The sequence below is a fragment of the Melozone crissalis genome, unplaced genomic scaffold (genome assembly GCF_028551555.1).
Source record: "Melozone crissalis strain CALT ecotype California unplaced genomic scaffold, PUWL_Pcris_2 ptg000042l_1, whole genome shotgun sequence".
NCBI classification, from domain to species: domain Eukaryota; kingdom Metazoa; phylum Chordata; class Aves; order Passeriformes; family Passerellidae; genus Melozone; species Melozone crissalis.
In genome coordinates this window covers 55,271,069-55,405,821 of record NW_026535820.1, presented here as the reverse complement: position 1 = coordinate 55,405,821, position 134,753 = coordinate 55,271,069, and the positions used below count along the sequence as shown (strand labels likewise).

The following is a 134,753-nucleotide window of genomic DNA, read 5'->3' as shown; positions in this document are numbered from 1 at the left end:
ACTACATGCTAGCAAAGAACCCAAAGAGGTGGATGTGTTCTCCTTGATGTGGTAGGGGTAGGAGAATAAAGGTGAGGAGAAGGTGTGTAGCACTGGGAGAGGCACCCATTAAATGTGGAAAAAGTGAAAGCTTACTGACCTGCCCCCCTGATTTTGCAGATCACAGTTGATTGCCAGAAGAAGTATGTTTCTGACAGTGAGGCAAAAGTCTGCTGCTTCCTTTCTTAACTGACCTACACACAGGCACACAAATCTCTACTTTCAAAGTGAGGGTGTGGTTCCTGCTTCCAGGCCAAGCCATGGAGCTGCGACGTTATTGCAGACACGTTTCTGGGAAGGAAGTGGACCTGCCCTCACACAATGCACTCGATGTGAAGCAGGTTTCACTAACAGTAAGCAGTCATGCTGAGAGCATAGGCAGCCATAAAGAATCCACATTGCTCCTCTTGAAATCCATGGAAAGGTGGGTGGTGGTTTGGGGAAGGTGGGATTTGGGGTTTGTTTTGAGGAGTGGGTACGTATCATTAAAGTATCAATGCAGTGCTAAAATTAAAGCTGTTCGCTTGATGGAGTGAGAGATTGGTACTGGAAACTGGGGAAAAGCTGTAGTGGAAATGTCAGGGTGAGTGGCACAGAAAAGCAGAAGGACTGTGGGAAGCAGCTAAGCTCTACTTTTATCTGTTTATTGTTTCTCTTCAGTGAGGAGGATCCTGCTGGATGATTTACCAGGTGGTATTTGTCTAGCACACCCCTCCACTACCCATAACCCTCTTTTGCTCAAGGTCTGCTACGTGTCCTACAATCACAACTCCAAAGAATCAGCAGTTTTCTAAATCATGATGTTATTTCTCAAAATTGTGCTGCATGAGATGTTTCTAGTAGGCTGCCAGGAGCAGAAATTACATGTACAGACGCAGACTCACACAATCCCAAGCTGAATAGACAATGGTACAAGAGTCTGGGAAAATTCTTGCCTTGGCACATGACTAGGGAATACTTAACACGGTTGTGTTTCATGACTGTGCATCAGTGTGAAGGGCTTGAGTGTTGACTGAAGTCTGCTTTTGAAAGTGTCTGTTAAGGCATGATGGACTTACATAAAATAAACTAGTAACAAGAAGTATCTTCCTTTTTCCTCTTGACCAGAAGGTCACATAGCTTCCTGGAAGCTACACCTGTAGCAAAAATTCTAATACAAAGTTTAAAATCCTACATTTTTATGAAAAATTGAAGTTTGCAGCTTCAGAGCTACTAACTGCAGGCCCTGTGAGTGTGATCATCTTTCTACCAGATTCTAGTAAAACTTTTTCCTCAACAGTGTATGTGGGCATAAAACCAAGTGTAAAATATTCTGTTTGACGGGGAAAAAAACCCCACCCAGAAGTAAGAATCTTCTATGGGTGGGTTTGCTTCCCATAGTGGTTACAGAAGCAGCAGTAGGACCAGGTGAAGTGATTTTTCTAATGAGAATCAGGTGAAAGTGATTTTTCTAATTGTTGCATGAGCACCTTGGGCTCCTTTGTGGAGAAGGAGCTGCAGAAGTGCTGGTGGGTGCCCAGTGATTGCCTCAGTGAGGCCATTCTGGAAGGCGAGCTGAGAAAAAGGATTTCAGCTCGTGGTCGTTTCAGAATGTGAGTATTAAGGTTAATTTTTCTTTTTAATTTTTTTTTTGCGGATGTCTAGGGAAATCTCAGCAGATTGGTCAGTGGTTACCTTCACCTCCTGTGTACACAGGCCATAGACTGCAAGCATTTCTCAAAGCTCAGTGTTGTGGTGGCTGTGCTGCATCCTACAGCCTGTAGTGGTCTGCTGATGATGGCTTCAAATGGCTTTTCCCTAGGGAAGGGATTAAAATACTGTCTGTGAATCCTGTAACTTGAACTGCTGGGTTGGTTTCTAGCTTTCTCCTGTTTTCTTTAAACAGATATAAAGTAAAATTGAGAAACCTCGTGCTGTTAATAGGCACTGCAGTTGGTCTAATCTGAAGCTCTGTGAGGTGATACTGTGCTAACCACATCCATGCTTCCTAGCAAGGTCCAATGTTGCACTCATCTCTAAGGAGAGAGGCTTTCCTATGCTTGCGGGATTTTGTAGTTGCAGAGAAGAAAAACTGGGGTGGAATTTATTCCTGGTTTACCTCAAAAAAAAAAAAAAAAAAAAAAAAGGCACAAGGCAATATTTTCCTGGGATGAGGTACAACAGCCTTCCCTTTACCATCCATATGCACTACTGTGTCTCTCCAGGAGACTCCCAAGCATGGAGGAGACCCTTGCTGAGAAGAGGAACATGAAGGCATTGCTCACATGTTGGGGACCCCCTTGAAGATCTGAGACCCAGCCTGGTGGGCGGTGGTTCAAGGAGGAATTGGGCAGGGCACGGGAGGTGGAAATAAAAGCTTTTGCCTGAGAATGAAAGATGGCTGCTGGTGATGTTCTTGCCCTTTGTGCCTGCCTGTAAGCAAGGACGGGAAAATGCAAAATGTTCCTGAGAGCTGCAAAAGTAATGGGGAGCAGCTGTGCACCAGCTGCTTCTGAGATCAAAGGCAACTAAGCGCTTACTAAAAAATTTTGCCTCAGGGGAGTGCTTTATCTTGCATGGGGAAGGAGAGCCAAATATCTGAATGCAGAGACAAGCCTGAGGCAAGCTGGTTGTGTGAGAAGTAGAGGTTTTGTTGTCCTGGAATGCGGACAGACAGCGATAAGCCGCTCCTTGAGAGCTAGGGAATTGCTCTGCTTTAACCTCAGCCTCTCTAGTGAGCTGTGCAGTCCTGCCTCTCTGCTGGTGGATGGGGAGGGAATTTTGTTGAAAGGTTACTGGGGGGTAGCAGAACCCTCTGGAAAAGGGCCACAAAGGCCACGTGCTTTTCCAGGCACCCTATCTTTGACTGTTTATGGGTGTTCATAAGTTGGTTGGTGTAGAACAAATAGAGGACAAATTTTCATGTTGACAGAGGAAGATGAAAGCTGAGGTAGCTGGCTAACATGTGTTGCACAGAATCACTCTAAATAGAACATATCTGCCTTTTTGATTTGCAAATGCTGCCTGAATCAGAAACCTATCTGGACAAATAAAAGCATGTATGTATCCCATAAAGGTGTGCATCCCTTTCAGAAGAGTGGGAGACTAATGATGGTGATTGTACCAGGACTGATGGTTGTGTGAGAAAAGGAATGAGGGGACTCTGAGGAAAGTTAGAGATAAGAATGTGAAAGAGAAATTTCTTTCTCAGATTGTGGAGATGCAGGGGGAAAACAGGGAGACTTGGCACAGGCAGAGTTTAGGAAATGCAGGAGAGACAAGAACCTGTGCTAGTTTAAGGCAGCTTGAAAGGGAGGTGACAGAGCTTAATGAAAGAGGAACATCAGCTCTCTTCTGGTTGCATCATGCTCTCATTTGCTGGGAAGTATCCATTTTGGAGAGGCTAGTCAATATGTAAAGTTGGATGACTGGAAAAAAAGCCAAGTTCATATCTCATGAGCCTGGGGTTTGAATAGCAATTGTGGGAGCAAGGGTTTCACAAAGATGGACCAGAATGTTCTTGTTGGAAGCAATTTGTGTGCTTTTATTATTCCTTGCTACAGGCTGCCTCTCTTTGGTTTTTAGAGAAGTTATAGAAATACCAAAAATTTACAACTGTCTTGAGATAGATCAGATTCTGTTGATGTTGCTGTTAATTGCAATTAGCAGCTCAGCTGCTCACCCAAAGCTGCAGAGCCACGGTGGAGCTTTGCTCATACAGGGAGCGTCCCTGCTACAGCTACTACGAAAAGAAAAGGTAAGGCAGACAAAAGATTTAAAGGAAAAGGAGAACTTAGAGGGGTGTTTCTCTTCCCCTCTCATGGGAAGCGAATAGCAAACCAGTGGCTGATCTGGGATTAGAATGAAAGCTTTTTGTAGCTAGTCCAGTACTCTAGCTGCTAGGTTATAGTTCCTTTGATGCTGTTAATTGAAGATTAATGCATGCAATTGACTCTGTCTTAATGTGGCAGCTATGCTGGAACATGCTTGAACTGATTCTCTTTATAATTTTTATTAGCAGAGTGGAGCTTAAAGACCAAAACTGGAGACTAATTGACTTAGTGGGCTATTAAATAACCACCACCTTCTGAATAGTAACAAGAACTTCAGAAATATCTACTATAAACTAAGGCAACTTCTTATAAAGCAGTGGCCTCTGTTTCACCCTTGGAAGTAGCTTCCAGCACTACTGAACAGAACTTATTTTAATGCAGCTGTATACAGAAGCAAAAAGGGGGAGCTAAAGTGACTTTGAGCAGTTTTCAGCTTTCCAGAAAGCCAAGAGCAGGGAGCCTTGGCTAAAGCAAGTTTCTTTTAGCTGGTATTTATTTAGCTCTAATTCAAGTATTAGAATATGGATGTGTTTGACTTGGGTAGTTGAAGAATATCCTAAGCACGGGAATAGGCTCTTCTGCACCCTCCCCACCCCACTGTAAAATATAGATAAATATTGTTATTAATATTATTGCTGTTAATGCCTGGGGGAGATGTCCAGGTTCTATAGATACTGACAGCCTTTCTTCATCATCTTCCAGTAGGGGTACAGAGAATGCAAAGGGGCTAAGTTTTATTGTGTGATACAGTTGAATAACAGCACATTTATTGATTTATCATGCAGACAAGTATTTCTAATTTTGTCACTGTTGAAGTTTTTAGCCCTATTCAGTGCTGCCAGAAGGAGTATGCATTTGTAAAAGGCTTTGTCTTAAGACTCTACAGGAGCTAGTGCTATTACATAGCAGTTTTCACAAGTTTTTGTAGTTTGTCATGGTATAAAATCCTTAATGATCTGGGCACTAATCTGTCATTTGAACAATGCTGACTCCTATTTATGAAGAGAGTTTTCTTCTTTGTTATTGATGGGAATGAAGAATTTAAATGGTCAGCTTTTGCAGAGCAGATACAAAACCCAGCAGTGGTACATTGGTCTTTATGCCTGTTTTTTGGTCAGGTGCTAAATCCATCTTTAGCTCTCCTGGTGTCAGAACAAGGTGTTGCAGCCCCATAAAATGATTTAAATATGCTCACGTATTTTTGAGCTTTGTGATCATCGGGTACAATTTGCTTTCCTATAATTGATCTAAATGCTATATCATGTACTTGTGACTGACCTGGCAGGAAGGTGGTGGTGTGTTCCTGGTGTCACTGGCTGATGTCTGTGCTGCTGCTCAGGATGGCATGACTTGCATCTCTCGTATTAAATACTTCAGAGTCACAGTGTGACACTCATGGAACCTCTGTGCCTGCACTGATCTTAAAGGTCAGCAGGAATAGCTGGCATTTAGCAATTTAGTGTATGGGTTTGCAAGCTCCATGAATTCAGTGTTTAAAATTATATAAGCACCTTCAGATTATATCTGTAAAAAGCAGCAGTCCCTACAGAGTTTTGAAAACTTTGAAAAAGCAGACCATTGTGGTGTTTATTTGTGACAATTAAATTCCCAAGGCACTGGCAGCCTACCCGGCCCCACGAAGTGCATTTCCTTTTCTTCTCAGAGCAGAGGTGCAGAAAAGTGGGTGTGCTGAGTAGTGAGCCACCTACACTGGCTGGGGGACCGTGTGAGGGATTACAGTGCTCTTTGGGCTTCTACTGCAGCCTGCACTGGTGGAAGTGGAAATTTGGTAGAGGAGTTTTGGTTGGGTTTTTAGGGTTTTTTTTGGGGGAGGTGGTACAGTTCATGAGGACAGACAGTTTGAGATAGAATGTGAAGGGTGCCTGGTGTGCAGTGATAGAGACCTCCAGGTTTTTCTTGTAGCCCTGGTAACAAATTGCTGGCTGACCTTCTACAAATAGCTCAGCAGTTCTGAGCTGCTCTGGCACTTTCCCATTCAATGCAACAGCCTCAGAGATGCTCCTTGCTTTGCAAAGCACTCTGAGAGAGCCATAGGTTACCATTTAGCGTTCACTGAATTTACCTCAGAACCTGCAATTGGTGCTTGGCACATCCATTTTCCTCTGAAGACTGCTAATCAGAGCTGGGGTGGTTCTGGCCAGGGCTTCAGGGCAAAATAAGTCCTGTCTTTCCTCTACCTGCCTGGAGGGTGATGTAAGTGAAGGAAGTGGGATGGGGTTCGCTGTGCTTAAGGCAAGTCTGGAATGTGCTGGAAAAACATGGCCCCATTTAGTCAGCAGCATTGCAGAGAACAGAGGGATGAAGGGTAGCTAAGGGTAACATGGAGCATTTGGGATATTTATAAAAATGTGAAATGGCTTTACTTGTTAAAAGAATGGTTGAGCATCATTAAAGGCATCAAAAGCAAAGTGGGAACACTCTTTGTGAATCAGGAGGAAGAGCAGTCCTTAGCAGTTGCTAATCTATTTATGTTCCAGTCATGCTCAGAGTGTGGCTTTGAGGTCTGCAGCTCTTGTAATTGCCTGGAATATGTCACTCTGCAGCAAGATTCATTGTTCTGCTCTCCCTGAGAGGAAGGCTGGGATTTTTAGCCGTAGGACTTTGCTTTCAGTCAAGCAGGGAGACATTCCCGTGCATTGTTTTGCTGAAACACTATTAATTATGGTTCCCATTATAAGCATGTCAGTTCCATGTGACCTAGGCAAAAATTTGATGCATTTGGTGGGAAGCAGCCAAACCTTTATTTTGGGGATTATACATGAGGTTTAGGAGCCAGGTTTTGATCCCTGTTGATAGAAGTCCCTTAAACTTTGCAGAATCAGTAGGATGCTTTTTTGGTTCCCTGATTTCTCAAAGGGCCAGAGACTTTATTTTTACTTTCCTTTTTCTCTGCTTCTTGCTGCCAGGCTTTCTTTGCTATTCCCCAAGCAATGATCAAAACATTTAGACATTAAGCTTCTCATTAAATTAGAGTGAAATCAGAGCTCTGTGCCTGGCAACAAAGATTTAGAGGGGCAAGATTCAGCAGGGATTGAACACGTTTTTGGGAAGCGATATAAGATGTGGCTTCAAAAGGGCTTCCAGCCCAACCTCACCCCTGTTACTTTGCATGGGAACCTCTCTCCTCTCTGCCTTCCCTTGAAGAGAAGTGAGTGCTTTTTTAAATAATGAAGAATTCCTTTAGTTTTCTTTCAAGTCCCCAAGGTATTGTTGGCCGTGGGAATCTCTCGTATAGCTCCTGTGGAAGTGGGAGCTTGGAGCGTAGCCACGACACCTCCATGTAAGACAGCACACGAGCTCAAGGCAAAGCTCTTCACTGCTGTTGGCAGACCAGGTGGGAAAGCCAATGTTTTATTCTACAGATTTGGTTTTTTTGGTGAATGATAAGCTATGCTGACTTTTCCTCTCTGGGGGCTCAGAGTGGAGTTGCTGCTCAGTTTCAACTAAATTAGAGATTTTTCTAGATGCAGATGCTCTTCCCTCTGCTTCTTCTCTAATGCATGGCTAGATGAAATGGATTATATGCTGAAGGACCTCTTGAGTGGTGAGCTGTGAAGAAAATCATTAGCATGACTGTCAGAAGGTAGGCTTGTCCCATGCAGGGCTGCTTTGGTGCTTCATAATCTGGAGCAGTTCTTTCTTGTCTTACTCCAGAGTATGCACTGCTGAGTTGGCTCAGGAAGTTCAAGTCCTCCTGGATTCACTGACATCTGTTTGTCAAAGTTGAAAACTGCTGTGGTTACACATGATGGATTCTTGGCTGAAGCTTTTTCAATAACACAGAAATGGCTTAATGAACCAGACTTTGTCCAAAATGTCCCTGTAACTTGTGAGGACATGGTAAAAGCACTGTGGGTTTTTAAGGTGTGCAGCTCATACAGCTACTACTCTAAAAGGGTTGTGGTTGGCCTCCTTTTTACCTCCAAATTCAATTTCAGCAAAAAAACCCTAAAAGGATAAAGATGAAAATGGATTTAGAAATTGGTCTTGGACATGGACTAAATATGAAAAATTTTGCCTTGAATCTTTTTGATAACAGTCTAGAAAGATATACAGTATTTTCCAGACAAAAGATGAGGTTCTGATATGTTTCTCTCCAAATAATCTGAGAGTCTCGGGGTCACAAGAGAACAGAATGCTTAGATAGTTGATTGCAGTGTACATAAAGAACTCTCAGGTTCTTCCACAGTGTCCTGGATTTGGTAAGAACCTGGCCTTTTTTCTTCCTAATGAACAAATAGGTTACAATGCCAAACACCTCTGAGCATGTTGAGTTTATTCCATTTACAATCAAATGAGATGAGATACTGATACTGCTCTGTCCTAAGAGAAAAATCTACAAATACAAGAATCTGTGCAAAAGAAATCAAGAAGCTGATCAGTCTTGTGCAAACTCTTTTGGTTTCTTGACCTTGTACAACTATGGCAAGTAAAAAAGCCTCTTGATAATTGCTCATGAAAGGCATATAAATGCTTTTGTTGCAAGCATGCAGGCTTACAAATAAGTACTGCTGTGGGTGGCATCATCTGGTGACAGTGGGCCCTAGAGCTGAGTCCTCTCATCAGCTCTGAGTTCTTCTTGATGTGGTAGGGGTAGTTGAGTTGGGACATATTTTTCTGAAATCAGTTTTGTCAAAGAATCCTATTTCCATTCAGAAGTAGAAATAAGCAGCAGCTTCTTGTGGACTTCAGTTTCTCTTGGCTTCACTCATCTTCAGTTTGCCTTTTTTTTTTTGGTCAATGTTTTTTGACCTCCACAGATTTTCCCCTGTGTCTGTAATTTGAAATGACTACAGTTGGTTTTACTGCAGAGGGTATAAACTTTATTCCTGCTGTCTAAACCCTTCCTACATGAGCTTTCTGGATGTTCTCACTGAGGGATTCACTATGGGCAGTAGCACATTAAGAGTGAAATGGTGCAACTCCTGAGCACTTTGCCCAATTTCTAATCAGTTCTCATGCTGAACATGAAACACCATAGCCTGCTAGCAGCACCATGTCAAGTGCAGTACAATTGTGTAAAAACAGATAATCTTTGCCTTCTGGTACTTCCTTTAAAAAAAGTCACGGAGAAGACGAGCAAAGCTGCACAAAACATTTTGCTGTTGCTACAAAAGGGAGGCTGCAGAAGAGGGAAGTGCACTGCAGAATGTTTCACCCAGTCCAATGTTTTTAAACTTGATTTGCCTTCTTAAAGAAGGATCAGAAATTTCCTTGCCTCGTGGTGCTGCAGTTGGATATAGTGCTGCTGTTGAGCTGTGTCCCTGTAGCTGCTCCGAGGGTGTTGCTGCCAGCAGGATAATGCCCTCTCTACCAGCTACTGGGGAATTGCCCAGGGGATCCATCACTGCTGCTTTTCCTTCTCTTTCCATGGCATCTGCCTTGGTGATGGAAAAGTTTAGTAGTACATGGGAAAATCCTGAAACAGGCTGTCAGGAGCAGTAACAGTGTGAGACAGTGAAAACCAGTTTTGAGATACTGTCAAGAGCCTGGGGACGTTTTCTGGGAAAGGAATTGAAGCTGACCCAAGCGAAGTCTGGACTATTAAGTTAATTATCCTGTCATGAGGTTTTTGAAAGCAAAGATGGAGCTCTATTAGCATGTTGGCTTAATGGCAAGTGAGAGCTGGCTGGAGCCTGTTCATCTGAATGTATTTTTGGGATGAATTAGAGTCTAAAAGCCTGTGGGTTTTGCTGAAAAATGGCATTTTGAAAGAAACAAGTTGGCTGCTAGGATTCAGAATCACAACAGAGCCAAAATAAGCTTCATATTTCTTAACCTCCATGTCACTGTGAGATCCAGATTATCCCAGGTGATATGCAAATGCACAGGGATGGAGAACTGTGAGCTGCCAGGTTTTCATGGGAAGGGGGCAAAGGAAAATAAACCACAGTTGTCCATTATGTAAATGTATGGCAGGTATGAAAAAGACTGAGCCATTCAAACCAGATAATGTTTGTGAGGAAAGGCAATAAGAATAGGAAAAAGGGATAGGGATATGAGTTAACTGAAAACTCAGACTGTGACTTCAGCATTTGGCACAAGTCAGCAGAATAAATAAAGCACAGAGATGTTGGGGGGCAGGGAAAGAGACGTGTCCAGAGCAGCATAAACAGCGAGTCCTGAGCCAGGGTACTGTGCATTGTGCTAGCAGGCATCAAGTTGGGCTTGTGGGAAAGCTGGATAACAGCAAAACAGACTGAAGCAGTTGAATACAAGCAACCAAAAGATTCTGCTCCAGTCATTTTTGTACTCTGGTAGGAATCGGATGCAGCTCCAGGGGATTTCAAGAATGAATACTGACATAATGCTACGAGAGAAATATGCTTTCTCTTTGTTAGAAAAGCTGCAGATTAGATGAAATTGTGATTTATGTCATTCTGAGCATGTAGGGAGCTGGCATCAAAGGTTGAGAAACCAGTGTATTACAAAGGCTCAAGGAAAAAGGAACTGGATCCTGAGGGACTGCTTATGCTCTCCTGATACAAAATAATCATTAGGAAAGATAAACTTATTAAAATTAGGTAGTAAATGTAATTTTGGGCAGATTGTAGCCAGCAGTGCTCAAGGCCTGTGTGAGCCCTTCATGTCAGTGTGAATGGGCAATTAAGAGCCTAAATGTCTCTGTTTCTCTAATGTTGTACAGCAGCAGCTGCAGGTAGCTCAAACCAAAAAAGTGCAAAGCTTCCATGTTCCTTTTCCAGATACTGCTGGCCTCTTCAGCTGGGAAAGGTTTTACCTATCCTTGTCAAAAGCTGCTGAATGTTGGTGAAGTTCTGCTTCAGGGGTGGTTGAACAAAGGCAAGGCAGCAGAGGGGGTTAAACATAGGGGCAGATTCTGTACAGATCCAAAAGATGAGGGAGAATACAGTGCTCAGCCTTACAGGGCCTCTTCTTTCATGTGGCTCCTGCCTCTTCCCTCAGGAAACCTGAGGGACACCATTCCTTATAATCTTCATTTTGTATGATTCAATCGGACGATGTATAGTTCCTGCTAGAGTAAGAAAACTACTTCATGGATTAACTCTTTCTAACCAGGAAAACCCCATGCAGATGAAATAACAGTCCAAAATCATTTCACTGTTCTACTTTCTGTTTAAAAAAGAAATTAAGCTTTTTGTTTACCACAGAGGACATCAAGGAGGATGCCTGATATCCACCTCTAGAGAGCCTGGAATTCCTTGTGAAAGTTTCCCTGTCTTATATAATCTTGCACCAAGAACCTTTAAAGTAAAGCTCTGAAGCTGTGCCAGGATGCCTTGGTCTGCAGTTTTGTGAACATTCCTTACTTTCACAAGTGTTGAATTCAGAAGTTGTACTGCTACAATGGCACATCTTCGTGACAAGGGGATGAAACTGAGTTTGAAGCTGTCATGATGCAAAGGCAACTGGGTGACTTGTTAGTGAAACCTTTAAAAAAAAGAACATTAGAGACAAAAATGTAGCTGAAGTTCTTATGATGGGCAAAACCCTGTAAATTTATTGGGTAAGTTATCCATGCAGGATATATATTTGACTACTGAATATTATGCATTGGGTGTGTGTAGTTGGCTTATTATGTATCATATTTTAAATAAGGGATTTAAAAAATTTAAGCAAGATTTATTTCCAGTTTGTTTTTACTGACAGTTTTATGTATAACTCTTATGCTTACTGTCAGAAATATAAAGCTTCATGACAGTTTTAAAGCCTAGGTTCATTAATTTGCTCAAATAGAAAAAAGCAGATATGAGGAGCTACAGAGGATTCTCTCAAAATCTATAACTGAGATTTTTGAGAAGTTGGAGGTCATTTTGCTTTGCTGCAGGGCTGTGTAAATGGTTATATGCTTGTCAGTTAAACTGGTTTGGGGTTTTTTACTCATTCTGGGCACCCAGCCAGCCTAACTTACAAAACTGCAATTATCATGATTGTTAGGAACAGTTCCACTTCTTCCCTTGGGTTTATTTGCCTTGCTTCTTTTCTTCTTTGAGGAAGTCTTAAGTTTTCCTGTCAGTTTTGAGGAGACCCTGATTTTCCCCTTAGGGGTTCCCACAAAGACACAGAGTTGCAGAGGCCCTCCAGCTCCCTGATAAATGTAATCCTATCAGAGGCAGCCCCAAGCCAGAGTGTCACTGCACAGGATCAAATCCCCCACCTACAAAGCCAGGTCTTGCTCCTGGGAAGTCCACAGCGCTCTGGGTTTTTAAATTTTATCTAAATTTCTAAATATATTTTGAATTTGAAGGCTGAGAGGCTTTGGCATTTGCACCATTCCTCATTTACAGCTGCCCTGTTTCTGTGGCAGGTGGTGAGTGAGCCCTTCCAAGGTATTTTGATGCCTTTCCACAGAACATGAATCAAAGAGTAAACACCAATTGATTAGTACACCAATTTGACCAGGCCTTGCTTAAGTTGCCATAAATTTGAGCTCTGGTCCAATTTCTGAGTTCTTCCATTGAGTCTAAGGGAATTCCGATTAAACAGGGGTGAAATGGATCCCGAGGTGTAGCTAGTGATGAGCAGAAAGGTTCTTGCCCTGTTCTGTCAGCTGGCAGCAGGTGTTGGGCACCAGCGGCCTCTGGGCTGCAAGAGCCGCGCTCTGAGGGCGCCTGGGTTACTGCACTCCTGCCTCTGGCCCCACACTCTCCAGAAGGAATGAGCCACTTCTGCCTGGCTCCGGGATGGCTCCTTTCCACCTCTAGGGGGTAGGTGTGGGTGGCTTTGGTCATCAGGGAGGGCACCCTGAAGGGGCAGCTTGGCGCTGCTGCTGTGAGCCGGGATCGCGCTGTGAGGGGCCGATAGCGCCTTGGCCTGGGGGGGCAGTGGGGAAGTCTGGAGCCTGAGCAGCGCTACCGCTGCTCTTTGGCCATCAGGGATTGCAGGGGCCGGGCACGGCCCCTCTGCAGCGCCTCAGGCAGAGCCCCTGCTGTGCCCGATAGGAACAGCGATGGAGGAGCTCCTTAATCCCGGCCGTGCCTCTTTCCCGCGGTGCCCGTGGGTCTGGGAGGGATGCTCGGATTCTCCTTCCTCCTCCTCCCGTGGTTTCAGTTTGAGGCGGGGGTGCGGAGGGAGAGTCCAGCGCTTATCTCAGCCGTGCCCTGCCCGGCCGGGCTCTGTGCTCAGCGATAATAATAATAGTAATAATAATAATAATAATAATCCTCAGCACAGGGCTGTCCTCAGCACCCCTGGCTGCGGGTGCTGCAGCGCTGTTCGGGTTACAGCTGCTCTCCTAGGTCAGGATGAGCTCACAGGAGCTCTAGGAAAGCCCGAGATGGGCAAATAATGATGCTGTGTCAGGTTCTTGTGTAGGGCTGGCCAGGTACTGTCAGGGAACCAGGGAACTTCCTGCGTTCAAAGCCTCTTCCTGGGATACAAGACTGTGCTGAGGATTTCTGAAGTCTCATTTATTTTCAGCCAACCAACCCCTGCAGTCAGGAACTTCTGGGCAATTTTTATATGACTAATTTAATTATTTTATATACATTAGCACTACAGACTGCTGTATTGCTTAGAATCATAGAGCACCCTGAGTTAGAAGGATCACAAGTCCAACTCCTGGCCCTGTGCAGGACACTCCAAGAGTCACACCATGTGCCTGAGAGCATTGTCCAAACGCTTCTTGTACTCTGTCAGGCTTGGTGCTGTGACCACTGCCCTGGGGAGCTGTTCCAGTGCCCAAACACCCTCTGGGGAAAGAACCTTTTTCTAATATCCAACCTAAACCTCCCCTGACACAACTTCAGGCCATTCCCTCATGCCAGCTCAGTGGCAAAACTGTGATTTTAATGCCTGTGTGCCCAGAACTGTCTAGAAGGAGAGGTGCCACATCTCTTGCTCAGTGACTTTCATTCCCAAAGCATTAATTTACCATGTGAGCATTGGGTGGAAGCATCCTGCTGTTAGGAAGTGCAGTGAGGAGCTGAATGGCATTTTAAAAGTAGGCTAGCCACAGATTTCCAGAAATGCCTCACTTATTTTTGGGTTTTGAGGTACCTCATTAGTATAATTCTTGCACACCTACTGCTTTTTCTTTTCCTCACTGAAAGCTGTTTTCAACCAATTATGTTTAAAATGTTTAATAGCCATGAAAAATCTGTTTGCTGATCTAATCTTGCTAAAACTGTAACAGAATGTAAAAGAATTGAATGAATGTGAAAAGTAGATTCACCTTCAGATGAAAGTGACCATGGGGGTATCCATTGTAGGGGAACCTGAACTGCAGACCTTGGGGCTGTATTTTTTTCAGGTATTAAATGCAGTAGCCCATCTTCCTGTGCCAGGACCTTCCAGAATGATCAGAGATCTGAATTACTTTTAAGAGTTTATTCTGAGAGAGAGTTGTGAGAGATTTCCAAATTTCCTGATTTACATCATTAGGACTACAATTTGCAAAGACCTTTTGAAGGTATTGGAACCAATTCTCCTGCCCACAGACTAATATCAATTACTTCAGATGTTTATGATTCTAGGGCAAGCTAAAGCCATTCTTACAAGCTGAAACAAGTTATCCAAAATGTCAAAAAGAAATACGGAATTGTTGCCCCCGGTTCCTCCACCACAATGGCTGGTGTGTATAATTTTTCTTCAAGAAAATTGATGTCAAGACCTGAACTTTTTCTTTCTCTTCCCCTGGATGCGTGGACTTGTTTCATCTCCATCCAGAATGCAATTTTCTGCCAACAAGCAATTCCTTCAGAAACATTAACAAACAAAAGTGTGACTTCAATTATTCTTAGCTATGGCACAATACTGTCTTCAGAAATCCTTCTGTGGCTGTTACAGCCCAGCTCTTGAGATAACAGTTAAAATTGCAGAGCCTTATTTTGACATGATTAGCCCTGAGAAGCCCACAAAAATCCAAGCAGAAAAACATCTAGTGGCCACAGTGGCTTCCCTTTGTTTTCTTATTTTGATCCCCTTGGTACAAGGAAGGGGTCACTCAGTTAAAGAACTCCCAGATTTTCACAGCTTCAATTTTGTTAACTGTTATTAAGCATCCAAAATAATGCTTCCAGCATGTTCATTCTGGGTTTATCAAGTTTCCAGCTTAAATCCCCACCCATCTTTCTGAACATAAGGGCAGAAGAGGTGGGTGGGTGTATGTGTACAGTGGCTAGAAGCAAAGAAATATGGGGCCATTACAGTTTTTGACATTTGAACATGGAAAGAAAATTATATCATTTTGTCATTTTTACTTCACATAGTGCAAGCATGATATTTTTAGAAGTGTTTGTTTTGGTTATTCCTGCCATAGCAGGTGTTTTCAGGTTTGTTTTGGTTTTTTTAGTAATATTGTTTGGTTAAAGATCTCAGCCCACCTTGGCAAGCTCAGTGAATTCCAAGAACCTGGTATTTGTCAGGAGCAGCATCTTATGTCACAAAAGTTGCTGCTGTCAGCAGCCAGTTTACTCAGCATGTGACTTTGGGGGTGGCCTCAGTGAGTGCCTTTTCCTACTGAAACAAATAATACAGTTTTGTCTGGCAGTCAGAATGTTTTGCTGGAGATGGTTATGAGTCTTGGAAAGCACCATCTTGGAACTACTGGTTTATTAATGTGGTGGTGTTCACAGGGGTCCCAGGACGAGGGAAGAGATGAGAATCTTGACTCCATGTTTCAGAAGGCTGATTTATTATTTTATGATATATATTATTTTAAAAGAAAATTATATACTAAAACTATACTAAAAGAATAGAAGAAAGGATTTCATCAGAAGGCTAGCAAGGAAAGAAATAGAATGGAATGATAATAAAATCTTGTGACTGACCAGAGAGTCTGAGACAGGTGGGCTGTGATTGGCCATTAATTAAAAACAACCACAGGAGACCAATCAAAGATGCCCCTGTTGCATTCCACAGCAGCAGATAATTATTGTTTACATTTCATTTCTGAGGCCTCTCAGCTTCTCAGGAGAAAAGATCCTAGCAAAAGCATTTTTCATAAAACATGTCCGTGACATATTAGACCATTATGAGTTGACTTCTCACCCTGCAGAGTTGCACAGTTGCTGCTCTATAGTGAGTGTTTAGTTAGTTGTACCCAGACCACGTGGAACAGAGGAGTTACAGTGGCTCTAAAAGCTCTCACTACCCACTCCTGGGGTAGGCCACGTGGTTCTGCTTCAGCATGACTGCCATGGCTGGGTTTACCCTCATTGATTGAGGCAGAATTTGGAACAAAATGTAAAATTTCAAGGAGTTGCTGAGGCCAAAGCAATGTTTCCAGTGTAAGGCATGGATTTGTTTTGGTTAAGTATTGAAATCCTGTTTATCCTAGAGGAAATAAAATTCTTTTTCTTTGCATTAATAACTTTTCTTTATGTTTTTTTCAAAGCAGGGTAAAGATGGCTCCTGTTCCCTGCTGTTCAGAGGGAGCCTCCTGTGCTTCAGCATGTGTCCACTGCTCCAGTGCTGGCACTGCGCACCACTGGGAAGAGCCTGGCTCCATCCTCCTCGCACTGTCTGTGCCTTCCCTTCTGTATTGTCCTTCCAGGAGACATCAGAGTGGTTGAAGTCCCCTATGAAGACCAGGGCCCGAGACTCAAAATCTGAGTTTAGACACAGGTACTGATAATGTCCAGACTGTGTGGAACAGGTATATGTCCACCTCACGTTCTTGTCAACTGTAGCTCTTCTAGAACTGAGCGCAGTAAGAATGAGGACTTCAGGGAGAACAGCTGCCACTCCTCTGCTTCTTTCTGTAGCTCCTTTTATGTCCTACACAGTTTTTTTGGTGATTTCTAATTCTACTTATTTGTTGTATTTTTCCCTGTACAGGAAGGATGAGGAGGACCAGAGTTTTATCACCATCTTCTCATTTTGCATCACACTTCAGCATCTTTGCCCATCAAACCGCTTTTCATCCTGTGAGTACCTCAAGCGATAATTATATTTAGGGTTTGTTTGTTAGGAAGCTTGGTGCATGACTTCAGTCATATCCCCCCTGAGCAAGGAAAGAAAATGCAGAGGGCTGTGAGTGAAGTATTTTCTAGAAAAATCTGAGGGGCAGTACAAGGCAGGACCATGACGCACCATACAGATGCTCTCCTTCCAGATACTTCTTTCCTTGGAAAGGCAAACCCACCAGTGTCCCATCTCCAGTAGACCTGAGCTCCATGACTGAGGGTTGCCAACTCCAGCTCTGTTGGAAGCTCTGTAACAGCCTGTGTTGAGAGCTAGTGGCAGTTCCTTAGGATGGAAAATCATGTGGCAAGCTGTGAGTGAGTTGAGGCATTTCCTCCCTCCTACTCTCCTCATACTCTCCAAACACACTTGTCTTATCCCAGATCAATGTGAAAGTGCCTGAACTTCCAGCAACAAACCCAGGTAGAGCATTGGCTTCATTTATTGAAGTAAGTTTTACCTGTCCATTTGGCAGAAATGTTTTGTTTGCTGCCTCATTCCCTAACTGGTTGAAGTCCTGTTTTATCCACTGTTTGGGTAAAGTTAAGCAATTTATAGCTCAGTATTATGTGTTTTTTTCTATTCTTTCCAAGAATCCCTGACTTTAGGAAATGAATCCCACCTAAATAGGTAATTTAATTCACCTGAACATTTTTCCATAATAATAATGGTGCAGCTTCTAAATTAAAGGAAAGTGTCTCTTAGCAATGTTGTCAATCTAGTAGAGGACTTGCTCAGAGGAACTGTTTCAAATCCCTGATTTGTGAACACAGAAAAAATCTACAGGCAGGTTTAGATCTGTAGATTACCCCAAAATATTGTAGGCTAGCTTACAAGGTTAAGACCTTGCTCTGATTTTTGCTCCAAGTTATGCATTAGCAGAAGGTGGGATTAAGTGCACACACGTGGCTTTCAAACAGCTCCAAGTACCTTCAGCCCATGGGTCTCTGCTACTATTTAGTCATCTGGAGAAAAGTTCTCTTATTTACTTCCAAAACTAAATTTGAATGTGATTTCAAATTTAGTTTTGGAAGTAAAGTTTCAATTTCCATGGGTAAAGGGGCTGGTGCAGTCCAGTGGCCAATGCTCATCAGTTTGCTGTTTTGGGTAGTGCCTGGGCTGTTGCCTATTTCAGAAAGAGAACTCAAATTCATGGAAGGGACTCCCACACTGCATTATCAAGGCTCCTGTGCTACTTTTAAATTTCAGCACCAACACAGCCAGTTGCCTCACAGATTGTCTCGATGTTCCAAAACTAATTAAGCAAATTGTGTAGTAGTGATTACAATGGATAGTCTTGACAGGAGATGCAGGGGTCAAAAATAAGCAAGGCTATAAAACTAGCTGAATTTTATATTCCAATACCATTATTCCTAATTCTGCTAGCCCTCGACTAGACACTGGCACCCAAACAGGAGATTTGCCTTCAAGCCTAAAGGAGGAAAACCAGATTTATTTTTTTTCTGTTAAAAAAAAAAAAATCTCCTATGGAAGTTCTCTTGGCAGTCACTTAGAAAGACACTGCTTCTAAGTTCTTGCATTACACATGGGTTTAGAAATTTGTGCTGCTCCAAAATCCTCCAAATTCACACTAGAATTAACACAGAAGACCCATTTTGAAGTACTTCTGGGAAGCTGTGACCCCAAATCTGGAGCTTTACAAGAAATGCTGGCTGCAGAGTTTATATGTCTGGGAGAACATCTGTGACTACGGTTGGATTCAGTCATCAAAGCCTAAATCTGACGCTTCAGGTTAGGAGCTCTGTGCAGTACTGCTAATTTATGCAAAACAGTACAAGCATCAGCAATGAGTCAGGCTCAACAAAGACCTGTCTCTTCTGTGAAGAAAAGCCTTGAAAACACTCTTTAAAAAAAGTCTTAAGTCAGTTTCTATGATCTCTTAGGTTTTCTTGCTTGTTATTAGAGGTCTATAATGTTCCTGTTGTTGTTCTATTATGGCTTTGCAGAGACTGAACTGGACTTGACTTGATGACACACATCAACAGATACTCACTGACCCATGCTGAAAAGAATGGGACAGTGTTTTCCTGAAGAAACACTATTCCTCTAGTCCAGTGTATGGACAAAAGGTGTGTACTATTTATGCATGAGAACATGATTTGTTAATAGTGTCAAGTTAGTTACTGACAGTGCAAAGGAAGTGACCTGAATGACTTTTTCCAGTACTCAGGAATTTAAAACAGTCAATAAATTATTCCCATTTTATCATGCAAACTGTAGGCAGCACAACAGCCTGACTGACAGCAACACAAAAAAATGAATTAAGCAGAATTATTTTTTCAGGTGAACTGCCTGTACCTTCAACTGATTTAATTCTAAATGTCTTCACTGTAACAGTTCTTTCGGGTTTAAGGAAAGCACAAAGAATCCCCCCCAGCTACTACATATATATATATGAACACCATGGCCTTAGAGATGCTAGAAAAGCAATCTTTATACAAATTGAACTCTAAAAGGTTTGACATGACAGAACTCATAGGTAAAGGTATCTTTTATTCTTCTTTTCACTAAAATCAAATTCAACCAAGGAATTCTAACTTAAACCCCACTATTGTAAGGAAAACAGTCTTTTTTAAGAGATTGCAAAAAAGCATTTACTGAACATTAGTTTGAACTCTAACAAAATAATTAAAAGCAGAATGACTCCCTATGTCTTCTTTCCCCATCTACCTCCTGTTAGAGAAAACTTACATAAAATTTACATCAATAAATTAATATTCAAGTTTTAATTTGAAGGAAATTAGGAGTTTTTAAACAAAATAAAACAAATATTAAAGCCTCTAAGTTACAAGATTTATTTCAGCAACTTCAAAACTAGAATGGAAGTGTCTTTGAAAAAGACAACGCTGTGAGAGAACCACATTTAAAATGTGTTAAGAAATATTAGTTTTATTTAACCAGTTTTCACAGCTGAATATTTATTCTATAAAAACTTTACAGATTGTACAGTTTATATATAGTTCAAACTACTAGAACAAAGAAGTAGGTCCCACAGATGCAAAAATACTGTACCAATTCAAGGTAAAGGCAGATTTACACACTGTACAGCTCTCCACTGGGAAGGGGAGGTGGGTCAGTTCCAAGTAAAAAGTTCAAAACTGTACAAAAATAAGGTTTGATTTCATTTTCATTCTTCATAATACATTCAATAAGATTGCAAGCACAGATACCCAAGTAATAATAGGTATCTGCAGTCAGGAATCAATAACCACTCCTGAAAGGAATGCAAAATAGGTCTATTTACACAGGGCACTCTTTTACACCATACTGCATATAGTGTATATTTCAAATAATAAAAAAGCATAGACAAAGAACATTAAACATCTAATATAAGGTAGTTTTTTTTTTAAGAGGTTTTTTTTTTTTACTTAATAGTGTGCCAAAAGAATTTTAACTTATTAAATAATATATTCTAAGTGAACCTAAAATTTATGAACATAAAATGCATTTTTGGTGTAATACATCAATTAAACCAGCAAATAGGAAAAAAGAACCAAAAAAAAACCCCAAACTGTATATAAAGTAGTATTTTCACCCAGCAACAGGAGCACTTATGTAGTTATTAAAAAAACCAAAATAAACAAATAAAAACCCCCAAACAAACAACAACCCAAAGAGGCTTTTTAAAAACCCACTAAAACTAACTTATAACTTAGGATATTCATACATAAGATATTCAGTGATTCACTAATACTGCAAAACAAGCTTTTTTGTGTTGGTTTTGTTTTTTTTTTTTTTTTTGTTTTTGTTTTCCTTCCTTCCCCCTTCCATTTCCCTCTGGCTCTCCCTCATTCCCTTCCCTAAGGGACAGTGGTTTCTTCATGCTGTCTGGGTAAGAATCAGACATACTCCTGCCCCTTCCTCCCACCCCTCCATACCTCCCCCCCAAAAAATAACAGAGTGTTTCCTTAGCATTAATCCTGAGCACACTCTCTTTTTGGGGATATGTGTGATTTAAGCATAATAGGGTTTATTTACCCTAAAGTTTCAGAATGTTCCATTACTTGAGGTATTTCAACCTTCTTCTGAGACAATACCTTCTCTCTAAGCTGACTCATTGGGCAGAGAAAGCAAGGGCTGGCTAATACCCGTTTCAATTCTGTATTCTCATGAAAAAGAAAAGCATTACTCCAGACTTCCCTGCCACACAGAAAATAATGCAACACCAGTCACTTTTTAATTAATTCTCTATTTGATACAGTACTAGCCAAAGATAACAAAAACTAGAGCTTTTAAAGAGATGTTTGGTAGTGCACTCTATCATTTTTAACCTAGTGTGTGTGTGTCTACATACACACTCTCACACATATTACATTTATATCTATATATATATATATATATATATATATATATAAAAGACATTTATAGACATATGCACACACATACACTTGTGTGTGTATACATCTGCATGTAACAATCAGGGAGAAAGGAGTTTTGTTCAAATTTAAGAGATACAGTACTTTTAAACCCCTTGACAATAAAAGGGGAGGGGGGTGTGTGTCCACTCCTGTTCCCAAGCTGAGCAAGGGGTTAGTTTATATAAGGGTTTTTTAAATGGGCTTATTTTGCTTGCCCTGATGTCCAAGAAATACAATTCCAGTGTCATGGGCATCTCATCAGAATTCATCAATTCTGTTCTGCAGGTATTTTAACATTGAGTCCATCCCTTGTGCTGAGCCCCAGATTTTCTTCAAAACTTCACACTCCTTTTCATTTGCTTGTTCCAAGTCCACTTTCATGATGTTCCGTACTAAAGCTTTGGATTCTTCAAGTACCTGGGCCAAAATTAAAAAAGGGGGAGTTGGGTTAATATTGCCTGAGAACTGATCGCCCAGGTGCTTCTATGGCCATGTAACAGGTTTATATAGACAAATGCTGGAGCTGATTATCAACTGAAGCTTATCAATTCATTACTATGAGTGTAAGAAATGTTTCTCATACTCATCTGCCTTGTGCCATCCCACAAAATTTCCTTTGCCTTATACCAGCACAATTTAAAAGTGCACAGAAGTATGAAAATAATGAAAATCATAAAGTAAGTATGAAAATATATCTATATATATATGGTTTTGTAACTATAGGAAAGTGCAAGGCCACAGTAGTGAAGGCTAATCATAACACTTTTATCCCAAACTGCTCTAATAAGTGGCCAGATCTTGAGCACTTAAAATACACTGAAAAAAAAATCGCTTGTTTTTTTCTGTTTAGAAAATGAATAATTTGCTTTTAAAATCCAAAATTTCTAGTGCATAGAACAGTTAATTTGTACTGCATCTTTCCTTGTAAGAAAGGTAAAATTACCACTATTTGATGCCATCTTGTGCAACTGACAGTAGCACACACAACCACTACGTGTTACTCATAAAACAAAGTCCAGCACAACCTCAAAGACTGTATTTATTTCCTTGGTAACTTAAATTAGAACTCAACCTCACTCAAGATTTGTGTGTTTCTGTGCAGATTTTAGGGCAACTGTTTGTACTGCTGATTAGACTAAATTGGACTTCAGCAACTCTGTTAATACCAAATTACATTATAAAAATACAATGCTGGTTTAGTTGGCGTTCCTTATCAAATGCCACAGTACGCTATAGTTAAGAAGAATCAGATAGAAACTTTAAAAAGAATCCTAAAAAAACCCAAACCAAACAGATACATAAAAATCTGTCAAAAAACACTGCTGTATTATAATGCCGTCCTCATTTCATGAAAAGACTCCTTGTTTTTTTTCCCCAGGACAAGAAGAAGCAGTCCAGTACTACTTAGATTAATTCTTATTAATCTAATCATAAAAATACAAGAAGATAAAGGAAACTTACAACTGAATTACATGTGACAAGTTCTTTAATTCGAACCATTACTTCCTGTGTGAATGTTCCTGGCCAGAACACTTGGGAGACGAGTCCTTTGGCACAAGCTTCCTGCGCCGTCAGCTTCCTTCCACTGAACAACATTTCATTGGCCTGAAGGGATAAAAAGTTACTTCTGGTATGAAATGTAATGAGACAAAACTCATCAAAGGAAAAATGTTCAAAACAAATAAGAAAAATGCCTGCACTGTTTGAAATAGTTTTATTATAGCTCTTCCAAGTTTTAATTAAAAAAAGAAAAATACTGGCCTACAGCTGGCTGGTCCGTGTTGTTGACCAGTACTAGGTCAGTAGTTATTGAAATGTGGATGTCTATGATTAATGGTTAAATGTGAAAATGTCTTCTGTCATTTCCTGGCTGTGAATGTTTGTTAGCTCTGGCTTTCTTACAGTATTGCTGACTTGGTTATCTGTGTATGTGGGAATAGGTTATAATGCCTGGCCAATCTGTAAAGCAGCAATGAATACATCAGCTTGCCCTTTATAATGATGTATTCCAATTTCTGACCAAATTCATAGAAAATAAACATTCACATTTTCTTCAAAAGTCCAATACTGAAATGATAAATTCTTTAAGTATCTGATATAGCAGTCTTATTAAAAACCCTCAATATTTAAAAGATCTTGCACATGGTTCAAGGTACAGAATTGAGTACCACCTTCTATGCAACAAGATGCTCTCTCTAGTTCTGTACATGTTTTTGATTTGTAATTATCATGCACTTTACTATTTACCAATTTCCCCATTAAAGTTTTGTCCTGCAGCCACTTTAATTCTAGCTTTAGTGAAGCCTTTTATACAGTTTGCAGTGACATTTACATGGAAACAGGCAGTGGAAATTAAAAAAATCAGAGCAGTAATCAGACTCAAAAAAAATATTAGCGCTATAGTTTCATAACGACTTATTTCCACTGAAAAATATGACAAAGCCATTACTGGATTCTTGAAATATAGGAAATAAGGCTGTTCTAAAACACAAACCTGACAGGTGTAACACTTCTGAGGAAAAAATACTGAGGTTTTTAACATTTTCCAATAGTGGAACATCTGGTAATTATTTCAGCAACTTTCAGTTAAGGATCTCAAATAATTAATTATTAACTTCATAAACAATTATTTATTTGCTGTGCTACCATGTTCCTGGTATTGCATTTTACACATGAAGCAATGTGGAGATTCTGCAGTCTCTTGTTTGTTCCTTTGTAATGAAATATGAAGTCTGGGCTCTACTGGTAGTTTGCTTCCTGACTGCCAGTCCATTTCGAATGCAAGAAAAAAACCCAGCCAGCTTCCTAGTGTATTTTACTTTGATTTTACCATCAGCACATCTCTCAGAGTTACTATGGATAACTGTGATTCACATATATTAGTTGACAAAAACCCAGATCTCTTGCACTGTGATTGAGTTCTATACCCTATAGTTCTACCTTCTGTGAACACAGTATCAACTATACAAGGTTCATTAACCATTCCCTCTCATTTTTCAGAATGTATGTGAATAATAATAACCTGAAATACTAGATAAGAATCAGAGATGTACACATGGGCTGTCTAAAAAAGGAATCCTTTTTCCTACACAGTTGGGGAAAAATTAGTCTTCCAAAATAATTTAAAACCACTTCACATTTCTATGAAAGATCAAAATGTGACGTCAATCTAACTAATAGTTATGACAGGCAAGCATTTAAGCCAGGTGGTCAGGGCTACATATTCTTCATATGTATCTTTGCAAGGATAAAAACCAATGCTAGAAAACCTTTTTTCCCCCCTAGAACTTAGTTGCAACTGCTGAGTTCTCCTGAACATGAAACACCCTAAGTGAGAATGGTGCAGTTATCTTATTTCTGCCAGCTGTAACACAGTATTAGCATAAAATCCCACAAGAAATGAGCATTCCCATTGATGTTCTCACTTGACAGGCTTTGAGGGGAAATCTCTTGCTCTGGCATCTTCACTTTTGATCTATACACAATATCTGCTGGAGACCAACTGCTAAACAAGCTTTAATCATAATCATGCCTTGTACCTGCTGTAAAAATTAACTCACTTGGTGGTGACTTTCCAAGAAATATACTACAGCCATAGAAATGAGTGTGACAAAAATATTTCACTAAGAATCTCATTAGCAACCTTCACTTTCTACTCTGAGTAGAAAATGTCTCCTTCCACAGAGGAACTTCACTTGGACCTCTGGACTCTTCCAGTGAGGACTCTGAGGCTCACCAGGGCTCTTTGGTGCAAGGCCACAGGCACCAGGGCCATGGAGCAGCTCAGCTCTCCTGCACCATGATCAGGAGGCAGCTGGCCTCTGACCACCCCAGACCCTGGCTGTGACAGGGACTCCAGGCACTGTGGAACTGTGCTTCCCTCCTGACTGACAGAAAAGCTAAGACATCCTGCCAGGCATGCTGGGGCCTGGCAGGGAGACCCAGTGTGTGATGTGTGATCACACAGCTCCTGGGCTTCACATCTAGGACCTGACAACCAGAGCAAGAGCTCCATGGCAGATTCATAATAACATCTCCCCATACAGACATCACCTCAATGTCTTACAGATTACTTTCAAAACTCAAAAGCCAAGTTTAGGGACACTTCTAAAATTCTTGGTAATTCCAAGGTATTCCAGGTATCAGTTTTGAAGCCTAAAGTTTGGGCTTCAAATTTCTTGGAATAAACCCATGCTTGAAAATGGGGGAAAAAGAAATCTCCCTCCATGACAGACCTGCTCACCCACAGAAGGTGACTGACTCCACATGGAAGATATTTCCAGGAATCTTGCAATGGAACATTTTTACATAGCTGCAGCTAACAACACTGCATTTTAAGCTAGGGTGGCGCTACTCCTGATGAATTGATATATTTGTAGAAAATATTATGATGCATTCAGAGGCCTTAATTTTTTGCTTTGTATATTTTTCCCCCTGAATGTTTTGCATTTCACTCATAACATCTTCTTGCTGACTTCTCTTTCTCTCTCTTTTACAGACAAAAACATACTTCTGTATCTACTATACATATCTTCAAAAATATATCTTCTGTATCTATATCAAAGTCTTCAGTATGGATTCTGAACATATTTCATGAAATATACTGAGTAAAGTTCAGCTTTGTCCCATAGAGACACTACTTTGCTGCAGTGTCAAGGACAGTGTAAAATCAGTGGATTTTTTTCCCTTTTTGCACTGATCACTTTGGAATTCTTACCACTGGAAGCCTTCAACTAAAATCTTTATATTAAGAATGAGAGCATTCACAAACACACATGAAAGAGTGCACTAGGGAAGAGCTTGTGTTTTTTGTACAACTTCTAAAGAAATGAAAAGTAACAACCACAAGTCTTTAAAGGACGAGGATGTATGGAATGGATGGATGAATGGATGGATGGCCAAATAAAAAGGGAAAGGAACAATCAGTAATTTGAAACATGCTAAGATATTAAAGATACTCTTATAACTGTTAATCTATTTCAGTTACCTTTTCTGTTCTCTTCTAATAACTAAATCCAAATATGACACAATTAGCTATTAGATCTTTTAGAACTGCTGTTTCAATATATATTTTTTAAATCAATAAATACCTACAGGGGAAAAAAATCAATAAATACCTACAGGGGAAAAAATGGCTTTTATAACAAACAGTGATTTTGGAAAACAGGTGTAGCCACAAGCACTTGTTTCATAGTGTCCAAACTGGAATAGGACATAGGTCTGAGTTTTCAAAGAACACAGCATGAAAGAACACTAAGCAACATGAAAATAACACAGGTTGGAGATTCTTAAATAACTTTTTGTTAGGGGTGCATGGAAACTGAAATAGTTATTTTGCATAGTGGCATAAGACCGCTCCTGGCTGGTGTGACAGTGCCTTGCTGTGCAGTGACACCGAGTGCCACATTGGTGCTGTGCTGAGTGCAAGGCACCTGTGGCTGGTCCCCACGAGGCAGCAGCAGGGGAGGTGTGTCTGGGGACACAGGACATGACCCTTCTGACACCATCAGGGTCAAAGGTGGGATTAAATCCCGTGCCTGCTTTCTGTTCTGTGCATGCAGGTGAAGACTAAGTTGTAAGAGCATGGAGCAGAAAAGCTATAAAGGGTGGCTTCTCATGAAAGATTTTCATGAGAGAAAGAAAATAATTAAGAAAAAGACAACACAGGAAGGCAAAAAGTCTTGAAATCACACTGGATAAATTATCCCAACTGAACTGTGAAGCTGTCAGCCCCTACCCTGCAAGCTACTTACAGAAGCCAGGCCCATAATCCGAGGGAATGTAAGGGATGAACATCCATCTGGACTTTGTCCAAAAGTAGTGTATGGTGTCTGAAACCAGGCCTTCTCGTTGGCCCAGACCACGTCACACAGAGGCAATATAGATGCTCCAAGTCCAATGGCTGGGCCATTTACTGCTACAATGATAGGCTTCTTAAACTGAATAAAAGTATTCACAAAATTCCTGAAGAGAAACAGAAACATACACTACATATATTGAGAGTGTAAAATGTAACAGCCCTTGAAAACTGCATAATAATTCATCTTCCCAGTAACATCACTTTCAAACCCAACCTGATAACCTTCCACAATGAGGTGGTTATTTGGTGGATGAGGGGAGAGAGGTGGATGTTGTCCACACAGAGCTCAGAGAGGATTTCAGCACTGTCTCACATAAGAGTTTCAGAGTCGTGCTGTCGATGTATGAGCTGGATGAGCAGACAGTGAGGTGGACTGGAAAATGTGGGAATGGCTGGCCCAGAGGGTGGTGACTCATGGCACAGGCCAGTGATTCAAGTGTTGCACCCCATGGGGTCAGTGATGGGTCCAGCTCTGTTCAACAGCTTTGCTGATGATTTGGTTGATGGGGAAGAGCTTATCCTGAGTCAGTTTGCTCAGGATACAAAACCAGGCTGATACACCAGAGGATTGTGCTGCCATCCAGAGGGACCTCGACTGGAGAAATGAGCTGACAGGAAAGTCCTAAAGCTCAACAAGGGAAGTGCAAAGCATTATGCCCAGGGAGGAACAACCCCAGGATCAATGTATGCTGGAAGACAAGCTGGAAAGCAGCTTGGCAGAAACTGAGCTAGGTTTCCCAGTTGATACTAAACTGAACTTGAGCCAGCAGTGTGCCAGTGCTATCCTGCACTGCTTTAGGAGGAATGTTGTCTGGAGTGTGCAGGAGTTGATCCTGTCCCCCTGCTCAGCCCCAGTGTCATTATGGACTTCTCAGTGAAAGGGAGACTCCAGATGGCCTAGCAAAGGAGCATCAAGGTGACCCAGGGACTCAAGTGAGCTGGGCATGCTCCGGCTGGAGAAGGGAAGGCTCAGGGGATGTCACCAAAGTGTAAAAGTACCTGAAAGGGGATGCAAAGAGGATAGAGCCAGGCTCTTTTCAGTGGTGCCCATTGAGGCAGTGGGCACAAACTGAAACACGGGAGGTTCCCTCTGAACAGCAGGAAACACTTTCTTACTGTGAGGGTGACCAAATAGGCAGCCAACAAGGTCGTGGACTCACAATCTTGGGAGATTTAAAAAACCTCAGGAAATGGTGCTGGCCAACCTGCTCTAGGTGACCTTGCTTGAGCAGGTTGAACAAGATGACCTGCAAATATCCCTTCCCTTCCAACCTCAACCATTTTCTAGTTCTGTAAAAGCCTACCATTGCTCCCAGCCCAACCCATCACAGTAGTTGGGCAGGTGCAGATTTAACACCCCTCTACAAGCATCAGCTGATACATCAACACTTTTGTACATCCATGTGTACCACAGCTCCCAGATAAGGCTGCAGCCTTTCCACACCTCTGGGTGCCACAGCTGCGGCACAGCCCTGCTCAGTCCTCGCTGCATTTACGTGTGGCATCAGCACAAGGTATTTACCTGTGTTTTTTAAGTGACAGTAATAAGGTACAAATGAAGATGGCCAAAGCATTATTGGTCTTCCTTGAGGAGCTCTTAACAAATAAATCTGCTTTTTAAAACTATGAACATTAATAGTAGGGATCTATTATCCCATATCACACATCTGTAAATGTCCCCATCTCCCTTCTTTTGGTCAGTAATAATGCTCTGGGTACTACACTATTAGGTGGCATATCCATATTCTCATCCTCATTGACAACAAAAAATAACAATTCATTCCAGTACCCACGAAATACGGATGCTTCTCTGTTCTCAAACAGTAATGCCTCCAAAAGCTTCTTTAGAAAAAACAGTCATGTGTGTATGAATACATACACAGGTAATTTTAAAGTTTGCTCCCTATCTGATACGAGTTTTTGTATTTCTGCATAACAGAACAATTTTACTATATCGCATTCAACACTAAAGGTTATCATACTCCCACTTAACTCATTCTAGTGAATTGAAATAGTTAAATGCAAAAAACCCAAATCTAAACCTGGAACCATCTCATGCATCATACAAACATCCCATCCAGACACTTAAGATAATTTTAATCATGTCTGAATATCCCAGAGAGGATCATTTCTAGAATATACATGAAAAATGCCTTATTTGAAAGGCAGAGTACGTGTTCCTAAGTCTTTTAAGTCACCTTTGCCCATTTTATTAACAATGAACATTAGGTGACAAAACAGGTTTCTGGAAGGGCCCAAATTAAAATAGTGATAGAACCTCAGTGCTAAGACTTTCTGGCCATATCTGAAGTCACTGCATAAGCAATTTTTACATGAAATGACTGAAAAATTTCCTTTGATAAAAATAACTATAATCATCCTTATGAACCAACTGTGCCTCCAATGAAACAGGTTTTACATGGCCATGGCCTTTTTTTAGAAACATGACCATTGATAACAAGAACAGAAGAAGGGCTCTGAAAGAATATAGGTACTCTGAAAGAATGCAAAAGATCGGGATCTCAAAACCAATGCTCAAATGTACTTGTTTGTATTACTAAATGTGTCTCCAAGATCCATACTTTTTTCCGTATATTTTCTTCTACTTGGTCATAGTTCAGATCAATTTGTTTAAATGTTAGGTTTGGTACCTGGCATTGGGATGATAATCACAAGTATTAATCTACTCCTCTAAAATATCCATCATTCCACTTCTCTGAATGTACTATATCAATTTACTCATTCAATACATGTCTTGAATTTTGGTGTATTAAATTTGTTTTCTGGAAACCCTAAGGCTATTGAAGTAATTTAATATTGGTTTTAACTGGAGGAGTATTGCAATACTCCCAGTTTACACAGTCAAAATTGAAAATTAAAAATGCATGAAATGACAACCCAAATAGAAAAGGACAAAAAGCATAAAGGAGTGCTGCACACTATAATGTAACTGGTGAATGTCTGAGATATTTTTGAATAAGAGGCTTCTGAAATAAAGATAGAACAAACCAGGCCATATGATGAACAATACCCATCAGATAACTGAAGACAGCCATACATACCTAATAGCTTCTGCCATCTTAGTGCTTTCCTTTTTTCTATCATCCGTTAAACGTCGTATAAAATAAATAAAATCAAGACCACAGCAGAAAATGCTACCAACTGCACTGAACAGCACAAGTTTACTGTCATCTGCAGCTGCTGTGTTCAGTGCACTTTGGACTTCCTTCATTACCTGGAAAATAAAAATTTCATAAGAATCATTTTAATCCATCATTACAAAGTAGCATGTTGTTCTCTTCCCTTCCACCCCCTATGAGACCCTTCAACATCTTTAATTTTTCCTTAGGATCCACTCAACCATCTTATTAGAAAAGTTAACTTCCTTCATTATCCAAAAAAAGGAAGTTAATGTATCAGAAGCTTTGCATTTCAAAAATGTAATTAGACAAAGATAATTAAATCATTAAGGAAAGATCTATTAGGTGTGATCTGTAACTAAAGCACTCATTCAGCATTTCTGTAATTTGGACAGCAGATGGCATATGCAACCAGTGCAGAAAAAAAAAGAACCTTAATGGAGGCTAAAGGTTTTTTCAAGTTGCACTTTGTAAATCACTGTACATCTTATAAAAGACAGTACACATCAACATGGTCAGGTAACAGAATTTTTAAATGCAAGTGAGTTACACATAGAGTCAAGTGTGCATATAACACCTTGCAAGTAGGAACCTGTATCGTGTTCTGCGTACATTTGTGCCTGAATAACAAGCAGAAAAAAGGCAAGGACTTCAAATTCCCTTCCCCTCCCCTCCCCTCCCAAAATCAGAATTGTTCTGACCTCTGGATTTAATGAATTATTTTCAGACGATTTTGTTGATAGCAAAATGTGTGTGAATCCATCTTGTTTCCTGACAACAATGTCTCTGTACCGGTACGCGCTCTCCGTTTGCCTCACGCTGAAACGCAGCCTTTTATCAAAGGGCTGATCTCTCCTGTCATCAATAAACCTTCGCTTGCTGGCTGTCACAGATGTCTGGATGTTGGTTGTACCATTGGCTGCTAATGCTTCCATAAAGGTGGGTGTACCTGGAAAGAGTTTAAACAAGTACAATTACATTTGAGTAGCTCACCCATCTCAAAATCCCTGTTAGCATGAAAACATGCCACTCATATTAAAACCACACAGTAAATATGAAATTCTGTCTCCTGGAAGTTATTGAAAGAGACACTGTGAACAGAGCAAAATTGAAATGACAAAGGGATTCAAGAAATTAATTTTACAATTTTGAGAATATACAATTAGAATAAGTCAAACAGACCAATTTTCATACACTTATTTTTAGAAGGGGAGAAATGTGTATTTAACCTAATACCAAGGCACTTCAGTAGGTTAATGGTCTGCTTTCTCCCTTTCCAACATTTTAAAGTCATTTAACAGCATCAACATTGCTAAGAGAAAGCAAAAGCCTTTGTTTCAATCAGAAGTTATTATAAAGAAAAAGGCACTTAGAATAAACTAAAGAATTTGATTGACAAGATCATAAAAAGCATAACAGTTTTACAAGAAAAATGGAAATTAAGAAATGCAGACTATACTTTGAGAGGAGTACAAGACCCATGAAGTGATGGATAGTTTAATGGATTCACAGACAATGAGATCTTTCTCATGTTAAACATTTTTTGCTACTGGAATTGGCAAATAGAGAATTAAGTTTTGCTGGTCTTGTTCCCAATCCCTTACACAGAAGGAGTTTGAAGGCATGCAAGTAAACAGGCCATTCCTCATGTCACAGAAGGGACAGGCTTTTCTGCAGTGCCCATTAGAAACATAATATCAAATAATTACCATTCATTAGAGAAAATAAGAGAACATACTGGATCTATAATGCCTGTGTATGTTTAGGTCTCCATGCAAAATCTCCCCCAAATTTGTCATACTAAAGTAATGGAGTGTGCATAGGAGAGGGGGGGGATTAAAAATATTGGGAAAATGTGTTAGACTCCAAGACAGTAAAGTTTTGAAAGACTTGTCCTGGGAATTGAGCTCTGGGACTAAATTCTGGAAAGCCACTGCCCTAATCTCACTAACAGGTACTTCAGAACATCATATATGCATATGATGTCTTAGGAAGTAGAGTTAAACCATGTATAAGTAAATTATTAATTAAATGTTATTGTAATTTGTCATCTTTCTGAATAAGTTATATTTTTAAATTATTTCAAATTTTAACTACAACATATTTCAAACACTTGTGCATCCAATGAAGACATTAAAGAGGCTCACTCGAGTAACTGGAATGTTCAATATCTTGATATTTCAACTGTATTAAAGTGCTGCTTACCTTGACTCATATGGAGTATGAGAGAGATAATAAGAAAAGAGACTAATTAAAATTTAGAACACTATACATTTTCCTACTTATATTCCAGAAATTGTTTCTGGATATAAATTAAGTTTTTATATCAAATAAATTAAAATAAATAGTTTATTATAAATACATTATGATTAATTAGGCAAGTTGTCTGTTTAAGATCTATACAATAATAAGATTTTATTCTATTTTTAAGGTCTTTCTTGTTGTATTAGTGATTTACACCTCTTACCATCTCACTTTTTGTGAAGTTCAAGACAATTCAGAATTTTTTAGTTGTTTAAAGTGAAGAGTAAGAAACTGGATTCAGTTTGAGATCAGTTTCAGAGACAGATGAACAAAATGAAATTGAAGATTAGTATTTTGTATTGAGACAAAGATTTCACATGTATTCCCAAATTCCTTTATAAAATTCCTTTCAACTTCATTTCAGCAGAATAAATAAAAATTTGGTGTATACTAAATATGAATTTGATGAAGAAGGCTTTCAACTTTTTTTGAAACCATTTTATGGCAATTACATTCCCTTAAAAGAATTCTCCTGAAAGGGAATTAGCAGCAACACCAATGTTGCCTCATATTTCATTAGGAACACAGCAAGAAGTTGTCCTTTTGTCCTAGCCATAGTGAAGACCACGGAGAATTGGGAGAGCAGGATAGACCAGACTAAGCTAAAACAAGAAGTCGGTAAATTTGTGCAAGACCTTTGAGCCTGTATTTTCCTACGACTCATTCTTCCAAAGATATACAAATACCAAAAAATTACTTTTGAGATGCAAGAGACAATGATTATATACTTTGAGAGACAAAACTTCTGGCAAGAAAGATCAAGATGCAAACACCACAGGCCAATTTTCATGCTTATTGAACTGGCAAGAGACCTCCTGATTTTTTATATAAACCCTGTCTACACTTATCAATAGTTGGACTTTCAAACCACAAGCAAGCGACAGCTGCAATTCTGGAAGAGGAAGAAGTCTCCTCTTTCCAATCATGTAAACACTTTTTTTTTTTTTTTATTCCAGGATACTTAGACTGGAATAAAAAAATCTGTCAGCTTTAGAAACCACAATTCTGCACAGGGAGACTCAGCCAGCCAGTACAGATCAGAATATGGCACAGAAAGGTTTAACACATGTTTGTTAATGCTTGTCATTACTGATGGAAGTTTGGGACCCTGTATACCTGACAGCACAGGGGGCTCCTTCTCTTGGTGTTTGGTCCTTGGAAGCAAAGGGACAACTCAGAGAACACAAAGCAGTATTTAATTTTTCAAGTATATAAGCAAAGGCGGTTTTACTGCTCAGTCTTGAACACACGGTACAACAAACAGGGATGAAAATAAAAAAGTTCAACTGAGATTTAATTGCATTGCCAGAGGTTTCCTTACATGAAGACTTTACATTAAGGTGACTTATCTTCAGGATAATTACAGCTGTATTTTAAAACAGAGTTTTGTAACAAACCAAAAGCAGTTCTGCATTTTAGACATTAACAGAGATAGCATAACAAAGATAAAACACTACGGCCCTCTCCTTTCAAACTGAGCTTCCAAAAATAAGTAAGGACTTGGAAAAAAAGGCAGTTTACCCTGGATATTGTCAACTAATGAAGAACTGTTTGTTTAAAGTGTAAACAAACAGCTTATAGTTATATAAAAACCTTTCCACCTGCAGATTGTTAACAATGTGATCTCAGAGCTGAAGACAGTAGTACTACTGGACAAAGCCAAAGCTTCACTATACAGATGCAAAAGGAAGTTAAGGAATACTTTGTTCTGCAGCTGTTGACCAAAACCTGGTAACAGACAGCAATTTCAGGCAACTGCCCTTGGAGGGAAAAAAACTAAGGCTATGAGCAACAGATAAGAAAGGAACAAGTCTTATCCAAAGGAAGACAGACACAGAATACCAGTTTTGGGAAAGAGGCAGAACAAAGCTGTTTTTGTTAAAAACACAAGTTATGCTCACTTTACAACAAAGCAAAATTAAAATCCCAAGCACCTCTCTAAGATATTCATGCCTCACTACTACTGAGAAGTTCAGTTTAGCTTACATATCAAACCTTGAATACAAATACTCCCCTCCCTGCAACAACACTGGGGATACATCCGAAGAGATGGTATAAAACCAGCCAAGCTTCTTTTGCACACTTCCTTTTGGGTACATATGTGTTGGTTCTCTTAATTCAAGGTTTGACTGACAGAGTGTGCTGTCTCTGAAAGCTTAGCATAGATGCCTAAGGAACAAGCACAAGAACATGAGAGGTGTGAACAATACTGTCTGAGTATTTTCTCTAACTCCAGCCACCACAAACTTAGCAATTACTAAATTTGCATGCCCAGAATCATAGGCTGCAGCAAACCCCATGTATTTAAATTCATCTTCTCCACAGGATTGTCCAATTTATTTTTGAAACCACTATGGGTTTGTCTTCCAAAGTATCTCTTGGCAGCAAGTTCTGGAACATACATGTTAAGTTTCTTCATTCCTTTCATCAGAACCCTTCTCCAGATTGACTAGCCCCAGTCTTATTTCCCTTTTCTTCTTCCAGAAGCCAGTCCAAGCCTGCCATTCTTCTCCATGCCTCTTCCTCTTCTATTAACTCTTGGAACAGGGCCAAAAATGGCACACAATATTCAATATGGGGTTTGTTTTTTTTTTTTAAACTACCACCAAACAGATGCTTGCAGAAAACTATCCAAAACAAACCCAATGCCATTTCCCTGAGCAGCAACAGATAGCCAGGAACCAGTCACTGTTTCATGTTTTGTTATAGGCACAGTTTGGTATGTAAGCCTGTTTTGTCCCCTCCTCAATGCCTGGCATTCATCTGCACTGAAAGTCAGCTCTCATTTTACTCATGAAATCACTCAGTATTTTCAGAGAAGCCTGATGTGTTCACAAGGAGCTTTTGGAACTCCCATGTCTTTCCTGTACCCTCCTGGCACCACTTATGTCCTTTCCTACACTAAGTGATGAAGGGGTTAATGAGAAGCATCCCACTCGAATAAGCAAATGAACAAACACCACCAGCAGCAATGTCTTAAAGTGTTAACTGCAGAAATAAAACTGCAACTGTAACTGATTAGAGCTCAAGCACCAGACAGGGAACAATATGATCTGGAAAACTGATTAGTAAAAACAACTTGAATTTTCAATGAAAAAAGAAATTAAAATCTAGAAGTAAGTTACATTTTTTTCCTTAAATTCTTTCTGTACTTTTACTTTTTCATTGTACCTTGTATGTGTAATTCACAAGAGTTCAAAATTAGTTGTCCAGTGCAGGTTGCTTCACATTTAATTTTTTGCCTACAAACAGAGGTGTTTTGTTACATGTTCATATGTATTAGCAATCTCTAACTGTAAACACTGTTAAGCTTTTCCAGTCTTAACTCTGCACTACATCAAATATTTCACACGAGACAGGAATTCCAGACAGCGATACCACAATGCAAACATAACACAGAAGAGCTTCCAGTATTTTTTCCACTTCTTCTTCACTGATTACACAGAAAACATCTTAGAATTGTAGTGCATCAGCACAGACTAGAGAAACTAAAAATGAGGGTTCTAAACCTCCTATGTGCTTATTTTTTGTCTGAGTTTGCATATTAATAGCATTTACGTTTTTGAATCAAACGAAAGTTCCACTTTGAAACATCACAATAAATATTTGCAAGAAAAAGAAGTCTCAATTTATTGTACATTTATTTATTGTACATTTCACCTAAAATGCTGATTTGCTCTGTGTTTCTGAAAGAGCATTCAAAATGTGCTGGTCATTTATGTAAGAAAGATGCAACTTCAGTTAATACTTTCCAGAATATGGTGTTTCCTGGATACAGAACCCAAACCAACCAGCAGTAAATTGTGCACACCCCAGCAACAGAACAGGCATCCCCAAAGAAGCCTTGGGGGAGAGGGGGTGGGAAAAGGACAATATTCCTTCAAATCATAGGCTGATGATGACTGCAATACCGTGCTGCTGATACCCTCATCAAAACCCTTACTGTGGGGAGGGTTTGTTCCCTGCCACACTCTCCTTGCTAAATGAAGTGAACCACTTCTGATTCTGTTCCAAGGAAATAGGTACACAGGCAACCATTAGATGTTCTTCAGCCATCTTCTGTTGGTTTTGCAAGTATGCCACATTTCAGTACAAGGACTACAGGTTTTAAGAACAGATTAACTGTTTTGATTATGATAGAACTTGGTGGAACAAAGCAACAGGAAACTACAACTCAGCAGCAAGCAGTCATGCAGTGGCTGGCAGGCTTGATTGTCAATGTCTACCTTCAACTCCTAAAAAGACCTTTTCTTGTGCTGTTTAATTACAACTCTTTTCCATATATTATGTATAGGTATTAATTGTAAATATAACCTGGAAACACTGCTCCTATTAAACCTACATTTCTTACAGGACACTGCTGTTGTGGACAAAATTAATATGAGAAGAGAAAAACACACATGTACCCCAGTAATATTTCTCTACTCAACTTCTGAAGTTTTTCTACCTTACACTATCTTTTAATCCTGGTTGCCATATCACATTTAGAGTAGTATTGTCTACAACAGCCTTTTCCTCCCTTGGGTAGATATTTTCCTGTGTTTCTTAGATTACTCAGAGCCATCAAATATATTTATATGTTATTTTAATATTATTAGGAATAGGGCAGCATTACTGGTCATACTGGACTTCAGTAGGTTATAAGCTATTCATTATTTTTGCTTTTGGATGTCTTTCCTTTTCAGAACATAAGCATCCATGTGAAGATAAACTCGTAATGCCAACCAAAACCACAACTAATCAGAACATAAAATTCTATTACTGGAAGTGGGCAACCAATACAAGAGAAAATGGCATTTCTTCACCCTTGAGTTAAATAGATTTACATTAGCCTGACTACTTTATATTGTTTAAGAGGAAATAATAATTTTTAAAAATTACATATGTTAAATGATGGAAATAACAAAACATTAGACCTAAGATTTGCTAACACCATGCTCACAAAAGCAACAAGGATAACATTAATAATAGATAAATTGGCAACATATCTTTTAAGGAGTATGCTTAAGTTTTACTGTCTTTGAAGAACTGTGCATTTTTATGCATAATGTATTAAGTAAATTTTCCAGTCTCACAGTGGAAAGAAAATGTTCCACTCCTAACAACTCCAAAATGTTTTCCAAATACATCTCCGTTCTTATTATTTCACCAAAAGTAGAAAAACAAACACTCCTCAGGTAGCAAAATCTCTTTCTCCTTTTTCATGGATCAAGATAAATTAGAACTGTTCTCCTTTCCCCTTCCACAGCAGTTTTAGCCTGTTTTTGGAGTGATTTGTCTTCCACTGAATCTATAGTCAAGGTGCTATTGACAAATAGAAAACAGTACACTACTGTTCTCATAATTTTAGATGGCTGTAAGGAAAAAATATAGATAAAAATTCCTAAGTGCCTCCAGTATTACTCCAGTCAAGAAATCCCAGCCATATTTCACAGTAGCATGCACTAAAGTATTTGATGAGGGAAGCAAAGAGTTAGTTTCATTTCTTTTCTTCATGAGTAAGTCAAATCAGAAAAGCCTTTCCCAGGTTACAGACTCCTTCTTGAGATATTTTAATACTGGGAACATTTCATAAGGGAAAACTCTCTTCTATCTTGATATTTTTGGAGCTGTAGGTTATCATACCACAGCATTCATTCAAAATGCTCTAAAATTTGAGAGTTAAGCAAGGACATCTCTCGGGGCCCATCTACAGAGGGAAGCTATTGCAAAATAGGCTAAGGTTTAAACTTGAAGTATACCCAGCTATTTCACACTAACTCCTAAGGTGAAGATATTCTATATTAAGAGCACTTCACTGCAATTCAATCCAATCCCCTTGAGTGATGTGAAAAATGGCTCTCTTTTTGTAGGCTATCAGTGTCCCAATGTAAGGCTTCTCTAAAACAGATACTGCCAGAAGACATCCCAGAAGTTTCACCTATAGACACAAACATATACGTTCAATAGTACACATTATATAATGCTTGTAAGGACTCTAAAACACCTCAGCTAGATTATGAATTAAATTTAAATAGATGGCTATAATACTATACTGGCATAACACTTATGCCAGTAACACTTACTAACCTTCTTTTTGAAAACAAATGTAAATACTAATTGACATGTTCCTTCTTATCACATAGACAAGGTTTTCAACACCAGACTTTGCAAGGGTTCCACTCACAACTGTCCCAAAAACCATTTGGCATTTTAATGCAGAAAACTGATAGAAAAGGCTCAGGACTTCCACAGGTTCAAGACACTGCTGTGCATGTGTTAAACTTCCCAGGGAACCCCAAGATCAGAATGCTGGAGTGAGCATCCCTGCTGGACAAAGGCACCTCTATTTTTATGCACCTACCTCAAAACGTACATGTGTTTTTCCAGCCACTATCTGATGTCTGCTATTCATAGAAGCTGTCGCAACCTCCCATGTGATATTCAAAAAGAGGTTCATTAAGAGGTGGCAAATGAACCTGAAGCCATCATCCAGTACACCAAGGGCACACAGCTGTGAGCCCTAACACCACCAGCTACACTCTATACTTGAGAAACCTGCAATACATAATGTATACACAGGCAGACTGTTCTGCAGCAGCACCCTCGTATCAGAAATTTCTGACCTGGAAGAAATAACTGGCTGGGGTGGGAAGAGGAAGGGCAAAAGAGGAGTCTCTGACTTTTCTAAGAGGTTCCCAAAACCCTGAAGTGAAAAACTAAACATTGCAGTGCTTGGGTATTTAGTCCTGATCCTTGCACTTATGCAAGAGAGATGCCAGCTCCTTGATCCCTTCTCCTGCCTGAAGGGGTGTAGAGCAAAAATCAAGAGCTGGGCATTGGCACCAGTGGGAGAAAATAGGGTGAAAAGAAGATTACAGGTCTTGAGAAAGTGTAAACACAGGGACCTCTGAGCAATGGGAGATGAAAAGTATCTTTGGGTATCTCACTCAACGGGTGCTGGATAGTCAGGTGCTCTGAACTAAAAAATTAATTCAGAATAGTATCACATTCACCTTGCCCAATCTGCCCTTTTATACTGTTGCAGAGGATAGGATCTACTGGCAACAGCTGAAAGGAGGCATGATGGAAACGAGTGACAACCTGTGTTTTCAAGCTGAATCTGGTCTCTCCTGTTTATTTTTTGGCTATACTAGCTACGATCAGCACATATACGAGGACTTGCATCAACTGGAGAACTTGTGAAGCATATCCAATAAGATCCTAATAGTAATAATCATTATCATCAACAAAATAATACTCCACCAAAGCAATAAAATAAAAAAAAAACTCAGAGAAAGTTCTTAAGTCAACAGTAGAAGACTACCAAGAGTAAGACTCAGATCAGATGCTTTGCATGAAGAAAAACATGACATGCTTGCTCAATTAGGCTTTTTCCTATACCACTGCAAGAAATCACTAGAAAGCCCAGGAGCCATTTGTCTTCACATCATTTTGCCCTGACCACGGTACAAGTAGTGCAGCTCTCCACACCTGGGATTTGCAGAGACAGCAAAGATCTTGAACATGGTGCATAGTGTAAGAAGGACACAGATCTGCTGGAACAAATCTAGAGGCACTGGAACAGGCTGCCCAGAAGTTGTGGATGCTCTGCCCCTGGAAGTGTTCAAGGCCAGGCTGGATGGGGCTTGGAACAATGGGGTCTAATGGAAGGCATCCCTGCCCCTGGCAGAGGGGTGGGAACTGGATTATCTCTTAAGGTCCCTTCCACCCCAAACCATTCTATGATGACGGCCACAAGTCTTGCCTGTCATAAGTTTTCATTGCATTTTGCAACAAAGTGGTAAATAAATAAACCTCCCCCCCAAAAAGGCCCATGATACATCACAGGGAAACAACCACAGCTGCAAGCAGCGAGCAGAGAAGGCATCTCAGTCAGCAGCTGGAAGGGCTGGAGGCAGACAGCTGCCCTTACTCAGCAGGATGGATCACATGCATGGGCTCTATTTGGGTGCATGCTCTCCATACTGCTGAGGAAAGCAATAGGCATCCGTGGAAGACCTTGGGCTTTCTCCTGCATTGGCTGTTGTCATATTTACGAACAAATTATCAAAGGAAAAGATCTCAGACAAAACACCTGAACTGATAAGTCCATTAACCACTAATTAAGTAGTTAACTGGCTGCCATACATAGAAAATGGTTTAGAGCTGCCAAAGTGGCTTCCCTCAGGCTACAAAGCAAGGAATATAGAAGCCAGGATTGTTAGTTACAGGTGGTCCCTATCCCCAAAAGCTATTTTTTCCTGTAAGAATCTGCTTGTATGAAATACTGGATTTTTTTCTTTACAGAAATTATTAGTATCCAGATTAAAATACAAGTACTAACAAAGATACTATTGCTATACAGAAGAGACAGCTAAAGAAGCAACAGAACTAGCATAGTGATTTTTAAGTGGGACATACTATTTCAGCAGCACCAATGTATAAATATGAAACTACAGCCTCTGAATTATTACAAAGACTAATACCAGGAGGCTGACATTTTGAAGGGGCAGGAAAAAAATATTAAGAAATCAGGAAGTTACATCTGTGGCAGCGAAAACAACCAACCAAGAGAAAAACGTGTGGTTTAAAGCAAATTTCCAAACAAGTTTCACAAAAGACAAACCAGTTAAGGTCTGTCTCCGAGAGCAGGATACAGCAACTACCATCAACCCTACCAAAACCAAGGGAGGCTTAGCTGGGTACCATAATGGTTGCTGCTACACAAAAACCAAGAACAAAGTGTATCATGTCTGATACTTCAAATCAAAGTGTGCAGTGAGAGAGAATTTCACAGTTTGTGCAGCTGGCAATAGGAAAGTAAGGTTTATTTGACTATTTAGTGATGTGGGGAGGAGCACATCTTTCCATGGGAGTCATACTGATGTGTTCACAGTTCAAGAGCAAATTCATAGATTTTTAAATATACAAACATTGCAAATTCACGGAAGGACTTAGATCCACAACCTGTTAATTTTAAAAAGTAGGGAAAAGGAAAAAAAAGAAATCTCCATTTGAAGTTTGGGGTAGCAGGTTGTTAAAACTCCCACTGCTGCAATTCCAAAGTCCATTACTGATGCCTCATGTTCAGCAGGAATTTCATACAGCTGTGCTCAGACTTATATTTACTAAGAGGTGCTTCATGGGTGACAGGGTCTGAACATTTTTAGGTACAGTAGATGCTTACAATCCTAAATCTTGCCTTAGGGAACAATCTATTAAGAACACACAGAGAAACCAAAAATATCAAGGGGACTCACTAGACAAAAGACAGAAGAATTCTATTGAGTAAATCAAAGATTGTGTACACAAAAATAATGGGACTAGTACATAAGTAGCCACAATTGTGAGCTCAATTTCAACTTGGAAACCATTTAAACATGTCACAGATAAGACAGAATGATAGATGAATTACATGACTGGTTGTTTCCTGAAACCTGCCAAGGACCCACCTGTTCATGTCAGATTCCAACCACTAAACAAACAGAACAGAATTGAAATTTAATTTCTACTAAGATGAATGCTGTGCAATTTTAGATAGCCATGTTATGTAAAAAGATATTGCATTAAATACTTTTCAGACAAATAACAAGATAGCCCAGACATAAGGAGAGAGTGTAAAAATGAAACTGAACTTATACAGTAATTGAATTATTTTCTTCAGGAGTGAGATGTAGCTTCAATTAATGCCACATGGTTAAACAGGTCAATAGAAACTAAGGGGAAAAAGAGAATATGCTATACTTACAAGAAAATAGGAAGTAAAGAACACTGGGAAGAATACAGGGAGATGCTAAAACAGATAAAGAACGGGTATTAGAAATGCAAAGTAAAACTCTGAAGTTCTCATAGTTACAGATGCTAAACACAAATTATTTTTCCAGTGATAAAGAAAAAAAGGGAGAGGAGAATTAGACCAAAATCAAAAGTGAAAGGCGGTGTAAGCTACAAAGTCAATTAATGCAGTCAATTAAAATACTAGTGGTGAAACCAGCATGCCATAAGAAATCAGAAAAATATTTATATTGGGCATGAATATATTGTACATACAACAAATGACAGACTAAAAGGATTGACCATAGCAAGACTGCTGACTGACAGTAAAAAAAGGGAAACAGACAAATGTGGTAAGTTTATATGGGAAATGTATCATAAGTGAAATACCTCCAAGACTAGCTTGTTTAAAGACTAGCAAATTTGGTAGGTACTTTGGTTAATAAAATTTGTAGTTATGTAGTTTCAGATATATGTAGAAGAAACACTTTTTAAAAAAGGCAGCCTTAAACCTACTCCGTTTATTTCTGTTTATAAACAAGACAGCTCTCAAAGTCAAGTTTCAAAAGTGTCCTTCCAGTTAAAACCTACTGGAGATCCAAAGCAACACTCAGGAGAGCCATACTGGGTATCAGAAAAATTTCATCTTTTTACAAGATGAAATTTGTTGTATATTCATTATATTCATATTTGTTGTATATTAATTACTTGGAATATATTTTACCAATATTTTGCAGTTTCATACCATACAAATTTTGAATCAGAAGCTTCCCTATAATATATACTTACATATGAATGTCAGGATTTAAAAATAATAACCTCATCACAGCAGCAACCCTACTTTGCTCAGCATTGAAACTGTACACATAGAATTATTCTCAGTTCTGCCAAGTGGGAAATATGTTTAAAACTAAAAATTTTCTATCTAAAATTACTTTTGCTTCCTAAAAATCCTAAAATGGGACACTCAAAAATGGAAACTTGTAGCAACAAAGATGTCAGGGTTTTGTATAAGGATGTTCTGTGGACACTCTCTGTCACTGGCAGCTTGATATGCAGAGTTATAAGAAACTCTGCATCTCCATTTGATCTCAGAATATGTCTCCACATCACTAATGTGTTGCCTAAGATTAACACTTGACTAGAACAAAAGTTATTGTTTAGAGTTTTCCATTTAGTTTTTATCTATACATCAACATATTTGCATCTTGCAATCATAAACACCTTGTCTTTTCTCAGTTACCATACTTGATGACTTTTCCACACCAGCTACATCACAAAAGATACCACACCATTAGATATTTCCCCCTACAGCTCAGTTCAAAGGCTATCAATCTCAAAGATTTTTAAGCTGTTCTTTTGAATAATCACAATTAAGAAAAATGTTGCAGTGGGATCATCCTTTTCATTAATTTTTAAACTAAATTATAAACTTACTGAAATTTCTAGAAGAATTAATGTGGGGTTTGTTTTTCAAAGAGGGATTACTTCCCTCCTGACCCCACCTGCCACCCCACAAAATCAGGTAAGAGACTACAAGCAAGAAGCAGCGCGATCACATCTTTGCTCATATCAGACCAACACTGCAAACAGAGTAACCAAGTTCATTCCTGATACAAGGAGAAGTCTGCTGCATGTATGTCCTCAGGCTTGATTACCCTTGCTGCAAACCAGCAGTCTGTTTAGCCGGAAAATTCAGGAAGATCGCTCATTCCATAAGCCTTAGCATACTCCTGGGCAAGCAGCACGCACTGAATTACTCTGAGGCACTTAAGTATCAATCTAGTTTACATAACATCAAAATTAAGATTTGTTTCCTTTCACTGCTCTGTTTCTTCCTTGTATAGCTTGCCACATCAGAAACAAGTCACTTATAGCAGGTATTTCTGCCTGACCCAGAAACAATGCACCTGGGTTCCTTAACACCATCTCTGCATCCACTGATGCCTCTGCTGAACCATTACAGGGTTCAACCAAATTCCAATTTAAAACTATCACCTCTACTTTCACCTCCTTTGTTTTTCCCTCTCGAGTAAGACCAATGGAATCCTAAACCAAATTTACAAAAACATTAAATACAGTTCAAACACTGCGAAGTATGTGGGCAAAAGTATTAGTGTTTTCCTTCTTGAGGCTCATTATTTGGACAGAAACATCAACTTCTGACTAAGTGTCAAGAAATGAGTAATAAGCTGACATAAAGAAATGAAGACTTGCCAGAACCCCAAAAAAAAGTGACAAAAATAATGTAACAGCAGGAACAAGCCAAACATCTTTGTGGGGTGCATTGGGTAAACTTTCAGCCTGATCAATTCCCATGTGTAGCCAGCGACCAGGAACTCATCTGGAAGAGGAAGGGGGAAAGAGGACAGGATGACAGAGTAATGAAAAGCACCATTTCTAAAGGCAACATCCACACATTTTTCTCCAGTCTAATGACTAGCAAATAGCAATTAGCATTTTAAAATCCACTTCCTGCTGTGAATCTATCTTCTAATATTTCAGTTCCATGGCTACAAAATACACTGTGATTGAGAACTACTTTTTCAAACACAACATAACTTGTACTTTAGACAACATCTGTGGACTAGTTTATTTCCACTGTAGAAAACTGCCTGCAATGTAAACTCCTTAACCTCTCCCAAAAAAATAATAAGAAAAACCATTGCAGGCATCTGCAAGAGAAATACAGTGTAATTTCACTGCTGCCATCAATTTGCAGTTTACCAATGCTTCGCTAGAGAAAAAAAGGACCTGCAAACAGGATGTCCTGCTGAGACACAAAGTACAGTGGGAGGTGGGAGGTAAAGCCACGCATCTGCTGAGGCTGCCACAGCCTGCAGTGGGATGAAGCATGAACAAGGACAGTCAGAGAAGTGTGACTATTCATCACCTCCTCTTCACAAACAGGCACTTCCCTGCCTGCTAGGTCCAGGCAGCAAGAGTTTTGACTACAATAAATGCTAGAGCAGACTTCAAGGGAGAGGAAAAAGGACTAAAGTTCAAGCTGAGGTTTCACAAATCTGTCTAACAAATGCTCCAGTAAGCCCCCAGAAAATGTTGTTAGAGAGCACCCTGACATCTCTGAGAATTATATTAGTGCAATGTGTACTCAAAAAGCTGATTTGGGATTATTTTGTTGCCAACTTTGTCAGTCTTCTGAAGGACAGAGAAAACAGTGCAAAGGATACAGACTCTAAAGCTGATAGAAAAGGTTTTATTCCTAAAGTAATGGCTATTGTAAATAGTAGATTTCACTGCAAAACACATTCCTTTCACATGCCCTAACACATTGCCCATGCAGATGAGGTACAGAGGGACATGGCCTACTGGTGGATTTGGCTGTGCTGAGTTAAGATGAACTTAAGGCCCTTTCCAACCTAGATGATTCTAGGATTACCAGCCCATCAAACAATTTTGTTTCCAGAGAGAGACTCACACTGTTCCACCTTGGGTGGTTCTCTCACAACTGCTTTCTCCCCAAGATAAGTCTTTCATTGTGCATACTAGCCAGGAAGAAAAACTTTTCCCTTCCTTTTAGGATGGTTAAGGCTTAAAGTTCAAAATTTCCCCTTCTTTTTCATCCAGCTTATATATATATTCTTTGTCAAATATGAAAACCCAGTATGACGACCATGAAGTAGGAATTAGTCAAATGCAGAAGTGGGCAAATACTGGATTTTGGCTCAGAGGGTAAACCAGAAAGACAACAAACCTAAACAGGTGATTCTTTTGTTTTGAGATTTACTCCTTTTATGTATCAGTTTTCAAACTGTTCTGAAGTAAAAATACTGCTTCAAAACAGGGTCAGGTGTGTATTTAATAAATTACAGTAATTTGTATATAGGATTCTATGGTTGCCTGTTCAAAGCTTTACTTCTCCTGCAATTTTTAATGTTAAAAGGAATGTTACCTGTATCCATTCAGGAATAATATAATTTTAGCATTTACTACTGGACTTACTGTAGTAGTTTTAATTCTTTTGGTGTATGAGCACGAATCCATAGTCTTCATGTTACTTGTAGTAAATATAAACATGAAACAATAAAATTTGCAAACACTAATACAGCAGTTGAGGAAGGTTAAAATTGAAGCAGAAGGAACCCAGGAAAGGAAATATGCTACATTTAAAATTGATTGTGGCTTTAGTCCTACACGTGCTTAGCTAAAAGACAGAAATTATTTAATAGTAAATATGTTTTCTTTATGTTGTAAACTAAAATCAGTGGCTTGAATTCAGGCCTGTGCTGTTTCTAGATGACCCTTTAAAGGGTCTGTCAGTGGTTTTGCTCTGCTTTGGTAACTTTAAAAACTTTGTGACCATGTCAGTGGTCACAAAACAACTGGAAACAACAACTTATAACAATTACTTTCCTTCAAAAAACACCTCCTCTACCGGTAGGATTCCACTACAAAAGCCAAAGCATTTGTCCCACACAGGCTCTCTAGTGAGCTAGCATGACAGTGACTGCCCAGTGCAGTCACACTACACAACAAAGCAAATAACCAGGACTCATAATAAAGAAAGTGAAGTACAGTCCATTTAAAATCACGTATATCCTCTGCTGTGCATTGCATTTCACCTTATTATAACCCAAGAGGTGCCTTATAATGTCCTGATACAAACAAACACTTCAACAAGTAAACTCAAGTCAAACATTGAAAACAAGAATTCCCCTCATTTTGTACTTCTCACAGACAAAAACCCATTCAACAGAAACCCAAGTCTCCAGAGGCATGCACATTATTTTCAATGAAAAATTTGCTCATAAAACTCTTTCCCACTACATCCTTGACCAGCTAGAGTTATCAACACTGCTGATGTCCTGAGGGCATCTACAAAAACAGATGGCATTCCAACTCCATCACATTGCCTGAACCACCTTCTGTTCCACCAGATGACCCTCAGAGAAAATGTACCTCCATTTTGCAGTTCCTTGCTTTTATTCCTGCACACTGACACAACAGCTACTAACTGGCACATTCTGTAACCCCAGAGCTACAGGTGTTCCTCAGTAGTGTCCCTGAAGGATTCCTCTGCATGTGAAAACAGTTTGATTGAATCAACAACTACATCTGCTGAGCAGTCTGGGGGGAAGGAGGATGGATTAGATGACAAAGGTCTTTCCCAACCCAATTTTATAGTATTCTGTGATCACACTGTGTAACACTTCTGCCTTTCTTTCCCCACTACCTAAAGGCAGTTGCCTTTCAACAAGCTGGACTCATGGTATCAGGTGCAGATTAGCACACTGTGGACAGTGACAATTGGATTCTCAGCTAACTGCTGCTTTCAGTTGAGATGGGGAGAGCTCTGCCTGTGTCCTTGAATCAGCCCTGGAGGGAAAGAATCCTCTTCTGTGGAGAAGCCTGAATATTTGTCTGAGAAGCCACAACCACAGCTCCAATATATGTATCTGTACCCCTGCCATAAAGCTTCAGGTCTCATGCTACGCAAAGTCTTTGTAAAAATGTTCCTATGGACTACAGTCTCCACTCTGAAATGATAATTTCTACAATGATATCAATGCTGTAAAAATTACTCTTGGTTTACACATTATTTGCAAAATACTTCCAAATCAGAGGACTGGATCTATGACTGGGTATAAGAAATTATAGCCTTCTAACAGTTTAAAAATAATGATGGGAAAGACAGCCTGGGGTAAGAGGAAACTTCCAGACGATCAGATTAAAAATGACAATTCCATTTTTCTTCAAGGGTAAGGAACAAGAACAGCCATTCATCAAGGGAAACTGCTAATCTCCTTAGTTTCAGCACAACCAAAATACTGTCTAAATTAAATATGGGTGATGTTATTGGATAAACTTTCTGCAATACCTTTTGGACTGCCCAAGGGAGTTTACGGCTAACTCTAGGAATCATTCTCTGAGATGACCTTCTGCAATGCTTGGTGTTAAACTAGAATTTGGCAGGGTTACAGAGAGAAAAGCAAAGCCAGTCTGATTCCCCTAATATATTGACATTTAAGTGCGGACCATGATAAAATGACTTTTCCCCTGACACTGGGGGGGGTCTGGACTATCTGATAAAATAATAGTAAGAGTAGACATATATAGTTCAAGAGTGCCATGCTTCCCTGCCTTACTGCATTTATGATGGTGGGATGACGACAGTTAATTTCCGAGGGTGTTTTTTCCCAGTTTTTTTGACTTATAGTGGTTCTGCTGCCTGCTTTGTCCAGCATGGCCCAGTGTTAGTAGCTGCTCATGAATGCTGGAAGTTAACTGATAAACAAAGCCTATGGGGGAGGGAAGGGGGAAATTAGTTTTCCGTGAGTCTCAGCCAAAGCAGAGCCAGTTCTCTCTTGAGGGGCCTTCAGGTTCCTCCTTTTTTTCCAGCACTAAATCAAGGAATACTTTGTCAGGGAAACATTCTCATGAGCCACAGGAGTGTTCAGTAGCTGAACAGGAGTTGCAGGAGGGTGTTCCAGGCTGGGCTGCTTCTGTCCCTCTGCCAGTTCACAGCTGCTGGCCCAGGCTGGGAGGCAGGAGGTGATGGGCTCCCAGCAGGACAGGCATGGACAGGACACAGCAAGGGCACTGAGACACCCCTGTACAGTGAAGCACAGGGGAACGTTAGAGAAAGGTAAAAATTCTGATGAAACTAATCAAGGAGGAAGGAGGTGGATGGGAGAGGAGCTGAAGCAAAAAAAGCACTTAGCTGTCTGCCAGCAGAGGCAGCCACAGCTGGCTGCAGTTTGGTGAGCAGCCCCTTCCCCACCTGGTCTGCCCAGAGAGAGCCTCAGCTGCCCCAGGTCCAGCCACCCCATAGCAAAAGGAACTGCTTATCAAACTCCACAAAATCCACCCACACACCAAACAAAACCAATATATTTTTAAGGACAACTATTTCTATGCTGAGGAGATATGTTTGCTGAAAAGGAGACTGCTTCCTCTGCTGTTAGCATCATGTTAGTAGGAAACATCTGCAGGCATCATTACATTCATTTCCAAGCCAGACTGTGCTCAGTGTAGGCGATCTTCAGTAATGGATAAAAAATGAAGAGGGTTTTGCTGAGTGTGCACACAGCCAAACATTTTTAGAAAGACTTAAAAGGTGGCCAAGTCTGAACGGATTATAAATGATAATGATAGCAAAAGCATATCTCTGATACATGGGGCAAAGCTCTGCTAAATTGCAAATCATTGGACAAAGGCTCCTGTGAGGAAGGGATTATCAGCTCCACCGCCTTTGACAGCAAAGATATTCAGAAAGCAAACTGCAGAGCAACACATGGCATTCTCAGGATATGGGAATTCCTGACATCCCCTACGTTTCCACCATATAATTCCCTCTGATGCAAGCCCAATACTCACTGCAGAACTATCTGCTATTGACATTTTCCTTTTCTTTATTCTCTAGTAATTTAAGTTTGGATAATAGGTAAAGACCCTGAGGTTTTTGCCACTCCTTTTCTTAGAAGACTAAAATCTCAAGCCAATAAAATTTCATCACTTTCACGAAGTTTAAATACTGCAAGTAAGATGGCTAAAAACAAATCCAGGCCCCAAAAATGTGACATGGAGCAATGATTCCCCCTTACACTTTCAATGAAGAACTAACCATCAGGTATTGCACTGGAAGTTCGCCTGCGTGAACGCACACACACAAACTTCTTTGTAAACCTTTTTTTTGTTTGTTACGTTTTTTTTTTTTGTTTTAAAAATTTCTTCTTGGAAAATATATTCCTTCATCTATAATACTAAGAGATATTAATTTGCAGTGAAAAGTCTTCTTTCTCATCTGCTTAGCAAAGCTGCATTTATGATTCAAAAGAATCAATTATTGTTAAATTCAGTTTCTGTAGAGGGTTTTTTGTCACTGAAATTGATTCTTTTACTATGTGGATTTTAGTATTAAACTTCATTAAAGTAATTTAACATTTTATTATCTAATATACATTTATAACCTATATTTCAAAAATAGCTCTTGTTATCTCTTGCTAAAGACTCATTTCTTCATTAATTTAACAATGTGACCGCTTAAAGATGTATTTTTTTCACAAAATATGACAAAGTACATATTCATAAGTATTACTATTAAAAAAGCAAAAGTGACATATCAACAAATATAAACAAGCAGAAGCACACAGGCATTTTTCAGTGTATATATATGTTCATCCCAAACTTGATACATTTTGTAAATTAGTCATTCAAATTGAGTATTCACATCTCTATGGAAAGTTCCAAGTGCTGAAGTTTGATAAATAAATAATAAAACATTTAAGAGTAGTCCATGAGCATATACATGAGATTTAGAGCAAAGAATGCCAGTGCAACTGGAAACACTTGCCAGACCATAACCTCAAGAGAGGGTAAGAATAGCAACATTATGGCAGCACTAAGGTTAGCAAAGTCCTAACCACTAAGGATTGAAGGATAGAATATTACGTCTGCTGTGCTGGTAACAACTGCAGTAAAATAAATGTAACAGAATCCTGGGTATTTCAGGCAAACCCATCTGGTGAAACAGTGTTTGCCTACTGAATTCCTTTGGTTTGTAACAATGTACAATATTTTGAGAGAAATATACACAGACAAAGAAAATAAATACCCTCCAAACTTTAAAATATTTGGGTTTTAGCTGTTCATCTGTTTCTCAATTTAAAATGTCTAACAATGGTTGCAAGAGCAAAAAAAAAAAAAAACAAATATAAACCAACCACAAATTCTGAAATCCTACAGAATTCTAAATATTTTAAAGATGGAACCAAGACAAAACAAAGAACATCTTTCTGTAGGCCTTCACAATAAAACTGACTGGCAGAAGAAGGGGGCTGTGGAACAGCAAGCATCAGATGAAGCAGAGTGTCTTCTGCCCAGAAAACTGAGGCAGGTTTGAGGGAATAAGCTTTCAAAGTAGGAAATGTTTTACAGAAATCTGCACTCAGTGAAGCCTGTGGCGCTCCTATATAGTGTTCCTTGCTGTCTTATAGATTTTTACTGCTTAAATCCTCTCAAGTAATCTGGAAATCAAAGAGTAACATTCTCTGCAGGTTTCATTTCTATCCCACTACCATTCCCTAGGACTTTTCACTTCACAGCAAGTGAAAAACTGTTACACAATAAGGGCCAAAAACATGGACAAAATAAAAAAAACCCCTAAAACTCTCAAAAAAACACAAACAAGCAAAAAACCACCAAACAAACAAAACAAAAAAATCCCCACCAAACAACAAACCCACCCCCCCCACCCCAAAGAAAAAAAACACTATTGGTATCAAAACCCAAACCCATGCTATGGGGATTGTATTGAAAAGCCAAAACAGTAGGGGAGCGAAAGTGAAGATAATATACAGAGAAATAAGAAGTATAAATCTGAACTTAGTTCTGAGGTATATATTTTTTTTTATTGGGTAGCAACAAACACAGAATAGTATTTGCCTCTACTGTAAAAGAACAAACTCACTTTGAAGGAAGAAAGACACAGAGGTGTTCCAAAAGCCCCCTAAAACACATCCACATAATCACAAGTAAAATTCAACTTTTTATTAAAAATACAAAATAGAGCTTTGAAGGAATATTAACTCTTTTATGCAAAGATCAAAATATGGTAAATTATCTCCATTATTATAAAGCAATTAGCTACCAGAAGTATGCTACTATAATTATGAGAAAAATCACACATGCCAGTGACCTTAATGAAAATTCATACTGGAAATGAGCAAAGAATCTCTGTAAGAAAGAACATACCCATATGCTCCAAAACATAAGATAGTACTCTTTCAGTGCCAGACAGCCTATATCCTTGGCACTTGCTTATTTTCAGCCAAAAATTGAAATCTCAGGAACAGTACAATTTATTACCCATTACAGCAGGTTACCAGAAGTTTATCATATGTTAAGTAAACAAGATGGCCTCTACCTCCTAGCTGGAGCCATCTATATTATTTATATTATACACTGAAACAAGGCTCAGAAAAGTAATTTCAGAAGCATAATGGGAAAGAACTGATGAGAGGCCCTCAAAAAACAGTAGACAGAATCTTTTTTTCTCCTTTTTGAAAAACTCTTAGTTTTGTAGCTCTCAAATAATTCAATGATTTGTTATTGAGCTTTTCTCCCACCAGACTGAGTTTTTCAATAATCACCTGAGAAAAATCATGACAAGACCAAAAGAAACAGAAGAGGCAGCAAATGCCCTTCATTTTCATGAATGAAATTACTCTTCACAGCATACTGACTGTCTTCATAAAACTTAGGGATTTAGATCAGGCTGATACTTCTGTAGCACTTACAACCAACCTGAAGAGCTTTCTTAATAACTTCATGTTGATCTTAGATCCCTGGCATGACCAGGCAGCAGAACAGCTGAGAAGTAGTGATTTTCTATATACTCAACAGACACAGATTTAGGATATCCTATTTTCCTGATCTTTAGTAACACGCCAAAAGAAAAACCCAAACAAAAAAAATCTCAACCAAATAATAAAACACCTCACCAAGTTTACCAAATTATATAGCCTTCGGTTTACAGTAGAGATATGGAGATTATTCCTTTTTAGATTTACTCATGTTATTAATTCAGAGCAGCAGACTCAGGCAATGAAATATGAATTCTCCCCAAGTCAGGCAAAAAAAAAAAACACCAAACACTTGATTCTATGGTCTGTCCAGCAAATTTTGTGGGCAAAAGCCTATTATACAGAGAATAAAAACCAAACAGTGTTGATTAAAGCATATTTCACTTAACTGAGATATAATAACACACACTGCCTTATTACTTATTCAGAAGGATCACATTTGGAAGGAACTTCTGGAGATTATAGAGTCCAACCCCTCCTGCCAAGGTAGGGTGACCTGGAGCAGGTGACACAGGTACACACGAAGTAGGTTTGGAATATCTCCAGAGAGGAAGACTCCACAACCTCCCTGGGTAGCCTGTTCCAGTGCTCTGCCATCCTCAATTTAAAGTTCTTCCTCATGTTGAGGTGGAATTGCAGTGTTTTAGTTTATGGCCAACACTGACACAAGTCTGGCACCATCCTGTTGACACCCACCCACTTTCGAGATATTTATATGCGTTATTGAGAACTCTCAATCTTCCTTTCTCCAGACTAAACAGGCCCAGCTCCCACAGTCTGTCCGCACAAGGGATGCTCCAGACCCCAAATCATCTTTGACTGGACCCCCTGCAGCAGCTCCTTGTCTTTCCTGTACTAAGGAGCCCAAAAACACACACGCAGCAGTCCAGATGTGCCCTCACCAGGGCTGAGCAGAGGAGGAAGATCACCTCCCTTTTCCTGCTGGCCACTCTTCCTGATGCACCCCAGGATATCCTTGGCCCTCCTGGCCACACTGCTGGCTCATTGTCAACTTGTCACCCACCAAGCCTCTGAGGTCCCTCTCTACAGAGCTGCTCTCTATGGGGTCAGCCCCCAGCCTGCACTGCTACTTGGGGTTATTCCTCCCCAGGTGCAAGACCCCACACTCACCCTTGCTGAACCTCATTAGGTTCCTCTCTGCCCAACTCTCCAGCCTTTTAAGGTCCTGCTGAATGGTGGAACAACCTTCAGGTGTGTCAGCCACTCCCTCCAGTTTAGTCAGGGAAGTTACTGAGCATACATTCCATCCCTTCAGCCAGGTCATTCACAAACAAGTTGGGTAAGACCGCAGCCAGAGCTGCTCCCTGGGGAACACCGCTGACTGCAGGCCTCCTGCTTGTTTCTACCTCTATTATTACCTCTGGACCACAAAAGCTGCCAATCAGCTTGGATATGTATTACATCAGTAGCCATACTCTTCTGGGGAATTTACAAGGCAGGAGTCTCTGAAGCAGTCATTCCAGAACTGGGTATCAGTTTCTGGAATTTTATGGGGCAGGTAATAAATTAGACAAAGTGAATGTTAAGACACAATTAAGTTCATTTTCCATGTAACTCAAAGATATTTCTACTGGTATGTGAACACATCACCACAAATTCCACTATCAAATAAATATACAAATATTTCACCTTAGAAAATCCATGTTTAAGAATTCTGTTGTGCTACTTCCCTCCCAGGTGCACTAGAAGGAAGCTAACCCACTGCAGCTTTCACTCAGCAGTAGTTACCACTTGCCACTGACAGAAGAAAAAGCAAACCTGCAATTGCATGCAACCACAACAGGCCCTAAATTGAGTTATTTCTTGTTAACCTGTAAATGAGGACAATTTTCTCATTTACACAGTGAACCAGGATACCTTTTCTGTCACTGAGCAGCGTCAAAAGTATCACTTTACACTCCAAACCTTCTGGACTAGTACTTCTTAGGAAGTATATTGTTTTAGAGGGCATTTTTCCTCTTCTAGCAAACTGTTACCTCTTACAGAACTATAAAGATCCTTGTAAACATCCTTGTGGCAGCCCATAAACTGCAGACTATATTTAAATATTGAGACATGCATTTTTATTTGTCAAACTCTTGCATCAACACTTGAAATTAGGTGGTCTTTACTGGTATCTTGAAAAGAAAATAAAAAGGACAAAACCTACCAATATTATTATTAAGCACAGAGAATTTTCCTTTAAATTTAACAATGAAGCATTCCAATCCATTTCAGTGCTGACCCTATGAAGTTGGTTCTTTAAAAGCCTGAGGTCATATTTACCTTGCAAACAAGAAAAACCCAACACAGGCTAGATTTGTCAACTTTCTAGGGTATGTTTAAAACCAGAGAGAGTCAAAGGTTTTCAGGAAAGTCTCAGGTAAGGCTTTACTGCTTATGCCATTATATAGGTCCAAAAAATAATTTGAACAGTCTTAAAAGTCAAAAGCATGCATGGCACAAGGACAAATGTGTTATTAGAATACACATGCTGTTTCTTTAAGCCTGAGACAGGAAGCCAGATCCTGGACAGGAAAAGTTCGTAGCAGAATACACTGCTAATTAACTGAAGCTCTGCCAGTTTATAATTAGTGACCTCACTCATTATGTTTTGTTTTTTCTTTTAAATCTTAATGAGACATTTGTTTGACCAAAAACATGTACAGCTAGCAAACAAAACGAAACTAGAAGATGACTTTCACGTATGATGTCAGCTAGAAGTGATAAGATTAATGTGGAAAGTCATTATTTCAATACATATCCTAGTAGTATGCAAATCTGTGAGATATTCTGAGAATGTGTATTTTACCTCCACCCTCTGCCTTAATACAGATGAGCTCAGGCCCAGTAACAAGGCTACTAGTTCACATACCTAGAGCCCAAGTACTCAATATATCATTTACCTTCACACAGAAAAAGAGATTAAAATAACTATGGCACCATTTTAAAAGAAAGGATGAGGGTCAACGTGAAAAATATGTGGGAAAAGAAAGGATTGTCACTGTGGAATGAGGAGGAACAAGCATAGAACTCAGATTATTCAAACGTAGTGCATAATTTTTTGGGAAGTCTGGAGGTAAAAATGAAACAGAAATTGCAACTGATTCAGCAGGGTCAGCTACTGAAACTGCAGGTCACTGTGCAATAAAAGTCAGTGCACTACAAACACTGGGAACTGCATGTGTGGAGAAAAAAAGATAGTAAAAGTAAGAAAGAAGTGAGTTTGTTTCATCCTGCAAATATCTGCAAAGAACATCACCTGACCAGACTGAGCAAGCAATGCATAGCACAGACAGCTACAGATCTTGGGCTGCTGATGTTTAAAAGTGGAGCAATCTTTAAAATCTGATAGGCAAAACATTTGGAATTTTCAACTGATTCGGGAACAGCACACACTTGATTTAAATTTAAACTTGATCAAAATTTGAGGCACACATAAATTAAAGCAGCCCAAGGTTGCCCTTTGATGGTGGGATGCACAAACCTCATGTGGGGCAGTTCAGGGGGCCACCACCACCCAGAGGTCATGCAGAGGGAGGGGACAGTGGGTCACAAGTTCCAAGTAGGTCACAAGGCTACTCCCTTCTGCAGAGGAGGAAGGCAGGGCAGTGAGCACAGCCCAGTCCTGCTTGGGGACAGCAAAATGCTGAGCCTTTCTGGTGCCTGTCAAGAAAATATAACCATAATCCAGGAAACTCACTGAGGGATAAGAAAAAAGAGGAAAAACAAAAAGAAAAAATAAATACATTTTCTTGCCATAGTGGAATATATACTGGTGCAATGGAAGCAAATAATGTATTAAGCTGTGCTGCAAACTATGTGAGTTGTCTTCAGCATCTTTCTAGCTTTACAAGGATAAAATTAGGAAGTCTTTAGACTCTAGAAAGTCTCACAGGTGCTAATGTCACCCCTAAGTTTGAGAAACAACAAAACAAGGTTAGGAAATCTCAGAAGGTCATGGCTGCTGGATTAGACAAGCCTGGCCAAAGAGCTGTGCTGTGACAGATCAGGAGGGCCACTGGGACACTGGCTATAGGAACTGGGGGGACAACACTGGTACAATCCCCCCCAATGGAATGATTATGTTTCCCCCTGTAAATATCTTGGACCACTGCTGTTACTTTTTCAATAAAATTTTGGCTCCTACTCTTGGCCACCCAATTTTGAAGAGACACAATCTCCAGCCCCCAAAAAAACCATAACACAAAGACACCACCAGCACAACCACCCCACACACCTACAACCAACCTCTACAGGTTGCTTGAAATCAAGTAAAAAAACCTAATGATAAGGGGTAATGGGGAAAGAAAAGAGAATAGATGTTTTTGAGACTGATGACAAAACAAGGAATTATTCACAAAGGGTAACAACTACTGGGAGATGAGAGAAGCAAGGTATATGAATAATTGAAAAATACATGAAGAAATTAACACACTATCAAACTAAAATTACTTTTCAAGTCAAAGGTCTGCCTTGGGCCCAATTCTAGTCAGTACTTTTTAATCAAGACTCAGATAATGGAAGAGAAACTATACTCATATGAACAGATTACATCAAATTGGAAGGACTGTAAATGTTTGGAAGGGGAATATCACATTTCTAAATTACATTGCTGAATTTGAAAGACAGCTTGAAAAGAGATTTTTTATTTGTACAGAAGAAAAATAAAACATGCATTAAAAATATGCAACAACAGATTATGGAGCAGAACATAGGAAAGTTTATTGAGATATATAGTCAATCATGAAATCTACACCCTTTAACAATGTTAATATATAAAAGAAGGCAACACCCAATTCAATGGCACATTGATAAGGAAACTTTATAGGTGCAAATGACAATACATTCTACTAATTATCTGCTGAAACAATCCAGTTTTGAGAAATGTACCTCAAAAGAGATACTTTGGACTGTTCATGGCTGATCAACTTAGTCAAGAGATTTAAATACAATGCATAGGAGGAAAGATTAACAGATTAGGGTCTTTTTAGTCCATAAGGAACAAGTATCAAGATCTGACACTGTTCTACAGCATGTGCAAGTCAGACATTAATTGTTTGTTGGAAGAATCATTACTGAATGGCATGGGCTGGACCAGTACTGATTAGGATACACTGAGGAAAGAAAGAAGTGGACTTTTCAAATAAAAGCAGTATGAAAGAAGAGTTAGAGATGGTTTAATTCCCATTATGGATGTATTTTAGGAACCAATCATGCAACCTCTGTTAGGGAAAATAAATGCTCAATTCTGCCTTAGTACAAGAATGGACTAAGATGATCAGCATCTCCTTGAGTCCAAGCTGTAGCCCATACAAAATCCTCGAGGTTTAAAAATAAATTCTGCTTTCCACATGCATAGTTCCAGTTTCAATGCTATCATATTTTGAATGAAGGCCAATATTTATTGCTTCAGTGACATGTTGTTCTACACAGCTCTCAAACTTATGATGTTTGGTATTTCTAACTGAAGAAAACGTGTTGGAATAACAGGCTTACTATAAACAGATGCCATCTTGCTAGTTTGAAGCTATTGGAAATCAGCACCCCTAAAGACTGAGTCAATATGAGCATTAACTCCCTAAAGCTACTAAATATACTAGAATCTACTAAATCTACTACTAAATCTACTACTAGATCTAAACCTACTCAAGAGCATACACCACAGAATTCCCATCTGGTAACAATACCTCCTTGAAAATTCCTAATTGACCTCTCCAATTCTCAAAATTTCTAACAAAGACTGGAAGGCTACACGTCCAAATAATAAAATGATTCAAGCATGAGTAACACTTAACAAGGTCTGAATACAGTTTATGAGCTCGATTTGACTATTTGCTGAGGCAGATGGGAGATTCTCAGAACAAAGTCCCTCTTTTCCCTCTGAAATCAGATTTCCAGTACTGAAACTTAACAATTAAAAACTATTCTGATTTTAGCTCCTGCAGTTTATGTAGGATGGCACGACACATTAGAAAAAGCACTTAACGAGAGTTGATGATCATGTTTTATTAAACTACCAAACACACATCACTGCAGAAGCACAACCAGATTATTCCTGGAGGTGCACATTAAGGTATGTGGGGCAATGGAGGGTTGTAACCAGTGAAATTCTGAAATTAGGTTTAAAAAAGAGTTCACAAAGAGGTTAAGTCAAGTACTGGAACAAGTGTCCTCGCAAATATTTTAAACAAGCCCTGAGCAAGCTTCACAAGAACATCAAAATGTATGATGAAAAGCAAAACAAAAAACCCCAGAACTTTAGGCACAAGATTGAATCACACAATTTTTTTCAACAAGCAAATACAACACAATATATCCTGTTCATTGGACTAACTGCTAGATCTTGGTAATTATTCTTATAGAGCTGAGTAAAGAATAGTGACATATTAACCTGTTATATACTGCCTTTCAAAACTTGTTTAGCCTCTATCTCTCTATGACCTGCTATCACATTATTCAAAATTAAGTCAAAAGGCAACTTCCTTCATCAGTTCCAAAAAGTTACACAGACTAATGGCTCAGGCCACATTTTGCTGGGTCTGAAATACAAACTTCTTATGTGAAGCAAGGGTTTGAGTGAGGTACCTTCATTCTTATCATCCACATGGCCATAGCTGCCAGTGCAAAGTATGAAAATGGCTAAACTAAATTGTCATTAAAAAGGCCTTGCATTAGCTGAGACATAAAGCAATCCTTCCACTGCTCTAAGAGTTCAGAGGTTTCTATGTTCATATATTACATATGGCCAGTATTTGAAGAAGCTGCTTAGTGACAGTGATTGCATCTATGGCGGGGGGGTAGCAGACTGGTCTATTGCATCAGGTTATGGGCAACTCAGAGATTGTTAATTAGGGGGCCTCAGAGTCATCTCTCTATCTCCACTCATTATAATAAGGGCTTTTGCTCAATGAAGAAATCACCTTTGGAAACTCTACCCACCACCTTACCAGCTATTTTTAGGAGGAAGAAAAGAAAAATTAAACCTTTTCAAAATACATCTAGGGCATGCTTCAGTAAGCAGCACTGCCAGTTTCAAGGCCCTGCTTTGCCCAGTTGCCTGCTGGTTTCAGCCTGTGCTCAGTCCCTTTAAATAGGCTGTCACAAATTAAAGGATATGGACAAGAACAAGCGGCCAAAACCATGGAGTGATAAGTGAGACAGATCGAAGGAAAAAAGACATTGTGCAAGCATGTGTAGGGAAGCATTTCTACTTAATGTTTAACCACAGAACTTAACAGGGGGGAAAGTATGGCTTGGGCTAGGTTGCCTAACAGAAACCTGTGGCTCTATTTCTCCTTCTCTTCAAGAAAGCAGTACAGAATGAAGATTTTGAAGAGGCTGCATGCTGAAGAAGACATTTAAACTGAACTGATAGTTACTGAAGAAGATACTTAAAATTTTCCTTACTTTTGCAGAACTTCACAGCCTACGCAATGCAAGGGGAAAAAAAAGAAAAGCAGTGTGTTTGTGAGACCTTTTATCTTAAAATCTATTCACACTGGATCTCCCTGCAGGTATCTTTCCAGACTACAGCTCAGCCTGACACATTTAAAATTAAAAAGTCTCTCCAATTATATGCTAGTCTCTAGACAACTGCAACAAAAACAAATCACAAAAAGATCACAACAAAACCAAATAACCCAAATCCTTTTTTGTTAAAGGAGGGAAACAGCAATTAAAAAAATCCTCACTCTTTTCTTGTATCCATCAGGCCCCTTATGCCAAATGAGCTTTCACATCCAAGACAAAGTCCGGAGTTTGAGCCGCAGAGGTCTACCAAGGCATCATGTAAATCCACCTCTACTCTGGTCTTCAGCTGAGATGGAGGCTAAAGGAAGAAATTACCAATGGCAAAGGCAAGCCCTTTATTAGGATGACCTCAGCTGAAGTTTTAATAACCAGCCTGCACAGTTGTTCCTTGTCAGCACACTCAGGCATCCAGGGAGGCGTAACACTCTGCACGGCTCTTGGTGGGAAGAGCAGAGGTTGCCAGAAGGAACTGTTTGGAGGGCACATAACCAAAGCTGGGCTATGTGTACATGACTGAAACATAAGCTGCTTTTCTGCAAGCAAGCTCTTTTAATAGGAATCCAGTTTATTTATTTATTCAGAAGCAGATGGCATCCTCTCAAGATGTTATGCAGAACATGACACACAAAACAAGTATTTTCATCTGAGCATATTTTTTCTAATCAACTCCCTGCTATTCATCATTAAGTGACAAACAAAAATTTCGTCTCCAGAGTCTGATAACACTCTAGGATAACTGAAGCTAACTCAGGATACAGCAGTAAGTGATGAAATGTAATGACTTGTAATGCACTGGAGTACGGACTAGATGATGTCAGTGTCTTTTGACTTAAAATGTTCTACAAAAAAAAGCATTCCAACTGCCGGAAAAAAAATATTACAAATTGCAGCCTCTGTGCTGAAGAGCACAATTGATAGACAAGCCCCATGACCTATGGTTACTCAGAAGTGCCTAACAGAATTTTTTGTATTTATACAAAGAGAACAAAAGGCAAGAAATCTTGTCAGAAAGTGTTAGTAATACTGCCATGCAATCACTGTGTTGTAGGATTCTGTGTGACATTGCTGATAGCTTTCATACAAAGATTTTATGTAATTCCTGCTGAATCATGACCTTTAATCTCCATTCATTGCAAAGCCTAAGCAGCCACCACAAAGACTTGTAGAAGACATCATGTTAAAGAAAATGTTATCCCTTCATGCAGACAAAACACAATTTAGAAGCAAGTCAAGTACTATCAAATTCTCCCCCCTCTTCTAACCCTTCCTACTCCACACCTCAACTCAGAGACCACTGTGTGCCATCTTTGACAGATACACCATGTTTTCCTTTTAATAGAAGTCATAGATATCTAAGTGTATTGATGTATTGAGGCTAATTTGCCACACAATGGTACAATGCAGTACACCAAAAGTGAGTCATTCTCTCATTATGGCCTCATACAACACATAATTAAAATATAAGGGACTCCCACAAACTAAAGTAATTTTAGAATTTTCTGCATGAAGAATGTGCACAGTCCTAATATTTTCTAATAATTTAACAATGTACTGGTTTTATTTTAAAATAAGATCACATTGAAAGAGTAGTAATATCAACTCAAGGAATTTGTAAGTTATGCATTTTACCAAGGTGGTTCAAATTCAGCAGTTACTGGAATCACATTAAATTTCTATGGTCCCTTTCTTTTCCTGCCAGTGTTTTTCCAGTTTCTTTTCATTGCCTCCCCTGCACTCCTACCTGGGATCATCAGCTTCCACTCTCTGTGAAAGGAGGTCCATCCCACTCCTCTCCCCTATGCCTTTCATTTCTTCCATTGGCAAGGCAGGGGAAGGGAAGGACTTGAGGATTTGGACTGCACTTGGTCCCATCTCCTTGGGAAAGGGCAGAAGACTCCAAGAATGGATCCTCTGGAACCAAATCAGCCTGTGACCTGACTGTTGGGATGATCTACTATATGGAGCTAAAGATTATAGGGGAAAAAAAAAAAAAGTTGTATTGTTTCTCAAACTTACTGCATCGCAAGATAACTTGTACCCAAAGTTCTCATGATCAAGAATGATGAAATTTGCAAAACTGTAGTCATATTATGCAGAAATTTTGTCACCCTCTTTCTCTTATATTTATAAGGGTAACTTAAGTAGGTAAATCTAAGCTGGTTTCAGTGTGAACATTTCCATTTCTTACTAATTACTTATTCTCACTTTATTTTGTTGTTCCTGAACATGGGTAAGAGAATAAAACCTAGGTTTTATTTACATGTGTGTAATTCTTATTTTTAAGAGTTTGGGCCATTATTATTTGGATGATTTTGCCCAACTCAAGTGCCCTTCTGAAGATCAGCCTGCATCATTACTTTCCCATTCTGCTATATCCAGAATGCTGAAGAGACTTAACAGGTACCTAAATATCATTGGAGATTAGAAAGGAACACTTATAATTTTTCATATTGATAATAGTTTTCTTCTATAGTTTTTCATACTGAAGAGTATTTCCAAGCATTGCCAGCTGGGCTTTTGTGTTCTCTGTCCCCTTTTGGGAAACAGACAACAGTTGAGATGATGACTGAGCTCCAACAGCTCCATATGAAGGAGCTACCAAGCTTCAGTTTCCCTCCATGGCCTGCCTCTCCCACAACTAATCCTATGGAAATGCAGCCAACTAACAGCTCAACACTAGTGAAAACCTAGCAAACCAGCTGGTAAGGGCTATTCAAACCTGTCTGCACTTCTTAACTTTTTCATAAAAAAACCCCCAAAAAACAACACAAACCAAAACAAAACAAAAAAACAAAAAAAACCAAAAACCACAACAAACCTGAAACAATTTTTGAATGTTCATCTCATTAGATACTAAGATAAAAAAAAAACAGAAGACTTGGGAGTCTGGGCCTCCTGCCCTTAAGTTAGTAGTAAAACACACTTGCTGGGCCAGAGATTTCCTGTGTTTTCAGAGATTAACCTCGTTGCTGTTTGTGAGTGTGAAAAAAGATACAGTTGGAGAAATGAATAGTTACAGCAAATTTAAACTTATATATAAATATGTAATGAATGAGAAAATAATTCCTTCAGGGAACTGGAATGATGCTGCTGTTCTTTCCAATACTGTAACTGAAAAAGTCAATAACAAAAAGCATTTCCCCCCTCATGTACTATAACTGAGAAATACTGAAATCAATGTAGTCACTTTTTGGCTTTAGTCTTTTATTTGACCCCTGATGAGAATAAAAACTAGTTGGGATCCCTGTGCTAACTAGGGATATTACAATTTAGTGTGATTATAAAAATTCAGAAGTGAAGAAGGGCATTATATCCTCCATGAAGGGAAGACTACAGTACAATCCCATTTTCATCTGTTCCTCTAATGGGCTTTACTCTAACTTTAGATATTTTTTCCAGGAATGTAGATATTCTGTCAACAAAATTCCAATTGCATATTTTTCTTCATAAAGCTTCAGCTTCTTACACTACATTTTAAATACACAAAATAATTTTAAACAAATGAACTAATGCCTAAATATTTGAAACGTCATCATTGAAATAGTACCACAGTGTCACAGAACACCCAGATGGAAGTGACCTCAAGGATCTTCTGGTCCAACCTTTCTTGCAAAAGCATGGCCTAGACAAGAAGACATAACACCCTGTCCAGCTGATTCTTGAAAGTGTCCAACTGTGGGGAGTCTACCACTTGCCTGGGGAGATTATTCAAGTGGCCAATTGTTCATATTGTGAAAAATTCTCCTCTTGTGACCCATCTCCCCAGCAGCAACTTGTATCCACCAGCTACTCCTCATCTCTTCCATATGACTCCTTGTTAAAAGGGAGTCTCCATCTTCTTTGTAACCACCCTATAAACACTGGGACATGGTGATAAGGTCTTATCTGAGCCTTCTTTTCCCAAGGCTGAACAAATTCATTTCTCTCACAGCCTTTCCTCAAGCATTAGTCTGTCCAGGCCTTTGATCACCTTTGTGGCCCTTCTCTGGACCCTCCCCAGCCTGTTCACCTTTTTGCACTGTGGGAGCCAAAGCTGAACACAATATTCCAGGTGCAGTCTGACAAGAAATTATTAGAGAGGGACAAAGACTTCTCCATCTCTGCTGGTGATGCCCTTGCTGATGCAGCTCAGCATCCTGCTGGCTTTCTTTGCAGCAGCAGCACACTGCTCACTCACACTGAGATGTTTGTCCACCAGGACTGACTCCATAGAGCTGTCCCTCAGCTGGGTGGATCCCAGCCTATCACACACTCCTGGATTATATTTTCCTTAGATGGGATACCAGGCCAGACTGCCACAGATTAAGTTTCTTTAGGAGGAGGATGTAGGACACCATTTTGGAAACCCTGGAGAGTTTCAAGTTTAGACAATATCACCGCTCACTCCCCACATCCACCGGTAGGTTACTTTGTCATAAAGGTGATCAGGTTTGTCAAGCAACATTTGCCCTTGGTGAGCCTGTGCTGGCTCTTCCAAATGACATGCCTCATCTGAGCTGTGATGGCTCCCAGCAGGACTCATTCCATCACTTTCCCAGGGACTGAAGTTAGACTGATGGACCTATAACTTCCTGGATTCTCCTCTAAGCCTTTCTCTTAGATGGGGGTGACATCAGCCTTCTTCCAGTTTTCTGGGACATCCCTGATCCTCACAACTCCTTGACTTCTCTAAAATTATAGAGAGGTGGCCTTGTGGTGAAGTCAGCAGCCTCCTAACATCTCTGGGGGACAGTGACAGGGCCCATCAGTGTGTATGGGTCTAAATCCCGTGACAGGTCACACACCAACTCTTCCTTCACTGAGGGAGGGTTTGTGTTTGCATCCACCTGGATTTTTGTTCTCAAGGCCAGGGACCCAGCAGTGTGGGTAAAGATGGTGGTGAAGAAAGTGTTGAGAACCTCTCTGCCTTTCCAGCACTGCTGGTGACTGCTCACTTCTCCTGTTTAACAGTAAGGCAGTATTTTCCTTCTGTTTCTGCTTGTTGTTTTCTTACCTGAAGAACCCTTTCTTGTAGCTTTTCATGTCTCTGGCCAATTTAAATTTGAGCTTTTGCTTGACAAACTGCATCTCTGCACACCCTGGCAATGTCCTTGTAGTTCTCACTGGCTGTCTCTCTGCTTTTCCATCTATGGTGCACTTCTCCTGGCTTTGAGCAGACTCAAAAGCCTGCAGTTAAACCAAAGAGGTCTCTCCCTACTTCCCTCACCTTTAAAGGGCATGAATAGTTTTTGAACTTCCAGGAGAGTGTTCTTGAAAACCTCCCAGCACTTGCTGTCTCCTTTATCCTCCATGGAAGCTTCCCACAAAATCCCTCCTAACCAAGCTCTGAGCAAGCTGAAGTTTTCTCTTCTAAAATTTAAAACAATTGTCTTAATATTAACCTTCAGTGTGTTCAGCAGGATTCTAAACTGCAATACTGTGACCAGTGCAGCCCAGGCTATCAGTAGCAGAGATATTACAAAGCAGTACTGCATTTAATTTGTTGATTTGTTCAAAACACTCGTGTCACAGTATCTAACAGATGTAAATGAGACTGATCAGAGCTACAACAAACAATGGGCAGAGCAGTTCTAGGATTTCACAGCAATTTCTGAAAAATATAAATTGAAAGAAACTTAAATAATATAACCCTATATTTGCCAATATAAGCCTATAAGCCAATTTGCCTACCTAACTTCATCCTCTACAAAAACATTTTACTCATAAATGAGTCAAAATACAATTAGAGCAGAATTACAAGAGTATCTGTGAAAACTGGACACATACCAAGGAATTTACTGAGCTATAAACAAGGTCTGTAAAAGCACACAAAGATCATATAACAGTTCACATCATCCTGCAACCAACAGAAATCCTCCTGAACTGCTGAGGATTGCCAGGGATGCTGGAGTACCTCAGTTTTCCAAAGGTTTCAACAGCCTCCCCAGGGCCTTCCCTAACCTTGACACAGTGCTGCCCAACTCACTTCTGTGCAGGAGAACCTAAAATTGCCTCAGAATACTGAATTTTTCTTTTTAGTCTTCAAAGAGTATGAGGCCTGTCCAAAGAGTGTATGTAGCACTTACAGAAGTAAGATAAGATAATATTTAAGAATATTTAATAACCCCTAACACATAAAAGATTGAAATGTTTGAAAATGTGATCACTGAATCTGACTGAGTTAGAAGATCATGGTATTGCTAATGCTGACACTGGCTAAGCCCTAAAACATTAGACAAAATTACAAAAGGAAAAGTATGTTAATATCAGGCCAACTATAGACCCACTGACTTTTACACAGGTTTATCCTGAATAAATGCTATTTATTATTATTCCCATCCTTTTTAACCTGAACATATGTATTTGTCCTATCAGTAGTAATCTATAAGTTTTTAATTTATGATACACAATAGTGTGCTGAAAATGTCTTCATGTCACGCTTTAAATGAAAAGACTCTAGAGTTTATTACTGTTTTTTAAAATTGTGTATTACTGACATGCCTAACACATTTAATAGAAAATGGACTACTCCTTAACACATTATGCACCAATCACTACTCTACTAATATACTTTATTTAACTACAAAATGACATTTCAAACTGGACTATGCCAACAAAATAGTAGCAGGGAATCCTCAACTATTACAAGATTTAAGAGAAGAACAATGATTCCTTGAAGATGATCACTATGCCAGACTAAAACTTAATACCAGAAAGAAGAAAGGACTTCAGAGCAAAATATCTTAACATATTGTAACAAGTCCATTTTCTTCCTCAAAGCTTCACGGGAAGCTGAAAAATAAGGATCAGTGGGCAATACTAATTGTGTTGGCTTGTATTACTTTTTCAGAAGACTTAGTGCTCTTTAGTGCTTAGTGCTTAATGCTACTCAGGGCTTTAATGTGAGCTAGTTACATCTGTATTTGGAAATGCAAAAAGGAGTCTGAATGCAAAACATTCAAAGCAAAGAAATGTTTAAATTTTGGTTTTTTCTCCCTCTCCCTCTAACCTATTTAGAAAGGTTTTTTCCACTGCTTCATTGTCTGCACACAGAAAGATCATTTGTAAAAAGCCCTCCTGAACCTGACTGACTATATAGGACCCAATAAAGCTAATGGAACAAAAAGCACTATCAATGTGAGAAGAAACAAGAAAACAAAATGGCCCACTAGCTTTCAATAACAGCAAAGATGTAACTTGTGTTTTTGTATAAACTTTTAAATATTTAAAATAGGTTTTCAAGCTAATTGCCTACCCATGCACAGAAGGTAAAAATAGATGATTCTCTAAAGAACGCAGAATAATCTGTCATCCTTTCTACTCAGAAACTGAAACAAAAAATCACAAACCACATAGTAAGTTGTTTGAAATACACATTATCACCATATTGAGTTTGCCTGCTTGTACTAATGTAAGAAAAAACCCACTATCTTTGAATTCTTTGGTGAAAGGATGCACTGCCACAAATACATCTTCACACACTTATCAAGTTTGAGAGAAGCCCTGGCAGGATATTCTTTCTGTTTGCTGAAAATTTGTTTTTAAATTAGCACTGTCAATAAAGTGTTATGTCTGGTAAAATAAGCTTTGCATTTACTGTTGCTTTCAACTTATTCCTGTATTTCTCAAAAGTGCCCTCTGAATTTGAAATCCATCCACAAAACCAAAGGGTGAGGGGAGAATACAACACAATAATTCTGTTTACACTGGATGGATTTTTGAGCTGACTATACCAAATCAAAGGAGGACAAAAGACAATCAGTGTTCTTTACCTAAAGCATCTGAACTTTGAAGCATTTTTTTCCCCTAATATGATTGTCTTATACATTTCTATAAGCGAGTTTTTAAAGAAGGAGTGCTTCACATAAGAACCTCAGCAGGAACCAGACCAGAGCTCTACCTTCACACTGCTTTTCCAATGCCTGTCCTGATACCCTAACAGGGCAATGATTAGAACCTCTGAACATCTGCATAGCAAAAAGCTAATTCTATGAATAATAGTTAAGAGAATAATTCCACAAATAATACTGGTTAACAATGTAGAAAAACATATAAAAATAACCAAATTTAAATTTGCAGATATGTCACAAAACACTTCCCTACTTCTGAAGAAAGAGAACTTACATTGTTCATAAAATGATATCAAGCCTATAAATATGGTATATTCCCATTATCCCCATAAATGCCTATTTTTTTTTAAATGGCCATTATCTCCCTCTCTTCGACTCAAACAAGTTTTAGCAAAGAGTTCTGAGGACTAAATGGAAGCATCAACTAAAGCTGTAACTAATCTTTCCCTTTTGAATTTGACATCCTTTGATTTTTCTAGATGTCCCCTTGTCTTATTCATTCAATTCCAGAACAGAAATTTCCAACTACATTAATCATTATTTCATCATGTCTATAAATTTGTTTCTTCTCCAAAATATTTACCATTCCCTTTAGATATGGGAATTTTAAACAAATTATTTAATATCCTCTTTGTTCCCGTTGTAGCAGCTTTCATCAATGTCTTGGCCGAGATTCCCCAGCTGTGTATGCACTGCAAGAACATTGGGACACCTCTCATAGGGACCTTGCCACCCACTCATTCTGTTCCCTCTCATTCCAGCCCATCTTTCAAACAACAAATCAATTCAAGATGAAATCCAAAGCACAGCAGTGCTAAGGCATGGAAGACATTGTGCCAGCCAACGTGTTATCTACAGGTTCATTACACACCAGATGTGATTGAATAGTAACAACAAATGTGTGAGACAAATAGAGAAACCTCGAGAGCTTCTTTAGTCCAATACTAGGCCAAGTCTTCTTGGAGTTGCCCTTCGCAGCACTCAGGCATTCCTATCTGCATCCCAAACTAAAAATTCTGTTTAGGAGCTAAATTGTGTTTAGGTGATCAGCTCAAGTTATCTTTCTGCTGTCCATACTTCATTTAGCTCCTGCTTCAGCGATGTCCCTCTGAAATTTCTGTTCTCTTGTACCTTAAGTAATAAAGTGTTTCTTTGCAAGTTTTGTACCTTTGCTGCTCACTGCAACACTTTCTTTAAAAAGAGATCACTAAATACAAATAAGCACAGATTCCACTGCCAACCTTGTGACACAATGAACAACTAAGCCTACCCTGTTTTCCCTCCCTCCAGTCAGTTTCAGAGCAGTCTTTTGAAGCACAACTTCTTACTATCTTTCATTGCCTCTTTCAAGGAATATTTTCAAAGAAAATAGATGACAGTCAGTATTTCTTTATCCACACTTCAATAAGATGTTTAAAGAACTCTTAATACAATAGTACAAAGCTTTCCTCCACTTCTTCCACATCAAATTTTAAGACTTCCCAGATTTCAGATGCATTTAAATTTAGAATATTTTAGTTTAAAGTGCCAATGTTTATGACTTGCCTTTGTTTCTTAAAGGTGTCTAAAACATAATAAACTTTAAAGCATTTTAAATTACACTTACTTACTAAAGACAAAAGCTTTTTTGTGTTCTAAGATTGCAAAATTAAGAGAACCGTTACTAAAGAAGAAAACAGTTACTAAAGAAGAATTAACTGTTTGATAATTTGTGGCCTAAATGCATTTCAGTGTGTGCTCTTAAATAAGTTTACAATATAAGTGGTATGCAGAGCAGGTAATGTAGATATTTTTGTTTGAAAAAAAAAAATGCATGCAGTGTTACAAACACACAACTTCTGTATTTATTTTCTTTTAAATAACAGTAGTTCTTTGTATTATTATCAGTGACTCACAGCAGCAGCTCCACATCATGGTTATGCCACTTTGAGTACTGAAATTCCTCTGGCTGGCTAGAAAGTAGAGTTATTCCAGGGCGACATAATATATGCATATATACATAAAAATAAAAGGTATTTTTATGAACACCTATAACATTCAAGACTGTATCCAGCTGTTATCCCAACAGCTAGCCTTAAAAAACCTTGGTTTTGAATCTTAGTTTTGCATCTTCCTAAATCTAAGTATATTGTCTCTTTCACAAGCATTGGTGTAAACACAGTATTTTGGAGTTTGCTCACAATTGCATGATATTTTATCCCACCTGTAACAGCCTCCCTGTGAGGATGTTTTGTTGATTTTATTTTACGCAGACAATGTGATCTAGGCAAATCTTCCACTAACCAAGTTGCAGTTGTTTTGGTTGAGTTTTTTAATGGATTTTTGCATGAAACTATTAAGATTAATCTTTTCAAGAGAACACAGATTTATAATGACAGTTGCCTTGGCAAACATGGGTTCCATCCACTTTGCAGCTTTAACAGAGATGGGAGATGAAACTTTTTCAAAGATTGAAACAGCAAGAGACAAAAAAAGTGCCTGGTTACTTTACCAGGCACAACTACAAAAGACACCACATGAGCATTTCTGATTGCACTTCACATTTCTAAAGCTGCTCTGAAATTCTACGATTTTGACAACGTTGGATAAAAAAAAAGTATCTAGCTCAACATTTTTGTTCCATCCTTCAGTCTGATATTCAACACACTTTCTCTGTGCTAATGTATGCAAAGTAGGTTGAAAGGGTGTCTTGTAAACAGAGGCTCTGCTTCATCTTTCCTAAGTTTTTGCACAGCAGGTGTGACAAACCTGTCCTCAGAATTTACTTTTGTCTCATGTTAGCACATGTGCTGTAGGAGAATGCAATGCCAGATCATTACTGACCCCCCTGACCTGTCAGTCAAGAGAGATGCAGACTCCAGATCCTCAGCTCATGTAAACTGATGTAACATCAGAGGAACTGCACACCTATGAGGTTTATGTTTACCAGGGGCTACAGCTGTAATACAAATTCCAGTGAGAACAACACAGGAGTTTTTCTAGCAACTTAGGCTAAGGTTTTTATGTCCAAACTGAGAATTTATAGGGAAATTTCTTACCTTTTTCTTAAAAAAAACCCAAACAACAGCAACAAACCAATCAACCAACCAACCAAAAAAGAAAAACTCCCCAAAAAACCCCAACACAACAACAACAAAAACAAACAAAAAACAACCAAAACCGTTCAATTCAGGGTTTCCTTAAGGGTTTTTCAGGAATGGAATTGAGAAAAGAAAAAATTATGTGTCCGTCTCCCTCCCCTAGGACACATCCTCTACCTCACTGTCACTTCCAGAAGGCTGATAAAAATAAGCCTGCCCTTGAAGAAGCAGTTGGTTTGGCCATAGATATATGATTAATCATATATATAAATACATCTCCCATACCTGGGAGGGGAAAGGAAAGGGATCACTCTTTTCAAACTAACTACATTTTACACTTGCTCAGCTGCATTAAGTCTACACCAATGTAACACCCAACTAAGACATCTCCATTTTGGGAACTAAAGAATAGCAGAAGGCAGAAAAAGAAAGAAACAAGTCACTTATGGCTTATGTTTCTCAAAAATGAAAGCAAACTGTGCACTTAGATCCTGATTACTATTATTATGATAATCTGTTGACATAAACCAATACAGTTCTAAAGATAAGGGATTTTCACAGCAAGTTCTCAGCCCTGGAGCTCCACGTAAAGTAACAATAATGTGTACTATAAACTGCAGAAGAAATAGGGCAGAGGGAAGACAAAAAACCAGAACAGTAACAGATCAATTTTCCACATGACACAGACCATGCACTCTACAATATTGCTTAAAACGTTTGCATTTATACTAAGCCAGAAAATACAGATAAACAAGAAACTGGTAACAAGTCAGATTACTTTTACTTAAGAGTAAAACAGCTGAAGAACATGACTTTGTAAGACAGAAGGAAAAATTAATGTTAGGTTAAAATGTTTCAATTTAGTGCATAAGGGACATAATAATGCGAATTCTTAAGAAATACAATCAAAAGTCAACTTCTGGAGAAAAAAACCAAACCCAAACGTGTCTTTAAGCTTGATTAAATGAAAACTGCTTTACTCTTTTAGTGATTTGCTATAAAGATACACAATCAAAGATAAAAAATTACACACTTGTGCATTTGAAAAAGAAGTTTAACCGGTAATTTTAGAAGTTAAGAGAGCTTTGCAAAGGACTTTAACCCATTTAATAGGCTTTTGTTTGCACTAATAAAATATTTGGTTGCTTTCCAGATCACTCAGCAGAGATCAAGCCACCATCCAAGTGCAACGTACAAAACACACTGAAAAAGGAAGTTCTTCTCTTAGGGCTTTCTTTTTAATCACCACTTACTACTTAACCAACAAAATCTCCCAGCTAAGAAAAGGAGTGCTCAAATCTGCTTCTGTCCTTCCAGGATGCTAAAAGGAAATAAAAAAACCCTGTAACACATCATTCCCACATTCCCTTTTGTTGTATTCTAAATTCACAGCAATGAACTTCTTCAACGTTTCTCTTAATTCTGCTTTCTCAGAGGGTTTATATGCATGGTTTGTGGTCCATCTAGACAACTCTGTGGTTCACAGCTCTGTCAGCTGCTGTGCTCTTCCCATGGGACTCTCAAGCTCGGCCAGTTATGCTGGTGACAGCAGACCATTCCTCATGAAGAGTTCAACACTCAGGCACACCTAGGCAGAGGTGAAAAAGTAACTGGGAGAATTTGGGAGGGAAGTGTGTGAGCCTCCCTCACACTAATGAACAGGGAGGGACTGAACTCCTTTCAGCTGGGCTTGGTATTGCATTGAGAAGAGATGTTTCTCCTCAGTTCCAGCAGCCTCCATAATCCCTTCCACGCTTGCTTGATTCCTTTTGAGACTAAACCTATCAGACACTTAACCAAACAGACACTATTTTCCTTTGGTGTTTGAGTGGATTTTTATTTTTCCAAATCTATGGGTTTTAATCCCATAAGCTGCTTTGGGGAAAGCAGAGAACAGGTAACAAACAAAACTTAAGTTCAGTCTTTTCTTCTAATTTTTTTCTGATACCACTTTTCATTTTCTGACAATACCATTGTTTTGAGATGAAAACAGCACCATTATCCAACTAAAAAATCAGCAGACACTCTTGTTCCTTGTAGGGTGCTACACTGCAAGCATCTGTATTGTCAGCCTGCTGCTCCTGCAAGTTGCTTATCTGAACTGATATGTGCAAGGAGGGAGATGCTAATGCCACTGTGCACACTGGTGGTGCCTGTGTGACTAACAAGTGATTTAATTTACTGCAGTTCTTGTATTTCTTCTCTTCCTGGGTGCTGGCACCAACCTGCCTTATTCTAATTTTGACAACATATGCAGCTAGATGTGCTTTTCCTCCTTATTTTAGACTTCGAGCTTTGCATGCTTTTCTGCCTGAAATTTCCCTTCTTGTGGCATTTATTCTTAATTACATCCACATGTTGGACATTGCTAGCTGAATAAAAACTGTAGCAAATACAGGGTTACCCAGAATAAAAATTACTAGAATTTGCCAAGAAATGGTATTGCCCTGACTTACGATCCTTTCTAAAATTTCAAGACAACTCTCTAGCCCTGTGTGACTGACAGATCAGATTCCTTTTGCAGCTTCTCTTCTTGTGCACTCTATTAAATACAACTTCCCTCGTTACTATGACCATACTATGCTGAAACCATTTGAAGTAAGATTTCAAAGCTACTTTTTAATACCACTTTGATGAAGGAAACTTTGAGAAACTTTTAAGGTATCAGAACCTGTTAGACACAAAACCACCATTTCTTTTGCCTAGTTTTGAGTAATATGCCTTACGTGTAGGTGCTTCTAACCTTCTTTTGGTGGCACTTGAGGCACTTGTAGGTGCCACTAACAACATTTCATTTCTTTGTTGTTGTCTTTATACTTTCTACTTTTCTACTTTGTTCATCCATTCCAAGATTGCTTTTATTAACTTGTAGTAACAGCTGATGATCACCACATATTTATAAATACCAGAACCACAGCAATGTTCAATTCAGTGATCTGTCCTCACTTCTTCCATACATCACCCTAATTCTTAGCCTTGTATATATATTACTCCATGAACTCAGTTTTCAAGGCCAAGCCTTTAAAATATGAACATTCAACACAATGCTATTCTTTTGATAGCAGCTTGATTTCAGTGTGCTGAGACTGCCAGAACCCAGAGTAAACACGACAGATATTTTATTCCCCAGAACTCCTGTATATTTTAACAGATATTTGCTGATTGCCTTTTCTGAGACTGGAAGATTTTGGAACATGAACTGCACCACAGAAATTTGTCTCAGGAAAAGCAGGATTAGGTGCTACAATAACACTAATATTTCCTAGTAATTACTGTCATGGCATTTTCATATGCGTACACATTTCTGGGATTTTTGTTTACACTTCTCTTATAAATTAAACAAAAAAAAAGGTAAAAACAAGGTTGGGAAAAACAAACAACAGACCCAAACAAACAACAACAACAGCCCAATCAACCAACCAACCAAACAAGAAAAACTGAGTAGTTTCACCATCCTGAGCGAGGACTTAAAGATCAACCTGAGTCACACTACTAAACAGTCATAGCACCATACCCAAAATCAGGAACACTGTTTTCTTATTTAACTTTTAATTATTTTTCCAGTATTACTTTAAAAAAATGTAATTCAGTTTTAATTTTAAAAGTAGTCTAAAATTTTTTTGAAGTGCAATCTATATTTTTCTAGAATCTTTCAAAATTATGCTTTATGACTAGTGATTTCTGTTTTGACTAATTAAGTTTACCAAGAAAAACATCTTGATAAAAAATTCCTAAACCAGCTCAACTAAGAAGCTATTTTTCAAAACATGCTTTTGTCTTCCTGACAGCATCCTCCAAGTGGTAGTAGGAATTCTTAAAATTAACAGAAGGTGTATGTGGAGGAGGTGGGATGTTTGGAAAGAGTGCTCCAAATGCCAGATCTATCATCTGTATTATTAATATGTCAGATCTGGTGCACATGAAGATGCATTTCTGTGCAATGAATACCCCTCATGATACATGATTCCTGAGGTCGTGCTGACAATGTGATGAGGTGTCCATCTAAGACTGAAGGAATGTCCTGAGTAAGGAGCAAAACAGGATCCTGAACGGCAGCAGCTCCTCCATGCAGGGGAGGGAAGCACCTATTTACTACACTTTTAATGAGTTGCAGTGTGAAGTTAAAAATAAAAACAGCAAGAAGAATGCATCTTCAAGGAGTGAAAAGACAGCAAATGTATAAGCTCAGGAAGCTCCAAGGCCAGGAGAGCTCTAGAAGACAGGGCTGTCTCTCTTTGCTTCTCCCTAAATAAATCCACTCAGGCCACACATAATGGCTGAGTTGGAGCCCGGGCTTCCATGAGGAAAATACATCAAAGAAATCCTGAAAAGTTAGGAAGAGAGACTGATGTCAGATAAGTGCAAAGTATTTTTCTTTTGCAACCTTTTTTCCAAGTTTTATAATTCCAGAAATACGGCACGATTGGAAGGTTATCTCCAAAAGTGTTGCAGGTGAACAAAATAGAACCCCAATAAATAGGGATATTTAGCATCCATTTTCCAGCAGATATGCACAGCTCAGCTTGGGGATTGGAGTGGAAAGCCACAGTTAATGCACTGATATGCCTCCAGCAGCAGACAGAAGGTGGAACATATTGTGTATGTTTCATCAACCACGTATTGTGACTATCTCCTTGGCTCTCCTTTTCTGATCTACACCTTTAGGATCTCGTGAACACGTAAGTGTGAGAAAACTCTTGTATTGTCATCATCCCTAGAGCCAGTCAACAGCTTTCCTTGTTAGCTGCCCAGACAAATGCCTGGAAGAGTTGAAGGAGGTGGTGGCAGTTGAGGAAATTTTCACACAGCAGTGAAACAGGAACAAATCTCACCCAACACCTTCTGTGTCACTCCCTTTCCCCTGCAGGCCTTTTGCTTCCATCTGATGCCCTGAAACTGGGCCCTTGCCATACCACTATTACCAAAGTGAGAGGCTGGTGGGAAAGATTTAATCTGATCTACCCAAAAAGATCCTTCATGCCCCAGGTATTTTTCCTGGATGCCATGAGGCAAAAAAATGAGATGCCTAAGGCAGAACTTACCAATCAAGTCACTAGGAAGCCCGCCATACTCCAAAATGCCTATTAACTATCATAAAACCATCCCATGCAAAAACACACTCCTCTACCTCACCTACTCAGAGAACTCTCATCCTGGCATCTCTTGCATCTTCCCCTTCAGCTTTGTTTACATCTTTTGAGATTTGCATTCCTTCTTTAGCCCATGCAAAGCAAGAGATATTCCTGGCATCTGTGTGTGCATTGCCATGGTTACCTAGTTCATCTGCAGCAAAATGGGTTGGTCCATGACCTGACACCACAGCTCCAGGAACACATTCCTCCCTTGTCCACTGCTTCTCAACCTCTCTGGCTGCAGCTGTTCTTTTGGAAAATCTCAATGCAAGCAACAGTGGGGTACGCAACACAAGCTCTCCCAAAGTCTCTAGCACATTTTTTCCCTATCCAATGTTTCTAAGTGTGTTTTTTGGCAGGTCCAGTCCTTGAAAAATTCCAGACAATTTTTCCAGCAAGCCATCATAAATAGCACACCTGCACATTTGACCTGCTGCATTTTATTTGAGGGTGCAGTCATTACTTGAAAATTTAGACTTGGAAATTGAGCCTCCAAAGCCTGCTCACGAGAACACTCGTGACCACACAGCCGAGTCTGTCAGGGAAGAACAATGGTTTGGGGCACAACAATAAGGAACAAGAAATCTTAAACAACGGTCTCAGCTGGTTGGGGGACAAACAGCTCCCTCCTAGAAGAGCAGTTTAGGTTACTTTGGTGTCACAAATTTTACAGTACAAATTGAATTAACTGTGACCTACTTAGATATTAGCAAGCCAGACATTACTCCTAAATAAGTGTTCAATATCAAATGAGGTATAAACAACAAAATATTGATAAAATATAATGAAAACAAATTTCAATCCAGGCAGAAGGCATATGTATTTCCACAACTGGCTCAAATTTTCACAGAAACAAAGCTTACTAACTTTGTTTTTTAAGCAACATCACTCTCAAGAGTTTTTTCTCCAGGCAATATTTATAACAAAATAGATACATAAACTGTTATGAAGAATCCTTGCTCACACCATTCATCTCTTCCCATAATTAAGGTTTCTAATATTTATACCAAATTTGACCTATTTAAATAAACTTAAAGCAATGATGTAATATCTGGAAATGGTACACTAAGTATGTGTACCACACAATGTCAAGGCAAACACAGATATATCAGATGGTGATTCTGAAAACACAAATACCAATAGACTTCTGCAAGGAAACCAAAAGCTGTACTTTCAAAATGGATTTGTAGTTATATAGTTACGCAAAATAAAGTGAAGTTCTCCGGACTTGATTTAGCATGGCTGGAACAGAGTGGATAATTCGTCTGCATCTCAACTGCAAAAAACTCCAGGCAAATGAAAAATCACCACCAAAATGATGACTTGTACACCTACCTTTTCCGTTTATTGTTAATGCTGATGCAATTGTGGCTGTTACTGGCACTGGCAATTGTGGCACTAATGGATGTATCCTTGGTCGGCTCCCCATCCTAGCACGCTCTGCACCAGGTCCTAACAAAGCTCCCACAGGTTTCTCTGCTGCTACTTCTGGTGCTACAGAGTCTTCTTGATCTTGCTCTACATGGTCCATTTTATCTGGGCTTTCATTCTGGAAGCCATCAACTGTTGTCCGGCTCTTAATTGGACTTTTGGGCACTAGGATTTTAATACCTGATTTTGCAAGGTCCATATTTTTACGTCCAGAAAGCGACGGTGAATTGTTTTTCCGGAACTTCTGTGTGGCAGAAAAAAGTTGACTGTTTTTTGACTCGTGTTCTTTAGTCATAACTAAAGATTTAGAAGATGTCTTTGAAAAAGAACTATTGGTAGACCTAGAAATTTGTTTTCTGGCATTATTTGGAGAGGTCCTGTTTGTCCTGGTTAATGTGCTTTCTTTCTGCTTTTCATTGTGGCGTCTGTTAAATTCATGTATATATTCCTCACAATTGACAAGGTGCTGTTCTGGCTCCCAAGTATCATCTTCGCTGTCGTATCCTTTCCATCGCACCAAATACTCTGTTTTTCCTTTCTTGTTTTTCCTCTTGTCAACAATTCTCTCTACCTGTTAAAAATCAAAAATAAGCATTAGGCATGGCGGGATATACAACTCATGAGAGTGACCTGCATGTAAATAATTTGTTAAGTGCAGACAGCTTATAATATTTTCTTGTTGTTTTGTAATCTGTACTTTAGTTCCACAGTATTACAGTCTTTCACTGCTGACTGGAAATCTCTCACTTTAAACTTTAGATTATTACTTTTATCTCAAAAACATGTTCTAGAATATTAAAATTGTTCTTCACTAAGTATTTTGCATGCACAGGAATCTGAATATAACATCTTAAAATTGACAATCAGCACTGGCCTCAGAGAAGCTCTTGCACCAACTTCAAGGTGGACATGATTTCCCTCTCTCAATATAGAAGTCATGTTTAAATATGCTGTATAAATACAGGGTGTTTACCTTACCAAACTTATCAATTTGATATTGTTTGAATAATTTGCTTGCTTAGCATAAGACATATGTGAGAATCTCTCACTTACAATGAGCTAACCTTTAGCTATCAGGGACAATGTGGAACAGCTTAGGAACTGGGGCAAATTCAGACGATTTTTTTTTTTTGAGACTTCTTGTAAAAACAGAATTTGTTTTTGCCAGAGCCTTTGATACACATACTTGAACAAATTACCATGCCTCACTTATCTGCAAACAGAGATGATATTTATGTCACAAGTATTAAGCATGCACATTCTACAACTGCATGTGGAACCCATGGGCTGGAGGAATTCAGGCACTGGGGTGAAGCGGGCAGGGCAGACAGCAGCAGCTGCAGGGACAGAGGCTCATGCCTCAGACTAAAACTTATGCCAGTCATGCTAATCCTGTGGAAAGGGAATTCTTTTACTGAAAACGATATAAGTGCAAAGCTAGTCTTAGGGTTTCCCCTTTTTATTTCATTTTTTCTACCCACATTGATTCCTCTGGTAAATCCTCCACCCCACTTTATTTCAGTTATGGTACTGATATAGCTTTCTTACTCATCTCTCTCTTCTTTTTGGTAATAAAAAAGGCAGGTGTTTGGGACCGTTATTTATTAATGTAAGTCCCAGCCCTTCATGATGAAAACCATGCATAGAAGCTGAGATCACACCTACCTAGAAGAACCTCTGAAGAAAGACTGACATTTACACGAGTGGCATTAACCCAAATGGAATGTCTACAGAACAGTTTAGAAGGATGGCAGGAAAACACAAGGACGTATGGTGCACATATTGACAGCGTACATATATGGTAAATGATTTGTTACCAAATCACATGACTGCTGACAACAGATCTTCTTAAGAGTGCATCTCAATTTTACACGTGACATGCTATCATAATGTACTCCCAGGTTTTCAACACTAAGGTTAAATGATTACTATTATTACAATCTCAGCAGCAACATAAGGACATACCCTACAACTGCATGTGATACCCTGCAGGTGTTGTACTGTGTCATCAGGCTGTTGCTCAGCTCTGTCTGCATAGGTCTTAAGCTCAACCAAACCAACACCACAAAAATAAGAATCAAATACAAACAAGCTCCACTTTTGCCTTGTTAATCTGCTCAATGCATTCTATAGAGAGATATACAATATAAATTGTCCAAATTTTATTTAAAATCTTAAAATACAGAAAAACTATTTTTATTCTGATTATTTAACTTTCTAGTAGTTACTGGGATTGAAAAACCACGCAGCTAGAAAAATGAAACTTTTTTTTCCACAAAACTATTTAAAGACAGCTTAAAAGAAAATGTGACTCCAAGAATTGAAGAAAGTCACGACAGAGAAACATGTCTTCAATTTTTTCTTAGTAGAGACCGAGTAAAAAGACCTTCAAATATTAAGTCAGAAATGTTAAATTAAAAACGAAGAACAAAATCATGAATCAAACTTCCTCTCTTGTCAAAAAAGCAGTTACTGGTAGTCTTGCTTATCCTCTCTGCCTCTCTTGACCTTCTAAAACAGACTTTAAGAGCACGATTCTCAGAGAAATATCTCTACTACTACCAAGGTGTTTTTATTCTCTAATACAAAATCTTCATAATGAACAGCATCAATTACTGAGCACAAAGTCCTACCACTGTCTTTCAGTACTGAAAGGCCACCCATTAAGGACATGCCCTTTTCAAGTAGGAAGCCATCCCTGTCATCCAAAAAACCAGATATCTTGCAGAGATAATAGATGAAGTCTAGAACAGGAGACACAAAAATCCATTCTTAACCTGATGATTTATGGAGCAAGCAGAAATGCATAAAGAAAACAGTTATATTTAGCTGTATTGTCCAAGCCTGCAACAAAACCTACTTTGACATTGCTCTTTTTGATTAAAAGGATTTTTTTCATAACCCTTCATTTTTTCTTGAATGCATCTTTTGTTTTATATACAGCACAAAATTTACAAGAATTAACCTGTGATACACAATTTATCATGCAGATTCAGAGCTTTAGTGAGGGCCTTCTTTTTTTGCATTGACTCAGTTTGGTTAGTCTGACTCCCCCAGAAGCACTTGAAAAACTGCTCAGGACTATTCTGCCTCAATACTTTTGCTGATGACAACAGCTACATAAGTGTTTCTCACCCAGAGCTGGGAGCAAGATACATCCTTAGCCATAATCACACTAGAAATGCTGACTAGTACTTTGTGACAACTACCATTTTTACAGTGTCCAATGCCCTGTCCCATACCATGGGCTACTACTTATTTTTAGAGATTAAAAGGTTCTGTACTGCAGGATTTGCCATTAATGGTTAGTTTTCAAGTGTTGTATAAGAATCACAACAGAAGACAAAATAACATTAAAAAAGATAAAACAGGTGTGAGGGAAAGTTATCAGGCAAACTACCTGGGTGGTAAAAAAAATAACATCTCCCAGTTTATTTTAGCATGCTAAGTTATCACTTTCCCCACCTGGGGGGCACTGATCAATGACACTCAAAAATTCAGGCAGCAGAAGAACTGACAGAAAAACAATGAGCTGCTCAGAGGTATAATCAAACACTGAAATGCCAAATTATAATCCCACTAACCACAACTATACCTGAGATTTCCCATCTGTAAAATGGTAAATTTCTCCTCCCTCCACAAATGTGGTAAAATTGGTTCATGCTTGCTCTCCCTCCCTGAGGATTTTAATTGCTTTTATTACCAAATTATACACAATTTACACTCAAAAAAAAATCCCAACAAAGGAACAAACAAACAAACAAAAGTTTGCATGGTTGCAGGCTGAAGTGTTGCCTGGCTACAACTGCACCAGGTGAAAATGACAACACTGCAACTCCTCCCCGTCCTGAGCTCTGAGACAACAGCTCCTCCCCATCTGTCAGCACAACTTCTTCCGTAATTATTCCCTAATGTAGTTCTGCCAAAGTGACCTGGTTTAGATATTAAGAGTACCTGAGTTAATGTAGGCATCCTGAAATAACTGGTTTGGAGAGCAGCCACATATGCAGTATTTTCTGACACACCTAAAAGGACTGCAACTTTCAACAGAGGACAACAGACACCTATAGGCTGGACTGGTCCAGTAACCTCATCGTCAGGAACAGGACATGCACTCTTAAAGCCTGATGAAAGCTTCTTAGTTCAGGTCACTAAAAGTAAGCATGAAATTCAAAAGAATATTCTCAATCTAAAGCAATATCATTTAGGCACATTTGTAAATTCAATATAAGGCACGCTCTCAGTCACTGTACATGTGTGTATATATATATGAAAAAGATCATACTTTGAACATTCGAAGAAATTAAACTAAAGGTACATCTGTTGGTGAGTGAGAAGGCAACAAAAAAACAGAAAGACCAAAATGAACACATGTGGGCAGGTAAATATTCAGTGAGTATTGCCTTGTTTATAATAAATCCACTGTACATTCCCATCATGTTCCTTTCTGTCCTCACACTCGTGTCAGGCTAAATCAATTTAAAGTTTACAGAATAGAATCTATTGGACTTCATACTCTACCCGTTGTCTGTAAAATAGAGGAGAAGGCCTTGTTCTGTTAGCTGAAGGCTATGCCTACATTTCTGTTTTTGTTCAGAGCAGTAGTGCAATTTGGAAGCAAGTCCTTGCCTCCTCTGCACTATTCCTGCTTACTGTGGAATGGCTTTAGTCACAGACCAGTTTTGGTATACAGGATGTGGATTCTTTATGGAGAAATATAAACTGGAAATGGAAATGTACCAATGCATCTGTCACGCTTCAGCCCCTAAGGGGGCACACAGATCCAATCAAGTAACACCTCTGAACAGTTTCAATACATGTAGTGGCATGGATATTTGATCCCGAGGGGCACCACTAAATCTAGTCCAAAATAAAAGTGCTGCACAGCAGAATATGTAGAGGTGGGCACCACAGCACCAACTACTTCACTCTACTGATCTTCTCTACTTGAGCCAAATTACTTCTGGAGATAGTCCCCAAGTCAGAGACAGAAAGCTGGAATAAATGCTAGTCTTACATGACATATGTATGCACTACAAGTGAACAGTCACCCTTTCTTAAACTGGACACTATTTCATACACAAATGGGACTTAAATGATCCCCCATAAGCAATCAGCAATGTTTACAAGTGGTTGCATCTTCCATTTATTAAAATCTTGCAGAAGTCAATGATAAAAAGTATTCAAATACTTCTTACTGTAAATAAAATAAATGCATTCTACATTAAAAATCAACTAATAAATAGCAGCATACCACATAAAAACCATTAAGTGCCATGTTTTGCTTAAAGTAGTTTTGGGGAAACATACTCAAAAAGATATTTGATGAGGATGTCAAAACACATCTGAAGGTCTGTAAAATGAGCACTAAAATCTTATTTTACACATTTTAATAGAAAATACATAACTTCCCACAGGATGACTTAAGACCAAGTCACAGTATTGCTCACTGCATTTAGCACCACCAGGGAAATCTGAAAAACAGCTTAACACATACACATAGAATATCAAAATCTGTATAGAGAAGAATGTAAAAAAACAATATTGTATGGCTTAAGATCAAATAGCATCATAAAGAAATTACACTAGGACATCATATAAATCCAAGAGTTCACCTTCACTGCAGCTCCACGTTGCTGCATTGACAGGAGCCTGGGAGAGCACACATAAGGTCGCTGCCACATGCTCGGAGCTGACTGATTTGATTAGCAGAACAGACTGATTGGATTAGCAGCCGATGAATTGCTGTAAACTGAGCTGCTGCATCCTTACAGCGTGACTGACCTGAGTGTCTGTGCAGCACAGGGCTGGCCATGGTGAGGCTGTATTACACATATATTGTTCTGCAAGCCAGAGCTGTGGATATAAATGTGGATCAGATGTGGGCAGATTACTGCCTTTCTGTCAAATTAGCTTCAGCAGATGATGCAGTTTTTGTGTTGCTCTTGTGACAGCTCTGCAATGAGGGCTGATACCTGATCTGGCTGAAGGCCTGACAATACAGAGTCCACCAACTCGACTGCCTTCAGGCACCAGCAGGATGAGTTCATACAGGATCATCGCTTCCCAAGCCACAGCCACTCCCAACCTCCTTTGGAGGCAGCAGTGTGTGCAGAGGGATTGGAACACATTCACGTCTATGAGCAGGAGTCCCATAAGGGACCACAAGGCACTTCTTGTGTCCTTCATGCTAGCAGTGCAATAAAGAGAACTGCACAGCTCAACGCTACTTTCAAAAATTTAACAGCTGTGCTAAAACAAATATTAAGATTTCTCTTTTTCCCAAGCTCTATTTCAATCAAAGGCTGTCCATTTCTTTAGGATTCCTGGACACAAGTCATGCAAGAGCTAACTTTGAGGCTATCTGTAACATTCAATTAATACAGTTGCCTGTGGGTTATAATTCACATTTTAATTCACCATCTATATAAATTTCTTATCAAGTTGCATATAAAATTTCAATTGTCTCAGTGAAGCTCATTATTTATCATCAGCTTTAGGTTTTACATCCTCTCATGGTCTTAGCAAAGACAATAGACAAAACAGTTTAATTACTGCATTCTCATCAATGCCAGTGATTCCAGGGAATCACAGCTATGGTGCATGCCATGCCTGGCTGCACAGCCACCTCCTGAAAAAGCATTTCAGGAAGTTTTATACTTGTACCTATATTAAACAAACTAATCACTGTATGTGCAACTCCTTTATGATGTATTCAAAAGTGCAGATCACAATCAGAAAGCAGATCTTTGTAAGAAGCCTTTTCTGTACAGGACATCAGGGAAACGGGTGTGGAGGGAGAACCTGTGACAAAGTCACTTTGCTTTAGAAAATTAACTCCATGGATAAACAGTTTGCCTGAGACTTACTTCCTCACAAGTCACCACTGATGATTGATGCTAAACTGTCAGCATCACAGATCCTTCCAGATATAATTTACAGAGAAACAGTTACAACAGTTGTGATGCAAGTTACAGCCTACTGCAGAATTCATCAACTGCTTTACCCTAATTATAGTTACCAAGCTATGGCAAGAATGCTTAGAAAATCTTAATCTCATCTCATCAACTCACTGTTCACAACAGTTCTAACCTTTTATTTACACCAAGGTAAGACAGACATATATTTTCTACTTTGCACAAAAGCAGAATGAAAATCCATGCAAAGCTGGTAATATCTGTACAAACATAATATAAACAATTAGCTGCAACAATGGATTTTTACCAAACACACACTGTTTGCATCCTTTAGAAATAAGAACAAGTAGCATCAAATAAATTTATCATCTTGAATGGAAAAGGTCGTAATCAGAAGAAACTATTAAAAACCACTAGCATTGAATTTAGGATACACATTTTTGGCAGTCAAAGATGTTACATAAGTATTACTATGTTTATTAAGTTACTAAAAATTTTATCATTTCTAGAAAATTTCAGCATCATCCACATATAGAACGCCAAAGGAAATTCTTCCCATCTTCAATTCATTTGTAAAAACTGCATGTTAGGATGTAAATCCTGGATGTTTTTTCCCTGAGGTAAATACTCTTTCTGCACTTGCCAAATTCTCTAGCTTATATATCTCCACTGCAGTACAAAAAGTGAAGGTCCAAAACTTGGTGCTACCAATGCTAAATAAAAATAATAGAGAAAACGGAAAACTACCTATTTGCTAAATAAAAAAAATTGAGAAAACTGAAATGCATACTTATTATTGGCAACTCTGGCAACATGAAAAACTCTCAACCAAAGAATGCCCATATTTTGTGTGTGATTGATAATTTGTGAAAATGTAGAAATAATCTAAAGCTACCTCACAGCTTCCACAGCTTGACAACTATTTACTTAAAGGATAAGGCCAACAGAAATATTGTCACTTTGTCCTTCAGCAAGAATAATAAAGACTTTGTCAATATTAAGCATCAGGACTACAGACTTGCTTTCAAAGCAGGAGAAACTGGACCTTCAACAGTGCTCAAGTACAAATGACTGATAAAGATTCAAAATATTTCATCTAAAAGGAGTGTCTTAAGGAGAGAGCAGGTCACAGCAAAACTGCACTCCAAGTGTTAGAGAACACCTTGCCACAGCGAAGCAAGCTCCAGAAATGGGAACCATAACAAGAAAGAGGAGCAGAAGAAAGAAAATCATAGGACAGTTGAAGAGTGAACTGGGTATGCTGTAGTCAATTTATCAAATTTCATTTAATTCTACAACAGTTTCATCTACCAACATCAAACAAGGCTTTTCAGCAGCCTACTGCCTACAGAAGCACCAATGTCAAGTCTGCTACTGCAGAGCTGACCAAACCTCAGTAAGAAGGCTCACAGACCTCAGCTCTTAGAAGCTTATTCAGTAGCAGTCTCTTCCTTTTGCCTCTTAGAGGTCTGGGGATGCTAGTTCTAAATATAGTAGCAAGAGCTTTCTCTGGAATCACTTCATCCAAGAAGGCACAATACAGACTTAGAGCCTCCTACCTGGCTCCTCTCACTCTTGCATCAAAAGCTTATTTCCATAAGAAATAAAGTTCCTGGATACAAGACCATGACTGAATTTTTGTATTCAAATACAAAGATGCCAAAAAATTCTAAATCACAGTTAAGAACAACATTATTTGCTGGCTCCTTCTGTATTCCTTACCTCAATGCCAACATGTCTTAGAGGAATGTGTGTCCCTGGTCAATCTACTTCCAGTAGGACTTCTCTCAATACTTGATCCAGAAAAGCTGGTGATACAGAACTTTCCCCTAATTAATCAACCTCAGTGAGTGCTTGCACAGCTGCCTCTTAGTTGTGACATTCTATTTCTTTCAGAGATTTATTAGCAGATGAACTATTTTTTCCAGACAGAAAAGGTATTTCTCTGTTTGGGTCTCAAGTCTCTCTGTCTTTAGTCTGAACCTAAACTCATTTCTTATTTAATACCACTGCAGCTTCCATGACTACACCCTCCCATTCACTTTTGTAACCAGGCTGTGGGGTACAAATAAAGCTGTGGGATTGCTGGTAACTGTGCTTGGCAAAGATTCTTCCAAATTTCAAGGTTTTAAAGTTTATTAATAAAACCAGGTTTTACAGTGCTCATCCACTGTGTACCTTCCTAACAGCAACAAAGACTCAGAGTATATACAAATATGTTCACACTCTTCACATATAATTAGCTTTTTACTAGGCCTGCACATTGCACATGAGTAGTACAAGCTCTGCAGTAAGGTATGTATTCAAATTACTTTCTTGTTTCATCAGTATTTGTAACTTCCTAAGCTTTATTCTTCAAACATGTCAATCAGAAAAAAACTACCCTACACTGCATCACTGGTTTTAACACACATATACCTCCTGCTAGTGTAATTTGCATGAAGACACATTCCCAATAATTACCATTTTCCTGAAATGCATCTAATGCTTACATACATTTTAACATCAAATCACTAATTACTCAACCTAACACATTACACTGATATTAAAACTCCTGAATCAAAGGGATTGATGATTAAGATTGCTTTCTGTTGTCTTTTGAAAAAATGCACTGTCTTAAGCTCTGTTACTTACTGATCCTATCCACCATCAGTTCATATATGCATACTAAAGTAACAGACACCAGGTATTAATCTGATTACTCTGATGTTGGTCAATAAAACACCTCCAATTTCAAAATCCCTCATGCTTTGGCAAGGAGAACAAAGCAGAAGAAGCAAAGCATTTTAGGCTTGGAAAATGTCAGCTTCATCAACAGCACCTTTTGTTGAGGTAATTAAATTAATCTTTCAATAATTCAATTTTTTTTTTAGAAAAGCTGGGTAGCAGCAACTTCTCTATTACATGGTTAACATGAATTTCTGAAGCAATATACATATAAAAACCTTCTCCATAAGCATTTTCTATTTCCTGTAATCTGGAATCAAACAGAATAAGGAAAATCACATGTAGTTTCCTAGAACTGGGTAATAAAATATTTTAAAAGGTTATTCTTTACTCAAACCACTTCTTGAACATTATTTTTCTACAGAAAGCATCATCTCAACAGCGGCTGTAGCATGAAGTAGCCACTGAACTCATATCTTGATATAACACTTAAAAATTGTGCCCTTTTAGGTCACAACACAAATACTAAACCAACCTGAACTATTTGTACTGCAGATTTTGCCACTGCTCTTTAAAGTCTGTAAATAGGCAGAGCTTCTTCCCAAAAAAGGACCACAATTGAAGTCTCCACTTAGGCAGAAATAATACAGCACTACAACTTGCTCAAGTCCTTCCTCAAGAGTAAAGGAACCAAGAGTTACCCTCTACAAGGCCAAATGTCATTCTCTGTCTGCATTCCAGTCCTTCCTCCTGCACAGATGTCATATAAAATAATCTGCCAACTTTCTCATATAACTACAAAAATATGGTAAACAAACTATCACCTGCTTTTTGCAGAGGAAGAACATATTGTTCTGTATTTTCCTCCAGCTATGGATACTATATTGGCTTTTGGTGTCTCCTTGCCCACCTGCTGGACTTCTTTTATTCTCTGGAAAACAATAAAATAATCTCTCATGCTGTCTCCTTCACTTTCAGGTGCTTTTTATTCCTTTCCCTCTGTCCCTGTGTGAATCTGATATTGCTATTTGCAGTGCTTTTCCTAATCCCACATCACAATTTGCTCTCCAAAATATGCCTTGAGAATTACTTTCCTCATAATTTTATAAGGTAATGGTGTATTAAATCCTTACACATTTCTCCAGGTTCAAGTAATTTGCAAAACACTCTGCAAAATAACACTTATTTAAAAAAAAATTTAAAATTGTAACGTTCACTTCAATCTAAGCAGTTGTTCACAGTACAGCAACTGTTCACAAAAAACCCAGATTTTATTATATAGAAGGTATTTCAATTTAGACCCAAACTTTTCTTTTTGCCTTAGTGATTTCAATGATAAATCTAAAATTATTTCTATAGTGTAGAGAATAAACAACTGTCTCGCCTCCTTCTTTATAAAAGAGACAAATTCACTAACTTAAGGTATGCATGGAGAACCAAGACTTAGGCATGCAATACACTGGCATCTATCTTCCCCTCCACTGTGTCTTTTCACACCTTAAATCAGTTTAAATACACTGTAATCATGAACACTTTTTAAATTAAGAGCTGTTTTTTATATCTAACACCCTAGCCATATTGCTCTTTCTCCATCCAAAAAACCCTGATATCCAAAGTAATACCACAAAGAGAACGAGAGAATTTATAGAACGTTATCTTCACATTGCAATATAAGCATAATTTACAGTTGCCTGCACTGAGAAACAGTCACCACAGGCCAGTGTCACCAGCAGGGAGCTACCCCTCAGAGACAGCTACAAAACCTATTTCCTACAGAAGCAATGCCAGTTGGTTTCTTTGCACAAAGAAGTCCTCAAATTCACGGTAGCTCAGCCAAGGTTGAGCCAGTTGCCCTCCCAAACTTCTAACCCTGGTAATCCTGCCTCCATAAAATAGAGATAATTCACTTAGAAGCAAGTTTCCAAATTACAGGAATATGGCATCATAGTTATTATTGCACAACCCAGTTACAGTAACATTGAAATATAAAAGCATAGTTTAATTTCTTTAAAATTTTCCTGGAAGGACAGGTGAGAACTCCTTTTTTTTCTATACATGTCTTAATGCTTAGCATTATTAGTGTATCCAAAGAATTTGTACTGCAAATTCCTTGTCAAGTGTTTGTCTGTTTATAGAAATAGCCACATTTTAATAACATTTGGAATTCAGAATCTTCATTAAAACAGATACTCTCCCTTTTATCAGGTGCTGCTAATTAATCTAGTCATTTGTTGTCAATGCCCTGTACCATCTGTAAATTCAAAATAGCTAGTGATTGACTTGATTATATTTTAAAGAATAACTTTAAAAAACATGCTTGTATAAAAGAGGTCTTCTGTGATCATTTTGGATAGCATTTTTAATACTTTAGCACCATAGTATACTCAGCCCAAGATTTCATCTTATCTCTATAGTTACTAAAAATTAAACTAAATGAATTCATATAGTTACTATTACAGGAATGGTACAGGAACAGAATTTAGTCTCTAAAACAAATGCACAAATTTAGATGCAACCCAAAGCACTAATGTATGAGTAAATGAATTTCCTGAAAACCGTGTCCAGACTACTGTACTTTATCCTGTAGCTCATGAGACTGCATCTTCCACACCTTGCTACGTGAGTAACCCAAAAATTCAGATTTTTCCTGGCTATTTTTATAATTACTAATCAGTCACCAGGATATGGATAATGGCCAGACCATTCAGTGGATGAAGCACTGGCAGGACGGCCACATGCAAGAGTTGCAGTCAATGGCCCCATGTCCACGAGGAGATCAGTGACAAGTGGTGTCCCTGAGGGGTCAGTCCTGGGGCCAGTGCTGGTCAATATCTTTGTCAGTGGCATGGACAGTGGGACCAAGGGCACCCTCAACAAGTTCACTGATGTCACCGAGCTGTGTGGGGCAGTTGGTATCCAGGAGAGAAAGGGATGGCATCCAGAGGGACCCAGACAGGCTGGAGAGCTGGGCTTGTGCAAATTTACTGAGGTTTAATAAAATCAAGTGCATGGTCCTGCACATGGTCAGGGCAATCCCAGGAATACCCACAGGTGGGGCAGAGAAGTGATTGGGAGCCGCCTTGAGGAGAAGAACTTGGTGGGGGTGGCTGACAAAAAACTCAACATGAGCTGACTGGGGTCACAGCCCAGAAAGAAAGTGCTGTCCTGGGCTGCATCCAAAGGAGACTGGCTAAAAGGCTGATGGAGGTGATTCTTCCACTCTGTGCTTCTCTCATGAGACACCACCTGGAACACTGAGTACAGAGCTGGGGCTCTCAACATAAGGAGACAGAACTGTTGGAACAAGTTCAGAGGAAGGTCACAAAATTGATAAGAGGACTGGAGAAGCTCAGAGAACAGGTTGAGGAGGTTATCACAGAATATCCTCAGCTGGAAGGGTCATCAACTCCAATTCCTGGACCAACTGGTCCATCAGCACCAACCCCAAGGCTCACACCATGTACCTGAGAGCACTGTCAGTACATTTCTTGAACTCTGCAAGGCTTGGGATTGCAACCACTTCCCTGGGGATGCTGCTCCAGTGCCCAACCACGCTCTGGGTGAAGAAAATTTTTGTAATATCCAACCTAAACCTCCCCTGACAGACGTCCAGGCCATTCCTGTCACTAGGCACCACAGGGAAGAGATCAGTGTCTGGCCCTTCTCTTCCCCTTGTAAGGAAGCTGTAGACTGCTGTGAGATCACCCCTCAGTTTCCTCTTCTCCAGGATGAACAGACCAAGTGGCCTCAGCCACTCTTCATATGGCTTTCCCTCTAGATCCTTTAAAATCTTGATTGAGGAGGACTCAGCCTGTAGAAGAGAAGATTGCATGGAGATCTTGTAGCAGCCTTCCACTATCTGAGAGAGCCCTAGAGAGGCTGGAGAGGGACTCTTCATCAGGAACTGTAGATAGGACAAGGAGTAAGGAGTACAAACTGAATGAAGAGAAATTTGGGTTAGAGATATAGAAGAAATTCTTTACTGTGAGGGTGGTGAGGCAATGAAACACGGTGCCCAGAGAAGTTTCAGATCCCCAGTCCCTGGCTCATGACCAGGCTGGACAGGGCTTTGAGCAGCCTGGTCTAGAAAAAGGAAGGAAGGAACCCCCACAGCTACAGGGTTAGAACTATATGATATTTAAAGTTTCTCCAAAATAAAATGATTCTATGATTCTTCATATATCACTGACTAATTTAGATTTTCATTTTAAACCTATGCTTTTTATAATATTGAGTGACATTAGTCATGCCATCAATGGGAAATAGATTTTTTTAGCTCAAATAAAACAGTTAAGTATTAGGTAAAGTTAAATACCCTTTAATAGCTCTTTTAACTTTTTTCTTTTAAAAAGTGTTTTTCTCTTGATTTTTTCTTTCTTTTAAGGTATAGTAGTAATGCATCAACATGATTTCTGGAGGAATGTAATATTTATTTAGGGCTTTTTCCTCTGAACAGACAAGGTCTTTAAAAACCCCTCCTTCCTAATTTTCATAACTATAATCCATGAAAACAAACACCTTTGTTTCATATTCTGTTGAATCCAGAACAACTTGGCTCTGTTACTATAAGGAACATAGCTGATTCCTTCCTTTTCCAAAAAGTAGCAATGTTACAAATTAAACTGGTGAATGAATCTCCCTAAAGTTAAATACATCCAAATTGTTTTGGCTTTCAGCTGGTTCATTGTGTAATCATCCCCTTATGTGATGCAAGTGAGACAGAGCAAAGAAAAAAAAAAGGAAGTGGAGATACAGAAGTGATAAGTTTTTTTGGAATAATATAATGTGGAATTATGGTGAAAACTGATGCAGTTCCATAGCAGCATGGTTTATATGGGTTTGTCATGAACAGAAAGGAAATTTACCCCAGGTGCCTTAACCTGAAAAAAAACCCAGAGGTGAGGGAATTATCTGAAGAAATGCATTATTTTTGGAGATCACTTTAAAGACTGAATACTGAGTTTATATGCATGAAAATAATTACAAATTGTATACAAGTATCATATATAATTAAATGCATAATCAAGAATTCTTAAAGACTAATTAATTACATTTTTAAAGTACTGGGAATATATGAATTAAAACCTCTCAATTTGTTGCCTGCATGTTTGTCTTTTATTTCTTGTTTTTAAAATGTCTTCAATTACATGAGGATATCAAGAGTTCTGAAAAGTCACTCACCTTCAAAAACTTTTCTACCCAAAGTCTTTAATTATTTGTTTTATGACATGAATCTTTTCACAGAAATCAAGTACAATGTGGTGTCAAAACAATGTGGTGTCTTCCTTATATTGACTACTGCATGTTTAAATAAGCCTTGCTTTCTAACAACTAAAGCAGAGGATAAGTAAAAATGAAACCATTCCCATCCAGAAAACAAATAAACAAAAAATTGCAAGGATCTTAGTTTTAGTTTTTGCCATAAGCACAAGAAGGGTTAAGTAAAGGGTTTTATTTTTGGTCTACAGACACAATGTGATTTTAACTTGCCATCTCATATTTAGAAATAATTATTCAAGGGCCAAAGTGGAATCTTCATTCAGAGTAGTGTTTCACAAAGAAAAACAATGCATGACTGCTTCTGGACTAGAAAAGCATTTGAGTCAAGCTTTTTAAAAATTTTTAAATCGAGATAGTCCGATGCCAGTTTCTGAAATAAATTATTCTTCTGACACTTCCATAAGTCTGTGACATCTCACAGAAGGCAGGAAAAAGGGAAGTGAAACAGACAACTCTTTAAATCTCAAGCTACTGATGGATGTGAAATTTCATTTCAGTTTCCACAATACATAAACACTCAGTGTCACTTTGAAAAAGAAATCTGGGGGAAATGGTTTATTTCTATGAAGGATTCTGTACCCACTGGTATGTGCCTTCGAGAATCCTGCTACCAGCAGCTGAACTTAAAACAGGCTGCTTTTTTCCCTTTACACGAGTCCCGTACACAGGATATGAAAGAGATACACTGTCACAGACCAACGACTACTAAAGCACATTTATTTTGCCTTTTTTTTTCAGTTTAACATTTTGAGAGCAACAGCCCTTTTGCTGAGTAATGTGTGTATTAGAAGCAGTCTGAGCTTTCTCCCACGGCCAGCCATGAAGTTACTGTTTCAATCTGCCTCCTTACACCCAAAATCGCTGTTGCATAGTCATGCCGATTCTCTTAAGCACCTCTTAACACATTAAAGTGCTGTGACTCTCTCTATCAAAGACTTTGGAGCTAGTTCTGAAGAATGAAAGTAGTGACATTCAGAATTAAAGTGAAAATCTTCTAGACTTTGCTAAATTAACAACTGAAATTAAGGTTCTGCTGGCAGTATTTAAAATTTACATGTCTACGGAATGGAAATGCCTGTTTTATACTGGTGGGACTGGACTGACATGACAACTTTACACTCTAACTTCCTACAACAGAGGGTACTCTGAGGGGCTTCTTTTTGAAACTTCTGACACTTGCAAGGAATGGCAAAATGAGCTACACTACCCTGTGTGTAAAAGTGAATCCTCTGCCAAAACAAGATTGACATCTCAAAGCCTCTAAACAGATCTTTATGAGGACCAGTGGCCTTCTGAGGGTGCTTTTCTTTTATGTTTTGTCCAAACTTATCTCAGTTCTCCCCATCTTCTCCTCAAAGAAACTTAATGTACTATCTGTTTGCCATGGGGTTCATCTTGTTTAAACCACTCATCACAAATACAAAAATGCTGAACTCTGGGGATCAGACCTTTTTCCAACTTGGAAAATCCTAAAGCATAATTAAAGAAATTTTTGAAGTTTGCCTCAATTTCTCAGGAACTGCATGGTGTAAACTCAAATACGATCCACATCACATGTACAGTTGTATTCCCATATTTTTTTTTTTGAGAACAGATGATCTCCAGTAGCAAAAACTATCAGTTTCCAAACAAGGAAAACCAAAACAGACTGACTCTTCAATTAAAAGGTGTATGATATGATGAACAGGAAAATGAACAGGAAACGTTTCCTATACTTCCTATAATAATAACAACAACAAAAAAGCAGGGAATACTTAAGTGGGAAAAAAACCCCAACCAATTAAAACACAGCCAAGTTGCAGAATTTATTGTCTCATTGCATAGTGGAGTAACTAGAGAAATTCAGGATCTACAGATCCATTACAGATTAGTAAACACTAAGTGCAGACCATAACTCAGGAAGCTCTTAAATTACTGTTCCCCAGTGACAAGAAGAGTATGCCAAAGGAAGACTCACTCTGTGCTCTCTTATTATTCTTTATCCATTCATTGCTACCTAGGTGGAATTTTGGGCTAGTCCAGCAGAGCATTTCTTATATCAAAAGCTACTTGGCATTTTTAAGAAGTATAAAGATAAGGATTAACACTTCACTGACAGTAGGGTAAAGAAGCTTTATGGAAAAGCTAAGGCCACCAGCAGATTAATCAAGTGCTTGAACTGGAGTAGTAGTCCTTATTTTCAGTTTCATGCAGACCAGTGCCATTTCAGAGTCTGAGTTACAGAGGCAGTTTGGAAAGTGTAGGGAACATAAAGACAACTTGTTATTAAATTTAACTGTTTCAGGAATTTTTCTAATTAAATGTTTTCTTATCAGTGAGGCTGTTTTCATTAAATCAATTTTATCAAGAGAAATTTCAATTCTATGAAATATTCTCATTGATCAGAGAAAATAAAATTTTCTCTGATCAATAATATCATAAGACATTTTTTCATTCTTTGTCTGATACAAGTTATAACATCTCAACATGACATTTACAGCAACTTAATGCACTCTGCTTTAATCTAATTCAAAACCAATTTACCTTCCTTTTCCTAGAAAAGTTGGCATGATGGCCTCTCTTTGGAGCTCCTAAAGCCCCCACCTTTCATAGACTCATAAGTCCTTACTCAGAAAATTATGCATTTCCTCACATTATGAAGGCAATAATTCCCACCTGCCCATCCAGGAAGCACAAAAGAGACAAAACTGCATGTTCAGGGAAAAATAACTTGGCCAAAGCTCCTAATTCTTTTGGGTAAATAACACACTAAGGCTCCTAAACAACAGCACCTTGAAGATGATATGCCACAGAGGCAAAATGCAGGTTGAAGGATCAAAACTCAGCTCAATGTCAACATTTCCAAAAAACATGAGAATTTCTACTATTAAGAAGTTAATTTCAACTGACTTCCACCCAGAAAAATGCCCCAGCCGACCTCTAAGGCTCCTCCCAAACCCTTCAAAAAAACCAAATCGCGTTTGTCAGAAATTCCATGTTGAAAATTCTAAGTATTAGCTAGCTCTTCACAGAAATGCTTTCATGAGGACCTTGATGTTTGAAGGTTAATTAGCTTCCTGTCAGGCAGAGGACCTGAAAACAATACTTTTAGGAGCAGAAAGCCACCACACAAATCCGGATTACCCGCCCCCAAAGGAGAGGTGTTCCACCCAGTCTCAGCACTTCACACCCTCAAAGGAATTCAGTGATACCCTAACACAAGGTGATATTCAGGCAATCACATACCGGGGATACCAATGCCAGAGACCTGTGGCAAGGCAAAAGCCTTGCCTTCTAAAGTAAAACACAACCCCCCACCACATACACTTTCATAAGAATGTGTTAAAAGTATCACGATAACTGAGCAACGGTATCTAATACAATTTTCCTTTTGGAATGGCTGCTGGTGCTCTTTAGAGTGTCCCCCAAAACTAGCATAGGGTTTTTTATCTACACAACAATCCAGTTGGGGAAACAGATTCAGGTTTAAAATGTCACAACAGACAAAAAAAAAATTTTACACTTTGTTTCCAGTATCATGTTGCATCACTATTGATCAAAATCTGTGCCATGCAGAGGAGCAGGAAGGAGCAGCCAGGTGCAGGAAAAGTGGCATCTGTGCTAACTTATGCCACCAAAACATTAATCTTAGCTGTTCCATTTAGGGCTGATGGAACAGAAAGAAGGTCTAAAGATGCTTACAGGTAAACTGTTGTGTTGCAAGTAAATTATAAACAATAACCAAAACAGACCGTCATAATTTCACTGTTACGTTTTCCCAACATTCATATCAATTATAAGGATATTACAGCTCCTGAAAAATCACTTTAATTACTTTAATCAGTGGAAAGCTAGTTATTATGAGAAATAACTGGATTATTTTCCTTTAATTATTTTTTCTGCCAGCAAAGATGCATCACAAAGTTTTTTTGTTTTACTTTGAAACGAAGAACTTTGCCAGTAACTAGAAGAGAGAACCAAAGCAGGGAAAAAGGTCTTTACAAAGGATAGCTGGGTGCAGCTCAGAGACCTCGTTGTTGGGTTTGATGGCTTTTGCAGGCATCAGATATAGTTCCCACCGAAGGCAGCTCTTCTCTGGAATTGCAATTTCTCCCTTCTCCTTGATGTCATTTCACAGTGCTTATGATCTTGAGAAACGGCACCACTGAGCGATCAATTACAATTCTCTTGTGCAAATACCTTTGGAACATTTTGTCTCACTTTCTCAACAAGTCTTACAGCCTGATTTTATCTCCTCTATCTTCTTTTCCTCTGTTCCTCCCCACAATCAACTGCCCCCTACTAACAGAGCCCACAGAATATTAAATACATTTTTTAAGCGTTGCAATGTTCCTACCGATTCAGCAAATCAAGTCAAAGCTTAAAGAAGGTCATTTCACCACATCACTATTTCTCAGGTTCTCCTATTAGGGAAGTTTCCTGACAAGTAAACTACTACACAGTCCTACTGCTCCCAACCCGAGGGTGTCCCAGACCCTTCCCTTAGGAGTAGCACTGGAGTTCATCTGATCTCAGAGGGAGGACATAGGAATTTTTTACCCCCCCATACTTCTTAAAAATGCTATAAAACTCACCAGCTCTCCGAAGTGTCTCATGACTTCAAAGCAGCTCAAACAAGGCAGGAAACTGGAGCTTGGGCTGGGTCAAAAGGGAGACCTCCAAAAGTCCCCATTCAGCTCAGAATCAAAGGTGCAGCTGAAATGCACCTGGAAGCCACTGAGCTCCATCCTCTATTGTCTGGGCACCCGGGTCCAGCCCCTGTAATTGAGGACATTTTCAATCCAAGAGTCTCCTGACTCCTGAGTCATCCTACACTTTGATGAGCAGTTAACGCCACATTTGCTTTCTCAATTAAGTTCGAATTGAGTTTGGTGGGGTTTTCTAAGTGTGGTTATCAGAAAAAAAACACCCCATAACCTAACAACTGCAGATAGAGAATTAGAAATAAACTAAACCACACCAAATAGAAAGCCAACTTTAAAAAGGAGAAAATAAAGTAGAATTCAGGTACTGCAAATGGGCTAGAACAAAGTTCAGCTGGCTCTTGCTCAACCTGCTTTTTAAATTTACTTTTCCCACTCTATCCTTTTCTTCATCTAGCCACTAATCAAATTTACTTTAACTCAATTTTGTTCCCACCTTCTTTCCTATTCCTTTCAACTCCACAGGACACACACACACAATGGGAATGAATCAAATCAATTTAGCGAGAGCTGCTTCTCTGGTTCAGTTCAATAATCTTTTTACTCCTCTTCAGCCATATCTGCAGCTTCCAAAGATTCGAGATCCAGTTTTGTTTCTCTTTCATTACATTTTGGGAACAAATCCTTTATGATTCAGTTTGTTCCGTTCTTCTTTACAGGTACATCCTTCCCTGCTGCACCAGGTAGGTGCTTTAATAAGAACGAATAAATTCAGAGGCATGGGAGCGGCAGAATAGATTCACTGGAATTAAAAAAATCCCAAACCAACACAAACAACCTAAGACCACCACAGATGTAATCCTGGTTTCAATCAAGGTTTTCTGCTGGTTTGAATCTTACATTTTAACAGCAGCTACATCCTACATTTTAAGGAAAGGCCCACTTTTGATGGCTGGCGTTGTATAATCAAAATGATACACTAAATCTTTTAAGTATAGTTGGTAGGTTTTTCTGAACAGGACAACACAGTGCGATGTTAAAGGTGTGAAAAGATTTAACTACTTATTTATTCAGTCAGGAAATGCATCATTCTTAGACCTTAAAGAATTAAGGAAACTCAGGGTTTTATTTATATATATTTTAAAAGGATATAAACTAAAATCTTGCTACAATGAAGCTTACATTTCTGATTGTTTATTTTAGTATTATTTAACAAATAATTTAACTAAATAAATAGGTTATTTAACTAAAAAATAGGTTATGCACTTAAATACTTGCTTTTTAAAAATTTAATTAACATTATTTAATTATAAATTTTAAGAAGATAATCAGTAGCAGGGAGCTAAACTTGGATTTGCGTCTATGCTTCAAGATTTTGGAAGTAAAATATCTGAACCCATACCTATTCTTTTATTTAGACAGGAATATCTAAGACAATGATTTCTGCAATGAAAAATGTTTTCCAAGCTTTAAGTAAGTTATTCTATTGACAGCTGAATAATCTGGAAGGAAGGAGTGCATCTAGAAAAGGTTTGCCACTACTGCTAAGAATGGATTAGGTACCTAAATTTACCTGCCCACAACTCATTCAGTGATGTAGGTTCTACGGTAGAAAAATACACAGTATATTTTTCTGCTGTTTCCTGTACCTTGGTAAGTTATAGAGAGTTCAGCCTTTATTGGATGTATCATATTTTAAGTAAGTTTTTCAATGAAATTCAATACTTATTTAAAATACACCTAATCATATCATTACTTATTCAGATTTTTAGATTAATCTGCATAGTTTTGCTTATTTAGCATAATATCCTTACCTTAATGTTCTGTCAAGAATAATTCTTTTTAATTCCTCAGATTCAGGTTTCTTACAGCTACATAAGAGTTACTATATCTGTTAAACGTTATTACTTCACTGCCTGAGCCTCTCTCCAGAGAAAGAGAAGTTTTAGTAGTAAACATTGCCTAAATTAAACTCAGAACAAATTCTAAATTTAAAGAACAGTTTCAGCCAATTTTTTAGACTAGCAGTGAGGATCTGCTAATGCACAACAGCTGGGGACAGCTATTTAAACCTAGGAAGCCAACAGGGAAGTATGTCAAGGAACATCAGGAGCCCCAAGCAGAGTAATGAGGATTTGTTCAGATAACCATTTTCAGATCTATGAATCAACAGAAGCTTCTTTTACATATTATTATGAAGTGTATCCAATACATGCACACCTTTTTAACTACTTCTGGCCTAAACATTATGTACAGGTTTCACATGTGAGAAAACAAACAATTTTTTGAATATATCTTAAAACTGTTTGGGAAAAAAATAAATACCAAGTCTAAACAATGGTTGGTTTGCTTGAGTATGTATTTTCCAAATGAGTAAAAGTTGCAGGATTGGCTCTGTATTCTTTTAGAAAACATAAATGGACATCCTACTACTTAGCAAGACGCCAGCATTTACTTTATTCTGAATTGTTTCAATTTTAAATACCTAGCTTTGTACTTAGCATTGTGGTTCAATCACACCAATGCAGTTTGAGATTTTGCCGACTACCAACAACACTAATGCATCAAACTCAGAAGAACCAGATCGTACTGTGACACCAGAGGGAATCTAAAAAAACGCTCAGCTTGGCACCTGACAAACAACTTGAAATCCTGCTGGTAAGCACTCAGTTACATTGTTGATCCAAAAAGATTGAAAATACAGTAAGGGAAAGAAAAGAGTACAAGAGGTTTAACAGAGTGTACAAATACTGTACACTCAGAAAAAGAGCATAAAAGACAACTCCAAATCTCATGCTGTGTTCAGTTCTTAAGGTGGAAGAATAGGTGGTTATTTTTTTTAATAACAGCGTAAGGAAATATTGTTTGAGAATAAGGATTCAAGCAGAAGAGAAGAGGGAACAGTGTGAAAGAAGCCAAGAAAAAAGAAAGTGAGGATTAGGATAGCACAAATGGTATGAAGGTTGCACATAGATAGTATTGTACAGCAGTAGTGTCACCAAAGAGACAAGTAGGTGACTTTTTAGCACTGCATGCAATAACAGATTTACAAGTGACCTGAGGTAGAAGGTGGGAGCAAAATGGCCAAATGGAAAAGCTGGAAAAACACTGTGGTTGAAGAAGTGGGCTACAGCCCTGTGAGCATAGCAGTTGCCTGGCTGATGCTCCACAGCCCAGTGTTTTGAGACACAAGTTCCTGGCTACACTCAGTATTCATGAAGGATCAAGTATGTACTTAAGCTCCAGTGAAGGTTGTGGTCTAGCAAATGGGCTCCGACTACAAGTCACACTCAAATTTCACTGAAGTCTACACAAAACTCATCTGCTCAAGATGTGTGTAAATGTAATTTAAGCAATTCTGGAAAAAAAAAATTGGAAAAGGGCGATTTTGAGAAACAGAAGTACACCACTACTTAGTTTTTCTCTCAGGCTAAACAAGAATTATTTCTGCACAGTAAACTGGACAGCATTGAAACAATAATCTTCTTTAAGTATTGCCTTCCAGAAAAGTGTTCTTTTTTGTCAAGAAAAGCTTTTGGATATTTTGAGGTATCTTTACAGTTGTGCAATATATTTGGAACACCTCCTTCCCCCCTAGCAGCCATTTAAGGTCTGAATTGGAATTCTCAACATAAAAGAATGGTTTTCATTATTTGTCTTGCAGTGCAATTCTTACTGTGATTTCAAGTTTAAGGATCTAGTGTAGGTATAAACAGGTAGATGGACAATTACATTTCATCAAACTTTCCCATAATCTGGCACTGACAGAGATTTAGGTACCTTCCATCAATCTTCTGTGCCTTCTTTATTTGGAAGGTTTTTTTGAGCAATATTCTTTCACAGCACTGAGTGCATTTTGAGAACACGGTATTCTACAGCAGGTTTCTCTGATTCCAAGAATCAGAGAATCAAGCTTCTACTCTGGAAGCTTATAAACAAACAAATTCTTAAAGCAATTACTTGAAAAAATGAAGTTTTCTTGGGAAGGAAATAGAGGAGTAAGGTTCAAAAGTCCTATAAACTGTCTGAGCTACTAGGACAAAACAATTATTTGTAACACTGGAGAACTGAGAACCTTCCAGGCAGTTTTTGCCACCTCTCCATGTACATTTGCTGCCACTGGGACACAGATAGTATTTCTTTCAGAGGATGTTTAAACTCAAGGGCAGAATTTAAGGAGGTACTAAGTGCTAGCAGTGAGGATGTAATCTAGTACTCTGACTTGCTCTTAGAGGAGGTCACTGACCTGCCTTGGAGAACAACACAATTACAAAGCATTTTGAGGCCAATTTATTCCTTTTGAAAGCAGATGAGGAAAGTGTGAAAGACTTTCTTCAACACTTTGTTTTCTTTTCTATGAAAAAACTTTGAAAAATATGAGACAAGAGGACAAGACAAGGACCATTTACAGCCAGATGCTCAAGCTGAGAGTCCATTCTACTGGGAATGAACAGAAGCCCTTGAATGCAACTTGCAGAAAAGCATTCCTCTGGGTGACCTGCTACCTGCTCTTCCTTGCTTTGCTCCTTTTAGGGACTTTTTTTTAGTTTAGTGATTGATCAGATGCATACTGTACTCATTCATAGAACTAATTCTGCTGTAATTCAGCAGAGAAGGATAATATTTATATTTTAGCTGAATTTCTGGACCTGATTCACATCCAGCCATAAAAACACATTAGCCACCACAGTGGAAGCAGCACAGGAATAAAATCCCCAAAAAACAAATGTCATCTCCTCCCTCCATCCCCACTGGAGTATTGACTTAATACATACAAAACCTATGGCCTAACAGGCAGGAGAAACACTAGTTTTACATCAAGAGAGTAGAGAATTACAGGGAGACTTAAGACTGACATCACCCCAGTCCTCATACAAACCCCTAAAGAACCTGATCATCATCATCCTCTGCAGATTTCCAAAGAGCAAGTAAAAAGATCACCTGGCTTCTTTCCAGGACTGCCAGTTTGTCCCCCACACAGACAGCAATCAGCATCCCAAGAAGACTGGACTCCTCACAATAAATCCTGTCCCACAGGGCTCCTTGTCCCTCTGCTTTAGAACTAAGCATCCTAAGCCTCAGCCAAGCAGGCTGTTGTGCTGGACCATGTCTCCAGAGATACCCAGGCAAGCTCCAAATGCAGGATTAGGCTGTGCTGTAAGACTGTATCAGACAGGTGACCTGATGGGGGGCTGCCTTCAGCTTATCATTTCTAAACATCAACCTGACCCTGCTCATGCTGGGCAGTCCGAACTGGTTCTTTTATGTTGCTTTGTTTCTCATACCAGGGAAGGGTTTAGACACATGTTGGTTTACAACAAAGGATGAAAAAATCACGTGTCTGAAACATTAACCAGAATTCCTCCAGAACTGTATTCCTAAAAAATTGTCTGAGGCATTTTTAGAGCAGGTTTGTATCAGGAAATAGCAACTTGCTGGACTGAGTCCTACACATCACTTGTATTTGTTTGAGACACCCCTGCTGATATCAGGCCTTGTCAAAGTATCCTCTGTGTCAGCAAGGTACAACCAAAGGTACCAAGTCCAAACGGCATGGAGCTCTTTTGATGTATGGCACAACCAGGACCTTTCTGAGAAATATTTGTGCTGGGTGTTCTTGGGAATATGAATGGGAAAATTTACACACAGATAGCCCTGAATGGTAGGACTGATAATGTAAAATGTGGTTCTCTGAAAGGGGCACAGGCCCTGAAGTAGAAGGTGATGTAAATGAAAAATTCCTCCCACAGTGATGATGTCACTTTTTATTATTTTGTTGGGGGTGTGTGGTGGTGTGCTCCTCTCAATGTACCAATGTCTGAGCCTTTTCAAAAGCGGGGTAAGTGTTTAAAATTAGCTTAAAATCCATCAAAGCAGAAAATTCTGGTTGTATCAGAAAGATCAATGTTTGTATGGTCAACTAATTTCCAAAAATGAACAGCTAAAAGGAACTGCTAAGAAAGTGATGAAAATTTTCTGGTTTCATTTCCATATATGCACCTACATCCAGGTATCCATTACCCACATATCCACATAGTAACAAACAAACCTCCCAAAAGGAAGATTTTGCTGTTAGAAGAGGTGCAGAGGACGAACACTGCTGCAGCTGACAGTGACTACAGAGTTCTGAATGTATGTGCAGATTAGCACTATGTACCACAAGAAAAAAACCAGTCTACTGTCTAACGTTACTGTCAGTGCTCTCAGAACTGCTATTACCAGGACAACAAAGAGACCTTTCTCTTTTCATACAGTTGGTTTTCAATTGCTCAGCCCAATTATAAAATCTTGTGCTTTTACAAAGTAGGCACCAGAGGGAGACCTGCACTTTAGTTCAACTGTGAAATAATGCTGGCAGGAGTCACTCAAAAGTGGACAATCAAAGCCTCTTGGCCAATATGCTCTAGGTGGTTCTGGGTGAAATTGTGGCTAATGGGAGCACTCAGACAGGAACCAGCACAGGCAGACTTCTCCTTTTTAATGGCTCAAAAAACTTCAGAGTGCTCCATGAAGAAAAGCCAGGTTCCCAAATTTCAGGCTGTAGATGAGTACACCTCAACCAGTCTGAGCATAGCTGGGAAAGACCTGCTCTTTGCCATCCACTGCCCCAGCTCATCATCACATCCTCCTGACAGTTACCACTTCTCAAATCTTCTGGCTGAGATGCATATATAAGAACTCCCTAAACATGTCAGTCAAAATAAGCTAGATCAGCTTAAGTAATTTAAATAACAAATCTTTCCTAACATGGCTCAATTTGACTGAATTGGATTAAGGAGAGCTCCCATGAGCAGCTCAGCCAGCGGACCAGAGAGGGCACTAACCCCAGGTAGAGGGCAGTGATGAATGCTCTGGGGTGGACTTTGTCGACTCTTCCATCGACAAAGCTACTGCTGAAGAAGGATGTAAATATATATATTGTAGGCAGATTGCTGCTGTTTTGTAAGCCTGCTAAGACACATCAAGAAAAGCTATATGGACAGTAAATATATTACTGTCTTAAAAACAGGTACTCTTAAGTTCAAGTGGAGAAAGGCAAGGAGCAATGGCTTCTAGGAAGCACATAAGAGCCCACAAAATTGATCTCATGAAGTTGAGCACACTAACTGGAATCCATGTAGACAAAGTAAAATAAAATCATTACTATGAATTATAGGCATGATAATATGGAAAAAACTCCCAACTCCTTATCAATACACCTGGATCACAACATTGATTGTTTAAAACATAGCAATGCTACTTAGAAGTCCCTCTATTCCATAATTTTTCTCACTATGCAAAGGAAAAAAAAAATCAACAAAATCATCAGACCCTTCCAATTTAAGAAAATTACTGAAAAACAAAGAGTAAAGAGCAAATCCTATAAGAGTAGCAAACTTCGACTGCTGTCTTGTGATAAGACAACAGGCAGTCTTAAGTCAAATTTCTAGGAAGTTTCTTAACTTCAAAATTGAGAACTTAGGCTTTGCATTTTTGTTTTAAGTAGATACAACTGTAGTTTTTAATTAACAAGTTCACTCTAGATGCTTGCAACCAATACAAAAAGTTGCTATTTCTATCACAAAGTTATTGTACCTTTTATGTAACTCTCATGCCACTTTAAAGATAATTCATTTTAAATTAGTTGGTAGTGAAAAAATGGCAAATATTAAGTTTCTTTACAATGGCAGTCTCGTTTAGAAGTCATATCACCTCCAAAGCTGTCATCAGCTTAACAGCCCAAGGATGCTTTTTCACAGCTGTTTAAAGTAATACCGATGGGACTGCCAAAATTTAAAATAAATCTCTTTGTGGAAGAAAACATGGCCTCAAACTACCTATTAAGCAAACCAGGGGAGAAAAAAAGAAAAAAAAATTGAGGGTTATGAGGGAGACCTTTCAGGTGGATAAACTCCCTAAGATGTCTCTGTATGGAGTCCTAAATACACATGCTGTTAAAGGGAATACCCAACTGAGGAGATGAGGAAAGGGCAGGATGTCAATATATATCACCTCAGAAATATGTGGGAATCCCTAGTCCTTGAGAATAAGGACAAACAGGAGAATTTAAGCATGGCAGGTTTTTGCTCATGGCTTATGCTTCTCCTCTGGAAGCACCAAAGGGGAAGAATCCTTCCCACTGAATTCATCTGAAAGGGTAGATTAGCTGTGCACCTTCTAGTTCTGTCAATTATGACTGCAAATGGTTTTCTTCCCTGACCACAAAACCTATGATCCAGTCTGAGCAGAAATTAGATATAAAGAGAATTAAGGCAACTGTTAATCTGGCATTTCCTGAATCGAGAGTTTCAATTTGTGACGTAAATAGCAGTATTTTTACAATGAGGTACAAAAATCCATAAAGAAAAAAAAAAAAGATGCTTAGGCATAGTTCTTGAGTTTTATTAGATTTATCTAGTATATAAGAACAAGGGGTTAATCTAAATTTGGTTTGTTTATATTGTCTTCATCAGGCAAGCAAGAGCAAGCATCATAATTTGGTGGAAGCTGAATTTCAAGTTTCTTTTTTTTTCCTGTTGGTTTTTTTGGGGGTAACACTTATGCATTGCCAATTAACTGTATCACAGAGCAGACTCAGTATAATTTCACTTACAGTGTATCACTTTTTTTTGGTCAAATAGTCTTTTTCAAAGTAGTTCTTTAAAAAGTTTTGGTGAGCTATTAAAACGTGCCCTAACATAAGGAATGTTTGTGTGTGTGGTTATACTTTCTAGTTCATTTCCATGAATAATATTCAAAGGTAGTATAGCCTGTTCTCAGCTTGACACCAAATCATCAAGTTATCACAAAATGTAGTACATTGCACCTGCTTTCTGTTGTCCCACAAACATTAGCATTGTAGTGGGAAAGTGGTGGAAAGGCAAAGGAAAAGACTAGGCCTGAACCAATTTCAACATTTTGATAGATGAAGTGAGTAAACTCACTAACAGGAAAAGCAAAAAGAAACAAAATTCATAGGGCTTTGCATTCTGTGCAATTCATAGTTGTTTCTCCTGTCTGGGTCACATTTTCTTACATGTTTTCCACATTGCAAGGAATAAAAAGTAAAGAGGTAAGATGCTTGTTTTCTTCCCAAAAGATGCAGTACACACTCATGTATATACACAGATTGAGCATAAAATCTGCAACATGTCCCAGAGAAATCATAAAGAATCGAAATACTACCTGTATAGATACATAAGCTTGTCAGTGATGTCCACTACTGCAGTTAAAATCTGTTTATCTGGATGTACAATCTCCAGTCTAATGTCTTTGAAAAATGAAATATCTTAAGTCTATGATACATGTAGGTCTTGTAGCATTTCATTATTACAAATATTTCTCAATAAGATATTGATTGTATTACAAACATATCTTTTGAAGAACCTTAACCTGCAGACATAATTTAGGCAACAACTTTACCACTGGAAAGCTCTGAAGTAATTCAGAGACCTTTATCATAGTAAAAAAAAAAAAAAAAAAAAAAAAATTCAGCATTTAAAACAGAAAAACCTAGAATTCAGGAAATCAAATTAAAGATTTTCTGATAAAGATTTTAGATGCTCAATGTTCAAGTCAAGCATCCAGAAGATTCTAGTCAAGCTCAAAAGTTACATATCAAATGCAAATTCTGCTGTACAACTGCCACAAAGCAAAACTGGAATAAAACTTTTTAAACCACAGAAGTGTTCAAGAACAAACTTTTGAAAAACTCAGTGTCATTTGGAAGGAAGTAGGATTTTACACAGAGCCTCCACTTTTTCCCCCCTAGACCATAACAACCTTCATTGCACATGCAACTTCATCTTTTGCCCACAATTACTCCAGTGCAAGTGCTTCTGGTGTTCAAGAAAACAGAATGCAGCAGGTAGTGATGACAAGTGACAAAAATCTACAACCAAACTGTTAAAACCAAAGCAGAAATTGCACAAAATAAACAAAAACTGCAAAAAGGGCAGATTCTGACACACTCACCTCTACATTCATCAAAAAGAAAGACCTACTTAGTCTTTTTTACACTGTTTATGAACTAAATTGAAGACTAAGCTCAATAGCTGTGACATGGTTAAAAATAGCTGTACAGCTTTAGCACAGCAACTCATACTGCTCCACAGGAAGAATTATTCTCCCGGTCAAAATATTTGCCTTTTCAATGAGCTGAACTTTCAGGTCATCTGTTAACAATGTAGATTCTTTCCTGTCTAGAAGAACTTTATTGTCTCTCCTTTAACAAATAGCAGGGTATTGTTCCCAGCCGGTTGCTAATTCACACAATTAGCATGCAAAACTCTTTCTAAATGCTATATGGAAGATGTACGTGTTGCCTGGATGATCACATATTTTGATTTAATAAATCTCATACTTAGCTCCTCTCTATGTGAAAAATAAAATTTAAACCCATCTTTATTATATCCTCTCATTACACCCCTAACCTTCTCTTTCTCTCACATTTTTCAGCCTTCCCAACAAAAACACAGGTGCACATTACAACAGAGCACCGTGTGCCCTTGATGCCAAAACCACTTTTCAGATCAGATTTTTTAGATTACCTGTGCAAGTAACAATTACTTAGTCTGCCTTCCTGTATGAGAGATAATTTCGCTCCAAAATTCCTGCATCAGATCATCATATTGTGCTAGAACTAAAGGCATCTTTTTGGAAAAAATTACAGCTTTTTTTTTTTCCCTGACATAAGAACATTCTTAAAAATAAGCTGTTCTGATAGACAACTGACTTCAATTTTAAATTTATTACATTTCTAGAAGTAATACACCTCAGTTCAGCTCTTGAGTTACTGCATTTTGTCATCCAAAACCTAGTATACCTAAAGGACTACTTTGTCTGAAATCTTTGCCCCGTATAAGTGCTTACAGGCCATGAGTCACCTTTGCTAAATACTACACAGAGTGAGCTTCTCCAGGCTCCTGCTGTACGCCAGGGTTTCTTGACTTATTTGTTTTTAATATTTGCAATTGTCCTCGACATGTTTTTCTGAATCTTTGTAAGTTCACCTTGGTTTGGGGGCTTTTTTCATTTGAAGCTCAAATAAGATACAATTTTCTACCATCTCACTAAAAGCTACAGAGCACGGTAACAGCATACTTAACTCCACTTGAGATCCCCAATGTCCATACCAAGAGACTGCAATGTGCACTTTAGCTGCTGTATTGTATCACCAAATTACTCCTTCCCAAAGCACCACTCTCCATTCTGCAGGTATGACCCCACTGTCAGGACAAGTGTCTTCAGCTCCATTAATGTATCCTCATTAATGTATCCTCATTAATGAATGATCCCCATTAACCCAGCACAGACCATCCCTCACACTTATGAATCCATCCATGTCTGCACATATGCATTTTACCAGAGATTACATTATATTTTCCTCTAGATCATTATCCAAATCCTCAAAGCAATGGGCTGTGAAAAACTTCTAAAAAATCCAGCATGAATGTCCTTAATCTATTACTGCTTTATGATCTGCTGGTCAACCAGTTTAAAATTGACTTGATAGGGACCATGTTGGTTTAGCAAGGAGATAGATTTCTGAAATCAGAACACCATGCAGTACTGCAGCAGGTGCTTTACAAATGATTACTATACCTACGTGAGTATCTTTGTCAATCAGAACTTTCAGCCTCAGAGTAAAGAGGTAAGTACAGATCAGTTCAAATTGTCATGAACACTTGGACAAGCAGTGACTGCTTTCTTTAATTTTCTGCTAAGCAGTTCTCATTTCAGCTTTTTACAGTTCTTTTTTTGCAATCAACATCAACCTGTCCAGTCTAGTACTTATGTTACATCCTGGCCTAGCCTATCTAATTTACACTTCTAAACAATTAAAACTAACACATAACAAAAGACAAACCACAATACTTTAGATACCTTCAGTTGGTTGGGGTTTTTTGTTTGTTTTAAATCCTGTCTCCCGTAGACTAAAGAAAAACTTAGATTTGTTTGCTTCTATCAGAATAAAGAAATGTTTATTTGTAAATCACAGTAAATTGAGAACAAACCACCAAGATTTTGGCCCGTAAACAACAGTAGTCTGACTCACACCATATTTTTTAAGAAATCATAGAATAATATTTCTTTCAGTATTTCTGTCTCAACTATTAGTGTTCCTATCTAGTAGACACATGTCGCTACTAGCATTTTTTTGCTCTCAATAGATAAGAGAATTTTCATATTGTTCTTAACCCCATGGATAGAAAGTTTATGATTAAAGTCTATATAATCTACTATGAATGGTCTTTTTGTTGTGACAGCAAATAGCCACTAGTGTTCATGGCATTTTCACTGAATCTTCACGTATTTGAATATTCACCCCTGCCTTACTGCACTACGACAGTTTTCTATCTATCCCTAATGACTTTTCATTGTAGGAATTAAAAAACACCTCCATAACTTTTATCTGAAAGTAATAAAACTTTGAGACAAAACTGCTTTCTTTATATTTTCAGTAAAATCTGTATGACTTTTTAAATTAAATATTTCCATTTATTTTATTACATTATTCCCCTTAAGAGTGCTTATATGTTATTGGCAAATCCAATATTGGTAGAACATTGAAATAAGCAATGATAACTATCAGTGCTGATTATTTTCATGGAAGTGATCTTATGTATCATTTCACTTTTGTCAGAATAGTAAAATTGAAGAGAACACAATTACTTTTTCTTAGAAAAATATGATGAATGACCAACACATATTAGTAATTCCAAGAAAATGTTAATAATCATCAGCTAATGTAATCACTCTGAAGTAACAGTGCATGGTTTCTTTGCATCTAGACATTTACAGGAAGATTACTCTGTCACATAAATGTACAGAAAATGTGCCTTGCTTCTAAAAATAGAAAATGTAGACATTACAGAACTTTCTGAGGCAACTTTCTATCCCTAAGTGTATACTTTATTTATTTACTTTTATCTTGTGAAAAATCAAACCCAGAATTTTATTCTTTATTTTCTGTGTGTAAAGAACCCAGTGTCTAGGCCAGGTTGGGTGTTAAAACTATGTCGGAACTGAGGAAGAGTGGAAGGGCCAATAATAATGGACAATTTTATAATTTGATTCTGCTTTTACTGAAGTGTGGCACTCAATAAAAATTGGCACACTGAAAGTGTATTTGACTTAGTTATTTTCATGTAAGTAGTCTAAAGTGTTCACTGTTTGTTTTCAATAATTTGTTGGCAAGCAAATAAATTTGAATATATTGGACTGAGTTTCTAGACAATGATCAATAGACTTTTTTTCCTGAGTGTAACCTTGTTTTCTACTTCTAAATTATTTATTTAATAATTTGTTGGTTTGGGTCTTTTTAACTAAATGATGGACCAATGTCAGTGGCTGGCAATACTATTAAATTGTACTGGTTTAGAAACTAAGTATAGCTTTAACACTTATTGCTACATGCACCTGTTAAAACAATGAGTCATCTGAATGTACATTCAGGCAATTTTAATTTTTGTGTGCTACACCCCTGGATAACCAATATTTTAAGCTATTTTATGTTTTCAAACTGCATACAAATGCAGAATTTGTAATAAGTATATTAAATCTTTTCAATAAAATTGTCTTTAAAATGCTGAATAAATAGTTTAGTATTTTATAATAATATTTACCATACAGAAATAATAAATGTCTTTATTATTACCTATACCTAAATAATTGAGAGAATATTTTTACTTAATATAAGCAAAATAAGGGACTTACACACACACACAAAGAACTGAGAACATTGGATTTGGGGCACTTAAAGCACTCAGCTACTTTCTAAAGTCTCACTCAATTACTACCTCTATGTTCCAAATACTTCCATAAGAAAGCACTGGCCTTGTAGTCTTTAGTATTAATAGGTATTTTTCATTTCTAACAATTTTTTATTTATATATTGGAAGGACTTAGAGAGCAACGCAGTTTACTTTCCTTATCAGTTTTCCCACCTTCACGTAAACACACTCAAAACGAAAATAATTTGCTCCTGCTAGTGAAACTGAAACCAAAAGTAATTAAAGCCTAGCTTTTTCTACCCAAAAGATATTGACAGTGATTATACTCTGAACTTTAATTCCATTGGAGGGGCTAAAAAAAATCTTTATGAATATCAGCATTTTAAATTAAATGCAGCTTAAAGCGAACTCAACTACAAGGAGACATCCTGTTTCATCCCACTCCCTGCCCACTGCCCGCTCACTGAATAACCAGAACATTTAGAAATAAATTATACTTTTTAACTACACTTGTATGTCCCCTGCATCTTCAAACTGGGTTTGCACAACAGCCTCAGAGCAAGTTACAGTATAATCTAGGTGGACAAGGAAAATACAACCTTACATTGCGGCAGAATTTTCATTACTTCCGCAGCACACTAAAGGCAGTAAGTTTGACCAAGCTTTGCAACTGCTATGGTGAAAGTAAATTCAGGGAATTGTAAAAGTTTTGCAACATAGAGAAGTAAGTGGAATCCCAAACTCTCGCAAGCACGAGTTGGCCGTTTTCCCCAGAAATGGAAGAGTGAGCAGCCACTAAACCCCGCAGCGCAGCACCTTGCTCTGTGCCGTGCCGGGGCTGCAGCCCTTTTCCCGGGAGCGCTGCTCCCCAGCCCATCCCGCACCGGCTGCCTGACCTCAAGGTGGAGTCCGGGACACGGCTCTGAGTCAGCTCAAGCCATGGGCAACAAGCTGTGCAGTCGCACTGCAAGTCCGTCCAGCGAGTTGTTCCAGCTGAAAATTAAGCTTGCAGTTTGACAGATTCTTTTTTTCTTTTTTTTTTTTAACAGAGCCAAGTCATTCCTGCAACCATCCCCCCACATCTAACCCATTTTCTCCTGTCTCTCTTCAAACATGACACGCCATATATTCCTGTTTCTTCCCTTGAAGTGGCACCTCTTGGATTTCAACCTTGGCCAGTCGATAAACTGCCAGAAAACTATTTCTGTAAAAGCAGTGGGCAACCTTCAGCTAGGCAAGCTTCCTTAATGAGCGTTCCCCTCACCCAGCGACAGAAATCGGTGCGGGCGCAAAGGAAGGAGGAAGACACTGGCGGCAAGCAAGGCTTGTGGCACTTAGATTTGTTTAAGATTAAATTTGTTTTAGTAGAGGAAAGAGCCCTAGTACTCACAGCTGGAAGTGGACAGTCTCCCAAATGTTAAATATCACACTGTTCAAAGAAATGTTAAGTGAAAAACCAACACAAACACTGTCAGCATACACAGTTTTTCCCTTGTCTCAGGACTTGCTCACTAAGGCTGTTTATTTGTGGCCATCACTCAGAAGCTTAACAGCTTCAATAACCTTCCACACCTGCCTTGTCATCCTGGCAAGAACATGTACGGCCACGCACAGAAACAGGCGGAGGAACTGCTTCAACCAAACAAATATTTGGGAGCCAGAGTTTTTTGTTTGGTTGTTTTTAATGATGCCAGATCAACTTTCCAATCCTCTTAAAACATGGCCAAGCTGCTGTTGTGGCTCAAACAGAAGGAACAGCTGAGCAATCCAAGCAAAGACAACTGAAGTCAATCATAAAACGTAGCCACCCGAATACCTTCAGAGATTTAATATAAAAGGAAGTAAAATATAACAATTATTTAAAAACATAACTTGATCAGTTATTGTCTCTCAGATAACAAGCCTTAGCTTACACCATATGCCTAAACTCTTTATGCTTCAACACTACAATCCCTCAGCAACATTCACCTACTAACACAGTTCACAGCCCCAAGGGAAAGCCTATAATGAATGAAAAGTTGGGTATTATCCTGCATTAGGATCAGAAGACTGTAGAAAAAGGAAACAAAACCTTATTGCTTAGGAGGCCACATTTAAGTATATTTAACTTAACTGACTAAATTAACCCAATTTACTTTTGTATATTTTTTTACAGAGGAAGGGGATAAAGTCTATGACCTTTTAGAGAAATTTCACTTAAATGGTCTAAAGGGCCTTCTGGCCTAAAGTCCTCATTGACTGCAGAGGACACCAAAAAACCACTGCATGCAAGTTGAATACCTCTCTGCAGTTAGCCCCATGAAAACCAAACCAAACACCAACATAAAAGGGGACAGGTCTGTATGTAGCTTGTACTTGCAGCATAGCTTCTCTTTACCAGACCAAATTAGCCTGCTCTACTTTATTCTAAGATGTTCTGACAATATTTACCTGGGGGGGGAAAAGAAAACAAAAAAGAAAAAGGCTTTATTCTGCTTGTGCTTTGGCTCAGGGATTCAAACTTTGTCAGGGAGATGAGCAATCATCTCTGAAATCATGAGTCTGAGTGATACTGTGACAGAGAAAAGAGAGAATTACTTTTTGAGACAGTACTCAGGTGACCTAATGATGAGAGCCTCCATTTTCACTCAATAACCCCTGCCCACCCATCTTTCTACAAAAGATAAAGCAATTTTAACGCATAGGCCTTTCTTCCACTATATAACCAATTTACAGCTTCTTCCAGAAAAAAACAGAAAACATCCTTATTTTACAATCAATAGGCAACAATTCCACACTGAATGTGCCCTTTTCTGGCAAGTTGGATGGAAAAAGAATTTCCTGGCAGTTTGACTGAAAATGAGAGAGGCAGGTATTGAAAAGACATTGAGTAGATAGAACTCAAATACTGGACAAAAGGGACAAATTAATAGAAAGGAAGTATTAATTTAGTGACAAGCACAAGATAAAATTCCACTGGTTCCACAGTCAAGCACTATTTTCTTCTTCCCCTTCTCATAATTTACTGTCTCACTATACTTTAAGTCTTTATTTAGCAGGTAGATATATAAAATCCCTTTCTCCAAATTATTACCTTTAGTCACATACTTTTAGTTCCAGCTTCATCAATATAAACAAGTACACATAAAAAATAAAGGGCCAAATAAAGCATTGTTTTATTAATAGAAATAATAAACCCATATACAGAGATACATAGGCTAGAATGATGACTCATTAATTCCCATGATTTTTGCTTGACAGTAAGAATGATAAAGAAATTACTTTGTGTGCGTGCAAGGAATCAGTTTTGTTACATTTCTTAGCTTTGATTAGATATATATGCTTAGGTGTGAAGGATTGAATTTTTTAGGATAAACTGGTTTGTAATTACTTTAAAAAGGAACTTAGAATTGGATAATTCAATTAATACTGAATATATTCAAATAACACACAACAACAGAGAACCTCACATTTTACAGACCAATACCAGCATAATGTTTAACTAAGATGTTCACTTGTATTGAAAAAATACATCTCACACTCTAAGTATAACTTAACTGATATCTGTCCATCAGTGCTTTAGTGTCTGAAGGTAGGAAGAACAGAGGATAGCAAATTATTTTATTTGGATAAATGTAGGAAAATAATATGGGTATAGCTATAAATTAGTAACAGTAAAGTTTCAACTTTGTCACTATGAGTGGCTCAAAACCTAATGTTCTTGGGGACAGAAACCATATCACGTCCCAGTGCTCATTTTATCTCCCCACTAAATCCATGTTTTTTAGCATGCATAGATAACCCCCAAAACACCATCTTATTCAATATACTTCTGCATCATACCAGTTTCAGGAAAGCTGAACTTAAAACCTAAATCAATCTTTGTAAAGAATTGTTTTTTAAAGGTAAGGTGTTTTAAGATAAGGTGATTTTCCTCAATAAGCATTTAAAACAAAAATCCAATAAAAGACAAAAAACATGTTATTCAATCTTTACTGTTAAGGAAGTAGAAAAGTATGGTACAGGTTGCCTACACCTGTGGTGTGTATCCTGCTTATGAAAAAATGAAGATTATCCCATCTTTGTATAGTTTTAAAGTTTTGTGAAGTTATAACCCTTTATATCCATTGGGTTTCCAATATCCATTGTTGTCATGGACTTAAGCTGTCAAATCAACACCTGCTTGATCCACCAGCTTCCATGTTTTAGCAATCCTACAGTGTCTCATCTCAAAGAAGCATCCTCAAATACAGTGATTTCCATCTTCTCATTCAGAACCTAATATTTTATTCTTGGGTAGTTTAAATAAATAAGCACAAACCTCAGGAGAGCTGATGAGTACAATGTGGGAGAGAGGAAAAACAAATCAATTAAGGAGCTGCCCTGATACAAGAGAGATGCCTCTAACAGGAGTGAAATAGAATCTGAAACACTGACGGATCTTTGGAAACAGGAAGTTAACCTACTTGCCTTCGGCATTTGGGAAAAAAAATTCTTTGTTGTTATTGATCATTCCTTGATGACCTGGGTAAAAATAGAGCTCATGCCAGTGTTAATTCTCTGGAAGCCAATGCCTTCAAAAGTCATATAATGATAAACTTGTCCTAGACTTCCGTAGTACATTGTCTTATGGAAGTTTTTTTCAGATTAAAACCAAATAGAGATCAAGTGTCCTTTTTTCCTCCCACTCCACACACTCCCTTTTGCACAATCAAATCAAAACCCAAAGCACATAACACTAAGCACATGAACCAGACAAAGAGGAGAAAAAATTTCAAAGCTGGGCTTTAACCTTCCCTACATACATATATTACAAAAAAACCTGATGTGCACCAACAGTTTAATTTGCTCTTTTAAACTTCTGACTTTGCTACATCACAAGTGAAAATTGATTGACTGCCCTAAAACTGCACTCCATTAAATCTTCTGTTCCACTTGGGAATGCTTGGACATCTAGTTAGTTACTCCTTCAGCTGCAAAAGAGGGTGGCAAACTGAGGTCAAAGCATCATTTTCAGGCAACATTAGAAATTGTTTTGCTGGAAATGCTCACTCAACTGACAAGTTGCTGTGAATATATCTATTTAGCATAACTATATTTACAAACTAATTCCACAGAAAAATACACTAAGAACAAAAGCTCAAGATTCTGTCTGATGTAAACATCACTGCTCTTACTTTATGTTTCTTTGTTCTTTGAAAGCACTGCTAATTCAAGATCAAGTTTTGTCCTTATCTGTAAACTAAGTAAGTGAGAAAAAATGTGCTAGTCTTGAAAATATGACTAGCCACCTAAGAGTTAAGTTATAAAGTAACTACATGGCAAAAAGATACAGAGGAGGAAAAAAAAAGCTGTTTTTTCCTGTTTTCAAAAAAATTTTCCATCAGTCTTTCTAACCTTTATATATTATACTTCAGTACAATCTACTATGGCTTATACTTACAAAACAGTACTAACTTCAAATAATGAGATTAATTCCTAGAGTGATTATTACAAGTGCTATTACAATTTGTCTTATTTTGTGGGCACATTCCTCTCTCCAAATTTTCTAGGCTGAGTGTACTTCCACACAGCTGCCAGCTAGACTTATTTTGGCATACAGTCCGTCAGCACATCAAGTCTGTGCTGAAGACTCTGCAGGTATCTAGAGCATACAACCTCAAGCTGATGACTTGAAGTTTTACACAGAGTTAATGTTTGTTTTGTTTGATCACATGCACTAACAACCCCTTCTTGAAAAATCTGAGTTCAAGTAAATACAGAATTCAGGAACAACAATGTATTTGTGGCCTGCAGCCACAAGCCCCTGGCAGATGTGCACAGGTAATGAATGTGGGCTTGGAACATCTGGGCAGCTCAGGTTATGCTGCCAGTATTTTACAACCAAGGCTGAAATCTGCCTTGTCCCAACAAAGCCAGCCATGAAAGCTCCCAATGACTATTGCTGTGCCATATTTCCCATTTTTCACTCTACAGAGACACATTATGGACCTGTGATAGGAATTGGGGTGCTGAACTGGATGGATCCTTTGTGTCAGTACACAGAGCCTTACATTCCCATTATTTCTTACAGACACAATCCCAGGTCTGTTGCTTTTAACTCTGTAAGTGACCTCAACACAAAAATGAAAAGGAATCGTCACACTGTGCTGTCACAAGCTGTGTTTTATACAAAGAACTGGGGAAAATCAGGTGCTGAAATCAAAACACAACAAATGAGCATGATTTAACAACTAGCCAAACTATACTCCAGTCAACTCTCACAAATATACTTTGAATTGCTTCTACCCTTCATATGTCTAGTGATTGGTAAGAAAAATGTTATCGATATCTTGATGATGCCTCATTGAAGAGCTGCATTTAAGGGAAGTCACTTAATAAATTGCCCACTTCTGAATATCCATTGAATGCAACATTCAACACATCATAGTCTTGAAAGCATTTTGAAGTTGATACATATCCATTTCAATACTCTTAAGAATGTACCTCAATGGTTCCCCTACATTTGTATTTACAAAATGGACATGTAACATTTTTCTGTGATAAATACATCACAATATACTTCCCACAATCTTGCTTTAAACTGTGGTATCTCCAAAATAAAGCCAAAATTTTTCCCTAAACCAAGCAAATTTCCATAATCTAGTATTTTACAGGAAGTAAAGATGCTTAGAGAAGTATTTAAATGTCTCTGCAAAATGAAAATCATAAAGTTATTTAAACAAAAAACCAACCTGAGAAGAGAAGAGAAGAGAAGAGAAGAGAAGAGAAGAGAAGAGAAGAGAAGAGGAGCAGCTCCTTCCCTTTCAATCCAGGATATTAAAAAAATAACAGTTTTCATTTTTCATTTGCTACTATGACAATCAGCAAAGAATGAACACTTCATTTCCTTAAAAGGTGTAACAAACTGTGGGGGCAGAAGAGTTAGAGAAGCACAACTACAAATGTGGTTAGGCCACTTGAATATATACTTTATCTTTCCCCACAAAAGAAATGAAACAAACCCTCAGCTTAACATGGCCAAGAAGAAATATTTGATCTGAGCTTTACTAATTCATTGTGTGTACTGTGATAATAAAATGTGAAGCCTCACTGAAGAACCACAACAAAACTGAGTTACATAGTTCCACTATTCAATACAACTAATTTACAGTTAAAAGATACTTTGAAAATAGTTGCTTTATTTTACAATTAATCCTACCAATGTGGCTTTAAAGTAACTTAAAAATGTAGATCTGTGATTAAAATATGCTTTTTAATCCACATCCATCCTGTGTATTCATACATATGAATAGATGCCTTGAAAAATATCTGCCACAGGTCACCATTAGGGACACATGTAAATCTTATGAGGATGTTTATGAAAACAGTAAATATTTTTGCCTTTACAGTGTACTGAACCAGCAACATGCCAGTTTTCTTTTCCTCTAAGTAATATGGAGAGAAGTTCAAAGAAATAATTTCAAAGAGCACAAAATTCTTGTCTGTAAATATTAAAAGCTCATCAGAAATCAGAAAAAATAAAAGCTCTTCGTAGAGAGACACTACAGCTCTGGAAAATACATCTGATAATATAAAATACTGTACTTTTCAGGTATTTTCTGGACTAGCAGCATACTGTCAGAGAAACCACATGGCGGGTTGATTATAAATATAAATATTTTTTTCTAAGATTAAAAAAATAATCAACCCTGTATTTATTGACCCATAATATCTATCACGTGGCATCCAGCCATTCAAAACCTCAAAGGCATAGAAGAGAACAGGGAGAGACTTGTGCATCCCTTTTTACCCTGCAAATACAGTTTGTGGAGCTTGTGCTTCCAACAGATACACAAAAATAATACACTGCCCAGTAACAGCAGATTTGGAATTTATTACAGAAGAATGAGAATGGCATTATAGGGCTGCTTCTCTGTTATATCCACCAGATCTGCACATCCAGTTATCACATAGTCTGGTTGAATAAGATGAAAGCATAACTGTTAGTATCTTGGTTTTTTCTACTGCTTTGGCACAGATCAGAAATGCTGCAGCACTCAGGAAGAAATGAAGCTGCACCTACTGAGAAGTCTAAAAGGGACACAGCAACCCTGATGCTGTTCCAGCTACGCCAACCTTCCTGAAGAACAAGGGGCTGTGGCATGTCTCATTAAGTTCTTTGTGTCCGATAATTTATCCTCATTCAAGAGGTACTGAACATCAGCATAGTGGAGCAACCTTCTGTGATAGTACAGTCTTGCAAGTTGGAAGTAATTGTTCTGTAACTCTAAACGTGACTGGCACCACAGTAATAAATCTCTGATTGACCAAAAAACTCAATAAATTAAATCACAGTAAAAGACAGACTGTGAAGGCTAAGAATTATCAGAGCCTCACAGGCTTTATGGATGAGACATCTCTTTCCCACTTTCCCTCCCTTCTTTTTTTTTTTTTTGTCTGTGATGGACATGATCAATTCAAAAGAAGTAATACATGAAAAAATAAAACCATTATTTTTACTATACTGATTTTGTACATGTACATACAAAGGAGTTTTGTGCATAAAACCTACTAAGACATCTCCATGTGAGCCATTTGTGTTCCACACAGGACACAGACAGAGGTTCCCTCCTTTCCCTGCATGTGTTTGAGCTCTCCCTGGGAGCAGCCCTGAGCCTTGCCCGGCCAGTGTCACCATGGAGGGCAGGGCACACCCGGGGCAGCCCCAGCACTTCCCTGCAGCTGCACCAGAAGACAGGGCACTACTCCTCAATTTTGTCCAGAGTTCTGGGACTAATCAAGCTGGTTAAAAGCAGCTTGGCAAAGAACATGGAGAAGTCAAGTTTCTTACACTAAATGTGATGGCTCCACTCCTGCAGTGCTCTTGCATTTGTGCTCTAGTTTAAAGAAGTGAAAGTCACCCGTGGAGGATGAAGAGCTAATCCTCAACTGTGTTTTAAGTCAGATGTGTATTTCCTAAGGAGTGGAAGCAGCACAAATACATCTGATGTAAATTCCTAGTCTGTTTTAGTTGGGTAGGGTCAGTCAAGCAAATTTGTGTCTTTTACCTCTCCTGAAACAAGCATTTCCACCAGCTGTCAAAATAAACTCATAAAAACTTAGGCATTACACCTCAATGACTGTAAGTCCCTCCTTATGAACAAGATCTTTAACCAAGGTCTTGGGAATCAGCACATCAGAAACAAGCAACAGAAGACAGATCCCAAGACAATCTGGAATTCCTGCAAGATAGGTTGAATGAAAACAACCCATTGCAATGAGGAAAAAAATGGCTATTGCCTGAATATACAGCCAATTCTGATTTGTTGCTAAGAGTAATTTTTCATCAAATAGCCATTAAAAACTACAACTCCAAGCTGCATAGTGCAGATAATGGATTTATCCTTTCAGTTAACTTAAGCAAAACAAATGTTTAAACTTTACAGTAAATGCACACAAAACATGATGAAGATTTGATCACCGCAGTGTTACTAGGGCCATGAGAGAAACTTTGGGTTTAAGTGAGTAATTCCTATGCAGTATCAAATTTTCAACAAAATGACAGCATCTCTCCAACAGTTTTCTACACTATATCATTTAAAAGACAAGCACGCACAATGAAGAACAGCCCACAGGATCACTTTTTTTGACTTGTGGCCACTACTCTACACACAAAGCTTAAATTTTCTTGGAATACGTGTCTTTGGGCTTACTTATTAGGTGATTAAACCTGATACATAGCTTAATGTCAAGCCACAGCACTTCAGCCAGTTGCTCCTGAAATTTGTTTCAGTTTGTAGTTTCACTGCATCTGTATAATTTAATGTCAAAGGCTTTAGTTCTAAAAATAAAACCAAAAGTACTGAATCATCATTGGAAGTGAAGTATCACCTTGAGGACATTAGACACCAGTATGAAAAAATGCATGTTTTTTGCAAGGCAATGGAAGATTTAAAAAATATATATATTTTCCATTTTATAAAACATACAAAAATGTATAATTTTGAAGTACAGGACTTTCAGTATCTTAATCTGTAATATTTAAATGGAAATTGGTTAAGACACCTTAAAACACTAGGTTTATGACCAATGCCAATGTGAAACACAGAGTAAAGAGAAGGCATCAAGGCATAGGTACACTAGCAAAGTTCACACAAACTGTTTTGCTTACTTATCAGTAAAACCCAGTAAAAATGTTTTGACATGAGTAGCAATCATGGCCCAAGCCTAGCCAGAGTTACACAAATGGATCCAGTGGGCCATGTATATTATGGGTATCAGCTGTACCAGCAGTTCCCTGAGGAAAGGCAGAAAAACTCAGTAATTTGACTAGACACAATGTCCAACAGTAGGGAACGTCAATGCATTTCCACCTCACCTAATACAAAAACAAAATATTAAATTTTATGAGAAAGAGACTCTTCCCAACTCAGCACAGATTAGTTGTTGTCCACTGACCACAACTTGGTACATCTGACCTGCTGGCTAGCACACAGTTCTCCCACAGAGCACTTGTATGGAACAATTTCCACATTTCATCAAACAAACTTGTCATGCCAACCACAGCTCAGGATGACTTCAGACACCACTTGCAAGAGTTTGCCAAAGGAGGTCAAGGGATTTTACTGCAGAGAGAGCAAACATAGTTCGCTTCTGAAAGAACCTTGGAAATGAGGTCTACTTCTAATTACTCCAGTGAAGATGATGAGAACAAGTAACAATGTTTAGTGGGAAACAGGTCAGTAAGCCAAAGGAAAGCTGTCACATTGAAGAAGAAGGTAACCCTACCATTTGCCCAAAGGCTGTGCAAAGGATTTTTCAAAAACCACACTAACAAATCCCAGCAGGCACATACAAAGAGAGGTGCCATAAGATGTCAATGCCTGTTGAAACAAACTTGCAGAAATAAAAACCCAATGCGCCTTTTCTTACGTTTTCCTTCACCTGTCTTATTCGCCAACTATTCCATGTCTGTCCACCTCACTAAAAACACTTTGTCCCTTGAAGAAACAAACTTGAAAAAACAAAAAGTATGTTATTTGCCTCACCTACAGAGGCTGGTAACATTACCGACTGCTGCATTTTTCATCTAGAAAAGAGTCACTTCAATGTTTCTACCCCAGTAAAAAAAAGAAAAAATAAGAAAAAAAAAAGGGAAAAAAATAGCGGGTAGTCATCACCACAACCTCTGAAATGCATGGGAACAAATCACATTGAGGATACACAGCCAGCCCCAGTCACACTGCCAACCCATTAGTAGATTTCAAGGTCTTGATCTTTGAATTTGTAATCACCGGCCTACATAGAGATCAGCTCCCTCACTTCAGAGATGACATCCAGAATAAAAAGAATCCCACAAATAAGTGAATGCACTAAGATAAAAAAAAAGAAGAAGAAAAAAAACGAACTTACCATCATTTTTTATAAGCGGATTTTTCATTTGTATGTTGGAAGAACCATGACACATATCAGCAGAAATAGTTGGCATTCATACTTAAGCTAACAATTGCAAATAGATTACACAACATTTTTTTGATCAAGACACTAGATCAAGATCGAGAAGGAAAAATGGAAGTATAACAAATGGCAGCAGATTTCAAACACCAGATTCAAACAATATTGAATGGCATGACCTATAAATAAGACAACCATGAAACAGAAGTAAACCCACCATCAATAACACAGGCAGTTCACAAAACAGTTTAAATTACTTAAAAAGTAACATTTCATGTCTACTCACAGCTATGTCCTTCCTAAATTAGTGCTCACTATATTTAAATCATTTATTATTTTATGGTTTTTCAAACATGGCTAGAAAATTCATTATATATATATTATATAAACTTGTCAAAAATGAGCAACAATTTAGAAAAAAGAGACAGCTTGACCACATGTCAGTCCAAAAGCATTAACTATTTTGGCACCTTAATTAAACTTTGCACTTGCACGATTAACGAAAGTGTCAGATTTTTAAAATTTAGAAGTATCCCTTCAGGTGTTTTTCAAGAGCGGCATTTGCGCAATGGCCACTACGCGTCACCTGCCCAGAGGACAACTGTGCCCCACAGACTACTGAGCCAACAAGTCATCATTTTGAACACAAGACAGCCAAGAAGAGTCATGCACAATGGTCATTCTCAGCCTCAGTCCAATGCTCAGCAAACAGAATTTTCCTGGTCGTTTATTAGTGCCCATCCAAACCAATATCTCATTGTGCATCTTTGATCAAACACGGCAACACACGAAGAGCAAGAACTGTCTGCAGCACAGTCTACAGGCCCAACCCCACAAACTCAACACAACCCTCGCAAAGTCAAAGCAAGTTTTTGGCAATTCCTTGAGACGCAGAGAGGTTCCTAAATTTCTCTCCAACTTTCAGAGATGATCCCTTCAAGATTGGCTTAAGCTACCTTGTGAGGATGGGGACACTTGCCAGAGCAATTAACCATGATTTATCTGTCTTGGGAATACAGGCCTTCGGTCTTCTTTCTAGTCTATCAGTTCAGCACCTCTGCTGACAGCCAACTTGCTTAAAATACAAGCCCACCCGGGGCACCTTCCACTGACTTCTACAGGGTCTGTTCACCGATGGCATCACAGATGTAACTCAATTAAGGAGAGATTCATGTGCACCAGCTGTACGGTAAGACATCTTCTGTCAAGTGTCCTGAAGGCTATCTGCCTCCTTTTAACCTTAAGAGTTCCAGCCTCTGGATATATATTTTTAACAGATCGCTGTCTGGATGCATATTAACTATCAGATAAGAGCATTTTTGGTTTTGGAAGCCTCTTCTCTACCCAAAAGGCAAGAACAGCTCCAAAACAACAATGGCTTTTCAGTCGCGGGGATAACTTCTTGCAAAAATAAAAACAAGGAAGTTCAATCCAAGAGAACCATGATGCTTTTCAGTTAAGGGCAAGGATGTGAAATTGCCAGACATAAGATAGGAAACTCAAAGTTCGGCTGTCACCTTGTTCCCTTCTTCACCCCAAGACCTCCCTCTCCCGTCAGCACACGCTGTGACCACCTCCCGAGTGACGAGTGAAGGATGGCGTGTCAAAGCCTTAACTTTCAATCTTTTTGGCTTCTCTCGCAACCTCAACCCTATCGTTGGAGCACGAAGAGCCGAGGAGTTTAAATTTTAGTATTTTGCACCGCCGCAGCTTGCCGCACGGCCAACGCACACGATGGTGGCACAGGACTTTGGTATGGACACAAATCCAAGAGGAAAGCCCCTCTGCCCTCCTGCCCTCCTCCTCCTCCCCCGCCCCCCCCCCCCCCCCCCCGGACAGAGGCAATAACTCGGCTTTGCTCACATTTTTGCACAGCGCCGGGCTCGCACTTCGACGTGCTTACTGCCGGGGCTGTCAGCGCTGCTCGCCCCATCCAGCACCCCCCCTTCTCCTCCCGGAGTCAAAGTGTTGTGTGAACGTGGGGAAAGGACTGGGGGGGGAGCGCAGGCCACGGTAACACTTTGCCGTCTCCTCCGTTCAGTCACATTTCCGTCCTCCTCCAGCAAAACTGGGGAGGGAAGGGGGGGCGGGGGGCCAGGCTGGGCACACACGCAGGCGCTGGGCCCAGCGGGAAGGGGCAGCAGCCGCGGCAAGTGTGGGTGACAAGCCCGGCGGCGCTCCCGGGGAGCAACAAAAACGCTCTCGGGTGCGGTGGGGTGGGGTGCGGTGGCCGGCGGGGCCGGGGGCAGGGCCGGCGGGGCTCGGGGGCTTACCTCGTAGAGTTCCTCGGAAGCCATGCTGTGGGAGCCTCACAAGGTGGAGTTGGGTGCCGGTTTGGAAATACTTTTGTTTCAGTTGGTGTCCGTTTGGCCTCCTCCTCCTCTTCTCCCTCCTCGTCTTCTTCTTCTTCTTCTTCTTCTTTTTCTTCTTCTTCTCCTCCTCCTCCTCTTCTCCTCCTCTTCCTCTCCTTCTTCTCCTCTTCCCGTCCTCCTCCTCCTCTTCTTCTTCCTCCTCCTCCCTGCGCGTCTCTCTCCAGCGCAACTAGCAGCTCCGCTCGTTAAATGCCAGTGAGGTGCTCCTGTTCCTGCCCCTGCTGCTGCTGCTGCTGGCGCTGGCGGCGGCGGCGGCGGCGGCGGCGGGGGGGGGGGTGCGCGCACGGCAGCTGCGCAACTCGCTCGCTCTCCCGGCTCGCCCTCGCACAGCCCGGCGCGCGCGCACCCGACCGCGCGACCGAGCGCGCGCCCGCGGGAGCACGCAGCCGCGCGCACCCGCGCACACAGAACTCACACGCGTGCTCGCCCCCCCGCACCCCTCCGTCCGCCGGCGGCTACACTCGCTCGCTCCCTCCCCAGGAACACTAATCGAGCGCAGAGAGGCAGCGCCACACGCGAACCACCGCTCTCCGCCCCGCCGGCTCCACCAGCCGCCCCCCCGCGCCGCCGCCCGGCACCATCCTCCTCCTCCTCCTGCTCCTTCTCCTCCTCCCCCCACCCCATCCCGGCTTTGATCTCCCATTGTCTGCTCAGCTGAGCCCGGCGGCGCGCGGGGGGCGGCGGGGGCGCGCGCCCGGAGCCGCGCCCGGGAAACCGCGGGTGATGGGAGCGGGAGCTGGGGGGGTGCGGGGGTGTGGGATGTGCCCGCGGGACGGCCTCGGAGTTGGGAGCGGGGCGGCGGTGGCAGAACTCGGGGCGCCGCGCACGTGCAGGGCTCCCGTCACGCCCCCGAGCCCCCGCCCGTGGCCGCCCCTCCGCCGCCCCCCGAGCTCCGCTCCCCGCGGCCTCCGCCATTGCCCCGTCCATCGCCCTGCGGTGGTGCCGTGTACAACGCGTGTGCACGCGCTTCTTCCCTGTCCGAACTTCCTTGGTTGGATGCCTTCGCCGTAAAAGAAACTAAACAGCCCTCAACGGTGGCTGCCAACACCGGATATGTGCCTTCCATCTCCCGGCTGACCGCGTTTGCCAAGCTGGGAAGGCCCCGCCAAGGCCTCCGTGGGATGATGGGCCAACAGAAAGTAGCTGAACTGTTGACCTGCTTATGAGTCCATGGCTAGTTACACCCCGCAACCTGTTCTTGTCACCTCGTGTGTCGTCTAGGGGTGCCTCACATGAAGTGCTGTGTAGCTAGCCACGAACCTGATGAATGGAAGGCTTTGTGATGCAAAGGTAGATGGAACGAGTTACTGAGTCACTTCTTCGAGAGAAAATTCTTCAAGGCGTAGTTTCTGATCTCAAAAGGGCTGAAGAGTGGGACAAAACCAGTGTCAGGACAGGAATGCCAAACTGTGTGCTCTGTCATACCGCAGTGTTTGTTCCAGTGAGTGTTTCCTATTCCATGCCACGCCAGGGAGCCGTTCTCTGCCGCAGAACAGCGCAGGTTGGCGCAGAGTTCCTCACATTTATGTAATCAACCAACCCATTGAGTCAACTCATTTTTAACCAAAGTTTTGGGGTTTTTTTTCCAAGTCTTTCAGAGGTCTTTTTAAAAAGTGTTCTCAAATGTTCTACTTTGATAGTTCAATGTTCTGCTTTGTTCTACTTTGTCCAGCAGATAGTCATTCAGAAAACGTTGGTCCATTTATGGGCTTTGGATGATTTATGTAGAAAGAGCTGGAGATTCCTTTCTCAGACTTGATTCATCTGCCCATTCTTTATGACAAATATGTCCGTGTCTCCAAGGGCAACATCCTGCATCTGGATAATGAAGTTCTGTGTTGGTCTTCGAGATGGACATAATTTATGCAGATAAAACATCTAAGAAATTTCATACTTTACATACTTTCCTAAACTTCTAACTAGTCTACAAAAAGGTTTTTAATCCACTCCTTGATATATTTAAGGGCTAAGGTGGTGAAAGAGAGGGTCGTTCAGTGACAGGAGCAGGATCCTTGGTGGAAGGATGGGTCTACATACAAACTTAAGATGGTTAAGATGTAGTAAACTCTGTGATTGCCTTCTGGAGATGAGCATTAAATCACCATTCCTAAGAGGTGGGCCAAATTCTTTTTGAACTGTACACAGAGTGATGTCACTGTTGTAGCCTCCCTTTGAAGGACAGTCTTTGAAGGTAATTAGTATTCACATGATAGCAAAGAGATGGTGGCAGTGGTTGCTGAAGGTGTTACTTTGCTTTGCAAAGGCATAAAAATAGAGCATCTTAATCTGTACTAATGGTCTCACCATTGCAGTAAACCAGGTCATAAGCATTTTGATTTTCTGGATGTTTCAAAAGAAGCACTGTTGATCAGTAGTTCTCCATTTTTCGTATTTCAAGGAAAGAGGCAAGGCTCAGTTACAAGAACACTAGTTTTTAGTGTTCTAACCATGCTCCACAATTCCCCTTCAGTGAAAGAACTTCTTCTTTTACACATATTCATTGCTTGCATTGCCATTAATTATTTTTTGCCTTCCATGCTACCCTTTTGTCTTTGTTGCTTGGTAAGACTTTTTCAGGAGGATCAATCACACTATTCAGAAATACCATGCGATAGTGCTATGGCTCAAGCATCTGAGAGGTACCAGGTTTTTGTGACAGCTTCTTGCATTTGGTATACAAGGTTCCATGTTAGCTTGCTCTCATCTTGCTTTCTCTAGAAAAAAATCAAGTTTCCCAAATGCTGCATGATGAATTGTCAAAATCATTCTTTCTTTCTTATTAAGGTGTTTCTTGTGTTCCTCACTGGAGGCAGGATGCATCAAATTTCAACAATATTTTGTTTGTTGAAGCCAGCTTTACTGCCAACTTCCTAAATGTGTTTCCTTACATTGCCTATAAATATCTCCAGAAGAGAAGTTTTGTGGAATGCAGTAATGGAGCAGTCTAGGAAGACTGGAAAGCCAGGCCAGTTTGAGTTCTGACAGTGGCAGCAAATGTTTTCAGAGATGATTGAACAGCCTCGGTTAATCCACCTTGGGAAAGAACCAGACAATGTCAGCCAGGCAGGAAGTTTTGCAATGAGCATACAGAGCTTCCAGTTTGAAGTGGACAATTGCCTTAGTGGCACTCCTGGTAAAGTCAGGAGGACAGTTGTTCTCTTTAGCTGAATAAAGAATGTTCTGATTTGTGGGCAAAATACAGATAATGTAATCAAGTTCCTTTGAAAGTCGATTTTGACCTCTTTGTGTGCCACTGTAATGTCTACAAAGGTCTTCACAGATGGTGGAACAGCTAAATTTGAAAGTTCTGGTGGTAGGTCACAGCCAGCTGAAAGTTTACAGTGTTGAAAATATCATGGAGATCTGTATTGGATGGGAATGGGTCTACATCTCTAGGATTTGCTCTAGCCAAGGGATGACAGACATATTTCATATGCAGAGATTTATGCACCAGATCGTAGCTCTTGATAATAAAGTGACTATCAGTAACTTCTGTTTGGTTATATTAAGGTGATTATCTGCCTTTTAGTATTTGGGAGTAAGGCTTAGGAAGGAAGCATTTAGTCATTGAGATACAGCCAGTGATTAGCTGAAGGATTTCAAAAGGCAGGATTGATATGACTAAATGGGATGGTCTGGTCTGTGCTGCAGGCATTAACACCTCATCCAATCATCCTATACACTTTTTCACAGTCAAAGGAAAGATAATCATCATCGTTGGTGGAATTCCCAGCATGCTTCATCTCATCCTAATGCAGATGCCTATGTCTGGTCAGCTGAATCAAAGTCTAAATTTGATTTATTTTGTTGACTTTTGTTTTACTGATCAGAATTATGTCACCTATTCTGCAACTGCTTGGAGAAAGTTGAGATTAATCCTACTCATGTTTCTATAACCCAGTCTTTCTTGATCTAAGACAACTGGATGGTTTCAATCTCTATAATGGCCAAGTTATCTTGAGAGTTTAGGTCTGAAATGCATAATATCCCTTTGCACCTAATATTTTTTCTCTCCTATTTTGATCCTATGCTCATTTGCCCACAACTTCTGGGGTGTGGCTCATTCTTGTAATTTGTTATTTTCTGTAAATTCTGTCCCTCTGAGTTTCCTTACCTCTTCCTCATTTCCATCTCTGTTGTCTTCTAAGTGGTCTGAGATGTTTAAGTTAAAATGGAGAAACAGAAATGACAGAAAAAAATATTTCTTGCAATGTGTACTTCCAACACTCCAGAGCTGAGAGTTACGTTTCCCATTTTGTAGTGGGTGCAGTTTCAAGAGAGGCCATTTCAGGCAGATAGAAGTTTGATAGTTTTCAACACATGGAGGAGAGTGGGATCACATGAAGGATCAACTGTTGAATGAGATTCCTAACGTGAAAGTCTGGGAGAGAGGACATCCTAGTTCTCTAAACTACTGAGACATTCCTTCCATTGATCCGAAAAACACTGATTCTAGATTAGATTAAGACAGTAACACAATCCAGTTTAAATCACTGGAGAAAGGAATGGCAATATTTAGAGAAATATATTCTTGGTAATTTTTTGGACTGACATTATGGTATTTAGTTCTTTATTGATAAGGACAGTTTCCCCAAATTTTTGCTTTGAAAGAATGTGATCAATACACTACTGTTTCCTTATGGAGTTCAATGATAGACTCAATGCAGCCATTTTTTAAAGAACCAATAATTTTTCTTTACAATATGCCCATTAAATAAGGGAGGTTTTGTTATCCATTCTCTACCCATGTGGAACTAAGACATGAAATTACAACAAATATTGTCAGAGTTGTCCACTGACTTCTGCTATTCAATTAAAGAGGCCTAGATTTAAAAACCTAATAAAAGATAGTATCTTTTATTTTTAAAGTAGCATTTTTATTTCTATTTCTTACAGCTTTAAATACTAGATGCTTTTGTACCTCTAGCTAGATACCCAATATCTTGAATTTGCTTTCCAAAGCTATATTTAGAATCCATGCTTGACTATGTTTTAATGGCTTGCTTAGTATCAAACAGAAGTTTTACAACAGAATTAGGACTAAATTACATGGACAGAATGCAAGTTTTATCTACAGGACCTACTTTTCTCTTTGCATTCTCTTGACACTTTCACCACCTGCCTTTCTACTTCTGCAACACTTGAAACTGGAATTTTACCTGCAACAACTTCCATCTGTAACAGACATAGATAGCCCTGACTATGGACACTGTGAAGCCAGTGCTGACAGAGATGAGATCAATATCTTTACATCCTTGGTTAGTCTACATATGTTCTACACATTTCTGATTTATTCCTAGAGGAGGATTTGTGCTTTGAATGAGGTGAAAGCACCATGGAAAAGGCATTTTGAACAGCTGATTGGAGAACACACATAGAAAGTAAAGGTGTACCAACACTAGCCAACTTAAAATGATTTTATGTTTAAAAGCCTCAAACTGGAAATCTAAAATAAAAATAATCTTGTGCAATGGCATTGCTCACCCTTTCAGCTCACCCTGTTGGTCACCAGCAGAGTTTAGTTGTTTACATCCACATCAAAGATAAAAACTTATAGCTGCCTCCTTGAACTCCTTGGCTCTATTCAAAGTAGTACTGTCTTACCACTGGAATGTGGCTTCCCTTGCCTTGGTGAGGATGAGAACAGGTTTATAAAAGGACTAAGAAAACAAAATCCCAGCTTAATAGTTGAGTTGGGATGGGAGCATGGAAGGATAATTTTATCCTTATAGAACACTTTAAATGTCTGATCAGCCATAACAATTTGCTCGTTCTCATAGTCAGGGTAATGATCATTATGAAGAGTGCATTACCTGAACATTAAATTAGGGAATGTCCTCTTCAGTTTTGAAAGGAGGTGTCATAATCTAAGAAAGCTGTAGGTTGAGGACTGAAGCAAATGTAGGTACTGTATCTGAAAGACAGACATTCTTTGCTTTTCTCTTTGAATTTGTAATTTGTTCTCATGACTAAGTACACTTTAGAATGAGTAACTACATGGAGAATAGGGACATCTGAAATTCTGTGTTTTTACAGGGAATGCAGAGAGCCTTACAGATTTTTAATGAAGTACATATTCTGCTACAGCTCATGCAGGATATTTTTCATAGAGAATGTTGGGGTTTTTTTCTGGTTATGGGTATGGTATTTACAGGTTGATTTTCAAGAGTCCAAATATCTCCAGCATTTTTTTTTCTCAACATGGCTGATCAAGTCTTTTCCAAATCCTATAACCAGTGTTTTCCAATGAAGAGAATTTTAATTTGGGTGGTAAACTGTTAGCTGTTTTCCTTTAGGAAAATAAGGAAAATTTTCCTTTAGGAAAATAAGGAAAATTTGTAAACACTGAGAAAGAACAGGATGTTTCTTCTGATAATTAGAGAAAGACTAAAAAACATTTTTTTTTTCCATTCAGATGAGAAAAATAAAAAAGCCTCACAATCTTCCTAAATAACTGAAAAAGGGAATGTAGAGGAAAGTTATCTTCTAAAGTAATATAGATATGCCTTTTTATGAATAAACAATACAAAATTAAGATCAACGGGTTTTTTTCAGTTTGAAGATTCAGCAGCAATATATTGGAAATCCTATGAGATAGGAAAACAAACACTACAATCAATAATACTAATGACAGGGGGTACAAACCCCAAACTATTCCCATGGAAACTCGCTGACAATAGACAATAGCCAACTTCTCCCTCTGCCACGCTATGCCGACTCGGAAGGGAGCCCTTCCCCATCCCTGGAGAACGATGTGAGGTGGTGCAGAATAACCTCTGGGTCCTAGCCATGCCCCTCCTGGCTACTGCAAAAATTACCCCTGTTCTGGCAAGAACCAGGACAATTTATTCTTCTTGTAATCATCATAATGTAGATTTTTTTCAGTACACTGCGGTGCAGCCTAGTTCTACCAGTGCGTCTTACCAGAAGCTTGACTCATATAAGAATATTATGCTAATGTCAGGCTTAGTGCTTGAAAAACTTTTCACAAAACTGTGCAAGCTGCCTTTCAGCATAGAGAAGGGAAAGTAAAATGTACACTTGATTCATCATTAGCCTGCAGATTTCACTCTGGATTCAATGTAGCCTGAACAAAAATAATAATATATTCTGTAAAGGAAGAGGTGCAAAAGGTAAGGAATCTTTAGTGGCTCATCTTAGAGATGATTCACAAGCAGTTGCTTTTTGGAGAAGCGTGTTCGTGTCAGTATATAGCTTGGTAAAATTGTGACAAAGTGGAAGAGGAAGTGGTCTGAATGCCTTCCATTTTGCTTCCTTTCTGTTGTCTAAAGAACTTACTGATTTGACTGATGTTCCGTAGATGAGTCCAAGACCTTTTGCAATAAATTTGGCAATATGAAAGATCAAAACTATGCTACAGCTTCTTGAGACTTATCTAGCACTAGCACTGGAAATTAATTTATTTCCTAGGGATAGACTATGACAGTATGGCCCTTTAACATTGAAGCTTAAGTCAACAGTGTGCTCCTCCTGGGTCAGTTTTCAGATGGAGGTTTTGCAGCTGAGAATTGATGGAACTGAAATTGCAGATTCATGCAATTTCAATCTTTTCAGGTAGCCCCCAGTAACAAAGGCTGGCACATGGAGTCAATAGCCTTGTTGTTTAGACTGGCGGCACTGGAACAAAAGGCCTTGTTCCAGAAGTTTGCCTGTATTAGGGTGGGCTGAATTCTACTGGATTTGCTCTGTTATATTTTAGCAGCTGCTCACTGGCAATCATTTGGTATCATAATACAAGTTTTGTTATCAATAGGCAAGGGTAAATTCACTAGTAAACACTTTACTAGGTTTTGCCATCAAGCTTCTATGTCATTTTGGACTGTGTTCATTGTCCTCACACAAGGAGATTGTGTTTTAGAAAGGCATGGGTACCATGGGTATGTTTCTATCAGCCTTTCTACAGGAATGTAATGAGGAATGAGTTTTCCTCTAGAAAGTCAAACATACAAAGTCACAATTTCATTTTGGTATTAATTATTTTGTGTTGCAGCGCATGCATTATTTTTAAAAGCATCAAAATAAAGTTAATAAATCAAAATGATCTCAACTCATGCCTAATGAAACAGAGAAATTAACTAAATGCCTGTGGCAATTTTGGTTGATGTTACTGTATTTTTGTCATCTTGGCTTGCTGGAGTGTAGTTTGAACAAGGTTTGTAAGGAACTCCTGCCTTTAAAAGTTCCTTACATCTACCTTTTGTAATCTTACCTAAGATCACTAGGCAGCAATGAGGAAAAGAAGTGAGCAAAGAAGATGCCAAGACGCTCCAAGTACTTTCTCAAGGAGTCAATCCACTGTCAGGTTGTATTGTTGGCACATTCTAATAATGAAAACTACAAAAGCTATTCAAAGAGGAACATTTTTTTAAACATTGTTCTGGGAAAAAAAGAAAGAAAGAAATGAACAAGCAAACAAAAAAACCCCAAACCCGGCCACCAACTGAACCTTTTCAGATGAAGTATTCCTTCAAAGAATTCATCAAGGGTCATATATTGAAAAGTTGCAATCCAAGTGCTTTAAACTTGGCAAAGATATCAATGTAAAATGTCTTATACTTGAAAGCGTCAAGCAGCATTAACCATAGGCATTGCTGTATGTATTGGCTATAATAAAACAGTGTAACAGTCCTCAAAGATGCAATCTTAGATCATCACAGGCATGCATAAGCACTACATATTATAAAGTTCTTTAAAATAAATATGGGATGGTGCCATTACTCACAAATAGCATAGTCATGAATTAGTCATGCAGGTCAGCCCAAATGAGTGCAGAAGATAGTATCTTTATATATAAACATCATAGTGTTACATTTTTTCCCATATAATACATATATCAGAGAGGAACTATTTGTAAGGCATTTGAAAATTTGTAAAAGCAGTATTGTAATTGTTGTCTAAATCTTTTCAACCTGTAAAGGCTGCTCTAATTAACTTGACTGCAATAGTTCAAAGTTCAGACAAGATGAAGTCTTGAAAGGAATATCTGCAAAAGACCTCAGAACTACTTGAAATTGTTTCTGTATGTAGAAATGATTCTAAAGTGCAATAAAGGATTTTCTACACCTACAGTCTGGAACACTGGGATTTCCCAAAGGAATAGATTTTTTTGCTAAAATTTCTGCATAATAGCAAGGGAAAAAACCCCTGTCAACCATTAAAAATGTATCAGAAATAATTTCTATTTCTTTAAAACTAAGTCCAGAGCAGAGAACAGTAACTGCCCATCTTCCTGGCTCTATTCTGAGACTCTGTCATGTGGAACATGTCAAGGAAACTGGAGATGGCATCACAGAAGAAATTTCCCTGCTTCTGCAGGAAACTAGAGAAGCCAAGGGCTCAGGGCTTATTTCAAATTCTATTCTTTTCATTAGTTTTTCTTGAGTCTACTTGAAACATGCCAAAGAAAATCATCAGCAAGTGGCATTTAGTAAGACAAAACAGATTTTTATGCTTTATGGACATACTCCATTAGTCAGGTGATAATACTCTCATCGACTTCAAAGGTCAAAGTTTTATAAAGCAGCTTCCAGAGTCAGCAAATATAATTTTGCTGAAGATAAGTATTCATTCACAGGCAGAGAATGTATATGTATTCAAGGGGTAATAAACTCAAAAGTGTTGTAAGTTTTCTTTTGCAGAGAGTTGTAACTGTAGGAGTAGGCAATGGAGTCACTATCAGCCTTTTCCAGAGTCCTAACATGTAATTTCCAATGTTACAGGAGTGACTTCACCTCTGGCTCCTCTCTGACTTGTCTGATGCTGGGTTTGTGTTTGTGTGCCATTTGCTCTTCTTTTATTTTCACCCAGGAGGCAAGTGCTATCCTGTATATACCTATGTCTATCGTGCTGCAGATCGGACTGGTTTCAGGCACCTGTTTTTCTTTCGATATTGACAAACAGCTCCTTAAAAGAAGACATCTTTATTTAGCAGTTGGAATAAAGCATGAGAGAAAAGGAGATTTTAGAAACGCCAAAGTGCCTAAGCACCTATTTAGTTCAATTTTGGTAACGGTCCAGCTGGAACCAATCCACTGCATAGGGATATGCAGGAATAACATAGTCATGCTGAGAGTCATCAAATGGCTCCTCACAATTCCTTCACCACCAAGAACAGGCAACCTCTAACAACTGGCACAATCAGTTCTGAAAAGGTATATTGGCTCAGATAACCTGACTTACAGGAGTGAGTTTAAAAAT

General features: G+C 39.0%; 1 protein-coding gene across 3 annotated transcripts; it reads right to left on the bottom strand.

Annotated features, from left to right (window-relative positions):
- Positions 1 to 19,559: 19,559 nt before the first annotated feature.
- Positions 19,560 to 124,793, bottom strand: CDYL (chromodomain Y like). Of its 3 annotated transcripts, XM_054285145.1 has the most exons (8): positions 124,437 to 124,793; positions 77,431 to 78,097; positions 42,171 to 42,215; positions 30,838 to 31,085; positions 30,059 to 30,231; positions 26,890 to 27,100; positions 22,598 to 22,741; positions 19,560 to 21,553 (listed from the first exon to the last, which is right to left on the bottom strand). In XM_054285145.1, exons 1-8 carry the CDS (start codon positions 124,458 to 124,460, stop codon positions 21,395 to 21,397), a joined length of 1,671 nt encoding a protein of 556 aa, XP_054141120.1. In that variant the 5' UTR covers positions 124,461 to 124,793; the 3' UTR covers positions 19,560 to 21,394. The 3 variants fall into 3 exon arrangements, with proteins under 3 accessions (XP_054141120.1, XP_054141118.1, XP_054141119.1); XM_054285143.1 differs by lacking the exon at positions 42,171 to 42,215; XM_054285144.1 differs by lacking the exons at positions 19,560 to 21,553; positions 42,171 to 42,215 and adding an exon at positions 25,912 to 25,986 and having other exon boundaries at positions 22,659 to 22,741.
- Positions 124,794 to 134,753: the final 9,960 nt, after the last annotated feature.

Coding starts and splice junctions, on each gene's coding strand:
- CDYL (XM_054285145.1), bottom strand. CDS start 124,460: ATGGCTTCCGAGGAACTCTACGAG. Junction 22,742..26,889: donor GGATTATGGGCCTGGCTTCT/GTAAGTAGCTTG, acceptor TTATCCCTTCAG/GCCAATGAAATGTTGTTCAG. Junction 21,554..22,597: donor TTGTCACATGTAATTCAGTT/GTAAGTTTCCTT, acceptor ATTTTGGCCCAG/GTACTTGAAGAATCCAAAGC.